The 139,714-nt window shown below is 37.0% G+C and overlaps 3 protein-coding genes and 1 pseudogene across 5 annotated transcripts; 1 reads left to right on the forward strand and 3 right to left on the reverse strand.

The window, feature by feature from the left end:
* Nucleotides 1–15,408: 15,408 nt before the first annotated feature.
* Nucleotides 15,409–45,844, reverse strand: LOC135594802 (alpha-N-acetylglucosaminidase-like; annotated as a pseudogene).
* A 26,495-nt stretch (nucleotides 45,845–72,339) lies between these two features.
* LOC103969022 (alpha carbonic anhydrase 7) lies at nucleotides 72,340–75,693 on the reverse strand. 2 transcript variants are annotated; one of them, XM_065108381.1, is made up of 8 exons: nucleotides 75,492–75,693; nucleotides 75,200–75,417; nucleotides 75,019–75,125; nucleotides 74,810–74,912; nucleotides 74,182–74,349; nucleotides 74,011–74,064; nucleotides 73,846–73,936; nucleotides 72,340–72,473 (listed from the first exon to the last, which is right to left on the reverse strand). In XM_065108381.1, exons 1-7 carry the CDS (start codon nucleotides 75,574–75,576, stop codon nucleotides 73,850–73,852), a joined length of 822 nt encoding a protein of 273 aa, XP_064964453.1. In that variant the 5' UTR covers nucleotides 75,577–75,693; the 3' UTR covers nucleotides 72,340–72,473; nucleotides 73,846–73,849. The 2 variants fall into 2 exon arrangements, with proteins under 2 accessions (XP_064964453.1, XP_009380700.2); XM_009382425.3 differs by lacking the exon at nucleotides 72,340–72,473 and having other exon boundaries at nucleotides 73,731–73,936.
* A 14,162-nt stretch (nucleotides 75,694–89,855) lies between these two features.
* LOC135594805 (chaperonin-like RBCX protein 1, chloroplastic) lies at nucleotides 89,856–94,162 on the forward strand. The gene is made up of 6 exons (XM_065085317.1): nucleotides 89,856–90,189; nucleotides 90,303–90,397; nucleotides 91,688–91,778; nucleotides 93,642–93,658; nucleotides 93,734–93,796; nucleotides 93,867–94,162. Exons 1-6 carry the CDS (start codon nucleotides 89,856–89,858, stop codon nucleotides 93,939–93,941), a joined length of 675 nt encoding a protein of 224 aa, XP_064941389.1. The 3' UTR covers nucleotides 93,942–94,162.
* A 19,196-nt stretch (nucleotides 94,163–113,358) lies between these two features.
* On the reverse strand, nucleotides 113,359–120,246 carry LOC135595828 (uncharacterized). Of its 2 annotated transcripts, none has more exons than XM_065087238.1 (5): nucleotides 119,115–120,246; nucleotides 118,333–119,000; nucleotides 118,126–118,215; nucleotides 114,591–115,340; nucleotides 113,359–113,746 (listed from the first exon to the last, which is right to left on the reverse strand). In XM_065087238.1, the coding sequence occupies exons 1-5, from the start codon at nucleotides 119,212–119,214 to the stop codon at nucleotides 113,624–113,626; spliced, it is 1,731 nt and encodes a 576-aa protein (XP_064943310.1). In that variant the 5' UTR covers nucleotides 119,215–120,246; the 3' UTR covers nucleotides 113,359–113,623. The 2 variants fall into 2 exon arrangements, with proteins under 2 accessions (XP_064943310.1, XP_064943314.1); XM_065087242.1 differs by lacking the exon at nucleotides 113,359–113,746 and adding an exon at nucleotides 114,080–114,476 and having other exon boundaries at nucleotides 119,115–120,244.
* Nucleotides 120,247–139,714: the final 19,468 nt, after the last annotated feature.

Below are 139,714 nucleotides of genomic sequence, written 5' to 3' on the forward strand. Positions count from 1 at the left end.
AAGGGCGGTAGCACTGCCTCACACCATGTCACTGGGTAATACCAATGCTTGACAGCCTCGAAGACTAAGTCTCGATGGTACCATCACCCAGACTAGTGGTTCCACCGCCTGACATAGTCTCGGAGATTGTGCCATATTGGTGCCACTTGTTGGATCACTATTTGGGCATATCATTGGGCCCAACACAATCTATACATGGGCCCAACTAGCTCCTAATTGGGCCGGCCCAATTCCAATCTTAATTATGCGTTAACTACGAATTCTAAGGCATACACTAAGTAAATTCATTCCAGTTAGTCTTGGTTTTTTCCGACGAGCCTCCGACGATCATTCGATGACCACTCGACAATGTTCCAATGGACTCCCAGCAAGCTCCTCGACTTCACGACGATCTTCTTAGCGAGTTCTGATGAGCTTCTCTAGCAAGCTCCTGGACTTCTTGATCAATTCCGACAGAACTTCCGACGAATGTCTGGACTTCCGACGAACTCTTGAACTCCCAACGAAGTCTCGTTCTTGACTCCGAGACTTTATTTTGCTTTATGCCTTGATCACTATCATAGTTAATCCTGCATAAATAAAACTTACTTCGATCTAGACAATTATTACAAAGCTTGAATCATGTTGTCCGGCATGTCATTGGTTCATCGGCGCTTTGTCCGAATCTTCGGTGCATCGTCCTCTCTTGCAGCCTATTGCCTAATCGGTCAATTGATCTCCGCAACTCCGATATCCTTGGTGCAATTTTCACTCTTCTTGGCCCGATGCTCGAACTAATGGCCTGAAGCCTTCTGCCGATATGTCGACCGATCCTCCGGCTCGACGTCCAATCTTCTGATATATTCTACTCCGACCCAATATGATTCTTCCTACTTTAATTGTCTCTTCTTGATCGAAGCTTCCTATGTCACTCAAATGCACATTAAATCATAAACACTATCAATTGGTTTCATCATCAAAATCCAAGATTCAACAAAGAGCGGGCTTAGTACAGCCCACCATATGAGCTGGAGTGTGATTAAATTGAAACATACTATCATGTCATCTATAGACACTTCAATATTCCTCCTAATCTAGTACTTAAACATCTTGTTCACATCCTTTGGTATGCCGCCCTTACATTTTTCAACCCAAATGGTATGACTCGATAATAATACGTGCATCGGTTATGATAAAGGAAGTTTGTTCTTGAACCTCTAGTGTCATTAGGTCATATCTCGAGAATCCATCTATAAAGGTAAGGAGCTCATGACCTAAGATAGCATCAACCAACCGATCAATATGGGAAAGAGAATAGTTATCCTTTGGGCATGCATTATTGAGGTCAGTATAACCAACACACATCCCCTATTGAGGATAGGGGTACTGTACATCATCTATAAACCTCGCTTCTAATAGCTTGTCTACCTCCTTATCAATTGATTATTGGTGATCAAGAGCAAACTTGTGGGGTTTTTGTTTCATTGGACGTGCCTGTGAGAAATGTTTAATTGGTGCTAGGCCATGTTTGGTTGATTCCTAGCATATCTTTTGACAATCATGTGAACACCTAGGCATTCTCCCTAAGGAAATTGATGAGTTGCACTCGTTTCTCCTCGAGAAGTATTACCCTTACCTTGACAACTTAACCAGGACGGGCTTTGTCCAGGGGTGCCTTGATCAATGATTCCACTAGCTTCGGGTGCAGGAGGGATTTAATAAAACTTCAAGGGTCTATAGGTAGGCCTCAGATCATGCCTTCTTTAGGAAGGAGACCACCATAAGGTAGTACTAGCATGACTCCCTCAAGTTGCTTCTTAGCTCTCTATTACCAATTCTCATTGGGAACTTCATCATTATATGGTAGGTCGACACCATTGCCCTTAGCCTATTCAATATGGGCTGACCTATGATTATGTTGTATACCAAGGGGATATCGGCCATAAAAAATTTGATCATCACCATTTTGGAGTATGGCTCATCTCTAAATATGACATGTAGGTTTATAGTGCTGAGAGGGAAGATCAAATCACCAGTGAACCCTATCATTGAAGAAGTCATAGGGGTGAGGTCATTAGTTGGGAGTTTGAGTTTTTAGAAGTATTAAGATACAGGACATTAGCAAAACTATATATATCAATCATGACACTTTTTACTTGAGCAATGGTGGACATTAGCAAAACCTTTGGCCTATGGGTGTTTGGTTCTCTCTTATTTATAGAGGCCCCTATCAACTTAACCCTGATGGATCCTACCCTATTGGGTATTGGATCTTCATCCAACTATCCAAGCCTCTTAGATAAGTGTATCTCTATCTAATAATCTCTCATTGGCTCTTGTTGGATCTCATATATAGAATCCAATAATTCAATGGCTTATTGGATATCCAATAAGATAAGGGGTCCGACGGATATCTCATATTTGAACTTCTACTCGTCGTAATTCCTACCATATGTGTGTGACCCTCTAGGCCTAATATCGAGCTGGCCATGAGTCATACATGTCAGAACTCCTTCTGGCTCAGTGAATTATTATCTCCATAATAATTCACTCGACTCATCGATTGCAGACGTACTAGGCCACTACGCCGCAGTCCCTAGACGATACAGGGAAATCCAATCCTTTGGACCTATCTGTCCTCAGTTATCATGTATATAAAGTCGATCATCTATCTAATACCCCAAAGACCATATATCAGGCATGGTACTATCAAGCCCATACAGTTTCTACTCGAGTCTCGCTCTAATCGGATTCTCACATATAACTCTTTCTCTCTAAATCCGAATGACCCTAGCCAGGGATTTGTTTGAGCAAGAACACATGGGATATTTCTCTCATAACACCGAGAGCGGATGATCTTTTATCGACACTCAATAGCCCTCGTAAGGTTGACTACCACTCCTGATGACCAATTAAGTCTGGTATCAAAGAGTAGAGTACTCATATAGGACATCTTTGGTGTCTCAAGTCTAAGGACCAAGTACACCACCAGGACAATGGAATCGTTGTTTAACAATAAGGCATCATGAACCATCCAGCATTCTATGAGTAAATCAATTAGTGAACTCATTCTCCAATGAGCACCTACACTATATCCCTAGTATCCCCACATTAGCAGCTATGAGATCAGTTGCCTCTATCATATGGACGAGTATACGGTAGACTACTTTGTCCGGTTATCTCGATGTTTCTTTCGAGTAACTAATGACCAAGATTATTTATGATCCGTGTTTAAAGGTGAATCTGTCTCATTATCGTGATCTTATCATGATCTGATTGTCATTACATAGATCCATGGACATCACAATATATATATGCATATATGAAACAAGCAATATAAAGTGTTAAAATGCCAGAATATAATAAGAAAAAAAAATGTATATCATGTCACATGTGCCATCACTCACGTGATTGACTTGTAGGGCACCTATAACTAGTAGTTGACTTGGGCCTCGGATGAGGTAACTCGGGTAGGTCACTTCTTCGCCACGATAACCTTGGGGTCGATGCGAATTGTAGCTTATCTTGTATCGACCTTTTGCATATCTCTTCGCATTTACTCGGGACCATTGCCCTAACAATAATGTATTGATTAGCCCACTAGAGTATCTCGAGTACCATCGTTAGTGGCCTCTCTACTAACGACTAAAAAAGATTAGAGGGCTTGAGTCCCATCATAAAGGTCTATGTTATAAGTGGCGGATAAACATCTTTGTACACTTCAGATCTCGTTGGTAAACTAAAAAATATCATTACCCACTTCAGAATCCCAATGACCCTTATCACCAACAATAAAACACTATTCAATAATATGAGGTTCAAGGAATTCTATCAATCTTATAAGATTTAACTAAGGTTTAGCTTGGTGGCTCATTCTTAAACTAACAATCTTATTGAAGTCACCAACCGAGTCATTTTTTAAGGGTTAAAGATGTGGGTAGACGGAGCTAAGGGTACTTGAGTGGACGAACTATTGAGTATCCTATGGGCCTCCCAGATGACACCTAAGATTAGATTGGGAGACTCACCATTCAACTTAACCTTTAGCACCGAGGCTATCCTACCACCCGAAATAGTCTTCTTGATACCTCGGGTTGAGAGCTTTGACAAGAAAACCTCCAAAGAAGGACTTCGAGTCGGACTTGACCTAATCAACGAAGTCAAAATATAAGCACATACACAAGCACTAAGATAAAAAAGGTGGTAGCTAAGTTATATAACTAAAGTGTTTGCTCTCGATGAGTTGTATTATGGGGCTTGGTGGTCTATAAAGCTGAAGTTAGTGACCCAACCAGGTCTCGAAGAAAGTTATCATCGAACTGGGAAGGGCTATATCGAATCATCGAAGTCATTCGAGATGGAACATATGCGTCAGACGTTTGAGAATGTGGCACATTACAAACCTAAAGAAGTTTTACCCCTAAGACCTATCTCGGGATCAGGATGGGGAAGACTATACCTCGAGTATCAAACGTTGATCTACAAAGCCCAAGACACCAATTGTTGAGTGTATCTTCTATTGAGAAACTATAGAGAGCATCACATGCACAACAAAAAAATAAAATAAATTTTTTTTTTCAAAAGAATCATATCTGATCTTTGTGCGACAATTGGGAATAAAAAACTAAAAAATAAAAAACTGATAGGATCGAGTCGGCACTAAGAGGGAGGAGGGGGTGGGGGTGAATTAGTGTATTGATAAAAATCACGTCAAGTCAAAAATCTCGTTCAATAAAATCGTTTCGGAAATATATTAAACTTGAAAACATACGGAAGCGTAGTGAAAGTAAGAATTTAGTTTGTAATTAAAATGAAAAGCTTAAAGTAAATGCAAACCAGATTTTTATAGTGGTTTGGTCGTTGTGACCTACATCCACTCTTGATTTCTCTTCCATCGAGGCCACTGACATCCACTAACGATCTTTCTTCAACGGGCGAAGATCAACTATCATTTTACACTCTTTCTCCTTTTCACGGGTTTAGGAGTCAACCCTTATAAGCATCTCTTTCTTAGACCTCATTTCTCCCTTTAGACGAACTTCTAAATACTAGGAAGAAGTGATCCTAAATCCTAACAAAGTTTCCTATTTTTTTTTCTCAAGTATTCTTTCCCCCTTTTTCAACTCAATTTTGTGCTCAACTCTTACTACTCAATGCAAGAATAGCTGGGGTATTTATAGACCCAAAATGATTTTAAAATTGGAGCTAAAAAAGTTCTCATCTTAGGTTTCCTAGGTCCTGGCGGTACCAAGCCCAAACAATGATCCAACAAGTGGAATCGTCAATGGCACAATCTCCGAGATTGTGTCAGGTAGTGGTATTGCCAGTTTGGGTGATGGTATCACCCAGACATAGTCTCCAAGACTATGTTAGGTGGTGGTACCGCCTAGTGTAAGAGAATATTTATCAAATCGTGAAAAGTTGAGATTTTATTTATGTGAATCAAGATTTTTTATTATTCTCCTATGATTCTACTTGTTATATATTAAAGAGAAGCTTTATTGAAGTTATGATCTAGATTTCTCGCAATTATAATTTAAATTTTCTATTGAATGAATCAAGATTGTTTTCTATTTAAAAGGAGATTTATTAAAATGATTCATGGACTTTTGGGTTCATGACTTGATTTCTCATTTATGTGATGGTTAAAATATTTGTACCTTTGAATTCTTCCCTTCTTTCATTTTTTCCTTTAATGACAAAATGGGGGAGAAAAATTGCTAGCTTGTACATTTCAAAGAGAAAAACTTGCTATGAAGCAAAATTGCTATCTTGCACATCTCAAGAGAGGCAATACTCATGATGTATGAATATCTCAAAAAGTTGCTAGCTTGCATGTTGTAAAATGATGTAAAATTTTACCAGCTTACGCTTTGTAAAGGAAGTAAAAATTTATACTTATGATTCTGCTGCTTTGATAATTTACCCTTCAATGGTTTGAGTTTATAATTGAAGTATTTTCTACGTTACTTATCTTAAAAATATATTAGTTCATAAACTCATCAATTGATTTCATCATCAAAATTTGTAATTCAATAAGGAAGACCGAACTACTATAAATCAATTTTCATTTCTTCTCTTGCTTGTGACTTTTGTTTGTGAATGCTTACTTATTATTATTCACTTTACTTACAATCCTTACTTGCAATCAATATTTGGTTAGTTATGTTTTTGATACAGATTTTACAATCAAGCCTTAAAATCGGTTAAAAATTTCTATAGCCCTAATTCACCACTCCCCCGCAAATGCCATTGAGATCCTAACACCTATTTCACTGTCAACTACTGGAAGGCCTAAAAATCTTCCTACCCCTCTATCGTAGCCTCAAGAGGAGGTCTTGATAATGAAGATCCCAGCAAAGTAGCACCCAAGCCAGCAATAACCGATTCTATCAAGAGATTACTTTATTTAGTAGTACTTCATCTTCATCTCCAACGTCCAAAGACACAAAAGCTGTTAGGATCGGAGCGGCACTAAGAGGGGGGGGGGGGGGGGGGTGAATTAGTGCAGCGGATTAAAACTTCGATTTTAACAAAATCTTTCGTACGATAAGAACGGAACTTGAAAAGTTTAACTTGAAGGCGTATTCTTAAAGTTGCGCAGCAAGGGTAATAAGGAACTAAAGCAGTAAGAAGATTTACAGTAATGTAAATGACAATAATAAAATGCAAACCAGAGATTACGCCGATTTTTAGAGTGGTTCGGTCAAATGACCTACTCCACTTGCGATGCCCCTCTTCGATGAGGCTCCCACCTTCCACTAGCAAATCTCTTGAAATGGAAGGGTAAACACCCCTCTTACAACCTTTTACAAGCAGTTCAACCTCTTACAAGTTTTCAATAGGGAAGAAGGAGGAGAACTCTCTAGCAAATTAAAAACAAGACTTGCTAAGACTTTCTAAGACTTTTCTCTCAATCAAAATGCTTCTCAAAAGTTCTTCTCTCAGCTGAGATTAGAGGGGTTTTTATAGGCCTCAAGAGGATTCAAATTTTGGGCTCCAAAATTTGAATTATCTTAGGGTTCCCGGTGCTAGAGGTGCCACCGCCCAGCCAGGCGGTGCCACCGCCCAGCGCTCGGGTGCTGGACGGTGCAACCGCCCAGCGCTCGGGTGCTGGACGGTGCAACCGCCCAGCCCAGGAGGTGTCACCGCCCAGCTCTCGGGTGCTGGGCGGTGCCACCGCCAGTCTAGGCGGTGCCACCGCCTAGGCCAAATCAGCTCACTGGTTGAGCTCCAAACTTGGCCCAAACCAGTCCGAACTCGGGCCCAATTAGCCCCTACTTGGGTTATAGGATTAACACCTAATCCTAACTCTAATTAACATGATAACTACGAATTTAAAGACATTTTATAAGCTATTACAAAGTCCGTAAGTCAAGACTTCTTCCGGCGAGCTTTCGGCGAACTTCCGACGGTCTTCCGATAAACTCTCGGAAACCATTCTGCGGACTCCCGACAAGCTCCTAGACTTCACGATTTGATCTTGGCGAGTTCCAACGAGCTTCTTCGGAAAGCTCCGATCATTCTCGATGAGCTCCGCGAACTTCCAACGAACCTTCCGGCGAGCTTCCGAAAAACCCTTCGGCAAGCTCCCTACTCATTCTTGGCTAGTTTCGGCAGCATTCCCGACGAACCTTCGGACTTCCGTCGAACTCTCGAACTCGCAATGAATCCTTCGTGCTTGACTCCGACACTTTGTTTTGCTTTATGTCTTCGTCATTATCGTAGTTAATCCTGCACACACAAGCAAAAACTCTACTCCGATCTAGACAATTATTATAAAGCGAATTGACATTCTGTTGCCCGGCACGTCATTGGTTGGCGCTTCGTCCGATTCTTCGGCGCATCATCCTCTCTTGCGGCTTGTTGCCCAATCGGCGGTTGACCTCCGCAATGCCGATATCCTTGGCACAGTTTCGCTTTCCTTGGCCCGATGCCCGACGTTCGAAGCGTTCAGCCATCCAATATCCTAACGTGATCTCTTCCAGCGCAACGTCAATTCCTCATGCGTCAACTGTCTAAACCTGATCGAGTAGACCTGCATCACTCAAAATACAGTTAAACATCTAAACACAATCAATTAGTTTCATCATCAAAATCTGAGATTCAACAATCTCCCCCTTTTTGATGATGACAACTAATTGATGACTAACGGAGTTAACCATAACTCCCGGAGTTTAAACAAACTCCCCCTATCAATATGCCATATTGATAGAACCTTAAATTCAAACAGAATTCAAGTCATTGCAATATTCATCATGAATACTTGCAACACATCATCATGAACATATGCATAAAACTTATGCATCATATGTCATGTCATCAACATACTTCTCCCCCTTTGTCATCAACAAAAAGGAGAAGTACCACAATCAAGTGTTTGTTATATGGGTTCAACTTATTGCATGAAAAACATAATATCAAGTTTTATCATCATGCAATCTAACGATTAAAGATGTGTAAGTTTAACATGCTTGGTCTTCTTGAGATAGCTATTGATTGCTTCTCTTTAGACTACTAGCTAGTAGTTTTCACGATATGCAAGTTGCAAGCTAGCAAATTTTTGCTTCCTTTGCAATGTTTGAGCTAGCAATTTTGCTTCTGTAGCAAGTTAGCATATTTTGCATTTTGAGATAGCAACTATTGGCTTCTCTTTAGACTATAAGATAGCAATTTTTACACTATGCAAGTTTTACTACATACATCTAGCAAAAAAAAATTACGAAAGCAAATACAAGATAGCTTTCTTGTGTAAGCTCATGATTCTTGCTTCTTATTGCAATGTGCAAGTTGCAAGTTTTGCTTCTTTTGCAATGTGTAAGTTTTCAAATTTTGCATCTTGAGCGAGCAATATTTCTCCCCCTTTGTCATTGTCAAAAAGAAAAGAAGAATACAGTTTTGTTGTTCTTTTTCCTTTTACAACGATTTCAAAATCATGACAAAGGATGAATAATCAAGTTATGAATGTCAAGACAATTTTTCATCATGAATATTTTATCATTGCATGCATCATTATCATAAGTTGAAGTATTACATGCATATTTTCGAAAACCTTATATTTCATTCATGCACGATATTGAATAAATCGATCGACATTATGAGGATATCATACATGATACTAAAATTTTTAACTATTTATCAATATTTTGATCATGGTACCAAACAATCATCATTTAGAGCATTCATGATACAAAACATTAAATCAACATTTATCATTTTAGCAACAACTCATAGCATTTTAAATCATGATTTACATCATATGCAATACATCATATGCAATACATAACATCAAAATTAGAAAGCACAAGTATTGCATGCATCATTGTAAATCATAAATGTTTCATGATGGTATAAATTTGGTCAAATTATATCCTACCATGCATGATCAAAACTTCTCCCCGTTTTATCATTGAAAACAAGAAAGAAGTAGGGAAGAGCATAACATTTGTGTAAAATATTTCAATCATTTCAAGGCATTTATATCATAGATATAAAGAAATCATATCATCAAAGATAAGACCATTTGAATACTAAAAGACATGATTCATTTTATCAAATCTCTTCCTTTTATAAATAACAAAAATTGTAGGTGTACAAAGAAGAGATTGTGATTAAAAAAGAATCTCAAGTAGTAAATCCAAGAAATCAAGATCATAATTTAAATACAACCTCATTCAAATTCAAATCATCAAATTCATCAAAATCTCAACATTACTTTCAGGAGATTCAAAATGGTATACATAGATTTATTATAATAATCATCAAGATCAATAAGATAGAGAAAATTAAATTTTCAAGGAAAAAATATTTTTCTCTTTTTAGTTGTTTCAATTCATATGATTTTATTTCATTTATGCCAAATAAAAACATGTATCATGTTTAAAACCGAAAGTGTAAGATTTATTACAACAAAGATCAATAAGGCACTTCCATTATAGTAAAAATCAATAATCCATAAATCGCAAGATTCATCATGCATAATTTTAAAATTTATTAAGCATGATCATTATGCATGACACTAAAACATGGTTTCAAAATGTTTAATATTTTCATTGCACAATTTAATCATTATGCATCATCATATTTTCAAATTCGAACATGCACAATTTCAAAACTATATCTTTTATTTTTCATGCATGATACAAATAACTCAATCATCAATATCTGCATATCATACATGATATTCAAGCATTCATTATAAATCATTTTGGCAACATGATCATAGCTATTCAAATGATAGTATCTAAATGTCAAAATTCATTACATCCTATCATGCATGATCATTAACTTCTTATTTGAATTTCATGCATTATTTTGTTTCATCACATAAGGAATATCAAGAAGAGTTATTGGGTGATGAGATAAATATTTCATGAGTACAAGGAATTGCATGAAAATCATATCATGAAAAGATAATAATAGAAGACACATTTTGTTTTGAAAAATCTCCTCTTAAATAATCAAGAAAAAATCTTAGGAGATCATGATATAGATAAAATTCATTCAATCTTAGAATAAGATATTAATTCAAGCATATAAAATTTTTCAATTCATCATGAATCATAAAAAGAATTGTGGTTCCGAAATATCACGATTCATTTAGAAAAATTTTCTCTTTAGTGCACGATAAGAAGAAATATAGCAATGATACCAATCATAATTCATTTGGATAATAGATGCTAAAAAGGAACATTGAGGATACAAGATCTTGATTTTTATCGAGTAAATCTCAAGTTATAAATCTCAAAAAATCAAGATAAAGCTCATTCAAATTAAAATCATCAAATCAAAATCATTTTCAAGATATTCATAAAAAGATGATAAAATAGATTCATCAAACCAAGAATTTTCAAGAAAAATACTTTTATCTATTTAGTTGTTTCATATAAGTATGTCTTTGTCCTTTTTGTCTCCGAAGGTGACGTACCCTTCTTCTTTGCTAGTGAGCATAGAGAAATGAGATGGATCTCCAATCATATGTCTTGAGCATCCACTATCGAGATACCATCTCTTGCTCCTAGCTTGTGGGTTTGTCTACAAAAGAGGATGATTTTTAGGTACCCATTTGATTTTGGGTGCCTCAAAAATTGACCCACTAACTTTGTTATTTATGATTGAATTCTTTATAGTTCCTTTAGGAACCCATATTAATTTTTGTGAACTAATTTTCCTAAATGGGCATTTGTAGGCAATATGTCCGGATTTGCAACAAAAGTTGCATTTCATATAAGAGGAAACATGTAATGTAGGTCCTTTTATGAAAGTGGTAGGATTTTGATGTAATCCTTTTACAAATCCAATTCCATTTCTATTTGCGATGTGACCCTTGTGTGCAAGGATCATATCTAATCCTTTGCTACAAACCTTAAACTTGTTTAAGGTTTCCTTAAGAAGCAAATTTTCATTTTTTATTGCTTCTAAGTGCTCACACTTAGAGCATGGAGGAGTTTGAAGACTATCAAACTTATCTTGTAGCAAAGCATGCTCTTTCTTTAAGATACTTAACTTCTTGCTAACAGTTCTACATTCATCAAATAATTCATGAAAAGCGATAGATAGTTATTCAAAAGATAAATCTTCATTAAATAAATCACATACCTCTTCTCCTAACGCCATTAGCGCGTAATGAGCAACTTGCTCGGTGTTGGACTCCTCTTCTTCGGATGCGCTTGAATCATCCCATGTTACCTTGAATGCCTTCTTCTTTGATGTTCTCTTTTTGGCTTGAGGACAATCGTTCTTATAGTGTCCCGGTTTTTTGCATTCATAGCAAATCACTTGGTCCTTCTTTTGTTCAAATTTATTTTTTGTATTATTTTTAAATCTGTTCTTTCTTAAATATTTTTTAAATTTTTGAGTCAAAAGTGCAATGTCATTGTCACTGTCCTCATCACTTGATGTTCCTTTCAAGTGGTCTTCTTGTGATTTGAGTGTCATATCCTTCCTGTTCTTTGGAAGGGGGTTCTCGAGCTCGTCATAAGCTTGACATGTCATTTCGTAGGTCATTAGAGACCCAATGAGTTCTTCAAGAGGGAATGCTTTAAGGTCTTTGGCCTCTTGAATGGCCGTAACTTTTGGATCCCAACTTTTAGGGAGGGATCTTAAGATTTTAGTTACTAGTTCAAAGTTAGTAAAATCTTTACCAAGAGCTTTGAGTCCATTGATGACATCCGTAAACCGGGTGTACATGTCTCCGATGGACTCACTTGGTTTCATTCGGAAAAGTTCGTAAGAGTGCACAAGGATGTTGATTTTGGACTCTTTCACTCGGCTAGTGCCTTCATGAGTGACCTCAAGAGTTCTCCAAATATCAAAAGCCGAATCACACATTGAAACACGATTAAATTCGTTTTTGTCTAGTGCACAAAACAAGGCATTCATAGCCTTTGCATTTAAAGCAAAAACCTTCTTCTCCGATTCATCCCATTCGCTCATCGGAAGAGAAGATTTTTGAAATCCATCCTCGACAATAGACCAAAGCTCAAAGTCCATAGAAATGAGGAAGATTCTCATGCGAGTCTTCCAATATGTGTAATCCGACCCATTAAACAAAGGTGGTCGTGCAATAGAATGACCCTCTTGCATGCAGGAGTAAGCCATCTCTCTTGGGTATTAAACCAAATATGAGAGATAACCTTGCTCTGATACCACTTGTTAGGATCGGAGCGGCACTAAGAGGGGGGGGGGGGGGGGTGAATTAGTGCAGCAGATTAAAACTTCGATTTTAACAAAATCTTTCGTACGATAAGAACGGAACTTGAAAAGTTTAACTTGAAGGCGTATTCTTAAAGTTGCGCAGCAAGGGTAATAAGGAACTAAAGCAGTAAGAAGATTTGCAGTAATGTAAATGACAATAATAAAATGCAAACCAGAGATTACGCCGATTTTTAGAGTGGTTCGGTCAAATGACCTACTCCACTTGCGATGCCCCTCTTCGATGAGGCTCCCACCTTCCACTAGCAAATCTCTTGAAATGGAAGGGTAAACACCCCTCTTACAACCTTTTACAAGCAGTTCAACCTCTTACAAGTTTTCAATAGGGAAGAAGGAGGAGAACTCTCTAGCAAATTGAAAACAAGACTTGCTAAGACTTTCTAAGACTTTTCTCTCAATCAAAATGCTTCTCAAAAGTTCTTCTCTCAGTTGAGATTAGAGGGTTATTTATAGGCCTCAAGAGGATTCAAATTTTGGGCTCCAAAATTTGAATTATCTTAGGGTTCCCGGTGCTAGAGGTGCCACCGCCCAGCCAGGCGGTGCCACCGCCCAGCGCTCGGGTGCTGGACGGTGCAACCGCCCAGCGCTCAGGTGCTGGACGGTGCAACCGCCCAGCCCAGGAGGTGTCACCGCCCAGCTCTCGGGTGCTGGGCGGTGCCACCGCCAGTCTAGGCGGTGCCACCGCCTAGGCCAAATCAGCTCACTGGTTGAGCTCCAAACTTGGCCCAAACCAGTCCGAACTCGGGCCCAATTAGCCCCTACTTGGGTTATAGGATTAACACCTAATCCTAACTCTAATTAACATGATAACTACGAATTTAAAGACATTTTATAAGCTATTACAAAGTCCGTAAGTCAAGACTTCTTCCGGCGAGCTTTCGGCGAACTTCCGACGGTCTTCCGATAAACTCTCGGAAACCATTCTGCGGACTCCCGACAAGCTCCTAGACTTCACGATTTGATCTTGGCGAGTTCCAACGAGCTTCTTCGGAAAGCTCCGATCATTCTCGGTGAGCTCCGCGAACTTCCAACGAACCTTCCGGCGAGCTTCCGAAAAACCCTTCGGCAAGCTCCCTACTCATTCTTGGCTAGTTTCGGCAGCATTCCCGACGAACCTTCGGACTTCCGTCGAACTCTCGAACTCGCAATGAATCCTTCGTGCTTGACTCCGACACTTTGTTTTGCTTTATGTCTTCGTCGTTATCGTAGTTAATCCTGCACACACAAGCAAAAACTCTACTCCGATCTAGACAATTATTATAAAGCGAATTGACATTCTGTTGCCCGGCACGTCATTGGTTGGCGCTTCGTCCGATTCTTCGGCGCATCATCCTCTCTTGCGGTTTGTTGCCCAATCGGCGGTTGACCTCCGCAACGCCGATATCCTTGGCACAGTTTCGCTTTCCTTGGCCCGATGCCCGACGTTCGAAGCGTTCAGCCATCCAATATCCTAACGTGATCTCTTCCAGCGCAACGTCAATTCCTCCTGCGTCAACTGTCTAAACCTGATCGAGTAGACCTGCATCACTCAAAATACAGTTAAACATCTAAACACAATCAATTAGTTTCATCATCAAAATCTGAGATTCAACAAAAGCAACTTTGATGTCCAAAGACGCAAAAGCAACCTTGATAGAGGACATCCCTTTTGTAGCCCCTGTTAGAGATGCTATTAGATTGGTGAGAGGAGGAAAGAAAAGAAGAACGGATAGCAAACATTCTGTTATGATCTATCTACATATGTCGAACGAGAACTTTCGAGTGATTATCGCTTGAAAACTCTTTGCTTTAGTTTTTTTTTTTTTTTTAGGTGTTTTTAAGTTCATAGCAAGAGTGGATTAATTTTTCATTCTAAGTTATTTTTATTGCAAAATAAGTTTAACTTCCGTGTCTAAAATTTTCATTCAAGAGATGGTACGAATCATCGAACCTAAACTCCATATGAATTAATGAAGATAACTTAAGCTTTTCCCTGTTACTGCAACCTGTTTGTGTTAATTAGGGCTACTTAGTCCATCTATGATCGTTAATTATGACAAGATAGTGAGAGGAAACTAAGAAGCTAACATGATTCAGGGTATGTTTCATGTAATATTATAGAAACCATCGTGACCTACTTTTCTAGTCTCTAGGGGTTTCTTATCACCACTCTTTCATCTAACAATATATTGAACATATTATATTTTAATTTCTTTTTGGCTCGAAAGATTAAGTTTTAGGTGCTACAAAACTACAATCACTAGCTAATTAAGTTCACCAGGATTTCTGCCAGGAACTAGACGATGCTTAGATAAATTTCAAGCTTGAGAAGGCACTACCTTGGAAGCCGATTTGAACTTAAAAGCTTCTAAGCACTTTTGAGTGAATCAAGCAAAGCAATTTTTACGTGTAAATCGTAATATTTATGCCCAGAAGTCACAAGCATGCTTTGAAAACTGAATTAAAAGTGCTGTAGGTTGATAGTGCCCATGACAATTCTGGTAAGTTTGGTCTATGTCGGTTCAGGTGTCAGGAAACTCAAAAGAAATTAAAATTATTGCAGTAGTCAACAATAGCATTTATCATAAAAAATGATGAACTTCTTGTTTGGTACTAAAAGTTCCCATTAATATATTTTGAAATGTCCATAGTCCATAAACAGTGAGAACACCAAACATATTAAGTGCTCATAAGTACTAAGTTGACTTTGGTGTTACAGAGTAATAAGAAACTCAAATTGTGGCAAATTGACATAAAATTGCCAAATAGATTAGGAATCCATTATGGAACAAACAACTCATAACATAATTGTTTTGATAAAAAAACCAAGGCAATAAGATTCTTTTGAACTTCGGGAACGAAATTATCATCAGGAGATTGTGTGTCAAAAATAAAAGATCACAAAATTAGCAGCTTCATCATAGTTTGAACCCATATAAAGTGATTGCAAGTTATCAGTACAAAGATACTTGTCATATAGCCATCGAGATATATTTAGAGCATCACCAGAAGCTTTCACTGGAAACAAATTTCTACTGCTTTGCCACTTGTTGGTAAGGCCTATCCAGTCCCTCCTCCAGTCTTCTAATGGGAAACGCTCCCCCTTCACCAAGCTGTCTATCATGTACTTGAAATATATAGATGCTCTTGGCCCATAGTAGTCTAGTAGAAGACCACTCCAGTACTTGTTTCCTGCACAAATGAGATTGTCGCAAGAGTATTACATTAAAACAGATTGATGACACCAAAATAAAGGGGATAAAGAAAATTGTTTCTGCATTTGTATGTACCATAATCACGAAGCAAACTAGCTTCAGTCTCAGTGTTATCAAACCACATGGTTACTTGAGTCCTTGCATTCCATTCAAACTGCACCATAGAAGCATGACAATGGCAGAATCCTACATAAATAGGCATACAAGTATTCAAATTTGAGGAGGGCAAACAGGTGACAACAAGAATCTTACCTGTTGCTCCTGTTCTGGGTATCTTGAAAGGCGCTTGGCACTTTCCAACCAGGGTCCAAGCAGAAATCCATCATGGCATGACAAAAGCATGTCCAAATCTTTCACAAGGTCAAGAAAGTGCTGGCTATATATGGTCACTTGTTTTAAATTACTGAGTTGGTACCCTTCTATAATCTTCAAGAATACTTTGTTTGCATACTTTGCTAATGCCTGACGGGTGAGATCCACGAGATCATATCTGGAATAATAGGAAACTAAAATTCATATAAGATCCATTATCAAAATATAGTTGTATGTTAAAAGCTCCTAATATTGACATGATTTACAAAAAATTATTATTGATGGGAATAAATATTTGAATTGTATAATATTGTTTGTAGCTGACTTTATGATAATATTGAACTGTATAATATTTTTATGAAGAAAGGGAGAAAAAATGGATAAGGATGCAGATAATTTACAATATTTATCATTTTATATAATTATCCGTTAAGTTTATCACATGAGAACAACAAGAATTGATAGAAAGAGTCATACCCATTGAAGCAGCAAAAGTTTACATGTATCATAACAAACACAAGCCAATTCTAGTCATGGAGCTGTAGTCTAGACTGCTTTACATGGGTTATAACTTGATAAGCTTTCATTGTCATAAAATAATGTACAACTAGATAAAGAACTTGCAATCATGAACATTGAGAGCAATATGAACAATGTAAATTTACATGAGAAAGGAAGTATCTTTAACCATAAAAGAAAATTGGTTATTGGACAATGATTTAGTAAGTGGTTGGGACGATCTAAGCCTCAATGTTGCATATCATGCCAGTTTCACACCCGCTAAGGACCAAAGACCAAATTCACATGCAAAACCTCATTCTCTAGCAACATGTACAAGATCTTGTTTTAGAAACAAAGACATCTTAGTCATTTAGTAATTGAAAAAATAGAACAAATAAGAGATAAAAAGACAAAAAGACAAAAAGAGGGGGAATAAGAAGGAAAGGAAAATATACTGACTTCATCCAAAAGTTTCACTGAGCAATTGACTCATCATAATTTTGCAGTTACAGAACCACAACCGTCTACCAATGTACATTGCTTAAACCTGTCAAATCAGAACTCTACTTGGATTTTGCCACTACCATCAGTCAAATTTCAGCTGCTTTTGAAACTAATATTAAGATGCAAATATGCTGATTTAGATGGAAGAGATGAATACCAACATGCAAGTCTAACATATAAGCAGATAACTATCAGAGTGTGTTTCAATTCCTTGCTCTAGTCATGGCAAGCTTTACGCAAAAACAAATGAATCGCAAATTACCTGAAAGTCTGGCTATCTGATACGTCATACCCATTTTCTAGGAAAAGAACTAATGCGCGTGTGACATCAGCAGTTGAATACCATAAATGTGGTTGATCATAAGAATTAGCTGTTTCCTTCAATGGCTCTCTTTCTGATAATTGTCGACTAAAATGCACAAGCTTTCTCTCTTCAAATATCTCTGGTATCAATATGACAGATGGATCAACATCTGGAAATGCAACAATTACATCTCGATTTTTGTCCTGTTGTTGAGCAGTTGAGACATATAGATACATCAAAAAGCATTAGAACTAATAACTGGTAAGTAAATGCATGAAAGCACCAAAAGTGATGCACTTAATTATTGATAATAATCTCAAAGAGGTAAAACTGTAATTTCATGTGGTAATTTAAACCAATTCAAGCAATGGTTTACCCATTAGAATCTGGAAGAAAGCTTAGCTTGAACCACTTCAATTTGGACTATGGTCTAGTTGCGCAATCCAATCACAAGCAAACTTTAAGTTTCTAATGCCCTTGATCATGAAATTCTCTCTCTTTGGTCTTTTAGCTCTCAGCACCTCTTTCTTTGCCTCTGCTTATCAAACTATTTTTATTTGGGACTTAATTCATAGTCTTGAAGCCATAAAAGCGGCAAAAGATTTCTAATGCTCTGCTGGGACATTAACCATCATGACCGATAGTAAAGATGAAGGCCGTAACAAAGAAGATAAGGAAGAAAAGTAAAATGATAATAAAGAGAATAAGAAAACAGATGAAAAGATGTAGAAGCAAATGACGTGTTTCACTTAGACTGATAACCATCTCCTCTTCTTCTTTCCTCCTACCTCCTTCCTCCTCCCTCCTCTTCCTCTACCACCCCTTCTTCTTCTCCTTTTTCTTCTTCTCCAGAACACCGATACACATAGTATACAAAAAATGGAATCATCTTTTGTAGTGAACACTCAGAATGGTTAGTTTTCTAAAGCCACAATGCACCACATTTCAAGCAAGAAGATTCGACTCTGAAAACCTTTAGATGAATATGAAGTTTATATGTGGATAATGAGGATCTACTGAGTCATAAATTAGCCTACAATAGAAAAAACAAAGATTAAAATCACATAGGCACCATCTGTCCAATTATATAGAGTATGATATAGTATCTGTCAGGCATCTTGTAGTGTTGGAACAGACCTTCCATATCTCCTTGTTGCATATAAGTCAACCCAGATCTGAAAAGAAAATGATAAAAGAAAAGCCAAAACATTTCTTGATGGGTCTGATCTAAATTTTGAAATAATCAGTCAGTAAATCAAGCTTTCATATGCTTATCACTTAACAATGTATATAATGAATTCTAAATCATTAAAATTCCATCAAATTTACTTCTCAACTAAAATTGTTCATTGACAAAGAACAAAAGAGAATGTTAGTTGTAGGAAATTTAGGCAACAATCAAACTAGATGATCTAATTATTTCTACCAAATAAATCTGCTAAAAGTGAAACATGGATCTTTTTTCACATTGTGATTCTTCCTCACTGAGCTTCTAGTTCCATTATTCTTTTTCCACAAGTAAAAATAGGCATGCTTTTAACTATTATCAGATTCTGAAATCCAATTACTAAGCTGTCCTGAATTGATGGAACAAACTATTTTGCTGAGTTTGCATGATGACTAAGAAACTATATCTTGCTACATAATTGGAAGAATGGCAATAAGCGGATTATATATCCTAGAACAGAAAGAAAATGCTACATTTTGTTCTACCAAAAAATGACCACCTAAGCTCCTCAATATTAAAAATGATGCATAAAAACCCAGAAATAGGTCAAGTACCTTGCCAGCTGGACATATTTAAATGTATCCGACCTAACAAAGGTTAAATGAAGGATCAAAAAGAATGTAGGCAAAGTGAAGAAGTGAAAACTAATAAACAGATACGCAAATCACATTTGTACAATCAAAACACATGCACAAAGAAAAGAAACATGCTCCATCTGAGATCACATTTGGCCAAAATTTTGTTCACAAGGCAAGGTTTAATCTACAGCATGCAATTTGACCTACAATAAACAAATCAAAATTAAATTCCTATTTGCCCAATACAACAAAAATGCATTTAACTTGATATTGTCCTTCACAAAGTTCCAAATTTTAATTAAATTTCTTTTCTAGTGCTACTATTCTAGTTTATAGATTACTAGACTTAATCTGCCATTGAAGCAGGAACTACTTAACTGCTGAACCGAAAAAAGAATCTTAAATTATATATGTACCTGTTTGGGAAAACTATTTGAACTTATTCTATGTAACTAACCTATAGGATATCTTCAATTTATACATTACACCATATAGGAGGCGAGAAAGGAAAATTATAGCTTAAAACATGTGGGTGGTATTCAATAAGGTAAAGAGACGGGTACACAAAAGTAAATATTACCTTGACATCTACTGGTTTATGATGAAATGCCATTTTAGACATCAGATCATAAACAACAGGATTTTGCTCAATGCCTTCCATAGACATTCCAACGCCAACCTTTAGACCAGCGAAACATTAGACAAACATAAAACATACCAATGATATTCCTCAAGGATATATATGGATTAAGAGATGATATTAATATATAGCTCCTTCTAAATTCCATAACTTATAACAGAAATCACAACAAATTTTGCTACAACTTTTACTTGTTGAAAGCGACAGGGAACATTTTTTTAGCTAAAAATAAAAAATTTAAATCTGCAAAAACAAACTTTATTTTATCCAAGTAGTCAAACTCATATCCTTTGATGCTCACAAAAAGGCTTCAGCACCGAAAAATATATTTTTTGACTAATAAAGATATGTTTGAGAAAAAGATTGACACTACCAGTTTATAAGAGTTCCTTTAATAGATAGCACAGATTTTGTTCGTGCTTCACCAATCATTTTCATAGTGAAAACATGAGATGTGATTCACTACAGATTTTAAAAAATTAAAATTGTGAACACTATCATAAAATGGTGTTTATATATTCAAACATTTCCCAGTAATTTTCTACGGATGCAAGAAATAATATAATAAACTATATAAATAAATTATGGCTACCACACCTAGATTAAGGAATAATTTTAACTCACTAGTGAACTAAAATAACAAATTCCAACAATCCTATATCACTGGTCAGAAGCACAACACTAACCACTGTAATGGCATGTTTTAAGCTGTTGAACCTTGATGACATTTGGCACAACCAGCAAATTCACAATGTGGAACTAGCCCAAATAATGGTTCAAACGGAAAAAAAAATGTAGGTAACGGTCGAAATCAACCGTTACCGTGCTATGTCGAGCGGTAACTATGTCGGGCGATAACGATCGAAATTTCAATTGTTACCGTTCGATATGCCCCTGTTTCATCTGATACGGGACAATATTGAGTGTTCCGCCCAATAGCGGGCGGTCCATGTATCGGTATGCTGTTAGACCGGTACGTATCGCCCGTACCAGACAGTATTATTTGAAATTAAAAACCCTGAGACTAGGTACCATCTATCACAAAATAAGCTGCACATAATAAATTATATTTGAAGTACCACAAAAGGGCAACTAACCATGGTTGAATTTTCACTTGTACGAGCTTCAATAGGTCCAAGTGCAATTGCATCGAGAATACCATACATCTCAATATTTCCAGCAAAATTGTGTAGCATGCACCTGCAGAAAATTAATATAAGTTGCTGCTGATCAAGATTATGGAAAAAAGGAATCTTTACATATTGCTACAAGAAAATTAACGAAAACCAACATTATGGAAAAAAGGAATCTTTACATAGTGACAGGAAATGATCGACAAATTCAATCCCAAAAAGTTTTTCAATATTACATTGTGTGATGCAGTTTTGCAGTTGATAGGACCATATGCTTCTTTTCTTGTTTGCCTTCAATTAAATCAATCCAGAGATACTTGATAAGCATTCTTCAATGCCGATCTCTCACTTCTCGAGAACATCTTATTTACAATCTCATCCTAGTTATAAACCTATAAATCAGTTCAAAAGATGGCCTACTAAAATTTATACAAATGATCATCATAAAACAAATTCTCAAATCATATGCCATTTTATTCGTTGTCATAGTATATTAAATAAGCACACATGATATTTCTAAATTGATCCCATGATTTTGCCAACCTCCATATACAAGAACATTTGCAACATAATTGCAAATCAAGGAAAACTTTATTATAAGGATTAACATAGGCATCAAACATATTTGGTATAAAATGGACATGAACACAAAATTTCAAGTAAATAAAAAGATAATGACAGAGATAAGTATTAATAAAATCTAAACTAGCAGGTCAACAAAAACACTACCTTCATCTGAGGTGGTTTCCAGAACGGGCCATATTAAAATAACCAACCCTGTAGAAGTTTAGAACCCAAAAAGATTATTTGATGTTACTGTGAAACCAAGAGCATCACGTTTAACCATGAAAGAAGCCTAAAATCTATTAATTCATGGAAAAAAAAATTTAAGGAACTGGCATATTGTACATGTTGGCTAATGCAAAGTAGTATGTATCACCCCAACAAGGTGCCCACACATGATAATGAGGGTATCATGCCTCATAAAATGTTGATATCTGTTTATTATAAAACCACAAGAAACTCAAATAATCACTAGGCATCATCTAACTGAAATAGGAAAAGCTTCCTACTCCAGGATTTAATGCTTAATATTCATTGGCAACAAATATGGTACAATAGAATGCATCTTAAGCAATAACCTTGAAATTCTTTCTAATGACAAAATATCTATTACATGATACATAAGTTCTTGGTGTTCAAATTGGATCAATAGAAACAGGGATAAAAATTAACAAAACTATCTATTTGTTCTGAAACCCTATCAAACCTTGACTTTATGCAAAATTTATGACCGCCACGTTTTTTTACGAAGCCCAGCATATACGACTTCCCGAAGGCAAATTTATTGGGAATTGTCAATATTTTAAATTTTTGAGAGGGAGCACGAAAAACCGATCGAACCTCGACTTTGCGTAAACTTTATAACTATCATATTTTTTTGAAAAACTAAGCTTAAACAACTTCCATTGAGCTAATATGTTGGGAATGGTCAACATTTTGAATTTTCGAGATGGTGCACAAAAAACCAATTGAACTTCAATTTTTCGCAAAATTTATGACTGTCACGTCTTTTTCCGAAACTATTCTTATATTGACTACCCTAGGGCAAATATGTTGGAAGTGATCAATTTTTTGAATTTTTGATATGGTGCGCAAAAAATCGATCGAACCTCGACATTGCGAAAACTTTTAACTATAACGTTTTTTTTCTAAAACTATGCTCGTACGACATCTCGTGGACAAATATGTTTGGAATTATCAATTTTTTGAATTTTCGAGACGGTGCGTACAAAACCAATCCAACTTCGACTTTATGCAAAATTTATGGCTATAAGTTTGTTTCTGAAACCAAGCTTATACAACTAACTTCCTTTGGGCTAATATGTTGGGAATGGTTATTATTTTGAATTTTCAAGATGGTGCGCAAAAACTGTTCGAACCTCGGCTTTGCGCAAACTTTATGATCGTTTCGTTTTTTCGAAAATTGGCTTATACAAATTCCATAGGTCTAATATGTTGGGCATGATCTATGTTTTGAATTTTTGAGATGGTGCTAAAAAAACCAACCAAACCTCGACTTTGCACAAATTTTATGATCGTCATGGTTTTTTGCGAAACTAGGCTCACGCAACTTCCATAATGCTAAGATGCAGGGAATGGTCAAAATTTTGAATGTTTGAGATGGTGCGCAGAAAACCGATTGAACCTAGACTTTGTGCAAATATTATCACTGACATAATTTTTTATGAAAAAATGCACAAACGACTTCGCCCGGGCAAATAAGTTGATAATGATCAATTTTTTGAATTTTCAAAAATGCACAAACAACAGATCAAACCCCGACGTTGCACAAACTTTATGACGGCCATGTTTTCGTGCGAAACTAAGCTTATAAAACTTTCCGAAAGTTAATATTTGGGAAATTGTCAAAATTGTAAATTTTTTATAGGGTCCACAAAAAACAATCGAATCTCGGCTTTGGGGAACCTTTATGATCGTCATTTTTTTTTGTGAACCTAAGCTTATACAACTTCCCTTGGGCAATAGTAAATATTTTAAATTTTCGAGATAGTGCACAGAAAACCAATCGAGCCTCGACTTTGCAGAAGCTTTATGACCATCATATGTTTTTCCTGAATCCATGCATATACAATTTCCCTAGGGCTAAAATCCCAGTGATTGATAGTTCTCTACCAGAGAAGAGGTAGGGAGGCGACCCTTGCGATAGGAGGCGAGAAGAGACTGAGGGTAAGGGCACCTCGTGGACAGCACACACTCCCGTGCCTTTAATGGCGAGTGCGAGGGTGTCTTAGGGCAAGGGCGACGGTTGCTTCTCCTTAGGGCTATCTATTTGGCTTGTACAAATTTTCTTCAGATAATATGTTGGGAATAGTCAACATTATGCTCAAATTTTCTTGGGCTAATATGTTAGGAATGGTCAATAAAATTTCGAGACGGTGCATAATAAATCAATTGAACCTCGACTTTGCGCAATCTTTATGACCGTCAAGTTTTTCTGTGAAACCATTCTCATAGGACTTCACTAGGGCAAATATTTTAGGAATGATCAATTTTTTGAATTTTTTAGATGGTCCAAAAAGAACCTATCAAACATTGACTTTGTGCAAAATTTATGACCGCCACGTTTTTTAACGAAGCCCAGCATATACGACTTCTCGAAGGCAAATTTATTGGGAATTGTCAATATTTTAAATTTTTGAGAGGGAACACAAAAAACCGATCGAACCTTAACTCTTTGCAAACTTGATGACCATCACTTCTTTTGGCAAAACCCAGCTTAAACAACTTCTCTAGATCTAATATGTTTGGAATGGTCAATATTTCGAATATTTGAGATGGTGCACAAAAAACTGATCGAACCTTGACTTTGCGTAAACTTTATAACCGTCATATTTTTTTGAAAAACTAAGCTTAAACAACTTCCATGGAGCTAGTATGTTGGGAATAGTCAATATTTTGAATTTTCGAGATGATGCGCAAAAAACCAATTGAACTTCGATTTTTCACAAAGTTTATGACTGTCACGTCTTTTTATGAAACTATGCTTATATTGACTACCCTGGAGCAAATATGTTGGGAGTGATGAATTTTTTGAATTTTTGAGATGGTGCGCGAAAAATCGATCATACCTCGACATTACAAAAACTTTTAACTATCAGGTTTTTTTTCAAAAACTATGCTCGTATAACATCTCATGGACAAATATGTTTGGAATGATCAATTTTTTGAATTTTTGAGATGGTGCGTACAAAACCAATCCAACTTCGACTTTATGCAAAATTTATGACTATAAGTTTGTTTCTGAAACCAAGCTTATATAACAAACTTCCTTTGGGCTAATATGTTGGGAATGGTTATTATTTTGAATTTTCAAGATGGTGCACAAAAATTGTTCGAACCTCGACTTTGCACAAACTTTATGACCGTTTCTTTTTTTGCGAAAACTGGCTTATACAACTTCCATAGGTCTAATATGTTGGGTATGATCAATGTTTTGAATTTTGGAGATAATGCTCCAAAAAACCGACCAAACCTCGACTTTACGCAAGTTTTATGATCGTCATGTTTTTTTGCGAAACCAGGCTCACACAACTTTTATAATGCTAAAATGTAGGGAATGGTCAAAATTTTGAATATTTGAGATGGTGCGTAGAAAACCGATTTAACATAGACTTTGTGCAAATATTATGACTGAAATAATATTTTGTGAAACCATGCACAAACGACTTCGCCCGAGCAAATAAGTTGATAATGATCAATTTTTTGAATTTTCAAGAATGCGCAAACAACTGATCAAACCCCGACGTTGCACAAACTTTATGACGGCCATGTTTTCGTGCGAAACTAAACTTATACAATTTTCCGAAAGCTAATATTTGGGAAATTATCAATGTTGTAAATTTTTGAGAGGGTGAACAAAAAACAATCGAATATCGGCTTTGGTTAATCTTAATGATTATCATTTTTTTTTTTAACCTAAGCTTATATAACTTCCATTGTGCAAAAGTGTTGGGAATGGTAAATATTTTAAATTTTTGAGATAGTGCATAAAAAACCAATCGAGCTTCGACTTTACAGAAGATTTATGACCATCATATTTTATTCCAGAATCCAAGCATATACAATTTCCCTAGGGCTAAAATCTCAATGATTGATAGTTCTCAACCAGAGAAGAGGTAGGGAGGCGACCCTTGCGATAGGAGGCGAGAAGAGACAGAGGGCAAGGGCACCTCGCGGGCAACACACACTTCCGTGCCTTTAATGGCGTGTGTGATGGTGATTTAGGGCAGGGGCGACATTTGCTTATCCCTAGGACTACCTACTCGGCTTGTACAAATTTTCGTGGGCTAATATATTGGGAATTGTCAACAATATGCCCAAATTTTCTTGGGCTAATATGTTAGGAATGGTAAATAAAATTTCGAGACAGTGCATACAAAACCGATTGAACCTCGACTTTGCGCAATCTTTATGACCGTCAAGTTTTTCTGTGAAACCATTCTCATAGGACTTCACTAGGGCAAATATTTTGGGAATGATAAATATTTTGAATTTTTGAGATGGTGCAAAAAGAACCAATCAAACCTTGACTTTGTGCAAAATTTATGACCACCACATTTTTTTACGAAGCCCAGCATATATGACTTCCCAAAGGCAAATTTATTGGTAATTATCAATATTTTAAATTTTTTATAGGGAGCACAAAAAACCGATCGAACCTTAACTCTTTGCAAGCTTGATGAACGTCACATCTTTTGGCAAAACCCAGCTTAAACAACTTCTCTAGAGCTAATATGTTTGGAATCGTCAATATTTCGAATATTTAAGACGGTGCACAAAAAACTAATCGAACCTCGACTTAGCGTAAACTTTATAACCGTCATATTTTTTTGAAAAACTAAGCTTAAACAACTTCCATGGAGCTAATATGTTGGGAATAGTCAATATTTTGAATTTTCGAAATGGTGCGCAAAAAACTAATTGAACTTCGATTTTTCGCAAAGTATATGACTGTCACGTCTTTTTCCGAAACTAAGCTTATATTGACTACCCTAGGGCAAATATGTTATGAGTGATCAATTTTTTGAATTTTTAAGATGGTGCACAAAAAATCGATCGAGCCTCGACATTGCAAAAACTTTTAACTATCACGTTTTTTTTCTAAAACCAGGCTCGTACGACATCTCAGGGACAAATATGTTTGGAATGATCAATTTTTTGAATTTTCGAGACGATGCGTAGAAAACCAATCCAACATCGACTTTATAAAAAATTTATGACTGTAAGTTTGTTTCTGAAACCAAGCTTATACAACAAACTTCCTTTGGGCAAATATGTTGGGAATGGTTATTATTTTAAATTTTCAAGATGGTGCGCAAAAACTGTTCGAACCTCGGCTTTGCGCAAACTTTATGATCGTTTCGTTTTTTCGAAAATTGGCTTATACAAATTCCATAGGTCTAATATGTTGGGCATGATCTATGTTTTGAATTTTTGAGATGGTGCTAAAAAAACCAACCAAACCTCGACTTTGCACAAATTTTATGATCGTCATGGTTTTTTGCGAAACTAGGCTCACGCAACTTCCATAATGCTAAGATGCAGGGAATGGTCAAAATTTTGAATGTTTAAGATGGTGTTCAGAAAACCAATTGAACCTAGACTTTATGCAAATATTATGACTGACATAATTTTTTGTGAAACCATGCATAAACGACTTCGCTAGGGCAAATAAGTTGATAATGATCAATTTTTTGAATTTTCAAGAATGCGCAAACAACTGATCAAACCCCGACGTTGCACAAACTTTATGACGGCCATGTTTTCGTGCGAAACTAAGCATATACAACTTTCCGAAAGCTAATATTTGGGAAATTATCAAAATTGTAAATTTTTGAGCGGGTCCACAAAAAAAATTCGAATCTCGACTTTGGGCAATCTTAATTATCGTCATTTTTTTTTGTGAACCTAAGCTTATACAACTTCCCTTGTGTAAAAGTGATGGGAATGGTAAATATTTTAAATTTTCGATATTGTGCACAAAAAATCAATCGAGCCTCGACTTTGCATAAGCTTTATGACCATCATATTTTTTTCCAGAATCCATGCATATACAAATTCCCTAGGGCTAAAATACAAATGATTGATAGTTTTGTACCAGAGAAGAGGTAGGGAGGCGACCCTTGCGATAGGAGGCGAGAAGAGACGGAGGGCAAGGGCACCTCGCGGGCAGCACACACTCCCGTGCCTTTAATGGCGAGTGCGATGGTGACTTCGGGCAGGGGCGATGATGGCTTCTCCCTAGGGCTACCTACTTGGCTTGTACAAATTTTCTTGAGATAATATGTTGGGAATAGTCAACATTATGCCCAAATATTCTTGGGCTAATATGTTAGGAATGGTCAACATTATGCCCAAATATTCTTGGGCTAATATTTTAGGAATGGTTAATAAATTTTGAGACGGTGCATAAAAAACCGATTGAAAATCGACTTTGCGCAATCATTATGACCGTCAAGTTTTTCTGTGAAACCATTCTTATAGGACTTCACTAGGGCAAATATTTTAGGAATGATCAATTTTTTGAATTTTTGAGATGGTCCAAAAAGAACCTATCAAACCTTGACTTTGTGCAAAATTTATGACCGCCAAGTTTTTTAACGAAGCCCAGAATATACGACTTCCCGAATGCAACTTTATTGGGAATTGTCAATATTTTAAATTTTTGAGAGGAGGAACAAAAAACCGATCGAACCTTAACTCTATGCAAACTTGATGACCGTCACTTTTTTGGCAAAACCCAACTTAAACAACTTCTCTAGAGCTACTTTGTTTGGAATGGTCAATATTTCGAATATTTGAGACGGTGCAAAAAAAACTGATCGTACCTCGACTTTGCGTAATCTTTATAACCGTCATATTTTTTTTGAAAAACTAAGCTTAAACAACTTCCATGGAGCTAATATATTGGGAATAGTCAATATTTTGAATTTTCGATATGGTGTGCAAAAAACCAATTGAACTTCGATTTTTCGTAAAGTTTATAACTGTCACGTCTTTTTCCGAAGCTATGCTTATATTGACTAACATAGGACAAATATGTTGGGAGTGATCAATTTTTTAAATTTTTGAGATGGTGCGCAAAAATCGATCAAACCTCGACATTGCAAAAACTTTTAACTATCACGTTTTTTTTCTAAAACTATGCTCGTACGACATCTCATGGACAAATATGTTTGGAATGATCAATTTTTTGAATTTTCGAGACGGTGCATAGAAAACCATTCCAACATCAACTTATGACTGTAAGTTTGTTTCTAAAACCAATCTTATACAACAAACTTCCTTTGGGCTAATATGTTGGGAATGGTTATTATTTTGAATTTTCAAGATGATGCTCAAAAATTGTTCGAACCTCAACTTTGCGCAAACTTTATGACCGTTTCTTTTTTTGTGAAAACTGGCTTATACAACTTCTATAGGTCTAATATGTTGGGCATGATCAATGTTTTGAATTTTTGAGATAGTGCTCAAAAAACCGACCAAACCTCGACTTTGCACAAATTTTATGATCGTCATGTTATTTTGCGAAACCAGGCTCACACAACTTCCATAATGCTAAGATGTAGGGAATGGTCAAAATTTTGAATGTTTAAGATGGTGCTCAAAAAACTAATTGAACCTTGACTTTATGCAAATATTATGACTGACATAATTTTATCTGAAACCATGCACAAACGACTTCGTCAGGGCAAATAAGTTGATAATGATCAATTTTTTGAATTTTCAAGAATACGCAAACAACTGATCAAACCCCAACGTTGCACAAACTTTATGACGGCCATGTTTTCGTATGAAACTAAGCTTATACAACTTTCCGAAAGTTAATATTTGGGAAATTATCAAAATTGTAAATTTTTAAGAGGGTCCACAAAAAACAATCGAATCTCAGCTTTGGGGAACCTTTATGATCGTTATTTCTTTTTGTGAACCTAAGCTTATACAACTTCCCTTGGGCAATAGTAAATATTTTAAATTTTCGAGATAGTGCACAAAAAACCAATCGAGCCGCGACTTTGCAGAAGCTTTATGACCATCATATGTTTTTCCTGAATCCATGCATATACAATTTCCCTACGGCTAAAAACCCAGAGATTGATAGTTCTCTACCAGAGAAGAGGTAGGGAGGCGACCCTTGCGATAGGAGGAGAGAAGAGACTGAGGGCAAGGGCACCTCGCGGGCAGCACACACTCCCGTGCCTTTAATGGCGAGTGCGAGGGTGACTTAGGGCAGGGGCGACGGTTGCTTCTCCCTAGGTCTACCTACTTGGCTTGTACAAATTTTCTTGAGATAATATGTTGGGAATGGTCAACATTATGCCCAAATTTTCTTGGGCTAATATGTTAGGAATGGTTAATAAAATTTTGAGACGGTGCATAATAAACCGATTGAACCTCGACTTTGCGCAATCTTTATAACCGTCAAGTTTTTCTATGAAATCATTCTCATAGGACTTCGCTAGGGCAAATATTTTGGAAATGATTAATTTTTTGAATTTTTTAGATGGTCCAAAAAAAACCTATCAAACCTTGACTTTGTGCAAAATTTATGATCGCCACGTTTTTTAATGAAGCCTAGCATATACGAATTCCCGAAGGTAAATTTATTGAGAATTGTCAATATTTTAAATTTTTTAGAGGGAGCACAAAAAACCGATTGAACCTTAACTCTTTGCAACCATGATGGGCGTCACGTCTTTTGGCAAAACCCAGCTTAAACAACTTCCCTAGAGCTAATATGTTTGGAATTGTCAATATTTCGAATATTTGAAACAGTGCAAAAAAACTGATCGAACCTCAACTTTACGTAAACTTTATAACCGTCATATTTTTATGAAAAACTAAGCTTAAACAACTTCCATGGAGCTAATATGTTGGGAATGGTTAATATTTTAAATTTTCGAAATAGTATGCAAAAAACCAATTGAACTTTGATTTTTCGTAAAGTTTATGACTGTCACGTCTTTATCCGAAACTATGCTTATATTAACTACCCTAGGGCAAATATGTTGGGAGTAATCAATTTTTAAAATTTTTGAGATGGTGCGCAAAAAATCGATCGAACCTCAACATTGCAAAAACTTTTAACTATCACGTTTTTTTTCTAAAACTATGCTCGTACGACATCACATGGACAAATATGTTTGGAATGATCAATTTTTTGAATTTTCGAGACGGTGCGTAGAAAACCAATCCAGCATTGACTTTATGCAAAATTTATGATTGTAAGTTTGTTTCTGAAACCAAGCTTATACAACAAACTTCTTTTGGGCTAATATGTTGGGAATGGTTATTATTTTGAATTTTCAAGATGATGTGCAAAAACTGTTCGAACCTTGACTTTGCGCAAACTTTATGACCGTTTTTTTTTTTGCGAAAACTGGCTTATACAACTTCCATAGGTCTAATATGTTAGGCATGATCAATGTTTTGAATTTTTGAGATAGTGCTAAAAAAATCGACCAAACCTCGACTTTACGTAAATTTTATGAGCGTCATGTTTTCTTGCGAAACCAGGCTCACACAACTTCTATAATACTAAGATGCAGGGAATGGTCAAAATTTTGAATGTTTAAGATGGTGCTTAGAAAACCAATTAAACCTTGACTTTGTGTAAATATTATGACTTACATAATTTTTTGTGAAACCATGCACAAACGACTTCGCTAGGGCAAATGAGTTGATAATGATCAATTTTTTGAATTTTCAAGAATGCGCAAACAACTGATCAAACCCCGACGTTGCACAAACTTTATGACGATCATGTTTTCGTGCGAAACTAAGCTTATACAACTTTCCGAAAGCTAATATTTAGGAAATTTTTAAAATTATAAATTTTTGAGAGGGTCCACAAAAAACAATCGAATCTCGGCTTTAGGGAACCTTTATGATCGTCATTTTTTTTTTTACCCTAAGCTTACACAACTTCCCTTGGGCAATAGTAAATATTTTAAATTTTCGAGATAGTGCCCAAAAAACCAATCGAGCCTCGACTTTACAGAAGCTTTATGACCATCAAATGTTTTTCCAGAATCCATACATATACAATTTCCCTACGCCTAAATTCCCAGAGATTGATAGTTCTCTACCAGAGAAGAGGTAAGGAGGCGACCCTTGCGATAGGAGGCGAGAAGAGACTGAGGGCAAGGGCACCTCGCGGGCATCACACACTCCCGTGCCTTTAATGGCGAGTGCGAGGGTGACTTAGGGCAGGGGCGACGGTTGCTTCTCCCTAGGGATACCTACTTGGCTTGTACAAATTTTCTTGAGATAATATGTTGGGAATGATCAACATTATGTCCAAATTTTCTTGGGCTAATATGTTAGGAATGGTCAATAAAATTTCGAGATGGTGCATAATAAACCAATTGAACCTCGACTTTACGCAATCTTTATGACCGTCAAGTTATTCTGTGAAACCATTCTCATAGGACTTCACTAGGGCAAATATTTTGGGAATGATCAATTTTTTGAATTTTTGAGATGGTCCAAAAAGAACCTATCAAACCTTGACTTTGTGCAAAATTTATGACCGCCACGGTTTTTAACGAAGCCCAACATATACGACTTCCTGAAGGTAAATTTTTTGGGAATTGTCAATATTTTAAATTTTTGAGAGAGTGCACAAAAAACCGATCGAACCTTAACTCTTTGTAAACTTGATGACCGTCACGTCTTTTGTCAAAACCTAGCTTAAACAACTTCTCTAGAGCTAATATGTTTGGAATGGTCAATATTTCGAATATTTGAGACGGTGCGCAAAAAACTGATCGAACCTCGATTTTGCGTAAATTTTATAACCGTCATATTTTTTTGAAAAACTAAGCTTAAACAACTTCCATGGAGCTAATATATTGGCAATAATCAATATTTTGAATTTTCGAGATGGTGAGTAAAAAACCAATTAAACTTCGATTTTTCGTAAAGTTTATGACTGTCACGTCTTTTTCCGAAACTATGCTTATATTGACTACCCTAGGACAAATATGTTGTAAGTGATCAATTTTTTGAATTTTTGAGATGGTATGTAAAAAATCGATCGAACCTCGACATTGCAAAAACTTTTAACTATCACTTTTTTTTTTCTAAAACTATGCTCGTACGACATCTCATGGACAAATATGTTTGGAATGATCAATTTTTTGAATTTTCGAGACGGTACGTAGAAAACCAATCCAACTTCGACTTTATGCAAAATTTATGGCTATAAGTTTGTTTCTGAAACCAAGCTTATACAACTAACTTCATTTGGGCTAATATGTTGGGAATGGTTATTATTTTGAATTTTCATGATGGTGCACAAAAACTGTTCGAAACTCAACTTTGCGCAAACTTTTTTATCGTTTCTTCTTTGCGAAAACTGGCTTATACAACTTCCACAGGTATAATATGTTGGGCATGATCAATGTTTTGAATTTTTGAGATAATGCTCAAAAAATCGACCAAACCTCGACTTTGCGTAAATATTATAATCGTTATGCGAAACCAGGTTCACACAACTTCCATAATGCTAAAATGCTGGGAATGATCAAAATTTTGAATGTTAGAGATGGTGCGCAGAAAACCGATTGAACCTAGACTTTGTGCAAATATTATGACTGACATAATTTTTTGTGAAACCATGCACAAACCACTTCACCCGGGCAAATAAGTTGATAATGATCAATTTTTTGAATTTTCAAGAATGCGCAAACAACTGATCAAACCCCGACGTTGCACAAACTTTATGACGACCATGTTTTCGTGCGAAACTAAGCTTATACAACTTTCTGAAAGCTAATATTTGGGAAATTATCAATATTGTAAATTTTTTAGAGGGTGAACAAAAAACAATCGAATCTCGGCTTTGGGGAATCTTAATGATTGTCATTTTTTTTTTTTTTGAACCTAAGCTTATATAACTTCCCTTGTGGAAAAGTGTTGGGAAAGGTAAATATTTTAAATTTTCGAGATAGTGCACAAAAAACCAATCGAGCCTCGACTTTGTAGAAGCTTTATGACCATCATATTTTTTTCCAGAATCCAAGCATATACAATTTCTCTAGGGCTAAAATCCCAATGATTGATAGTTCTATACCAGAGAAGAGGCAGGGAGGCGACCCTTGCGATAGGAGGCGAGAAGAGACTGAGGGCAAGGGCACCTCGCGGGCAACACACACTCCCGTGCCTTTAATGGCGAGTGCGAGGGTGACTTAGGGCAGGGGCGACGGTGGCTTCTCCCTAGGGCTACCTACTTGGCTTGTACAAATTTTCTTTAGCTAATATGTTGGGAATGGTCAACATTATGCCCAAATATTCTTGGGCTAATATGTTAGGAATGGTCAATAAAATTTCGAGACGGTGCATAAAAAACCAATTGAACCTCGACTTTGCGCAATCTTTATGACCATCAAGTTTTTCTGTGAAACCATTCTCATAGGACTTCACTAGGGCAAATATTTTGGGAATGATCAATTTTTTGAATTTTTGAGATGGTCCAAAAAGAACCTATCAAACCTTGACTTTGTGCAAAATTTATGACCACCAAGTTTTTTAACGAAGCCCAGCATATACGACTTCCCGAATTGCACTGTAGCGTTGCAACCTATTCGAACATGTATTTTTTTACAAGAAAAACACAAAACCAAGGCAAAACAGGCTGTCATGTCTTTGTACAAGCATGCAAAAGCGACGAACGATTCGTTGAACGAAGTTGTTGCGATTGCACGACGATCATTCGTGACACAACGGTTGAACTAACTATTGGAACTGATTTGACCCAAATGTTGATTGGTACCATTGAAATCCAACTGTTACCAACCTGCATTGATCAGTAATGGTGACCATATCAGGTGATACATGAGGCATACCATCCGGTACACCAACCTTATAGTGTACCATCCAAAAATGGTTGGTCAATGTATCAATCAACAGGCGAACCGATACATACCGCTCATCTTGTACCCTTTCAACTGGTATGTCAAACCATCTCACCAATGCTCATCTTGTACCATCCGAAAATGGTTGGTCCACGTACCAATCAGTAGTATGTACTGCTCATCTAGTACACTTTTAGGCAGTACATCAAACCATGCTCACCAATGCTTTACTATTAGGTAAAAGGATAAAGAAGGAATGGTAGAAAGAAAAAAGTTTTATAGCTTAAATCAAGATGGTATCCAAACATAAAGGCTTGTTTGGCCTTCATTTTCATATAAATGTGTAATAGTACTAGCCAAAATTCTTGAGGTTGCTTCAGCCCATCACTAGCACATAAGAGGATTTCTAAAAGCTGAATCAAATAGTGATCAAATGCAACTTTACCTGATATTTCAAATGACAAAGATTGTCCAAAGCATAAATTATTTTATTGAAAGTTATTGACACACTGACTTGTTTTCTTCATGAGCTCAGACCAAGAGGCTCTGTTGAGACATCCTAATGGTTTGTGCGTTATAGCACAATTGATAGATCTCTGATTTGACATCCTAATGGTCAGTGCGTTGTTGCACAATTGATGGATCTCTGGTTCGACTCTACATGTAAGCATCTTGAAAGTCATTTAATATAATGTAAATTTTAAATTTCTTCCTAATTTTCTTATAAAAATTAACAAAATTAAGATAAGACAAATCAATAAACTCTATATCATAAACAACTTACTTATTAAACAAATATTAGAATTTAGTCACTAACTATTCTGTTAAAATAGTCAGTAGTGGCAATATCATCATTGAACCATTGAATCATTAATATATTCGTATAATTTAAATATCCATTCACCAAGGCACATCTCAACACCATCAAGATAGTCATGATTTTATTATATCCATCATTACTAGTTATTTTCAATTTCCAATAACCAATCCTTAGTTAGTAAAAAACCAATTTAAGGATTGTTCCTATTGCATTTTGTGTTAGTCAAATAGAGAGTTTGAATTATGTCCTCGTCCCTCGTCTTATTGTTGTTCATTCCCGGGTGTCAACATTACACCATTGATGACTCCGGTAATCAACTTATGTTGCCAATCCCACTAGCATGTAAGAAGGCATAAGTAATATGAACAAGTGAAAACAATGTTATATTTGTTGTGACAATTCTCAAAATATACCTTCAAATCTATTCCCCTTATCCTTATGTAATTTTGCAATTGGTACATTCCGTAGCAAATTACTGTGCTAATTATGTTGTTTATAATACCATTTCAATCTGCAATAGACTTAGTAAAATTAACTGAGACAGGATACAATAGAATTTATGCCATACAATAGTACTTTGTTTAGTTCATATGATTGGTTTTGAACTCAAATTAAGTGTTATCCTCAAATATTTTGAGACAATAAATGAAAAAAATAATTTTTTTATTTGTTTACCTGTTTGTATAAAATTATATGGCTCAATGTCATTGGAATAAAGCACATTAACCTGTCCAATACAGGTTGGCTTTGTGAGTAAAGTTGCAGCAGGGCATGACATTAATCCCATTTATTCCATTGTTAAGAGTTATTGAACAGTCATGAGAAACAACCTCGTGTATATGAGAGAAGGGCATACACTCAGTTTCCAAACCTCAACTAATGCAGTCTGTCACATGCATCACGCGATATGTTATAAAACCTTAGCGATTTACAAGCATCAACCACAAAGTAATCTAAACATATAAACTTCACATTACAATGAAAAATAATCAAAGATGTGATGCAAACAATTTTTTCTAATAAATAGATATATAACTTTTTAGAGTCAAAATGTATCCGTTAATTGTGCAAGATTGTGATCTTAAGGACGTTACCAACCTAAAATATTATATTAAGAGAACTTACTAAGATTCAAAATGTATCTATTTATCATGCAAGATTGTGATCTTAAGGATGCCTACAAATATAGAGGATTGAGTTTAAATATTCTTCTAAAATTACCCGGAGTCATTCCAAACGAGTACATCCTAGGAAGAATTTTCTTCTGAAGAACAAGTCGATCATCAAGCCAACTTTGAGGCAGGGGTCCACCCCATCTAGTATCAAGCACAGAAAAAGAATACAAAATAAAGGAATTTAAATTAGTATGTGGTCAAGCTTATAAATTTTGCACAACATTTGATTACCAATCAAAACCATGTATATAATCCATTTCTACCATGTACTGAAACTAAAATTAAACAAAATAGTAAACTCACCCATGCAAGTTTCCCATACGTGACCATGAAAGAAATGCAGGCCCCCCGAAAAAATCATCCAGATCTCTACGGCTGATATTATACCTCTAAAAAAGAGTAGGAAGACTGTTTAAAAATTAATAATAATTCCAATAACCTGCTAGAGCAATGTGACAAATCTTGATAATCATTATGCAGACAAACAACAAAGAACTCATACAAAACTTAAGTAGGTAATATCATCTAATGGAATTCATGGTAACATAAATTGTAAATGTATCCTCTTCTGGTTAAATGATTAGAGATGATCACATGTCATCAATAACCAAGTAGCAAAATAACATAAAATAAAAAGCACATGAAGAGATTAAAGAATAAATGATATCATCCTATCCATGTCAAGCTGAATATCACAAGGAAAATTAATTGCAATGAAGTTTTTATTTTTGTTTTAAGTATTATACCATATGAAGCTTGACAAATTATAAGGGAGTTGCCTATATACCATGTAGTAAGATCACCAAGCATATAATTATTAAAACAACAAGAGGTTCACATTCAGGGATTTTCTGTTCACTATTTTGTCAAAACTGCTCCCTATGTAAACTTCTAGACTCCAATATATGGAGTTTCAGCTTCTTGCTCAGTGATCGCACAAGAAAAAAATTGCTAAATGACAATCAGTGTGATAATTACTTTTTAATGCTAACTAGCTTATTAGGTTTTAGGGAAAATCTCTTTCCTAGAAGTATTATAGGTAGAATGGGAAAACTAACTCCAGAGCAGGGTTCTCAATTTCGATATGTACTGCCCGGTACAGGCGGTATGTACCGGTCCGAGAGGATATCGGTACGCGGACCACCCTCTACCGGCAGTACCAATGTTTTGATCGGTACCGAGGCATACCGACCTGTCACGGACTTAGCTGGTTTTGCCTAAGTCGTGCGGCACCGTTGCGTGTCCGTCCGCAAAGGTCAGTCTCCCCGAAACCTCCCATGGTCCCTTAGGACCTACAAAAGAGAAAACAGGTTAGAGAAAGTGCCTCACTCGGGATCCACAAGCAAACATTTCGGAAAACGCTTCATAGCCAATGCAAATTACAAACAGACTTTACAAGCTCTAAGCGGTCCCACAATAAAGGATCCAAAATGGTCCACTACAGACCGAATATCTCTCACAAGTGTCCACATGACACAACCTTTATTTAAAAGCATAAAACGACTACCAAACCCAACTAAAATAGGGTTGTTAAGCCTTCGACTGTCCCTCTACATACTGTGCAACACATGAACAAACCAAAAGACACAGACATACATAAGCATTACGTTAAAAGCCCTGTTTACAGTTTTGTCCGTGACATTCTCCCCCACTTATTCCTTCAACGTCCTCGTCGAAGCCTTTGCCGACATTGCAACTCCATGCCTTTGCTGAGTCTTCAATCTTCTGCTCCAGCTGCAATGCGTCTCTTGGCTCACAGCTGCTCTCCGCTGCTGTTGTTGAGTAGTCGAACTTTTGATCTACCATGCTTCTTCAACTCGCCAATGACTTTGACTCTAGTGTGTGGTTGGCTGAGTTGTGTCGATCCCTGTTGGTCCCTGCGGATCCTTCATATGAAAGAAAAGACCATCCTTACTATGCTTCAGTCTCTCAAATGCCTCATGCTGGTTAAAATGGGTGGATGCTTGTTGGAGATTTAATGAGCATCGCCTCGTAAACTTTTGAAGCTTTCGGGTCCTTCCGCCACAAATTTTGTCTATCGACTCTTCTTTCACTTAGTTGTCACTTCCAAGTAGGTTCGCATCACTTCCGCTTTCGATTGGCATTCTCTTGGGAAATGAAGCAGATAATCTACTCTCAGTAGCACTGATCACCATTGGTGAGGATTTGACAAATATTGTTTTCCATTTTGTTTCTTCAAAGGGGCTTTGAACATATGCAAAGCTCCTCTGCTGGATAGCTAAGAGAATTAGGGTACTCGGTTTCGGCCATTCTCTTAAGAGTTAAGAAGGCAAAAGTTATTTGACTTCGCCCGCCTCCTCGAAGGTTGTACTCCATGCATCGAGTTGGTTACTCAATACAGTCCCCGCTGCGCCTCTCAAGGCCTAGCAACATACTGAACTGGCTGCACACTTCAGCCTCCTATAGACGTATCCTTCTCATGCTAAAGAGAAAGTTTCAATGCTCTATTGCATTGAGTTTCGGTCGCATTGGGATAGCCACGAACACTCCATCGTTCGCATACAAGCCTTTACATGAATACCGAATTCTTCGAGTTAGCAATTCCCCTCACCTCTGTGAGCTTTGCACAACTCTTTCGGTCACTGAACAACTCATTCTACCTTACATAGTCTCATCCTTTACCAAGTGCCTCGCTTGCCTTAAGCACCATCAAGTATGGTTGTCAACGTTAAGTCGTAGCTCAAACTCAACCATCCCAGCCTTTGTGCGCTACGCATTCTTCCCAACTTGCTTATCCTCGTGGTGCCTCTTGCACGAAGGGTTGGTCATTCCTCTGAATGCCAATCTCAGATACCCGCTCCTCTGAGCGACTCCTTTTCCGGACCTCTCCATGCTCGCTTTCCCCTAAACGGTCGCGCGTGCGGGCTGCCCTCAATGCAGCCCCGCTAAGTCCCCCACGTTTGCATGTCAAGTATTTCTATGAGTGCTTGTCCCGCTCTGATACCATTTGTCATTGACTTAGTTGGTTTTGCCTAAGTCGTGCGGCACCGTTGCGTGTCCATCCGCAAAGGTCAGCCTCTCCGAAACATCTCATGGTCCCTTAGGACCTACGAAAGAGAAAACGAGTTAGAGAAAGCACCTCACTCGGGATCCACAAGCAAACATTTCGAAAAACACTTCATAGCCAATACAAATTACAAACAGACTTTATAAGCTCTGAACAGTCGCACAACAAAGGATCCAAAATGGTCCACTACAAACCAAATATCTCTCACAAGTGTCCACATGACACATCCTTTATTTACAAGCCTAAAACGGCCACCAAACTCAACCAAAATGGGGTTGTTAAGCATTCGACTGTCCCTCTACATGTTGTGCAACGCATGAACAAACCAAAATACACAGACATACATAAGCATTACATTAAAAGCCATATTTACAGTTTTGTCCGTAACAGACCGGTATCGAGGCGTACTGACCAATACCGCCCTAGATTTCAACCATTGTTGAGGCATGGTAAGTGGAGGTATTTTTAAGTTTTTGGATGTACCATCTGTATACCCTGGCATACCGACGGTACATACCGATTCGTGCCGTACCGAGTGGAGCTCAATACGTCGGTACGGACCGGCATTTAAAACCTTGCTCCAGGGTATTGACATTAGATTGACAGCCAGTATCAAATACTGTCAAATCACCAAAGGAACTCCTCATTGTGAGTTGTACACCATAGTTGACCTATTGTTAGTAGAGTCTTAAATCGTCAATGGACTGATGAGAGAGCTAAAAATAATGGTATAGGGATGAGAAGCAAAATATTGTCTTGTACAAAAAAACAGCACGCAAAGTTACATCCGTAAGGAACTAACATCTCAAACTATATAAAAAGGATTGTCATCTAGTGCATACTGGATGCATATCATTCCCTAGCCAGACCTGTACCGGTCGGTACCAGTACACTGGTATGCACGAGTGAAGATGAAGGAGAAGGCGAAGGCACAGTAAAGGAAGGAAGAAAAGGAGGCAATGGAGGAAGAGGAGAATAGGTGTATGCGCTAGGTGGTGCAGAGCAACAATGTACAAGGTCATGACGTGCACGATTAGGGCAAGGGTGCAAACATATTTTTTACATTTTATATGGGCAGGTTGAACTGTCCAAAACGGGGGCAGTCCAGATACTGGTTCACACACCAGGACTGTTATGTACATACCAGTCCAGGCAAAACATCATTTGTTGCTCTATATTTGATAGAAAAAGTACATATATTGAGGTATTATACCTTGACAAACTAATAGCAAAGGACACTGATAAAAGAAAAAGAAAAGTATTGTACCTCAAAAACTTTCTGCCAAATGGCTTCTTGCCCATTGAAAGCAAGTGGTAAGTTGACCCCTTGGAGAACCATCCAATCAATTTCCTTCTCCCATCTTTCCCAACTCCACCATGCATATGAATCTTAACACAATAAAAAAACAAAGTTCACAACACAGAAGAAACAAATATAAACAGCATACAACTGGGGTGTCATCCCCTAGAATGCCACCCGAGGCAGTTCCAAGGGCTGGCATTTCACATCATAAACTATGCATCAATATCTTAGCCAATTTATCCAAACACCATAAAGGTTCTAGCAAAATCAAGGGTCGCAAGTACAAGCAACACAAACTCACACTAGAATGTTACCATCATGGACAAATATTAGCACAAGGGCATGCCAACATTATGTAAAACGAGTACAAGGGCAGCGCAAAGTAGTAAAAAGCTCACGCAATGTGTCAGTTAAAATGCACTCAATGCACCAAGGAAATGCTGGAGAAGTGAAAGCATTTACAAAATATAACCATAAACTAATTGAACTTGTTGTTATATGACAGAATTCAGTGTTTAAAGTAAATTGAACCATTTGCATTAAAAAAAGTTAACTGACAATTTAAATGGATTGACAACACTGATCTAACAACGTGTTGATGGCCGAACAGTTATGGATAGTTATCTGTTGATGACCGACAACTTGGTAGCTAGTTGCTGGAGGGGTCAATAACCAGGTAGTCAACAGTCAAGAGGTCACCAGGAATGGAACTAAATGGCAACAAACATATGTCATGGTAACTGACTATATATTTTAGATGAGTTTAAGCATACAACAGATGATGACTCTCCATGGTCCAAAGACACTGAAATGACTATAAATCAAATGGCTCAAACTTGCCATTCTTGGAAAATGTCACTTCCTGCTGCCCAACTAATAGTGGAGAGAAATCTATTCATGAAATTAATGATTTATTAAGCATATCCTCATTTCTTTTGCGAAACAATTTTTTACTAGATGCATAATGAAGAAACATTCTAGATAATGTAATCACTAAAAATAGCTAATTGACCTAGATGGACTTAAGGACTATGACATTCTAACAGATTGACTATCTCTTAGCACATGTTTCAGTACGTTTAACTTTTATGATTGTAAAATGTTAGAACTTGGAGGCAACCACCATGATTGTACATGTAACATCTGCACCTATGTAGCTGCTGAATCCACATACAGTACAAACATTTTCTGGCCCAACCAAATTTCAGTTAGAAACATATAGAAAGCACAAATATCCTGAGGCCAGATTATAACAAATTATGGAGTCTGATATGCTTTTAGATGGTGACAAGCAACCATGTATAAAGCAGAAAGTGGAGCAAATTAGCACTCAGTTCAGCAAATTTAATCCAAAAAAATCAAACAAAAAAATCTATTTCATTTTTAAATGTGAACCTCCATTATATGCTCTGAAGTGAATGATATAAAGATGGAACTTCATGGAGGTTATAATCACGTTAATTTTACCTCTTTGTTCCAGCTTTCGTATTTTATTTTAACTAATAGCTATGTTGTTCAAATAACAATCAGGCAGCTGTGCCATTGCTGCACTGTAGTTTGAGTTGGTGTCTAAGCAATGTTAAGAACCATTTTCTTAATTATTATCATAGTAAAAACAGTGAAACTATCCATTTATTTCTCTTCTTTTGAGGATAAATAATGTACCGAAGTACATAAGATGCTCAAATAATTTGTAGTAGTATTCACTAAAATTTACAAAACTAAAAGAAAAAATGTCCACATGCCCAAAGTTGGTTTCTTGGATTTTCAGACTAATTAAACTCGTTTCAACTTTATGTGTAGCTTTTAAGTAATATAAAAACTAGAAAGTGAATTTCAAATAATAGCTATCAAGATGAAAATAGATACTTCTGTCTCACATTAATGGACTTCTAGACCAAACTAAGGGGGCTATTGAGCGCCAAATCAACTTAAAAAACAAATAATAAAGTAACTTACAACTGGATGTAACAGCATTCTGGTAGTAACTCAACGGAACAGGTCTTTGTACCAAAATACCAGCCGAAGGAACATGCGGAAGCGAGCCCACTTTTGGTAGAGATGACAACTGTAGACCACCGGTCTTTTCCCAAGATGTGTATCAGACACCAGTGTTTTAAGCAGTGTCTGCCGTACCGAATCGTACCGCCCGGTACGGGCAGTACGTACCGGTCCGACAGGCCAGCGGTACGTGAACCGCCTGGTACCGGTCCGACTGTAGCAGCACAGTGCACCGTTGCAGTGCACCGTTGCAGTGCTACAGTGCTCGGTACACCGTACCGTACCGGTACCGAGCCCAGGTCGAAATACCGGTACGGTACGGTATTGCGAACCTTTGTTTTAAGTACCAATGGAGACCAGCAGAAAGTTCAACACCACTTGTCCCTTGGATTCTGTTAAAACATTGAGAGAGTATTTCAACTAGGAGGCACAATTACAGGATAAGCATCTGAAGTATTTTTTAAATACTTTCATATTTCACTAACAAAAAAAAAATGAAAAACCATATACAAAAACTTATAGTAGCATAATTCTGTACCAAAATTCCGATATCCATAAATCTTGATGGAAAGGAGTTCCATAAATTAGAAACAAATTTATTGGCCAAGACATCCAGATGTTGTCCCACACAATATCTTGATGGACACAGTCTAACAAACAGAACCATTAGAAGGAAGAAAGAAAGCCAACTAGATGGATTTTCAGCATCGACCAAGGAAAGCAGTAAGTAAAACCAATCAGATATAGAAGAATCAAGCTCCCTTTCATCTTTACCCAATGAATAAAAAATGTCAACAAAGTGCAAAAGAATACCTCTGCATACTGTATCCAACACAACAAATGACAGAACATACAGAAAACACAACCAAGCTACATTTAAGTAATTTGACTCCCAACTTATTCACCCTGGTTGATGACTTGGTGCCAAATTAGCATTCAACAAGAATAAGAAGGTCACCCTCCCACATCTTATGAGGAAAAACAAAATAATAATGTAGTAAAAATTAGCATCCATCAAAAATAAGGAGGTTGCCATCATACATCTTATGAGGAAGACCAAAACAATAATGTAGTAACCAATTAACAATATTACCAATCTAGCCTTGTTTTACTAATCTTATACTTTAGCAATTTCATTGAGGACCATATTCTTCATGGATTTTTCTATATTTTGTCAGTGAAGTTCAATCTGATAAAAGAACAAAGCAAATAAGCATTTTAATCTTCAATTTACAAAATCACCAACCTATACCATCAATGAACAAAAGAATGAATCAATATAAATATGAAAAACAATTAATGGTACTTACAGTATTTCCGGGAATCCTTTTGTACTTAATGATGGATGGTTGCTAATAATGAAGCATGCTACTCCACCACATGTTTCCTTAAAAATAAGTCCAGTGAAGTGTTATCCATTTAGCAGAGAATACAGTGATGAAAAAATTGAACATTTAAATGATCTGGATGTTGACAATTACTACAATCATATAGATACAAAAGATATCTTGATTAATATAAAACTTTCAAAGAGGATTGACACAATACTCCAATCAACAAATAGACGCAACTAAACGATCTAAAATTTCAAGTATTCATCTGCCACGTATCTCTATTGGATATCATATTCGCCTTCATCTAGCAAAAGTTTTTATACTTGTTTGAACCTATTACTGAATAGAATATATTAAACATGAATTAACTACTTGAACTTGTTACACATGTTAAGTTCCCTTACCCATGTCCCAATTATCTTTCTAAAGATAAATGAGTTTGCAGAACACTTAAAAGGCATAATCATTGAGTATTAGCAAGATTCAATTGTCCATGACACATCAGAAAATGTTAGATCTTTTAATATAGTCTAATCACGAAGGAGTTAGTAAAATACACTAATGAAGAGTGCAGATCCAATTTAATTATCAGCCAAAAGCCAGTCCTTTGTATCTTGCTGAAAAACCTCCTATAAATCAATTCCCTTATGGATATTGAACAATTGTCTTTTTTGCTTTTCCCCACAAAATATTTACTAACTTGTAGACTCCTTTAATTAAGTTAACAGTAGCACTTTAACATCAACAAGATTGTTTTTCGATATGACCATTTGCTACTAATTTTCCATTTCTTCCAATTGCATCAACGAGGTCATGGTAGCTACATCCACTTGAAATAACAAAGTTCCTCATCAATTACTAAAAGAATATTTGAGGACCTAAGCACCAAAATAACCCAACCATATACAACAGTTACTTAAATCTCTATCCTTCTAATTTTTGTCTTTATGACCTTGATGCTAGAGTCGATTTAACCTTCGAACTGAGTCCTGAATTTTTCACGTTATCTGCACACTATCTGTCCTAGATTTTGCATTCTCAGATGTTTCGATGAGACAATGGCTTGTTTTGTTCTTCATGCATCTATACCATTTGCTGCTTCATTGATCAGTCTATCTTGTCGCTAGTCCAAATTTTCAATTTAACACAATATAGTGTTGGTTGATTTTAGATGTATTACTTAGTTCATCATAAGAACGACTCTGCACTTACCAAAACTGGTTCCTGAGAGTTCTTGGAAACAATCCAGCAGCTTCAGTTATGTTCTTTGCAATTATTTTCTGTTAATTGCAATTAGTTCTTGGAAAATGTTAATGCATCCTAATGTTAATCACGAAAACTAAAATGATCAACAGTCATCAGGTTCTAAACTGATGCATAGAATTTTCCTTGTAGACACAAACAATTGTGCTACATGACCTACATCATTCTTGCTTCCACGTAATCTAACTATCAACTGAATCCACTGTAATATTCAGAAGTGTCACTGTTAGATACTATGTAGCCACTAGTTACTATTCTTACACAGGAGATCAACCGTTGATACAAATTCCTGCCTGTAATCCACCCTTAACAAGAAGTGGCAAATATAGGTGGGATGTGGAGGACTCGATATAGGTGGGATGACTCCAGCGGAGAAGAGCCGGCCGCCCATGTGAGGAGGAAAACGAGAAAGAGAAGAGAGAGGAAGAGAGCGAAGAGGGGACGGACTAGGGGTAGCGGGCGAGGAGAAGCCATGGGAATGGCCGGCCGGTCGGAGCATTTTTAAGTGGGTGAGTGGGGAAGGGGTGTGTCACCTGTGTCCGGTCCCATTCACCACGCACGAAAGAATGCGCTACCAGAAAGGTCCTCATAACTCTCTTTGTTGGACCCACACAAAACAACCAATCGGAAGGTGTCTTTCGGTATCCCGGCTCACACTGGATACGGATGTAGGATGACGCGGTGCTTCCATAAGCCAGGAGAAGAGAACGGCGCAGGCCAGCAAGGGTTTTCGGGATTTTTGTATCATCCTCTACATTTAAGTATAATTTAATATCCATAATTCTTATTTATTCTTGTTAACCTAAATATCAGAAAATGAGATTTGATATATCAAGACTTTATCCAATCTATATGATCTATCAAGATTTTATCCAATCTAATCAATACATTTCAAAAATTACACTAATATCCATCCTGTTAGCCCAAATTATTTCGTATATTCGATGAAACCCTAAAATTATAGAATTCACTCATCCACCTGTTCGGAGGGATGGTAAACATATATATTAAATTAAAATTTTATAAGAGCAAATATTTCATTATAAAACTTTGAATATGTATAATGGATTTGTCAGAATACTATTGATATCAAGTTTTTTACCCTTAATTGATGGTAGCAAGTTAATTTTTACAATAGAATAATTTGATATTCGAGTATAATTAAATTATTACATTATCATGATATTGACAACAAGGATTATAAAAGAGACAACATTGCACATATTAGGATAAAACTCTTGATGATAATGAATACCTATATGCATGGCATGTAAACACATTCAAAGGAGATGAGGTATTAAAATTCTGACATGCCTCGTGTGACTTAAGGAAGCTCAGGATGTTTGCGATGCTTAACAACAGTCATGACGAGTCCATTAAGTCCTCACGAAGATAATGTAAACAATTTCTTGTTGCAAATTTTTTTTTTTGAAAAAGTAAATATTTATTTATTAATTAAACTAATTACATCATAAACAAGGGAGAATAAAAATCTGACTTCTAAAAGAAAAAATTTCTGATGAACTCTCCGGAGGCCAATTAGCGGTTGGGAACAAGTGTTAAAGGGTTCTACTTATATAAGAAAATATATTGATAATGATTTCATGTACAATAGGTACCCTAGCGCATATAATTTATCATATAATTGTTAGGAAAGGGGTCGGCATTAAGAGGAGGGGTGAATTAGTGTAGCGGTAAAAATTACATCTTCAAAAACTTCATTGCGATAAAACCGATTTCATAAAGATGTTAACTTGAAATTATACGGAAACGTAGTGAAGGAGGAATTCAGTTTGCAGTAAGGTAAATAGCAAGAAGTAAACGCAAACCAGATTTTAGAGTGGTTCGGTCGTTGTGACCTACATCCACTTCGTCGATTCCTCTTCCGTCGAGGCCATCGGCATCTACTATCGATCTTCCTTTAATAGGCGAAGATCAACCTCCTTCTTACACCCCTCTTCTCCTTTTCACAGGTTTAGAAGATATCCTTTACAAGTACTTATTCCTCTCTCAAACTTTTCTAACACTCAGAACTTGAGGAGGATTCTCACAAGAGATTTCTATAATGTTTTTCCCTTTTTGAACTCTTTGTGCTTGTGTGGGTTAACCAGGGATAAGAGGGATATTTATAGGCTTCAAGTTGATTCAAACTTGAAGCCTAAAAACATCTCATCCCGGGTTTCCCGAGCATGGGCGGTACCACCGCCTGCGTTGGGCAATACCACCGCTAGTGTCAATCTGACACTGACACTACACTAGGCGGTACCACCACCTGGGATGCTGTGTTGGGCAGTACCACAACCCAGATAGGCGGTACCACCACTTGGCCACCTGTCAGGGGCGGTACAACCGCCCAGACTAGCGATACCACCGCCTGACACAATCTCGAAGACTGAGCCACGATGGTGTCACCTCTTGGGACATTGTTTGGGCCTCTCATTGGGCCCAACACAGTCCTTACATGGGCCTAGTTGACCCCTAATTGGGTTGGCCCAAATCCAAACCCAATTACGTGCTAACTACGATTCCTAAGACATTTGCTAAGCTAATCAAGTCCCTATATCTTGGTTTCTTCCGGTGAGCTTCCGACGATCTTCCGGTGAACTCTCGACGATCTCTCGGCATTGTTCTGACGGACTTCCGACAAGCTCCTGGACTTCATGATGATCTTCTTAGCGAGTTCCGACGAGTTTCTCTAGCAAGCTCCGAGAGTTCTCAGCGGAGCTGGTTCCACTAGAACTTTCGACGAACGTCCGGAATTCCGACAAACGTCCGGACTTCCGACGAACTCTCAAACTCCTAACGAAATCGCGTCCTTGACTCTGGGACTTCATTTTGCTTCATACCTTGCTATCGTAGTTAATCTTGCATATGTAAAAATATACTTCGATCTAGACAATTAATACTAAGCATTAATCATGTTGTTCGGCATGTCATTGGTCCCCTAACGCATCGTCCTCTCTTGCGGCCTCTTGCCCAATCGACCAGTTGACTCGCAACTCTAATATCCTTGGCGTAATATCTGCTCTTCTTGGCCCGATGCCCGAATCCATGGCCCGAAGCCTTCTATCGATATGTCGACCGATCCTCTGACTCGATGTCTAATCTTCTGACATGTTTTCCCCAGACACAACATGATTCTTCCTACTTTAATTGTCTCATCCTAATCGAAGCATCCTGCGTCACTCAAAACGTAGATTAAAACATAAACACTTATCAATTGGTTTCATCATCAAAATCTAAGATTCAATAATAATCTCTTTTAGTTGCTTTTAATTATGATATTTTTTTATTTTATATTATATAATAAATAGATTGTGATGTCTATGAATGAGAATTAGATTATGATGAGATACCAATTCACCTTTAAATATAAATTCTAAATATTTATGGTCATAGGTTACTTCAAAAGAACATCTAATGAGATAGATCGATATACTATATACTCATCCATATGATGGAAGCTATTGGTCTTATAGTTGTTTAACTACGGATATAGTGTAGGTGCTGAGTTCATTGAATAATTCGCTTACAGAATACTAGATGGTTAATGATACATTATTGTCAGACAATGATTATGTAGTCTCAATTATGTATATAATCCTTAGACTTGAGGTATCAATGATGCCTTGTTTAAGTACTTCATTCTTTGATACCAGACTTATAGGTTTAGAAGTTTCGGATATAGTACAAAAGATTATTGGGAATAGCAACCAACTTTAAAAGGCAATTAGGTATTAATAAAGGATCATCCACTCTCGGTATCATGAGAGGAATATCTCCTATATTTTCACTTAAGCAAATCCCTAGCTAGGGCCACTCGAATTGAGAGAGAATGAGTTCTCTAGGAGAATTCGATAAGAGACTTGGATAGATCCCGTATGGGCTTGACAACACCATGCCCAGTATACAATCTATAGGATATTAGATGGATGAGAGACTTTAAATACATGGTAACTAAGGATAGATAGGTCCAATGGATTAGATCCTCCTGTATTGCCTATAGATTATGGCATAGTGGCTTAGTACATCCATAGTCTATGAGTTAAGTGAATTATTATGGAGATAATAATTCACTAAGTCAGAAGAAGTTCTGAGTCAAAAGGGGTTCTGACGGGTGCAACTTATGGCCAACTCAGTATTAGGCCTGGAGGATCACACACATATGGTGGATGACTCGACGAATAGGGGATTAGATATGGGATATCCAATAAGCCTCTTTTACTCTTATTTTAATGGATTCATTATGTGAGACCTAATAGAGCATGGAGCTTAAAGGGGTTATTGGATGAGGATTCAATACCCATTAAGCTAGTAGTTATTGGATAGGGATCCAATACCCATTAAGAAGGATCCATTAGGGTTTTCATGAAGGAGCTCTCTATAAATAGAACTGGTGCTCAAAGGATCATAGGCTAGACCCCTAAAGTCGTCGGCCTCCTCGTCTCTTCCTCCCATCTCTCCCATGCTGTGAGCACCCTATTAGGATCAGATCAAAAGCGCACTAAGAGAAAGGGGGGGGGGGGGGGGAGTTGGGGGGAGGGTTGGGGGGGTGGGGGAGGGTAAATTAGTGCAGTGGTAAAATATCGTCTCGATTAAAACTTTCGTACGATAAAAAATTATTTCCGACGAAAGACCAATTCGAAAACTTAACTTGAAAATCGAACTCGGAAGATAACTTGAAATCTCGTTCTCGTTCGAATATAAAGTGAAAGTAGTAGGCAAGTAATGATTCAGTTTGCAGTATGTAAATAACAGGAAGTAAATGCAAACTAGAGAGCATGACAATTTTAAAGTGGTTCGACATCCACTAGGGGCCTTCCTTCAATAGGCGAAGGCCAACCACCCTTTTATAGCTTTTCTCCTTTTTACGGGCTTAGGAGACAACCCTTACAAGTTTCACTCCTCTCTTGAATGATCTCAATACTTAGAAGAAAGAAGGAGTAGAACTCTAGCTTTTACAACACTTTTAAGCCCTCAGATACTCAAGATTAAAGCAAGATTTCGGTGCCCTTTCATGCAGGAAAGGGTGGGGGTTTATATACGCCCCAATGAGTTTGAAAATGGAGCTTAAAAATATCCATTCTCAGATTTTCGGGGTCCTGGCAGTACCACCACCATTACTGGGTGGTACTATTGTCTATCATCTGTCATTGAGTGGTACCACCGCTCAGTCTGGGCGGTACTACCGCCTGACAGCGCTCGAAGACCGAGCTCAGGCTGTACCATCGCTGGCAGTAATAACTATCGGTGGTACCATCGCCTGATAGGGGTGATACTACCACCCAGAACCCTTAGGAGATCGAGTCTCCTAGGTGGTGCCACCGCCGACCAGGAATTCTGGGTCCGAATGGGCTATTCCATTCGGCCCAAATTGGGTCTGTTAAGGGCCCAGTTGGCCCCTAATTGAGTTAGTGGGATCACCTCCCAATCCTAACTTAATCTACATACTAACTACGATAATTAAGACATCATTACTGTAATTTGTGTTCTGGTGCGTCAATCGCTTCTTCCGGTGAGCTTCCGGCGAACATCCGACGACCCCTCTGCGATGCTCTAGCAGACTCCCGGTAGGCTCTTGGACTTTGCGACGATCTCCTCGGCAAGTTTTGACGAGCTTCTATGGCAAGCTCCTAGACTTCTCAGATGGTTCCCGTAGAACTTTCGACGAACGTCCAGACTTTCGTCGAACTCTCGAACTCCCAACATGATCTTGGTCTTGACTCCGACTCAACACCTACTGCATGTCTTACTGCCATCATAGTTAATCCTGCACACTTATCTCAACATATAGATTAGACAAACAAATGACAATTGATTTCATCATCAAAATCTAAGATTCAACAATCTCCCCCTTTTTGATTTAACTCCTACTATCTATATCTATATGTCATACTTGAGATAAGTCATTCTTGAATTCAAAGCCTTTGAATTCAAGAGACATATTGATAAGTTAATTTCATTTAAACTTATCAATACCCCCATCATGATTCCTATCATGATGTAGCAATTCTGAAAATGATGTCGAGGCATGACATCCATTTTCAAGTCTTATATTTCAAATGTGAAGGATAGCAATCATAGCAATTTATCATATGGTAAGATATCAATTTGTAAAATTACAAATTAAGCTCTAGATATCTTATCATTAATGCAAACATTTCAAGTGTTTAGCGATTCATTCTATCATCAATGTCGGTTTCGGAATTAGTGTAGTGGATAAAAATGTCGGTTTCGGAAAATCTTTTCGTACGTTGAAAACTAAACTCAGAAATGCTTAACTTTGAAGGTGAAGTAAGATCGTAAAGATAGCTTAAAGGCAGTAAATAATTATAGAGGTTTGCAGTAAAGAATAATGCTCAAAGTAAATGCAAATCGAGATTTTAGAGTGGTTCGGTCAATCATGACCTACATCCACTTTCGGCTTCCTCCTCCGACGAAGTCATCGGCGTCCACTAAAGGCCTTCCTTCAATAGGCGAAGGCCAACCACCCTTTTACAGCTTTTCTCTTTTTGATGGGCTTAGGAGACAACCCTTACAAATTTCACTCCTCTTTTGAATGATCTTAACACTTAGAAGAAAGAAGTAGGAGAACTCTGGCTTTTACAATATTTTTAAGCCCTCAAATACTCAAGATTAAAGAAAGATTTCGGTGCCCTTTCATGCAGAAAAGGATGGGGTTTATATAGGCCCCAATGAGTTTAAAAATGGAGCTTAAAAGTGTCCATTCTCGGATTTCTTGGGTCCTGGCGGTACCACCACCATAATTGGGGAATACTACTGCCTGTCATCTATCACTGAGCAGTACCACTGCTCAGTCTAGGTGGTACTACCGCCTGACAACGCTCAAAGACCGAGTTCAAGCGGTACCATCGTTTGACAGGGGCGGTACCACCGCTGGCAGTAATAACTGTCGGCGATACCACCGCCTGACAGGGGCGGTACTACCGCCCAGAACTCATGGGAGACCGAGTCTCCTTGGTGGTACCGTTGTCATTAGGAGAGAACCCATAGTGAGGAAGAGGTGCATTTCCATTGTCGTCCACTATATGGATCACCGTTAGAGACAAGTTCGATAGAACTTCTTTATTCGTTGGATCAGGATCTGTATTTTAGGGGATATACGAGCTCCCTTAGGTGAGAACATCTCACCCTCTTAGTGTGGTTTTGTAATTTCAAGTTTTATACTCACAGTCATCACTCGACGATCTAATGCTCCTTGTTGGGGAAATAGTTTTATTTTATTTTTTTTCACTACGCATGTGATACACCTTTGATGGTTTCCCAACAATGGTATCAAATAGTCTACATGATGATCATTTTTTAATTGTATGCTATGTATGATCGATTTTTGTTATGATCGTAATGGCACTAAGAAGAGGGGGGGGGGGGGGGGGGGGGGGGTGGTGGAGGGGTGAATTACTACTATAAAAAGTTTAAATTGATTTCAAAAAGTTTAATCGATAAATCCATATTGGAAATGTGATTAGCAAAAAGAGCAAGTAAGGGTTGCGAGTAAGTAAATCAGTATGCAGTAATGAATTAATACAAGAGAAGGAATGTAAACAGATTTATAGTGGTTCGGTCATCCCGACCTATGTCCACTCTCAATTCCTCTTTTCTTAAGGTCATCGGCTTTCACTATTGATCTTCTTCCAATGGGTGAAGATCAACTATCCTTATTATAACACTTCTCCTTTTAACAAGCTCAGGAGAGCACCTCCACACTCATTCTTTTATAAGAGACCTCACACCTCATACATTTGAGAATCACTTTTAAACTCAAGGAGGAGGAAGAGACTCAACCAATTCTCAAAGAGAGCGACAACCCTTACAAACTTCACAACTTATTTCTTGCACCAACCAAGCTTTGGTCGGGGGTATTTATAGCCCAAATGGCTTCAAGATGGAGCCAAAAAATTCAAATCATCAAAAATTTCGAGATTTAAATTATCTTGTAGCTGCAACTTTTAACACCATAATTTTGGACTTATTAGGAACAAGTCAGCACTAAGAGGGGAGGGGGGTGAATTAGTATAGTGGACAAAATTACGTCGATTCAAAATTTCATTCCGATTAAACCCGTTTTGGAAGATGTTAACTTGAAAACATATGGAAGAGTGTAGTGGATGTAAAGCAAGTAAGATAATTTACAGTTAAGATAAATAGCAAAACAGAAATGCAAACCGAATTATAGTGATTCGGTCGTTGTGACCTACATCCACTCCATCGATTTCCCTTCCATCGAGGCCACCAGCATCTACTAACGATCTTCCTTCAATGGGAAAAGATCAACCACCCTTATAACTTGATTCTCCTTTTGACAGGTTCAAGAGAGAACCTTTACAAGATTACACTATCGGCTTTTTATTTGATTATTTGAATTTGAATGAATAATTTAATTTAACTGTAAATTGCCTTCTTATTACTTTCACTACGATCCCCTATGCTTCCAAGTTAATATCTTTCCGATCAGCTTTCAACGTATGAAAGATTTTTAGAACCGACATAATTTTTATCCGCTGCACTAATTCATCCCCCCCCCCCTCTTAGTGCCGACTCGTTCCTAACAGTTAGTATCATAGCCATGTTATTTCTCATTTGGTTTAACACCCAAGAGAAATGACTCTTTTCGGCTTTTAAGAAGGTCACTCTCTCATTCGTCCTCCCATGTTCAATGGGACGGACTATACATATTAGAAAACTCGAATGAGAGATTTTTTTCTTTCTTTGGATTTGAATTTATGGAATATAGTTGAAAGCGGTTTTCAAAGGTCTTCTCTTCCGATGAACCATTGAAATGATTTAGAAAAGAAGACTTTTTTTTTAAATGCTAGAGCTATGAATGCTCTATTTTGTGCCTTAGATAAAAATGAATTCAATCGGGTTTCTACTTGCGAAACAACTTTTGATATTTAGCACACTCTTGAAATCACACACGAAGGCACAAGTAGGGTTAAAGATTCTAAAGTCAATATTTTGATGTATTATTTTAAATTATTTTGTATGAAACCAAGCTAAACCATTGGAGATATGTACACCCGTTTTATGGATGTCATCAATGGTTTAAAAGCACTTGGTAAATTTTTTTCAAATCTTGAACTTGTTAATAAAGTTTTACAATCTTTTTCTATAAATTGGGATTCGAAAGTAACTGTAATACAAGAGATAAAGGATTTAAATAAATGTTTACTTTAAGAACTTATCGGGTATTTGATGACCTATGAAATGACTTATGTGGCAATTGAACTTGAGAACAACCTTTCAAAGAACAGAAAGGATTTGACACTTAGAACAAATGAAGACCACTTGAGTGAAAGCTCAAGTAATGAGGACTTTGAACTCTTAACTATAAAGCTTAAAAATTCTTAAAATAAGAATAAAAAAAGAAAAATGAACCTAAAAAGAAGAAGCTACAAAAGAAGAAGAAAACACTCAAGGTGGCCTGGGACAAATCGAGTTCATCCGAAGATGAAGAAAAAAACCAACAAAGGCGAGGTGGCAAAATATGCCTTATCTGCTTTCGATGATGAGGTAATCAAAATCCCCTTAGTTTATTTTGAAATAACTTGATATTTTTTTATGAGTTATTTTTTAAATTAGTTAGTAAAAAATAAAAAAAAATTATAAAAATATATCATTTTTTTTGTTAATTTTGAAAATGATAATAAAAATTGTATGTTTTATGATAAAGGAACAAAATGTTAGATTTAATGCTTGTACACATAATAAGATTAATCTTATGTATGTTTTTAAGAAGTAATAATGTGTATCTTAATGATTTCCATATTGCTTTTCGATTTTGATTAAAAATATTTTATGTTTAATGAAATCAAACTTGATGATTTAATGATGCATAATGATTTAAAATCCTATGTTTTTGGAATTATGTATTATACTTTTGATCTTATATCTTTCATGACATGATTCCTTTGTATTTATGATTTGTATATCTCATGATATGATTGAATCATTGATGTAAAGAAGGCAAATGCATTACCACAACAGACAAAATAATTTTAATTAAAAATGTTTTATGAAATTCTGCTTGATGAAATAATGTAATGATGATTTGAAGTCATACTTAATAAGTTTATATTTCAAAATTATGCTCGATGAGTTATGGCTTATTAATATTTGTCGTAATGAAAATTGCTTTTTTAGTTTTAAACATTGATGCATGTTTTTATTTGGCATAAAATTTGGGCATGCATATATAAAATCAATCATGTGATATTGAAACATGTAAATCACATAAATTAAAACACGTGAAGAGAGGAAAGCTTTCTCCTTGAAAAATTTCTTTTTCTTTATCTTATCGATTTTTTAAAAAGAGATTAATGAATCTATTTATGTTATTTTATGAATCTTTTGAACTATTAAAGTGATTTTGATTACTTAGATTTGAATGAGTTATTAATCCAAATCACGATATTGAAATATCGATATTTGATATTTGAAATCTTTCTATGAATTGAGATCTTTTTCTCCTGGTTTCTTTTTATGTTTTACTAACGAGAATATCTTTTTCGGAATTCATGACTTAAAATTTCTTTTGAAGAGTAATCTCCTAAGATTTCTTTTGGTTATTTACTAGAAAAGGAGATTTGTTAAGATGAATCATTTAGAAATTGATCTTTCTTGATCTTTCATCTTTCATGTCATGATTTTCATATGATTACCTTTGTATTTATGTAATGCTTAGTGCATTGATGTAAGAAAGAAATGAATTGCACCATTAAAAAATTTTCCTCTTCTTCTTTCTTATTTACAATGACAAAGGGGAGAAAGGAAATTGAATGGGTTGAAAATAATGATGAATGTTTTGAAAATAAATGTTTGTATCATGTTTGATGATTTTACATTTTAAAATTATGCATGATGAGTTGAAGTGATGATGGTTTAAAAATATTTATTCAAATGCATAAATTGATAATCTTTTTATCAAATGAATCATGATTTTTCTTGTATGATATTATTTTTACTATGCATAATTTCTTGTATTCATGAAGTATATCTCATCACTAAATTTTTCTTGTTATCCTTGACATGATGTGAAAATTGATGTAAAGGGAAAAAAATTATAATATTGTATTCTTCTCTTCTTTTTGACAATGACAAAGGGAGAGCAAAACTTGCTAGCTTACTTATATCAAAAGAGAAAAAAGAAGTGTTATCTTGCAAATCTCAAGAGAAGCAATGTTTGCTAAGTTACACATTTCAAGAAAATGCAAAAATGATGCTATCTTGTACATTTTAAATTTGCTAGCTTTATGTTGTAAAACTTGTATATCTCTAAAAATTGATAGTTATATGTTGTATGCAATGATTATGCATGATTTTATGTTGTATGCAATGATATAATTAATTGGTTATATTCATGATGTATGCAATATTAAAGTACCTTGATTATATGATGTATTGCATTTGATGTGGATCATGATTGCTTTGAGTTGAATTCAAGGTTCTATCAATGGCATATTGATACGGGGAGTTTAGTTTAAACTCCGTCATCAATTGGTTGTCATCATAAAAAAGGGGAAGATTATTGAATCTCAGATTTTGATGATGAAATCAATTAATGTGTTTGATCTTATCTGTGTTTTAAGTGATGCAGGACTAGCTTCGATCAAAACAAGCAAAACGATTAAAGTATGAGGAATCAAATGTTGGGCCGGAGCAAATATGTTAGTAGATTGGACGTTGGGCTGGAGGATCGGTAGAAGGCTTTGTGTCATGAATTTGGGCATTAGAGCTAGAAGAGCGGACATTACGCCAAGGAGATCGGAGTTACGGAGTCAATATGCCGATTGGGCAAAAGGCTGCAAAAGAGGACGATGTACCGAAGTATCGAACGAAGCACCGGATGAATTAATAACATGACGGACTATTGAATCTTGTATTTTGATGATGAAATCAATTGTAAATTATTTGATCTAATATATATGTTGAGAAAAGTGTGCAGGATTAACTACGATAGCAGTAAGACATCAAACATGTGTTGCGCCAGAGACAAGATCGAGATCTCGTTGGAAGTTCAAGAGTTCGTTGGAAGTCTAGACGTTCGTTGGAAGTTTTACCGAAACCAACCGAGAAGTCCAGGAGCTTGCTAAAGAAGCTTATTAGAACTCGCTAAGAATATCGTCATAAAGACTGGGAGCTTGCCGGGAGTCCACTAGAACATTACCGAGAATTCGTCGAAAGATCGCTGGAAGCTCGCTGGAAGAGAAATTGATGTACCGGAACAAGAGTACTTTGATTATGTCTTAGTTATTATAGTTAGATAATAGATTGAGTTAGAATTGGGAGGTAATCCCACTAACTTAATTAGGGGCCAATTGGGCCGTTAACAGGGCTGAATTAGGTCGGATTGAACAGCCCATTCTGCCCTTGAAAACATGGCCGACGGTGGCACCGCCTGGTGACCCAATTCCCCAGGTGGTATAGGCGATGGTACCGCCTAGATTGGGAAGTGATATCGCTAGTAGTTAATGTTGCCAGCGGTGGTACCGCCCCTATCAGGCGATGGTACCGCCCCTATTAGGCAATGATACCACTCAGTGTTAGACTACATGCAGTAGTACCGCCCAATAATGGCGATGGTACTGCCAGTACCCCAAAATCCGTGGATGTGGCACTTTTTGGCTCCAATTTTTAAAGTCATTGGGGTCTATAAAAACTCTACCCTTTTCTACATGAAAGGGCATGAAAGTGTTTAACATATTCTTGAATCTCTAGGGTGTTATGTGTTGTAAAAGTGAGAAAGAGTCCTCCCCTCCCTCTCTTAGCTTTGTAAACATCCAAGAAAGAGGAGTGAGGCTTGTAAGGGTTATCTCCTAAACCTGACAAAAGGAGAAAGAGCTGTAAAAGGTGGTTGGTCTTCGCCTATTGAAGGAAGGCCTTTAGTGGACGTCGATGACATCGACGGAGGAGGAATCCGAAGTTGATGTAGGTCACATCAACGAACTACTCTAAATTATGGTTTACTTTTCTTTTTGTGCAATTTTCATCACTTCAAACCTCTTTAAGCTTCTCTTTACATTTTTACAAAAGCTCTCAAGTTCAACATCCTTCCGAAACGATTTGAATCGAAATGAATATTTTACAAAATCGACGATTTTTCACTACACTAATTTACCCCCACCCCCCCCCCCCCCCCCCCTCCTCTTAGTGCTGCTCTTGATCCTAACACGAACAATATGGGATTCGCTTGTAATCGTTTATGCTTAGATCAAATTAGTTTAGGTCTAATTGAATCGGTATTGGGGTAAAACAATGTCAACTCAATTAGGGATTAATTGGGCCTAAATTGGGAGTGATCTGGGCTCATTGTGAGGCCCATTCAATGACCCAAATGTTGGGCCAAGCGGTGGCACCGCCTGTGAGTTGGAAAACTTGAAAAACTTAGTCTCTGAGGCTATCAGGTTATGGTACTACCAGACTGGGTGGTGGTACCACCCAGTGACAGTGTGTTAGGCGATGGTACCGCTATACTGGGCTGTGGTACCACCTAGTGTCAAGCTGAAGGCGGTGGTACCGCCCATACCCAAAAGACCTGAAAGTTTAAATTTTTGGCTCCATCTTTGAAACCATTTAGGGCTTATAAATACCCCACTTGGCTAGCAAGAAAGGAGCAAGAATTCTAGAGAAACAAACTGAGTAAACTCTGCTAAAACATTGAGTTCCCTTCTCCTAGTGCTTAGAGTTAGTCCTAAGGGAGGTGTGTGAGGGAATACTTATAAAAGAGTGACTTATAAATGTTATCTCCTAAACCTATGAAAAGGAGAAAGTGTTATAAGAGGATAATTGGTCTTCACCCATTAAAGAAAGACCGATAGTAGATGCCGGTACCCTCGACGGAGGAGGAATCAGGAGTGGATGTAGGTCACGATGACCGAACCACTATAAAATATGGTTTACATTTCTTTTAAGGTCTTTACTTACATTGCAAACTACTTTACTTATTATACTTCTGTACGCTTTCAATTTCAAGCTATCTTTCCGAAATCAGCTTTAATCGAACGAAATATTTTCAAAACCGACGATTTTATCCGCTACACTAATTCACCCCCCTTCTTAGTGTCGACTTATTCCTAACAGTTATTCTGTAGACGATCATCATCAAAATTATAAACACTATCATATACTATTAGGAACGAGTTGGCACTAAGAGGGGGGTGAATTAGTGCAGCGGTAAAAATTATATCGGTTCTAAAAATCTTTCGTACGTTAAAAGCTAATCGGAAAGATATTAACTTGGAAGCGTAGGGGAGTGTAGTGAAAGCAATAAGAAGGCAGTTTGCAGTTAAAGTAAATTGCTCAAAAGAAATGCAAACCAGATTTTATAGTAGTTCGGTCGTCGTGACCTACATCCACTCCCGATTCCTCTTCCGTCGAGGCCACTGGCATCCACTAACGGTCTTCCTTCAATGGGCGAAGATCAACTACCCTTTTACACCCTTCTTCTCTTTTTCACAAGTTTTGGAGACAACCTTTTGCAACCCCCTTATTCCTCTCTCAAACTACACTAACACTTAGAGATTTGAGAGGAGTTTCTCACAAGATTATAACATCATTTTTTTTTCTATTTTGCTCTCAATTCTTGTATATGTTAACTAGGGATGAGAGGGGTATTTATAGGCCTCATGTGGATTCAAACTTGGAGCCTAAAAAGACCTCATCCCAAGTTTCTCGGGTCCTGGTGGTACCACTGCCTACAAGCTTCTTTAGCAAGCTCCTAGACTTCTCGGTCAATTTCGGCAAAACTTCTCACGAACGTCCGGACTTCCAACGAACATCCGGACTTCCGATAAACTCTCGAACTCCTAATGAAATCACGTTCTTGACTCTAAGACTTTATTTTGCTTTATGCTTTGCTATTGTAGTTAATCCTGCACACTTAAAATCCACTTCGATCTAGACAATTATTATTAAGCTAATTAAATATTGTCCGGCATGTCTTTGGTTCATCGATGCTTCGTCTGATTCTTTGGCGCATCATCCTCTCTTGCGGCCTATTGCCCAATCGGCCAGTTGACCTCCACAACTTCAATTTCCTTGGTGCAATATCCACTCTTCTTTGCTCGATACCCGAACTCATGGCCCGAAGCCTTCTGTCGATACGTCGACTGATCCTTCGGCTCGACGTCCAATCTTCTGACATGTTTTTCTCCGGCCCAACATGATTCTTCCTGCTTTAATTGTTTCTCCCTGATCAAAGCATCCTGTGTCACTCAAAACATAGATTAAATCATAAACACTATCAATTGGTTTTAACATCAAAATCCAAGATTCAACAATCTCCCCTTTTTTTTATGATGACGGAGTTAACCTTAACTCCCCCTATCAATGTGTCACATTGATAGAACCTTAAATTCTAGCTGAATTCAAGTCAAAGCAAATTTCATCATAAATATTTGCAACACTTCATCATAAAATCATGCATATCATAATTATACTTCTCCCCCTTTGTCATCAACAAAAAAAGGAGAAGTGCATTTAACAAGTTTCAAATCATTGCATTATAAATCTCAAGTTTTATCATCATGCAAGCTACTAATAATTTAAGTTTTTCAAGTTTGTAAATTTTGCTAGATGTGCAAGTTAACATATTTTGCTTCTTGAGATAGGCAAGATAGTACTTTTGCTTCTCTTGAGATTGCAGGCTAGCAATTCTTGGTGATGTTCAAGATAGCAAGTTCTACATTATGCAAGCTAGCAAATTTATATCATTTAAAAAAATATAAGCTAGCAATATTTGTGATGTTCAAGAAGGCAACTTTTGCTTATTGAAATATGCAAGTTAGTAATCTTTGCTTCTCTTTTGAGATGAGCAAGTTAGCATATTTTTGTATTTTCTTGAATTGTGTAAGCTAGCAAATATTTCTCTGAGATGTGCACACTAGCAATTCTTTCTCCTCCTTTGTCATTGGCAAAAAGAGAGGAATAATAAAACAATGGTATAATTTATTTCCCTTTATATCAATTTTTAAATTATGACAAAGATAATGTGTCATTCTTTATTACAATATGATATCATTTCATAAAACGATAATTGTTGACTTTCACATCATTTAAAAAAATCATAGTATTGCATGCATCATTCCAAATCATAAGTATTTCAAATTATGATGGTATAAAAATGTCAAATTATATTGAACATCCTACCATGCATGTGTTAGGATCAAGAGCCGCACTAAGAGGGAGGGGGGGTGGGGATTAGTGCAGCGAAATACTTTCCTGATTAAACTTAATTCTAGAAAATATTCATTTCGATTCAATCCATTTCGGAGAGAAATTGAACTTGAAAGCTTTCGTAAAAGTGCAAAGAGAAGATTAAGGAAGTTTACAGTAATGTAAATTGCACGAATGAAAAACAAACCAGAATTTAGAGTGGTTCGGTCGTTATGACCTACATCCACTTTCGGATTCCTCCTCTGTTGAGGTCACCAATCACCTCTTTATAGCGCTTTCTCTTTTTCACGGGTTTAGGAGAGAACCCTTACAAGTCTCACACCTTTCTTGAATGATCTCAACACTTAGAAAGGGAGGAGGAGAACTCTAGCACTTTTACAACTCTTTAACACTTCAAAGACTCAAGATTATGCCAAATACTTTTGTGCCCTTTCATGAAGAAATGGGTGGGGTTTTTATAGGCCCCAATGGTTTCAAAATTAGAGCCTAAAAGTGTCACATCCCTGGATTTTAGGGTACTGGCGGTACCACCACCATTACTGGGGGGTACCACCGCCTAACACATGACATTGGGTGGTACCACTGCCTGACAAAGCTCGGAGACTGAGCTCTAGTGGTACCACTGCTTGATAAGGGCGGTATCACCGTTGGCAGCATTAACTGCTAGCGGTACCACCGCCCAGACCACTTAGGAGACTGGGTCTTCCAAGCGTTGCCACCGTCGGCCATGATTTTAGGTGCTGAATGAGCTATTCAATCCAGCCCAATTCAGCCCTATTAAGGGTCCAATTGGCCCCTAATTAAGTTAGTGGGATTACCTCTCAATTCTAACTTAATCTACTATCTAACTACAATAACTAAGACATAATCAAAGCACTCTTGTTCCTGACGAGATTCAATAATCTCCCCCCTTTTTTATGATGACAATCAATTGATGATGGAGTTAACCTTAACTCCCCCTATCTATATGCCATACTTGAGAAAATATATTCTTGAATTCAAGGCCTTTGAATTCAAGCATCAAACCGATAAGTTAAGTTCATTTAAACATATCATTATACACATCATGATACTTATCATGATTTACCAATTCTAAATACAATACCACGTATTTGTCAAAATGATGTCAAGGCATGATATTCATTTTTAAATCCAATGATAATCATCATTGATACAAATTTCGAATATGAAATTTAGCAAGATAGCAAGTCATCATTCTATGACAAGATGGCAAGTTATTAAATTGTAAAATAGCAAGTTAAGCTCATAATATCTTGTAATGGAACATTTCAAGCATTTATGATAAGTATATAATCATATAAGCATTTTAAACATTTCAAGCTTATGCGATGTTTTACACTCTTTGTTTTGATATGTTTCAAATGATAAGCACATAAGCATTTACGATAAGATACATTGCATACATTGTCCTCAATTTACCACATTTTGATATTATTTCTCCCCCTTTGTCATAAAAAAAAGGAGAACAATTCAACAATGTAAGTGTGGTAAAAATTCATGCCACATTTCAATTTGTATTTGACGATACCAATCATATTTCAAGCATTCATGATATGGTATCATTCAAAAGTTCTCAACATTAAAAGTTATAAACGTTAAAGAGATAGCTAATACCAACTTCTCCCCCTTTGTCATCAAAACTTTGCATGAAGAAGGAAAGCAAGGAGGAAATCCATTAAAAACCAACTTTGTGAAATGATTTGAATCAAGTTAAAAACAATAAAAGAGTTTCATTAAATCATGCTTCAATTTTAATAAACAGAAGGGATTCATGAAAAGGATCAAGATATACATGTGAAATCAAATCCTCATTCTTGCAAGTGATTATCACGTACTAAAATTTATCTTTCAAGGATCAAGATATCCATTAGAATTTATAAAATTCATCTTTCATGAGAGGAGCATCATATCAAAAAGAAATTTATAAGTCATATTAGGTAATCAAATTATAGAAACCCCTCTCTTGATAATATTAAGTCGGTAAACATGAGATAATTAGATTAACCCACATGGACTTTTATTGTTATAGGTAGAGACCGATTCTTGGTGTAGGTTGAGTTAGTCGAGTCCCTCGAGTCCCTCGAGGCTCACGTATATCGCGATTCGCTATCTTGCCTACGATATAGAGATGTCACCGGTGACCTAAGGACATTGTATCCTTTGTCTAGTCCCTCAAGGGTATATCATCGAATCATACTCATCTTATAAGGTGTTGACTTAATCGAACATCATGATTGGTCGAGTCCCTCGAGACCATGGTGATTCGGAGGCCGAACAGGACGGGAATCACAAGAAGTTATGATCGACAAGAGTTGCCTACCTTTTGGGCTTAGTGTGATTGGTCGAGTCCCTCGAGGTTACACTAAGACGCTGATTGGATCCTGATCCCCACTAGAAGTTTGCCGGAGACTTCCGTTTCACGTGCTGAGGGTGTCGTGTGACTTGCCAGTAAAGTCGTTGGAGCATATTAAGATAGAAGTTCATATCTTGATTATTTATTTCTGTAAAATCTGCATGTTATTTATTTCTATTACATTTTTATTTTTAGAAAATATCGCTTTCAAATTCCTTACATGGCATACTTGATGTCAGCTGCCTCACTAGTCCAAATTATACGAATTGGCTCCACAACTTGAGAATTATTCTTATGGCGAAGAAAATCATGTACGTCCTTGATATAGTGATGCCTATGCCCGAGGAAGGGGCAAGCAAGGATGAGATCGCTCGCTATGTGAAGTACATTGATGACTCTACTCTTGCTTAGTGTTACATGTTGGGCTCTATGACTCCTGAGTTATAGAGACAACATGAAAAGATGGATGCCAGATTTATTCTCCTATATGTCCGCAAACTATTTAAGGAACAGGGAAGGACTCAGCGATATGAGATATCCAAGAGTCTCTTCCATGCTATGATGAATGAGGGGACACCGGTTCAGAACCATGTCCTAAATATGATTGAGTAGATAGAGAAACTCACAAGTCTAGGAATGGTCCTAGATGATAACTTATGTGTGGACATTGTGCTTCAGTCCCTACCAGATTCCTTTTCATAGTTCATAATAAATTTTAATATGAACAAGCTTGAGTTGACTCTTCTAGAGCTCCTCAATATGTTGAGGGAGGCAGAGAGCACTATCAAAAAGGAGAAGTCAGTTCTCTACACTGGTGAGACCATAAAGAAAAGGAAAGCAGAAAAGTCCATTAACAAGGGCAGGGCAGACCAGGTAAAATAAAGGTTGCTTAAAGGGACCGGCAAATGACAAAGGCTAGTGGTTCCACTATGGAAGAGATGTGCATTGGAAGAGGAACTACAAAGAGTACCTTGCAGGGAGGGTGAAACAAAAGCTTGGAGAAGCTTCAGGTACATTCATGATCAATCTCCAATTGTCAAATTTTTGTGATAGTGCAATGGTATTGGATACCGGTATTATTTATCACATCTGTAATTTGTTATAGATTCTGACAAAGTCGAGGAGATTTGCAAGAGGAATATTGCATAATAGTTTGTTTATGCTAAACACTACTCCACATATCATGAATATAAGTATGTCCAAGAGGAAATTAGATAAGGTGAACAGTGCATACCTGTGGCATTATAGGCTGGGTCACATCCATGAGGGAATAATTCAAAAGTTGCTAAAGGATAGATATCTAGATCCATTCGACTACGAGTCATATGTAATCTATTTAGTGGAAAACTGACCAACTCTCCATTTAGTAGAACTGGAAAAAGAGCCATTGAGCTACTAGAACTCATACATAGTGATATATGTGGACCCATGTCAACTCATGTCATTATACTTCATTATCTTTATTGATTATTTCTTAAGGTATGGACATGTGTACTTGATGAAGTATAAGTTCGAGGTCGTTGAGAAATTCAAAGAGTATAAGAATGAAGTGGAGAACCAGACTGGAAAGAGTATCAAGACTCTTCGATGAGATCGAGGAGGTGAGTAATTAAGTATAGAGTTTACCTAGTTACTTAAATACACCTCAGCTCAATGGTGTGTTTGAAAGGAGGAATCATATGCTGTTAGACATGGTACGGTCCATGATGAGTTTCGCTGACTTACCCATCTTATTCTGGGGATATACCCTAGAGATAGCAGCTTACCTTTTGAACAGAGTTCCAACTAAGTCGGTAGTGTCTACACCATATGAGATATAGAAAGGAAAGAAGCCTGATCTTAAGGTTGTTATGATTTGGGGCTGCCTTGCCCACGTTAAAAGACACAACTCCGATAAGTTGGAATCAAGGACGGAATGGTGCAAGTTCGTGGGATACCCCAAGGAAACTTATGGGTATTATTTCTATCATCTCGAGGACCAAAAGGTCTTTGTAGCCAAGAAAGCGATGTTCCTTGAGAAGGAACACATTCTTGGTGGAGACAGTGGGAGCATGATATAGTTGAGCAAGGTTGGAGAACCTAGCTCAAGCACCACTCTACAACCCGAGTCTGTTCAGGTACCTAATACACAAGTTCCAACTTTACGTATGTCTGGCAGAGTATCTCATCGTCCTGAGATATATGTGGGACATATTAGAGGAGAGGATGTTGAGGAAATTGATCATTAGACCTACGAGGAGGCTATTATGAGTATAGACTCCGGGAAGTGGCAAGAAGCCATGAATTCTGAGATGAATTCTATGTACACCAACAAAGTTTGGAACCTAGTTGATGCGCCCGAAGGTATTATACCCATTGGTTGCAAGTGGATCTTTAAAAAAAAGATTAGAGTATATGGAAAGGTAGAGACCTATAAAGCAAGGCTAGTGGCTAAGGGCTATTATCAAAGGCAATGTGTTGACTATGGCGAAACCTTCTCACCCGTAGCAATACTAAAATCTATCTAAATTCTATTGGCTATTGCAGCACACTATGATTATGAAATCTAGCAGATGGATGTAAAAATCGCATTCCTCAATGGGAACCTCGAGGAGGTGTTTATGATATAACCCGAGGGATTTGTGTCCAAGGACTACCCAGATAAAGTGTGCAGGTTTCTTAGATCCATTTATGAACTAAAGTAAGCTTCCCGAAGTTGAAACATAAGATTTGATGAGGCAATCATATCTTATAACTTCGTTAAGAACGAAGATGAGCCTTATATATACAAGAAGGTAAGTGGGAGCGCTATCACCTTTTTGATGTTATATGTGGATGACATCCTGATCATTGGGAATGATATAGGAATGCTATCCACAGTAAATGCTTAGTTATCTAGACACTTCTCCATGAAGAACTTAGGGAAAGCATCCTATATCTTGGAGATTCGGATCTATAGAGATAGATCCAAGAGGATGCTTGGCTTGTCCCAATTCAGGTACATAGAAACTATTGTCAAAAGGTTTGGCATAGAAAATTTCAAAAGAGGTCTCATACCGATGAGACATATGATATCATTTTCTAGGAATATATCCCAAAAAACTCTTAAAGAAAAGGCAAACATGGATAGGATACCCTATGCATCAGCAATAGGGCCTATCATATATGTCATGCTATGTACTAGGCCTGATATATCGCATGCTCTAAGTGTCACGAGTAGGTATCAGTCAGATCCAGGCTTAGAACACTGGAAAGTAGTAAAGTGTATCTTTAAGTACTTGAGAAGGACTAAGAATCTTTTACTAGTATATGGAGGTAGTAGCCTTAGGATTAAAGGCTACATGGACTCAAGTTTTCAGTATGGTGTCGATTATAGCAAGTCAAATTTAGGGTATGTATACACTTTGAATGAAGGAGCAGTGTGATGGAAAAGTTCTAAGCAAGATAATACTGCTGACTCGACTACAGAGGCGGAATACATTGCTGCAGCAGAGGCAGCAAAGGATGGAGTCTAGATGAAGAAGTTTATCATAGATCTAGGAGTCGTGCCAGGTAGCAAGGAGCTGATTTTCTTATATTGCGACAACAACGGGGAACCCAAGTCTCATCAGAAGTATTCTAAGGAGGTTCCTCTTAATAAGAGAAATCATGACCCGAGGAGATGTAGTAGTGGAAAGAGTTTCATCCGAAGATAACATTGTAGATCCACTCACAAAGCCATTATCTCAAATTATCTTTGAGCATCATAGGGGTCTGATAGGGATCAGACTCCTTGGTGATTGGCTTTAGGTCAAGCGAGAGATTGCTAGTCATAGGTGTCCAACAAGCCAATCATGTAAGTGATGGCATGTGTGACTTAACACGTAGTCGTTTTGTTTATTATATTTTGGCATTTATCACTTTATATTGACTATTGCATATATGCATGTATATATTATGATGTTCTTGGATCTGTGCAAGGGGAATCGAATCATGATGAGATCACGATAATGAGATCGATTCACCTTTAAACACAGATCCTAAATAATCTCGATCATAGATTACTCAAGAGGGACATCGAGATCATCGGACAGACTGGTGTGCTGTATATCTATCCATATGATGGATGCAGCTGGTCTTATAGCTGCTCGTGTGGGGACACTAGGGATACAGTACAAGTGCTCATTGGAGAATAAGTTCACTAATTGATCTGCTTACGAAATGTTGGATGGTTGATGATGCCTTATTGTCGGACAACGATTCCGTAATCCTAGTGGTGTATCTGGTCCTTAGACTTAAGACACCAAGGATGTCCTGTATGAGTACTCCACTCTTTGATACTGGACTTATACGTTTGGATATCTCAGTTCTAGTACAATCGATCATCGGGAGTGGCAGTCAACCTTACGAGGGCTATTGAGTGTCAATAGAGGATCATCCACTCTCGATGTCATGAGAGGAATATCCTATGTGTTCTTGCTCAGACAAATCCCTGGCCAGGGTCATTCGGATTGAGAGAGAAAGAGTTCTTCAAGAGAATCCGATTAGAGCGAGACTCGAGTAGAAATCGTATGGGTCAGACAGCACCATGTCCAGTATACGGTCTCTAGAATAATAGATGGATGAGGGACTATAGATACATGATAATTGAGGATAGACATGTCCAATGGATTGGATTCTCTTGTATCGTTTGGGGATTGCGGTGTAGTGGCCTAGTACGTTCGTAGTCGATGAGTCGAGTGAATTATTATGGAGATAATAATTCACTGAGCCAAAAGAACAGGTATGACTCACGACCGACTCGATATTGGGCCTAGAGGGTCACACACATATGGTAGGCGTTACAATGAGTAGAGGTTCAGATATGAGATATCCGTCGGAGCCCCTATATTATTGGATATCCAATAAGCCCCTGAATTATTGGATCCCATAGACGAGATCCAATAAAAGCCCATGAGAGATTATTGGATAAAGATCCACTAATCTAAGAGGCTTGGGTAGTTGGATGAAGATCCAATACCCAATAGAGGAGGATCCATTAGGGTTAAGTTGATAGAAGACCTCTATAAATAGGAGGGATGTAGTGGTTCATAGGCTAGAGTATTTGCTTGTCTCTCCTATTCTCCTCCCCCTCTCCACCTCCAAGTAGGCCTAGAGTTTTGAGGAGTATCGTCGCAGCCTTGCTTTGTGGATCACCGTTAGAGAGGAGGGCGCTTGACCTCCTTCACCCTCTCCTAGATATCTGCAAGGAATCGGGGATGTATGATCTCCCTAGGTAACACAATCTTTACTATATGCAGTGTTCTATTTCGCAGATTTTGTGCACCAATCTTCGCACGATGACGAATATCTCTTTGGAAATAGGGGATTTTGTTTTCTATTCTTCTGCTATGCATGTGATATCGCCCCCAAAGATTTCTCAATTATACCACTACCCAAACTAGTAGTATCACTGCCTAACACAGTCTAGGAGACTGTATCTGGGTAGTGCCACCACCTGATAGCCTAGAAAAGTGTGCTCTTGACTTTTTCAGCTCATAGATGGTTCCACCTAATCTTAGGTTACCGAATGAGCCTTCTACCCAGCCCAAAATAGTCCCAACTTAGACCCAATGAGCTCCTAATTGAGTTATCATGGTTATATAAAAAACTAACTTACGACCTAACTATGACCAATTAAGACACAACCGATTATAAAATTAGAATTCTATGTTGTCTGGCATGTCATTGATTCATCCGGTGTTTCATCTGATCTTTCAGCGCATCATTCTCTCCTTTGATATATTACCCAATCGTCATATTGACCTCTCGTAACTTTCGATCTCCTTGGTGTAATGTTCGATCCTTCGGTCCGATTGTCGAACTCATGGCACGAAGTCCTATCGGCACATCGATTGATCCTCCATCTCAACGTCCAATCTCCTGACATGTTCCACTCTGACCTAATGTATAATTCTTCCAGCTTTAATCAAATTTTCTTTTCTTGATCGAGGTTAATCCTACATCACTTAAATATATATTAGATCTTAACTTCATCAATTGATTTTATCATCAAAATCCGAGATTCAATAGTATCTCTATAATACAAGCATTAGATTCAAATTTAATATTATATCCTTTATCATATAATTGACTAATACTTAGTAAGTTATATTTTAAACCATTTACTAATATAACATCATCAATCAAGAGGTTTGATTTGTTACTTATATTTTTTTTACTAATAATTTTTCCTTTGTTGTTGTTTCCGAAGGTGACATATCCTCCGTCTTGGCTAATAAGCTTAGAGAAATGTGTTAGATCTTCAGTTATATGCCTTGAGCATCCACTATCAAGATATCATTTCTTGCTCCTAGCTTTTAATTATAGACATATATATAAGAAAAGGGGGTTTGCTTTAAATACTCATTTAACTTTGGGTTCCTCATAGTTAGATCTACGTATCTTGACTTTTGACATTAAGTAGTTTATGATTCCTTTAGGAACCCAAACTAATTTATGCAACTTATATTTTTTAATAAACATGTATAAACATAATGATCATATCTACCACAAAAATTACATTTAATTTAAGGAAAACATGTAATGTGAGTCCTTTAATAAATGTCGTTGGCTTTTGTTAAGTGTTACTACTCACGAAACTAATTCATTCCTTTCTATGTACTTGACATTTGTTAGCCAGAATCATATTTAATAATTTATTATCAATTTTAATTTTTTTTATTTTTTATAATAACATATTTTCCTTTTTGAATAGGTCTAACTCTTCATATTTAGTGCAAGGTGTTAACAAGCATTTGTTATACTCATTTTTTAATTTATCAAATTTATTAGAGAGAGATACATGATTATTTTTTAGCAATTTATATTTCTTACCAATTATTTTGTATTATCATATAAGTCATGAAATGCATCAAATAATTTATTATAAGATAAAGAAGTTTTTGTTGAGTCACATACCTCGTAGTTGAAAGCTATCAATCTATAGTTTGTTACTTTATCTTCATTAGTTTGCTTTTTGTCTTCTGATGCACTTGATTCATCCCAAGTTGCCTTGAGTGCTTTCTTTTTCTTTTGTGTTAGTAGTTTCTTTTTCTGTTGTATACACTCATTTTTAAAGTACCTTGACTTTTTACATTCATAATAAATTATTATATCTTTTTTAAATGTATTTATATTCTTATTTATAAAGTTTGTTTTGTTCCTTTTTATAAACTTTTTAAATTTTCTTACGAGGAGTGTCAAGTCATCATCATCACTTGAACTTTCGTTCAAGTGATATTCTTTAGTTCTAAGTACAATATCTTTCTTGTTTTTTGAAAAGTTATCCTCTCATATGTCTTATAAGTCATTTCATAGGTCATTAATGATCATATGAGTTCATCAAAAGGAAAGTTATTCAAGTCTTTTATTTTTTAATACCTTTGGATCCTAACTTTTTCGAAGGAATCTTAAAATTTTATTAACTAATTCAAGATTAATATAATATTTACTAAGAGCTTTCAAACAATTGACAATATATGTAAAACATGTATATATGTCATTAATGGTTTCACTTGGTTTAATTCTAAATAATTCATAACTATTTACCAAAGATTAATCTTATATTCTTTTACACTATTTGTGCCTTCATAAGTAACTTTAAGTGTATACCAAATATTATATACACTTTCATATATAGAAACATGATTAAACTCATTTTTATCTAAAGCACAAAATAAAACGTTTATAGCTTTAGTATTTAAAGAAAATATTTTCTTCTCAAGATCATTCCATTCATTTATTGGTCTAGAGGATTTTAAAAACCCACATTTAATGACATTCCACAGATCAAAATATATAGAAATCAAGAAAATCCGTATTCGTGTCTTCCAATAAGTATAGTAGGTCCCACTAAACATAAAAGGATGAGTGATAAAATGACCCTCTTGATTAAACATCTCTTGAATGTTAAACCAAGAGAGAGAACTGATATGAATTATTATGATCCTAAAAATAGTAAGAGGAGAGAGGGGGAGGAGGTGAATTAGTGCTTTCGAAATAACGTTCCGATTTAAAAACTTTGATCGATGAAACCCATATCAGAAATATATTTAACTTAGAATATGAATAAGAGTAGTGAGTAACTAAATTAGTTAGTAATATAAAAAAAAAAAAAGCATGAAGAGAAATACGAACTAGATTTACAGGGTGATCGAAGCGACTAATGAACATTGCAATACACTTGTGGTGGAAGGTGGCAGCAGAAAGCCTTGGATCATCGGCTGGAACTCATGGCTCGTCGCAACAGTTTCCTCTGTAAGATCACCGAATGAATGCTTCTTTGATACTAATTAAGATTGAGAACATGATGAATCAATTAATGCTTCCTTCTTCTTGTCATTGTCATCGTATGGGGATGGTGTTCTACTCTTTGCTACTCTTTGTTACTGCTTTCAACACCCTTTGCATGATCATCTCTGCTGTGTTGGGTTTAGAAAGCATCAAAATTCACCTGATAAGAAATCCATCAGAATTTTTTATCTTTAATCACTCTGCAAACACAAATTGTTCTTTAGGTCTTAGAATGAGAAATCCAGCCCTGCCATAGGGGATTTAGCTTTGATCACTCTGGGATACAAACAAACAAAAAATATATATATATTTTATGAGGTGCTGCAAATATTTCTCTCCAAATCCAACAACAGCTTTCCTAGCTGTCCTAAGATCCTCGAGTTTCAAATAATCCAAAAACACAAACCAATATGTGAGTGAAATCAAGCTAATCCTACCTTATACAAACAAGATGCACATAGGATGCAGAAAGGAATGTGTGGAAAGGATGCAAAAAAAGGATTTTAATTTTTTTCTTCTTTCTTGTCTCATTTAATTCCAAGAAACTTAGAAAACATTTAAACAAATTTTCATTAAGAAAATCAGAAGACTATGACAGTAGAACCTATAAGTCATTAATAGATTTAGAAAGAAAATAAAAACAAAATAAGAAATATTTTAAATGTATCGACACAAGGTAATGCTCTCATCCAACATTATTTTCGAAGACGATTCAAATCGTATAAGTGATAATATAAAAGAAATTAATTGAAGAGAGCAAGAGGTATCAACAACCAAAATAGATTTAATAGTAATTAATTTCCTATTTATAGACTTGTATATACAATCAACAAATTTTGAGAATAAAAGGAAACATAAGGTTTTTCCGAGTAACATCTTTATTGCCTAACGAAGTATGTTGCAACATCATGAAATTGGAATAACCATTTAAATATGCAAAACCAAAACCATGCATGCATATGGAGGTCATCATCATAAGAGTTGGGAATAACAAGATTTTCATCACACATCATTACAAATTGGTCTAATAACTTACCCACCTAAGTTTCCTTCTTAGAAAAGGTGGATGATAGCAATTAGAACATAAAAAGGCCAAGGATCAGACTATTAACAATATAGACTTACTATCTATCTCAAATGATTAACAATAGCAGAGATTTTTGGCACCAAAACCATCAAGCATGATGATTTTATCACCCCTGATCTAGTAGATTTTTAGTTTCAATAAAGCTGCTATTAATAATATTAATAAATATGCATCCCTTCTCCATCATGTTATCTGTAAATCAAGATGCTTGTGTAATCTCAAGAAAGAACCAAGCATCATCCAATGAAGATCAATCACTAAATTTTGTGACAATCCAAATCCCTTGGCATAAAAAGACCATATAAAAATTGCAGTCACATAGCAAATAGTGACAATTTTAAACCATCTTTTGGTTGATATTCCAATGTTGAAGTGCAAGATATTGTTTCATCTTCAAATTTCACAGAGGTTTTGTATGAAAATAAGTATTACGCGAAGAACATACATAGTCATCGATATCGATATGGTCGAGGCCGATATAAACCGACAATCCTCTTATTCATCTTTTGGGTGGGTCTTGCGTTCATCTCTGAGCCCTGCAAGTTAAGTTGCAAAAGTAAGAACTCTCCTATGCTGGAAAAACAGCTGTAAAAACATGTGTGTTACTTACATCATGGACAGCTTCTCTTAGAAGGGCCAGTTGCTCCCTTGACACTGTCCGCACCTAAACACCACAGAAACAACTCATTTCCATGTTCATACAAAACCTTTTTCGAGGATTTAGCAGATGAACTGCATACGGCAATTCATTTGATGTTTGGTTCATGTGCATCAAGCTGACCTTCTTTATGATGGTCCAAGCCACACCCTCAGTGCAAGGTGGAGTGGTCAAAGATCCAGTGTATCTGTAGTATTTCCTACTTCCCTTTCTAACGTGCCTTGGATCCACCATGCCCACCACCTCCTCGGCCTCATGCTTATCTGAAATCCTCTCAATGTATCTCTCCAGCTGTGCATACCAAAACTCCAAGATGAGAGATAACTAACAAGAAACAATGTCAAGTAGTTCAAGACATTTTATTCAAGTTGATGTTGCCAAGAACAACAGTTCTTCATGGCAAAACCAACTAACTGAGACTAAATTATTAGTGGTCACTTGATTTTTCTCTAGATTTTTCTGAATCAGATGCCAATTCTGCATTAAAATTTGATCAACCATGATATTAGCTTCCTTGTAAATCGCTTTATGGCACGCAAAGATTCATATAGCCAATTCCAATTAGTTGATTATTGTCGTTGCTCTTACAAACCTTTGCTAGTAGGCATCGACTTTGTCTTTTTTTTTTTTTTGATGATTTCCATTAGGAGTTTTGCTTCGGGATGATCTGTTCCCCTTGTGACCATGATGAACAGCATACATGGCCATTATGGTAGGCCAGGAAAACGATTTGTTTGCGCTAAGAACAGACCTCGGCAAGGAACGGATCATGGTGGCCAATCTTGTAGAGAATGCCGACGACTGCGATTTTATTATCGGCGCTTTCATGAACCATGTGCATCTCCATGGGGTACCTACAGCAGCAGCAGCAGAACATCACATGCAAGCGAGTTGGATGGGCCGAAAATTATTATTCCTACCAAGTAATTGTTTCTTCCAAGGATCGAGAAGATGAAACACCTGCGGCCATTGATGGTGTGCTCGGAGGGCGAGTGCCAGTGCATCTGTTTAAGACCGTACTCTGTTCCGTTGATCCATATCCCTCCTGCTTCATCCTCCCATTTGAGCTTCGCACGGCGAGGAACTGGTCATCTTAATAAAAAGCCTTTATGGGAAAAACTTTTAGCGCATAGTCGCTTACCATGATGTCGTGACCACGGTTCTTGAGGATGGCGTCGGCCGGGCGATAGGAGCGGCGAAGGCGGCCCAAGCAGGGAAATACCTGCACTCTCTCGTCGGAGAGATCAATGGGAGACTGCGTCCGACCCTTGCCACAGGCAGCCCATTCATGGTGGATCTCCCCCCAGTGCTCTGGTCCAATCTGGCTCCCCCTCTGGTAGCTGAACTCCTTCTCATCCTCTGCGAGCAACAGGCTTGTTAACAGCTAGTGATGTAGATTTTGTTGTTGCAGACAAGGCCAAGAAATCGCATACCAACTTCTTGAGAGGCTACCGGGAAGGACTGCAGGAGAGCCGCGACAAGGACGCCGAAGAAGAACACAGGTTTCGGGTGCCCCATGATGGGGTCAACGAGGGAGAGGAGAGACAGTAGAAAGGGAGATGAAGAGCAGGAGAGACGGTCGAGTTTGCAGGTACAAATAGCTATTACTACTACGGGGCTCTTTGCTGCTTTCCCTGCAAGTCCACGAAAGACTCCATTCCTCAGAATAATTCGAATATTGTGTCACGATGTTAAGGAGAGAGACTCATTGACTTTGACCACAACGGCTACGATGTCATGTATTAATTATTATTATTATTTTAGTGATAGGAAGACAGACGTAATGCAAAAAGAATGGATAGAGAGAGAGAGAGAGAGAGAGAGAGAGAGAGAGAGGCATCCAAGGTTGGCCGGCAGCTTGATCTTTCTGTCACCCTTTGCAAAAATATATATTAGGAGTATTATTTTCGGTATGCACTTATAGCTTTAAACTCAAAGTTTGGAAATATTGGTTATTTTCTTAAAATTTGGAAATATTAGTTATCAATATTTTAATTCATGAAATAATATTTTTTTTTGAATCTTATTAATTAGATACCGTTCTGAATAAATTAATATTGTATGATTGGAATTTGACATTTTTATTTTTATTTTATTTTTTAGGTTATAGTTGACTTTGAGTCAATTGTACCAATTCAAATCAATTCGTATCAATTCAGCTAATGTTCAGCTTAATTGAGGATCGATAAGGGTATGACTTCATATGCTGCTATCATTGTGGTTTGATTACTTTTTTGATGACTTTACATGATAGTAATGTCCCCAATACCTATACGTCATGAGATGGTATGTGTGGACATTGTCTTGGCTAGGATGACCAATAAGATGGAAGGATAATTTACTTTGAAAATCGAATAAACTATCATATATGGTAGTTAGATGACTATTCCATCTATTATTCCATCTATTATTGATCTTTTTGTTGAGATGATTGTTGAGGTTTATGATTGAATTATTTGATACTTATTATGACTTTTGATATTTATACATGATATATTATTAATTTTATTACATATTTTGAGAGAGAGGATGTTTAAGAGATCTTTACTCAGCATTGCTGATTTAAATTATTTATATTTTTTAAAACACTTTCCAAATTCTAATATTGATTCCCATGCAAAGAGGACCATAGTCTACCACTAAGTCGCGTTGCCTGAAGGCCTTTAGACTTTTAATATGAGCTACTAGGGTTTAATTTTATGAGAAAAGATATAATATTATATATGTTGGAAAAAAAAAAAAAGACACAAGATAGACATTTGTTTATTGTATGAGACCTTGGTTGAGTTATTAAGGCATTCGTTGACATTTATTTTTGGATAGTTTTACCATGTGACGATAGTATCATATTCATAGAGATGAATATTATTGATTGTTCGATTCATGACATATTCTTTATTTAATGATATTATTAATTGATAGAATATTAGTAGAGATGAATATTTAAAATCTTCCATCCAGATTTGCAATTTTCAAATAATATCATATTTTGATGATGAAACCAATTGATAAGTGTTTATGATTTGATCTGTGTTTTTAGTGACACAGGATGCTTCGATCAGAATGAGACAATTAAAGCATGAAGAATGGGCCGGAGGAACATTTCAGAAGATTGAACATCGGGTCGGAGGATCGGTCGAAATATCGACAGAAGGCTTTGGGCCATGGATTCAAACATCGGGCCATGAAGAGCGGATATTGTGACAAGGATATCTAAGTTGTGGAGTCAACTGGCCGATTGGGCAATAGGCAGCAAGAGAAGACGATGCGTCGAAGAATCGGACGAAGCGTTGAGGGACCAATGACGTGCCGGACAACATGATTAATGCTTAGTATTAATTGTCTAGATCGAAGTATGTTTTACATGTGTAGAATTAACTACGATAGTAAGACATGAAGCAAAAGGAAGTCCCGGAGTCAAGGACACGATTTCGTTGGGAGTTCGAGAGTTCATCGGAAGTCCGGACGTTCGTCGGAAGTTCTATCGGAACTAGCCAAGAAGTCACGGAGCTTACCAGATAAGCTCATTGGAACTCGCCAAGAAGATCGTCGTGAAGTCCAGGAGCTTGTCGGGAGTCCGTTGGAATATTGCCGATAGATCGTCGGAAGTTCACCGGAAGATCGTCGGAAGCTCGTCGGAAGAAACCAAGACTTACGAACTTGTTTAGCTTAGAATATGTCTTAGAAATCGTAGTTAGTATGTAATTGAGATTGGATTTGGGCCAACCCAATTAGGGGCCAGTTGGGCTCATGTAAGAACTGTGTTGGGCCCAATGAAAAGGCCCAAACAGTGCCCTAAGAGGTGATAACATCGTGACACAGTCTCCGAGACTATGTCAGGCGGTGGTACCGCCCAGTGTAGTGTCAGTGTCAGACTGACACTAGCGGTGGTACCGCTTGTGCCCGAAAAACCCGAGATAAGATGTTTTTAGGCTCCAAGTTTGAATCAACTTGAAACCTATAAATACCCCTCTCATCCCTGGTTAAAACACATAAGCATAGAGAACTTAAAAGTGAGAAAACGCTGCTGCAATCTCTTGAGAAATTTCCTCCTCCACTCTAAATTTAGAATTATGTAAGAGAGGAGTGAGTGTTTGTAAGGGTTGTCTCCTAAACCCGGTAAAAGGAGAAGAGGGGTATAAGAAGGAGGTTGATCTTCGCCTATTAAAGGAAGATCAATAGTGGATGCCGATGGCCTCGACGGAAGAGGAATCGACGGAATGGATGTAGGTCATGACGACCGAACCACTATAAAATTGGCGTGCTCTCTGGTTTGCATTTCTATTATTGTCATTTACTTTACTGCAAACCATTTCAGTTGCTCATTTCATTTTTGCAAACGTTTTAAAGCTAAACACTTTCAGAGATCGATTTTCAAACGTACAAAGATTTCACGAAATCAATGATTTTACCACTGCACTAATTCACCCCCCCTTTTACTGCCGATCCTGTTCCTAACAATTTCTACCGCTCTATCATGTATTTATTTATTAATTTAATTTTGTCTTGAGAAGATATTATTATATGATAACTTATGGCATATGCAAAATATTTCTAACTAATATAATTTATTCAAATAATATATAAACTAAATTACTCCTTCATCATTTGCTTCTACTGTGTAGAAACTCGACTCAAGTTCAAATAATTAAAATTTAGATCGATCATGATGGTGAAACATATGTCTAAACCAAAAACTCTAATACTAATATGATGTAGGATAAGTAGTGGACATTTTTTTGATAGTAGAGAAACTAGAAAGAGAGAAAAAAAGATAATAAAAATAAACTTGGATAATTATTAGATTTGCTTTGGCTCAAGGAGTGAATTTGGAGTGATGGGGATATAAAGCGGAATAACCTTTGTATATGAACAAATACTAGTAGACCATGATATGCAGCGGAATTAAATGAAATCACAATCAAATAGAACACCAAGATATACATGGAAAATCCCTCCAATGTGAAGGGTAAAAACCATAGGGCAAACTAGAGATAATCCACTATGAGAATAATGAATATACAAATCTCAATTTCTTACCCTAAACCCTAGCAACAATCACAAGAAAATAACTGGGATATAAGGATCACGCCACTGTCCACGATATCTAAAAACTCCCCAAGTAATCACAATAAGAGTCTACTGTAGATTTGATCTAACCTGAGATGAGAACACTACTAAATGATTGAGAACAGTCTCTCTGCATTGTCCTTGTTTTCTTTCCTTTCTTTCTCTTGTTTTTCTACCTTTTTCTTCTCCTCTTTGTTGCTGCAAAGCTCTCCACATTGCTGCCCTTTTCTGCCCAAAAAATGCAGCCACTTCCTTCTAAAAACGCAACCACCACACCCCCCTTATATTGATCTAGGTTAGGTCAAAGGGGTGTGGGTTGTGGGCTGATAAAGCCCACCATGGTCTGAACCCACTTTGGGCTGTCAGCCCAACAACCTCCCCCTTCAACCCATAAGGGAGGCTGTCCCATGACTCCTCAATGTGAAGTCATGCCGACCAACTGTCGACATATCTCCTGTCTTTCTTTTGGTAAAGTCTTTTTCAACATGTCTGCTCCGTTGTATCTGTGTGAATTTTCTAAAGCTGCAACTGCTTCTTTTCAAATACATTTCGAATCCAATGGTATCTGACATCTATATGCTTTGACTTGGAATGAAACATTGGGTTCTTACACAAATGGATGGCACTCTGGCTGTCATAATATGCCACATAATTTTTTTGTTTCAGCCCCAATTCTTGTAAGAATTCTTTCATCCATAACATTTCTTTGCATACCTCTGTAGCAGCAATATATTCTACTTCTATGGTAGAGAGAGCAATACACCTTTGCAACCTGGATTGCCATGACATAGCTTCCCCTGCAAAAGTAAGTACATAACCTGAAGTAGACTTCCTTGTATATATATCTCTTAACATATCTGCATTTGTGTAATATGTCAACACATGTGGTCCACCTCCAAAGCTTAAACAAACCTTAGAGCTCCCTCTGAGATATCTAAAAATCCACTTCATTGCTGCCCAGTGCTCTTTGCTTGGATTTGTAAGAAATCTGCTAGTAACACCAACTGCATATGCAATGTCTGGCCTCGTACATATCATTGCATACATTAAACTTCAAACTGCTGAAGCATAAGGAACCTTTTGCATTTTCTCCTTCTCCTCATCACTTGACGGACTCTGTTCTGAGCACAACTTGAAGTGACCTGCAAGAGGAGAACCAACTGGTTTTGTATTGCTCATACTGAATCTTTCCAATACCTTCTCGATGTATTTCTCCTGTGACAATCAAATCTTCTTATTTTTCCTGTCACGGAAAATCTGCATACCTAGTATTTGCTTTGCTAGCCCCATGTCCTTCATTGCAAAAGACTCACTCAGCTCCTTCTTCAATCTATTAATTTTAGACATATCTTTCCCAGGAATAAGCATGTCATCAACATAAAGTAAGAGAATAATAAAATCCTCACCAAACCATTTGATGTACACATAATGATCTGAAGCTGTTCTTTTGTATCCATTTTCTGTCATAAATGAATCAAACTTTCTATACCACTATCTTGGAGCTTGCTTTAGCCCATACAAGCTATTCTTCAATTTGCAGATAAAGTTCTCTTTACCTTTGACTTTGAAGCCTTTTGGTTGCTCCATATAAATTTCCTCCTCCAAATCCCCATGAAGGAAAGCTGTCTTCACATCTAACTGCTCAACCTCCAAATCCTGGCTAGCAGGAATACCAAGAGCAACACGAATAGAAGATATTTTAACAACAGGAGAAAAAATCTCTTCAAAGTCAATACCTTTCTTTTGACCAATGCCTTTCACAACCAATCTAGCTTTGTACTTTGGTTGAGAATAATATTCTTGAGTCTTCAACCTGAAAACCCGCTTGTTCTTCAAGGCCTTCATTTCATTTGGTAGTAGCACCAAATCATAAGTGTGGTTCTTCTGAAGAGCATTCATCTCTTCCTACATAGCAACTAACTACTTCTCTTTCTACTCACTTTTAACTGTTTCCTGGCAATTCTCTGGTTCACCTGCATCAGTAAGCATCACATACTCATATATAGAGTACCTTCTGGAAGGTTGACGTTGTCTATAAGATCTTCTCAACTGAGGTTCTGCGGGAAGTTGCTCTCCAACTTCTTCTTGCTCAACATGTCCTGCAGGTAGATCAACATTAGGCTCTACACTATCTTCCTGCATATCTTCCCCATCACCCTGATATACTGGAGGAGTAATTGGGTCACAATCTGCTAATCCTTCTGTAGAAGTATTGGCTGGTGCCTTCTTCTTCAAATCTTCAAAAGTTTGATCCTCAAAGAAGACTACGTCTCTACTTCTAAATACCTTCTGCCTTTCTGGATCCCAAAGCCTGTAACCAAAATAATCATGTGAGTAGCCAAGAAAATATTAGCAAATAGTCATATATTTTAAAAGCTCCGATGGGATCAGGAGCAAATATATATTCCTGATTACTTTCCAAGGAGTTCAAACAAACTATCTTCTAGGAGTTCAACTAATTACACAGATCCTTTAGTTTAGTTTAGTTTAGCTAGTGTGGAAAGTCCAAGAATTAAAATATTTTTAGAGAATGATAAAAAGGTCATCTTCTACCGAGTTTTGGTATATTTTTTAATTTACCATCCCTCTATTCTATCCGAACCCACGGGGTTTGATACGAAAGGATTTCTTCGAGAAATTATGATATATTATACTGATGGTAAATTATGATTTTTTTGATTGTATGAAAAAATCTCATTAGTTTGTTGAGAAATTTTTTTTTTTTAGTTTGTATAAATAAGAAGCACATATTATAAGCATAAAAATCTGTAATTATGCTATATCTGAAATGCGAAAATAACTTTTATGTTAGGATTGGAATCAAATGCATAGATCTAATTATTACGATGCATACCTTTCGATGCCATCTGTTCAGAGATCCCGTTTGATCTGCTAAGCACCGTCTTTGATCCAAACACCGTCTTTAATCCAAGATCGGCATCATCTTTAATCTAAGATCGCTGCGGAATATGCAAGGAGTAGATCCTTTCTCCTATCTTCCTATCCTTTCACAGGACCCACTAAGATTGATGGATTTTTGGGGGAGAGGGTTTTGGGGAGAGAGTTGAGGAGAAAAACTGAAATCCCTCAATGGAGAGGTGCATCTGTACGTGTATACGTGCTAACGTGCCAACGTTCTCTCAACCCCTAGAGGTCCTATCCTTTTATAGGCGAGAGTAGAGGGTCTACGATAAGATCTCAGGAGATTTCCTCCCATCAATGTTATATCCCGAGGAATTGTTCCATATGTGGACTTTTATTATATTGGCTAAAATATTTCAACGAAACTCAATTAGTTATATTATATATCTTATCCAATTATAAAAGGGCCACAAAAATCTAACATTCTCCCACTTGGCCCATTAATTGATAAGATATAAAATAGATATTCAAAATCAAAATAAACAAAACAAAATTTGTTTGAAAATAATTTTACCTAATTGGATTCCAAGGAATTTTGAAAAGCATTTTATACATAGCAATGTTTTAAAATAAGTCAATAAGTCCAATAAACATAATAATACTATATTAAGTCCAACTATCAATGTGAGTCATAGCGGTTGTATTTCATCAATGTCATACTCCCTTCTATGTACCACAACATTATTAGTTTTTCTTAATATAGTTCATAATGACCCTTGTAATTTATCTTGTCAAGACAATCCTATTATTAAATTTAACCATAATATGCATAAACATAAATGTAAACAGGATAGCAAAAACAGATAACTTTAATTAAGCAAGAAGAATGTCAATAATAGCATCCACATAAACATGCATCACCATATCCTTTATGACTTACTTGCTCACAAGCCCCATTCTAAGAACATGTTCTTTGAATATTTTACACTGTAAGGTTTTTGTCAATGGATCAACAATCATCATAGTTGTGCTCAAGTTCTCAATTGACACTTGTTATTTCTGGACTCTTTCTCTAACCACCAAGTACTTTATCTCAATATGCTTGGAACCACTAGAGTACTAATCATTCTTAGAGAAGAAAATTGTTGCAGTGTTATCACAAAATATCTTCAATGGCCTGGCAATCGAGTCGACCACACCAAGTCCCGAGATGAAATTTTGTAGCCATAAAGCTTGATTTGTGGCCTCAAAGCATGCCACAAATTCAGCTTCCATTGTTGATGATGCAAAAGCGATTGCTTTGCACTTTTCCAAGAAATTGCCCCACCAGCTAATATAAATACAAATCTTGAAGTGGACTTTCTACTATCGAGGTAATTTGTAAAATCAGCATCTGAATATCCTATCACTTCAAGCTGATCTGATCTCCTGTATGTGAGCATATAATCTTTCATCCCTTACAGATATCTCATTACTTTCTTTGCAGCTTTCCAATGTTCTATTCCTGGGTTGCTTTAGTATCTTTCCAACATTGTAACTACAAAACTGATATCTAGTCTTGTACAGGTTTGAACATATAATAGACTTCTAACTGCGCACCTATAAGGAATATTCTTCATTTGATTCTTTTCCAAGTCATTTCTTGGGCACTAGTTTTGACTGAATTTTTCACCTCTAGTAATAGGTACATTATTGGCTGAGCAAAGCTGCATATTAAATCTTTCCAAGATACGATCAATATATCCTTTTTGAGACAATCCTAACAATCCTTGAGATCTATCCCTGAATATCTCAATGTCAATAACATAGGCTACCTCATTCATATCAACCATCTTAAAGTTCTTGTTGAGAAATATCTTGGTTTCATGCAATAAACCAAGATCACTACTGGCAAGTAAAATATCATCCACATATAAGACCAATATAATAAACTTGCTCCCACTTATCTTCAGGTATACACTGATCAACTGTGTTTTCCTTAAATCCGAAGGAAGTAATGGTATTATGAAATTTTATATACCATTATTTGGAAGCTTGTTTAAAACCATAAATGGATTTCTTAAGTTTACAAGCCCAATTTTCTTTTCCCTTTTCAATGAATCCTTCAGTTGTTCCATATAGATTTCTTCATCCAGATCTACATTCAGAAATGTTGTTTTCACGTCCATCTTATGCAACTTAAGATCATAATGAGCTACTAATACCATGACGATTTTTAATGAGTCCTTTCTTGAAACTGGAGAAAAAGTCTCATTATAGTCGATGCCTTCCTTCTGAGAAAAACCTTTGGCCATAAGTCTGGCTTTATATCGTTCGATATTACCCGTTGAGTCACATTTTATCTTAAAGACCCATTTACAATCGACTCTTTTACAATCATTGGGCAATTCAACGAGATCCCAAACACCATTCTAGACCATTGATTTTAACTCTTCTTTCATTGCATCATACCATTTTTCAGAATCGTTACTTTCTATGGCTTGTGAAAATGAAAAGGGGTCTCTTTTTATTCCTATATCATAATTTGATTTTTGTAGATATACCACATAATCATTAGAAATGATATGTTTCCTTTTCCTTTGAGATCTTCTCAAATCTACCAATTGTGATTGTTCTACAAGATCATCAGCGGCGACATCAACAACATGTGAGAGTTTTTCGATGTTATTTTGTTGTTTACCCTCATCAATACTCTCGTTGATTTGAGGAACAACAATTTGTCGAATAGGGGATGATATGGGAGAATTAACCTGAATCTCCTCGATATGAAAATTAATCCTTCGAGATTTTTCACTCCCACTGATTTCGCCATTTTTCACTCCCATAGATTCTACTATTCTCATACTATGATTAGGGTAATAAAATATGTATCCCTTGGATTTTTCTGGATAACCAATAAAATATCTTGAAATAGTTCTTGGATCCAATTTCTTTTCATGTGGATTGAATACTCTTATCTCCGTAGAACACCCCCAAATATATAAATGTCTTAGATTGGACTTCTTATCCGTCAATAACTCAAATGGAGTCGATGAAATTGATTTACTAGGAACCTTGTTCAAGATGTAGCTGTCCTAAGAGCTTCACCCTACATCGACTCAAGTACAACAGAATAACTCATCATGCTCCTAACCATGTCCATCAGAGTACGATTTCGTCTTGCAGCAACACTATTCTATTGTGGCACACCCGGTAATACATATTGAGCATAAATATCCCGTTGTTCTAGGAATCTAGCAAAAGGACAAATATTCTGATAAGATCCATCATATCTGCCATAAAATTCACCACCTCTATCAGATCTGATAATTTTAACTTTCCTATCTAATTGTCTCTCAACCTCATTTATGTATACTTCAAGAGTATCAATGACTTGAGACTTTTCATGTATTAGATAAACATAACCATATCTGAACAGATCATCTATAAATATGATGAAATATTTTTCTCCACTAAAACAAGGAATATAAAATGGTTCGCAAATATCAGTATGAATAATCTCAAGGAGTTCTTTACTTCTTGTAGCATTTTTCTTTATATGTTTAGTTTGCTTTCCCTTAATGCAATCTATACAAACATCAAAACCAGTGAAGTCTAAATGTTCCAAAATATTATCCTTCACTAATCTTTCAATTTTTTCCTTGGAGATATGCCCCAATCGTCTATGCCACAATATAGAAGATCTTTCATTATTGAAATTACGTTTCAATCTAACACTTGATTGTAGGGTCATTAATGTATTTGAAAACTCAAGATCTAAATTAATTCTATACAAACCATCACACAGAATTCCATAATCAACTTTTATTGAATCATGAAATATGCTGAGTTTGTCACTACCAAAAGAAAGATAATATTCTAACTCATCAATTCTAGAAAGAGAAACTAAATTTCTAGAAATTGTATGGACATAACATGTGTCAACAAGATCCATCAAGTGACCCGTCTCTAAGCGTAGACGATAAGTTCCCATTGATATCACTTTTGCTTTAAGATGATTTCCCATAATGATAAATCTTTCATGTTCTTTTGGTTTCCGAATAGAAAGAAATCCCTGCATGTTATTTGTAACATGAGTTAAAGCACCAGAATCAATCCACCAAGTGTTAGAAGGAACTTCTGTAATATTTGATTCAAAACATACAAAGGTCGAGTTAATACCTTTCTTTTCGAACCAAGTCTTGCGTTTAATGCAGTCTTTCTTCACGTGTCCTTTCTTGCCACAAAAAAAATACTTTATAGTAAAGACTTTCTTTTCATTAGTTTGTTTAACATTTCCAGACCCGACAAGTTTCTTTGATTGATAATGCTTCAATTTTCTTTTCTTATTACTAGCTCCTTGAGTAGTAGCCATGACATTATATGAACTTTCCTTCCTTAATCTCAATTCTTTCTAAATACATATGCTAGTCAACTCATTCAAGTCCCACTTATCCTTATTTGTATTGTAGTGAATCTTGAATGAGCCAAACTAAGAAGGAAGAAATTTGAGAATAAATTACACGAGGAAAGACTCATCAACATTCATGCCTAATGTTTTAAGTTTTACAACTTTGTCCGCCATATTGAGGATGTGATTCTGAATTCCTCGAGTATCATCATACTGAGCCATAGTCAGTTCTTTCATTAACGTGCCAGCCAATGACTTATCAGCAGATTTAAATTTATCTTCAATAACCTTAAATATTCCTTTACGCTAGTTGCAATCGATAATGAAGTCTTTATGTTATTTGCAATTGTCATTCTTATGAACATTAAACTAAGCCTATCCGATCTTTCCCAAGCCTTCATTTCATTAACTTGTTCTACAGTACTTTCATCAGTCAAGTCTACAGACTTTTCAACAAGTAATGCTAAATCAAGATCTAATACACCCAGTGTGAATTGCACATGCTCTAACCATTCTGAATAATTTGATCCAAATAGTACAGGGACACTAGATGTATAAGAATGTATATGCGGAAGTACCATTGCAAAAAATATTGAACAACATTAATGCTTTGAGTTTGTCAAAAATTGATGAACTATTAATATCATCTATATTATACCTTTGGGTGAAATATTGAAAAATCTAGTATTCACTCAAAAATATTTATGGATAACTGATACCATCTTTGTGGAATAGTGTTGTTATCTTTGGGTATACAACCCTAAACTACAAAGATATCCAAAAACAACATCATCCTACCCCATCACATAGCAGCTACTAGTTAGATAAAACTTAGGGAGATGAATTATAAATAATATTCATAATTTTTTTTAATTTTTACTAAGTAGTTCAATAATAAAATAACCATAATAATTATTGAACATTAATGTTAAGCAGTTCAATAATAAAATAACAATAATAATTATTGAACATTAATACTAAGTAGTTCAATGATAAATAATAATAATTATTATTAAACATTAATGCTAAGCAGTTCAATAATAAAATAACAACTATAATAATTATTAAACATTAATCAGTAAGAAAACTCATATGATAATCATGATAACATATAAATCATGCCTTCATGTGAAAGGTAAACATTATTTCACAATTTCATATATATACATCTGAATAAATAAATAAAATTTTAAAAATAATAATTAGATTTTTTAATTTTATTTACCACATATATAATCAATAGTTCGTATAAATCAAGCATTCATGTGAAAGGTATACATTATTTCATAATTTATATATATATACATGTGAATAAGTAAATAAAATTTTAAAAATAATAATTAGATTTAATTTTATTTACCACATATATAATCAATAATTCATATGAGAAAACTATAAAGTAAACCATAATTTATAATTTTTTTAATCAAAATTAAATCCAATCAAATAATAAAAAAAATATAATCATGATTAAAATTAATCATAATTATAATAAATCATATTTATCGATTTTATAATTAAGAATATAAACTAAATTTCTCAATTTTGATAAAACCGTAAATATTTGAAAGGATATAAATCGAAAATATGTGATTTATGAATGGTAGAACTGTAATTTGGTAGAAATTAGACTCGAGGGTAAAACCATAAATATGTTGACAAAACACTGAAATTATTAATTTTGCAAAGGGCAAAACTATAATTTTATAAAACCTTAGCTGCGAGGGCAAAACCGTAATTATGCTAAAAAACCCTAATCTGCCTTCGTCGCTGTCGCCTGCACGTGCAGCGTTGCCGCTGCTGCCTACGGCGCGGCTGCCTGTGCGCGCGGTTGCCGCTTGTGCGTGGGGCTACCGCCTGTGCGTGGGGCTGCCGCCTGTCCGCGGTTGCCGGGCTACCGCCTGTGCGCGGTCGCCTGCGGCAGTTCTAGCCTGTGCGCGACCGCTGCCACCACGGCGCTGCTGCCGCGGGGCTGCCACTGCTCGCGTGCGACCGCCGCATGGGCGCGGCCTTCCCACGCGCACAGCCGCCGCTAGGGCTCTCTGCCTGCGTGCGACCGCCGCATGGACGGGTTCCACCCGCGTGCGGCCTGCCGTCGCATGTCGCACGGGCACTGTAATGCACGATGGCTGCATGCGTTGCGGTGCGCACGCTGCCTAGCGTAGGCACAGATTCACAGTGAGGTCAACGATGACTTATTACTGCTTAGCAATTCCTTTCATAGGACCACTAAAATTGATGGATTTTTGGAAAAAAAGATTTAGGGAAGAGAGTTGAGAAGAAAAACTGAAAAACTGTCCTTTTATAGGCCAGAGCAAAAGAAGATTTCCTCTATCTCTCGAGGAATCATTATGGACTTCTATTTTATTAGTTAAAATATTTCAACGGAATCAAATGGTTATATTATATATCTTATCTAATTATAAAAGGACCATAAAAATCTAACACATATCAAATAAAAATATAGAATCATTCTTTTGAGAGGATCGGTGAAGAAACAGTTACATCCTCTTTAACAAACTATCAAAAAAAATTTATTTTTTATTTAAAAAATATATTTGAGTTTTCTCATGTTAAATTCTTTCATATATTTATATATAAAGAAAAACAAGGGTAATCAGACGAGCTGACTGAATGACTAGACACGGGGTCCAATTGTAATTTTTTTGTTCGTTAATTAAAAAGCATGGCAGGTTGAGTTTTTTAGTAAGATGCCCTTTCCGCTTTGTGTTTTGTGTTTTGATGATGCGCAATCCAACGGTTGTTTCTGACAGTCAATAGTAATTTTATTTTCTGTTTTAATGAAAAAAAAGATAATAAATTAACAGATCTAATACATTTGATTTCAAAAAATCTGATATCAATTGGAAGCATAAAAATCTATAATTATGTTATATTTGAAATACAAAAATAACTTTTATGTTAGAATTAAAATCAAATACATAGATAGCACGTGTCAACGTTCTCTCAACCCTTAAAGATCCTGTCCTTTTATAGATGAGAACAGGTCTACGTTAGGATCTCAGGACATTTCTTCCCATTATCTCTCAAGGAATCGTTGATTTCTATTCTACTGACTAAAAAGCATGGCAGGTTGATTTTTGTAAGATGTCCTTTCCGCTTTGTGTTTTGATGATGAGCGATCCAACGGTTGTTTCTGACCGTTAGCAGTAATTTTATTTTCTGTTTTAATGAAAAAAAAAAGGATAATCGAAAAATTAATTTATTTCTCGGAGATATCAAACCTCCAAAACTGACACTAACCACCGCCAACAACAATAAGAAAGATTCCCTGGTTTCGGAATGACGACGACTGGCATCCACCACGATAACGGATTACACAGTTAATTGCAAGCAAACTATAATAAGATAATTTGCAGCGTCTAATTATTACCTAAATCAAATTAGCGCGTGCAATCCTCCCACACATTTAAATCCGTTAACATGACGTATTATTACCCGCTCCGTTAACATCATGACGTATGATTTGAATCCCATACCATCTCCATCGGGTTTTATACTCACTCGCTCACCTGGTCTTGAACCGTGCGGTCGTCCTGCTTCCGGCCATGCTCGCCATTACCCTTTTATCCTCGACCCCAAACCCCTCTCTCGAGATGCACACTACGGAGGAAAGATGAAGTGCTGTTGTTTAGGCATTTCCAACCTGCCACCCTCCTTCTCCTCCTCCTCCGTTTTGTCTGGCAAATGCCGCTTCCGGTTCCACTACTATTACTCTCCGCCAAACAAGAGACCGGTGAGGTTTCGTGGCTTCCATGCCCTCCGTTGCCACAAGATGTACGTCCCTGGTAATCTTCCGTCTCTCTGTCTTTCTTTTATGTTTCTTTCCTCCTCGTTTTCCTTTGATTTGCTTTCAGCGATTCTTCCGGCGTAATTTGATGGGTTGGACTACGGTCTGTAGGATTTGGGGGGGCTTCGCCGGAATCAAAGGCCGCAAGAAATCTCCAGGATTTCTTCACTTACGCCGCCGTTAAGATTGTTCTGGCTCAGCTCGAGGTTGTTTTCTCTCTATTTTTTCGCCTTTAATACTAAATACTGTATGTGAAAGACACCGTCCGCCTGCAGACAAATTTTATCTGTCCTATGAAATAAGAAAATCAATTACTTCATTTTCATCTACTCAATAAAATCAAAAGTAGTCACAGATGCTTGCTATCTGATGTACTTGGTCCTGTTCTTCTTTTTCTGTTAGTCTATTGTGATTTTTGTCGATGGCAGAAATCACAGGATTGCTCTGTCAAACAGTTACTCATCGATTGGTTGACTTGTGCTTGCTCAATTACATATCTTCTTACCAGTTGTACCAATCTAATCTGAAGTTGCAGCCTAGCCTTTTTGTGGACAATCAATTCGACGGAAATGTTTTGTTACCTCTAGGTTATACTTCTCATGTGTTCTGATCAGTTTTCTATTGCTTTTTTTCCCCTTTTTTACTAATTTTTTCTTGGTGTTTCTTTCTATTCTGAATTGGGGAGCAGAGATATGTATTTAATAGGTTAATTTATAACTTCTTGGTTTTGGAGCAAAGGTTTTATTTTTATGTCCTCAGAAATTATTGCCTAGACTTCAACCTTGGTGGATGTATCTATACGTCAATTTTAGGTCCTTCCATTCTGAGTTACCCTTTACTAGAACTTGAATTCCCCTACTGCTATCACAGTGTCACATCTTTCTTACAACATCAAGTTGGTATCGATGTGTTATAGGAGCAATCATTCTTATGATGGAGTAGGTGGTGCTGGAGGAATGATCATATATGAGAGCATGAGATTCACCTTTCTCTTGTCATAAATCTGGTACCAAGATTTATCAGCATGACACTGATAAGCTATGAAACCAAGTAACGTTAAATATTCATTCCAATTATCATATTTTGTACTTTTATTAGATTCCTAACTGTTATCCAAAGATAAATTTAGGCAAAGGACTCAAATCTGGATCCTTATGCGGCTCCTATAGAATATGACAAGTTTTTCTGTATCGAACAAAAATTGACTTCAACTTGAGAATATTAAGTCCTATCAAACATAGACTAGGTTGTCTGAATTGAATTGTATCCTTTTCCATTCAGCATCTCTAATTGTTTCTTATACTTATACATCATGATGTCAATATGATTACCTTTCTCCATCTTGTCTTAATAATAAACCGAGTGGTGTTCCCATATCTTCATTTTCCAACGAGGCTTGGCTAGAATCTGTCTCCAACTTGTAGTTTGTTTCTATCTCGAATAAGAACTTTGTAGTTGCTTTCACCTATCTTAATTATCTCTTTAATTGTGAACAGAGCTATAATCCTGAGGCATATCAGGAGTTGATGGAGTTTATCAACCACAACTCTTTGAATGATGGGGACATGTTCTGTAGAAGGCTGATGCGTGAGTCTCCAAGGCATAAGAGTTTAGGTGTGAATATTGTCATTTTCTTAGTGATTCTACTTGCAAAAGCTACTGTAAACTGACAAAAAATTAGTCACTAAGATAAAAATAGGGAAAGAAAAGTTTACGTTGCACCAAGCAATATAAGTTTCAATTATAAGTTGTATTTGTTCAAATCATGGTAATTTTAGAGGATAAAATTTATCAACACATGCAAGTTGCTGAATCAGTTTCAGAGGATTTCTTTTTATGGATAACTATGCTGATTAACAGAAAATACGTATGAAGTCTATGAAGATCCACACCTGTAGCGATTGGTGAAAAAAAAATTTGGTGCAGAATACTCATTCTCAGTGCACTATGTGATATATGGAAACAATTCATAATCTACTGTAATGTTACATGACAAGGAAAATGATTAAGTGGTAGGAATTAGTTGACTGAGTTAGGGAGCATCTGACGTATACTTGTTAAGCCGTGATTGTTCATCATGGTATTTGTGCACAGTCAACTCTACAGGAGTTATGTATTTGAATATTTGTATATTATTTTTCCACTGATACAAAAGCCTATAACCACTAGCATCTTTTAGATTTGCTTTTATCAAATGGAAGGTCTGAAAAGGCTTTGGAAGAATAAATTGGTTGTGATAGGAAACTATGAGCTTCAGGTGATATTGTAAAAGTTCCAAAATGTATATTCAGATGAAATTTCCAGTATGGAGTTTTCTTATCTATTTAAATTTATTGGTTAAAATTCTTACATGTATTTAGCTCCATTTATGTGACTAGTTCTGTGTGTATAATAGAAGAGATTATGTAACTAGATCTATGCATACGTAAGTCCAATAAGTACGAATTTAGTCCATATTCATGCATGTCTAGGTCGGATTTCTGTGGATTCTAATCTAGTCCTAATGGAGCTTTAAATTTGCATGGATGCTGGTCAGGTCCATATAGATTTAGGTCAGATTTGCATGAGTATTGGCCTGCTCAAAATGTGATCTGAATATCATGGATTTATTTATATGATATGCATGGATCTGAGCCACACTCACATATCTTGGCTTGGACCCGATTTAAACTCAAGATGTACATTGTAAAGATATTAGTTAATGTTGATTTATAGATCTACAAAGAAGATGAAATCTAAGAATGAAATCATGAGAAAGAACAAAGAAAAAGCTTGCTTCAATGAAACCTAAGTGAAAATTTTAATTTCTTTCGGATTCATCGTGCTTAGAATAAAAGATGAGGATGATTTCTTGAGGTTGAAGCTTGATATTCTAAAACCTAAATTTAGATATGAGAAAGATGAAGATGTGAGATTGAAATTGTCAGATAAAAGAGTTTAGAATGGAAGAAGTTCCCTGTGAAGAAAACTGGAGAAGTGAGATGCAGGGGAGAAAGAGAAGAAAAACAATAATAAAGATACTGGTACCTCCCCATATCAAATATAATTGCTTGGTCTGCATTCTGGTTGACTATTGGATTGGTAAAGTTCATCTTGATGATAGATTTGATCCATTTTAACAAGCCTTGATCAGAATATACTACTATAATGGTAGAGTTTATATTGGTATGTATTTCACATTAAACTTCTACTTTTTCTTTGCCTTTTAACCAGCAAGAAATTAGTGCACTCCAATTTATATAGTAACTGAAGAAAATAACATCTAATTCTGTACCTATTGATTTGAAAGTCCATAAAAGCAGAAAAATTACAGAATTAATGAGATTAGTGCACATCTGTCTTCAAAACTTAAAGTTTTTCATATCCATTTCCCTCTATTAAAGATCATCATCATGTAATGTCCTGTCAATAATGTGGTACTAATATGCTTTTTTTTCCCTTTGGTGACAGCTCTTCGTATTTTAGAGGTCAGTACTCAATATCTTGAGCTTGCATTCACTAAGTTGTTGCTGTGTTAGATTACAACAACGAATTTTGTGCAGGTTCGATCGGCATATTCAAAAAAAGATTTCGAGTGGGACAACTTAAAGAAGTTAGCTTTTAAGGTTAGTATGGAATTGCAAAGAGATTCTCTCAAGACTGAATTTTTGGTTATCTGTTGATTTACTGTTGCAGATGGTTGATGAGTCTAACACTAGGCTCATGAGGGAATATGTGACAGAAACAAGTCACCTAGAAAATGAGCAGTAAATTTTTGAGATGCAAGTTACTCCTTCCCAAAACATCTGGATTATATATATCAACATGGCATGGCATGCTACATGACATAAGCCTTATGAATTGTGGCATTTAAAAGTACTTGTACATTAGTTATACGTAGATATCATAAGAAAATGATTCAAAAAGATTGGATTATGTTAAATGCCAAACTAAAGTTCTATTAGAATGTAATGAAGCATGGTAATTTTTTATTTTTTGTTTTCCAGAGTGTAGGTGGTGAAGATAGGTTATGATCCCACTATCTGACAAAGTGTCCTTTCTAGATAGGCTAATTCTTGGTAGGCTTTTACTTTTATTCAAACAATATCATAGTTTTCGTTTATGCCCAAAGAAACTATTCATTTGGCTTTCCAATTTTGCCACTCAAAAATAAAAAAAAAGCTTCATTTCTTCTTTTTTAATGATTTCTTTTTCTTGGATTTTTAAATAGGTTTGGTTCAACAAATTTTAAAACAAATCATATAAATTTAAATCGATTCAAAATTTTTAGAAAAAATATTTTAAGTTTGAGAATTTCTCAAAAAGCATCCTAAGTTTGAAAATTTTTTGCTGAAAAGATTATTTTATCATGTGAAAAGAATTTTATATTTATGAATAAAGAAATTAGTATATTTAAATATATATATATAACTTTAAAGATAATAGGTAGATACAATATTCTAACTAAATTATTTACTAATTTAGTAAATAAATAATTTTGTTATTTTTCATGGATGTTATTATTATTTGCAGGGATATGTATGTATGTTATATTAATATTTACTAGGTTAAATATGTATTTTCATAATTTTTAAAGAGGATAGATATGTAAAATCACTAGTGGTTTGCCACACCAATGAACAATATTAGAAGCTTTCTATTTATAGCCCCTATTTTACTATTGATAATACTTTATTATTGATAATCTCTTAAAAATAATAATATATTATTTTACTATTTATAGTCCTTGCATTATTGAATTTATCCCTTATTTATAGTCTTTACCGTCATATCTTATATCATCTTTGATGCTACTCCCTATCGATGTCATAGCTGCCACTAACATCATCAGTCCCCACCCCTTCCACGCCACCCTCCGAGAAAGAAGAAGAAGAGGAGGAAGAAGGAGAGAGGATAAAGAAAAAAAAAAAAGTATTTATATCCCAATATTATTATGTCATTCATTAAGAAGATTACCTATCCTATTTTTTAAATTAGATTCTCAACGTTTAGATTACATCAAACTACAAATATTTATCAAGGAACTGGATAAATATAAATTAAAAACAATTCAAGTTGCTTGGACAAAATTCAATCTAAATGTATCAATTTGCATATAATTTTGAAGCATAATTCTATTTCCTTGCTTTTTTTTATTAAAGAATTTTAGGTACATGTTGGTTCTTAGCATAGATGTTATTGAATATTGTTACAAACCAAAGGTTTAATTTAAGTTGTTTAAGTAGTGAGCCGACACTTATATACGTAACCTGAGATTGTATCTCAACTTTATCTTCTATCACATATATATATATATATATATATATATATATATATATATATATATATATATATATATATTTCAACATCTTATTTCATGTGGTTAATTGTTTCTCTCGTATATTAATTTACTCAAATTTGTCGTCTACTTTTTTCACCACTTGTGGATAGTTACTCATGTTGGATTTGATGCCTATTTTAGTTAAACATGTATTTTAATTATTAAATATAATAAAAAAAATGTAATAAATATATTGAAGACTTTTCTATCGATTTAAACTTTTTGGAATTAAACTTTTCAAACACATTCACAAAACATGACATATTTTGACAGATAATATTCAAGAGTAATTAATACATAAACTAATTAATTTTAGGGGGGGGGGGGTGAATTAGTGCAGTAGTAAAAATCACGTCGATTCTAAAAATCTTTTCGTTTCATATGATAAAACTGATTTAAGAAACTTGCTCAACTTGAAAGTGTATTCGTAAACGTATTGAAAACAGTAAGCAAGTAAGGAGGTTTGTAGTAAGATAAATTACACAAAAGAAAAGGCAAATCGATTTATAGTGGTTCAGTCGTCGTGACATATATCCACTCCGTCGATTCCTCTTCCGTCGAAGCCACCGGCATCCACTATCGATCTTCCTTTAATAGGTGAAGATCAACCTCCTTCTTATACCCCTCTTCTCCTTTTATCGGGTTTAGGAGACAACTCTTACAAGCACACACATTCCTCTCTAAACAGAATTCTAAAGTTAGATCTAAAGGAGGGATTTCTCAAGTGATTTCTACAGCATTTTCTCACTTTAAAACTCTCTGTGCTTGTGTGTGTTAACTAGGGATGAGAGGGGTATTTATAGGCTTCAAGTTGATTCAAACTTGGAGCCTAAAAAGGTCTCATCCAAGTTTCCTAGGTACTGGCGGTACCATCGTCGTTCCTGGGCGGTACTACCGTCGCAAGATCTGGTACTGGGCGGTACCACCACCGAACAAGGGCGGTACCACCGCCCAGGTTTCCTAGGGTGCTGTTCCCCAGGTGGTGCCACCACCAACCCTGGCAGTGCCACCACCAGCCCTGGCGGTGCCATCGCTGACCAAGCTTTTAGCACCCTGGTTGAGCCTTGAATTCGACCCAAACTAGCCCAACTTCGGGCCCAGTTTGTCACGGACATACTTCTAAACATGATGTTTGATGTAATGCTTATGTATGTCCATATCTTTTGGTATGTTCATGCTTTGCACAGCATATAGAAGAAAGGTCGAAGGCTTAACAGTCCCATTTTAGTTGGGTTTGGTGGCCTTCTTCGGCTTGTAAATAAAGGTCGTGTCACATAGACACTTGTGAGAGATAGCTCGGTTTGTAGTGGACCATTTTGACCCTTTGTTGTGCAACTGTTTAGAGCTTGTAAAGTCTGTTTGTAATTTGCATTGTTTATGAAGTGTTTCCTGGAATGTTTGCTTGTGGATCTCGAGTGAGGTGTTTTCTCTAGCCCGTTTTCTCTTTTGTGAGTCCTAAGGGACCATGGGAGGCTTCGAGGAGGCTGACCTTTGTGGACGGACACACAAGGGTGCCGCACGACTTAGGCAAAACCAGCTAAGTCCGTGACAGATGGTATCAGAGCAGGACAAGCACTCATAGAAACACTTGACATGCAAACGTGGGGGACCTAACGGGGCTGTGTTGAGGGCAGTCAATACACGCGTGACCGTTTGGGGAAAACGAGCATGGAGATGTAGGGAAAAGGAGTCGCTCGGAGGAGCGGGCATCTGAGATTGACATTTAGAGGAATGGCCAACCCTTCGCGCAAAAGGCACCACGATAACAAGCAAGCTTGGAAGAATGCAGAGCGCACAAAGGTTGGGATGGCTGAGTTCGAGCTATAGCTCGACGTTGACAACAATACTTAATGGTGCTCAAGGCAAGCAAGGCGCTTGGTAAAGGATGAGACCATACAAGGTGGAATGAGTTGCTCAGCGACCAAAAGAGTTGTCCAAAGCTCACAGAGGTGAGGGAAATTGCTAACTCGAAGAATTCGGTACTCATACATGGGTTTGTATGCGGACGATGGAATGTTCGCGGCCATCCCAAGGCGACCGAAACTCGGCGCCATAGAGCATTGAAAATTTCTCTTCGGCATGTGAAGGATACGTCCGTAAGAGACTGAAGTGTGTAGTGTGTTTAGCATGATGCTAGGCCTTGAGGGGTGCAGTGGGGGCTGCATTGATGTGGAGTCACAATCTAGCAAGTGCGTTTGCAGGAGGCAGAACAATGCACAGTTTGTTCAGCAAATCGGAGTAGTCCAAGGGGATGGTGGTCTCCAAAATGAAGAGAGATATTGCTCAAACGAGATAGATATCCAGGAGGGATAAGTCTCGTCTCTCCAGAGGGAGAATCATGTGCAACTGACCACACATGTTGAAGAGGAGTACCTCAACAAACAACAACTCCATGAAGCTCAATGGACCGAGCAAGCGGCGAGGAGTCATCGCATGATCTCACTTGAGAGAATGCATTGGTAGATGCATTGCAAGATCAAGTGGGGGAGCGACCTAAGGCAACACAAATGAAGGCACACTTGGAGTCGATATGGAGATCGGACTCAAGGGAGGGTTGACCCGTGGAATGGTGGGCATGAGGGCCACCATCAACTCAATGCAAAACGAGGAGCGGAGCAACTTTGGTGTAACTTGGCGAAGTACCCAAGTTGTATAAAGGGAGCTAGCATAGAAGATGACACATGGAGCGGAGGCACAAAGCTTTCCTTGGACATAGGTCGAGGACATGAACTCTTGCAGAGGCAAGAGCAGGATCATGTTGTTCCATGGGTCCTTCATTCTGATGGAGCGGACGCAACTTGCATGGTGCCAAAGACGAAGGGAGCTTCTGGGCACATGCACCTTATCTCGGAGAAGCATTTGATGGAGGAACTAAGGCGACTCAACTTGTGGAGGCAAAGTTGGGTTCAGAAGGCCTTGGCACGGGGCAAGAGGACGCGAAGGTGGGTATTCTTGAAGAATATGCCACAGTGTTGCCAGTCAAGTTGCCAGGCAGGAAGCGATGCATAGCGGAGATTGTGCTAGTAGGGGCAAAGGCCTAGGATTCAGACAATAGTGCACTAATTGCAGCGAAGTCGGTGGACTTCAGGAGCTACTAGGCGACGGACTGTCCTAGAGCGATGCTTCATCTAGGTGTGACCCAAGAGTGGGCGGATGAAGGTCGATTGCCAAAGGAGCGAACAAAATCGAAGGTGGAGGAGACCCTGCAATGTATGGGCAGAGGCCACACATGGAGGGATCACAATTCGAGTTCATCCCACATGGATCAGAAGGCGACATGGTGCAGCGAATCGTTGTGGAATAGTTCGTGGCAATGCGATACACATGACCAAGTCCCGTGAGGGACTAGATCATACGGAGGTATGATCGGGAGATACTAGAAGCTCCACTTTGGTGAACAACATGACAGTAAGAAGGGCTATGGATTTAAGGAGTGAAGGCTATGGTACCGTAGAGGTGGGTCTTCCGTACGTGCATCGAATTTTGCATCAGATGAAAGCCTTGGTCATCAACATATAGGGGCTATGTTCCACCAAGGGAAAAGTTCGAATGCAAGTACCAGTGAGTCCCATGGGAGGGACTTGATCATGCAGAGGTATGATCGAAGCAGTTGGAGAGTTGGACTGCTCCAGAGCCCATATTCGCTTAAGGGAGCCCGGCAAGTCAGAGGACAAGATCGAGTAAGCGAACGTTGCTACTAAGGAAGCTAAGGAGAACAGAATCAGTACAAACCCTACAACGTGATGGCAGAGGCCATGCATGGGAGTTACAATCTGTCTTTCCATCGACCAAAGGGAGTTACTTGGAGAACACAAAGGTATTGAAGCAAGGGGTCGAAAGGGACGAGGAAGCGACGATGAGTCCAAAGGGACTTAACTACCCAAAATCAAGTATCAGTTAGAATGGAGGTGGACTCGGAGGAGTGCCATAGAGACATATCTACTGATCGTGAAGAAAAGGGATGCAGATGCGAGGCGACGGATAGTAGGGCCATGGGCATTATAGCGTCATGGTACCGCAGAGGCGGGACTTCCGTGAAAGTCATTGATCCCTTGCTCTCATGGAGGGAGAGCGCTTGGTCATGAAAGGAGCCGAGGAGGTGGAGCATGTAGAGGCAAACTCCAAGTACCGAGACAAGGCTGAAGGGTAGAGGCTAAGGAACTTCGTAAAACCGGTGTTAATGACCTTCTCATCAAGATAACCGAAAGTGAAGGACTTCGGGTCATGCAAGAGTGCACGACCAATGAACGAAGCAAGCAGTACGTGGTGCTGTACCTTTGCTACAAAGTGGAGTAGGCGGCCGGGTTGATGGAGAAGATGGTACAACCCCACAGGCGACCAAAACTACTAGAGACTTACTCCAAGTTGGGGTGAAAACTTTCTGCATTCCAGAAGTTCGATGACATTGAGAAGGTGAATCACAGTAACTAACTCAACGCAAAGAGTGCAAACACTTCAAGTGCTTCAGAAGTGTGAGCAAAGAGCAGGCGAAGGCCAGTAACCAGCTCGATGCATGGAGTACAACCTCGAGGAGGTGGGCGAAGTCACGTAACCTTTGCCTTATCAACTCTTAAGAGAATGGGTGAAACCGAGTGCCCCAATTTTCTTATCTATCCAGCAGAGGAGCTCTACACAGGTTCATAGACCCTTCGAAGATAATGGAAGACAATAGTTGTCAAATCCTCACTAACGGTGATCAGTGCTATTGAGAGTAGATTGTCCGCTTCATTTCCCAATGAAATGCCAATCGAAAGTGGAAGTGATGCGAACATACTTGGAAGTGACAACTAAGTGAAAGAAGAGTCAATGGACAAATTTTATGGAGGAAGGACCCAAAACTTCAGAAGTTTGCGAGGCGATGTTCGTTAAAGCTCCAACAAGCATCCACCTAGTTCAAGTGGCATGAGGCATTTGTGAGACTGGCGCATAGTAAGGATGGTCTTTTCCTTCATCTGGAGGATCTGCAAGAACCAACAAGGATCAACACAACTCAACCAACCCCACACTAGAGTTAGAGTCATTGGTGAGTTGAAGCAGCATGGCGGATCAAAGGTTCGACTACTCAAAAACAACAGCGGAGAGCAGTTGGGAGCCAAGAGGCACATTGCAGTTGGAGTAGAAGATTGAAGACTCAACAAAGGCGAGCAGTTGTAGTGTCGGCAAAGGCTTCGACGAGGATGTCGAAGGAATAAGTGGGGGAGAATGCCACAGACAAACTTCTAAACATGATGTTTGATGTAATGCTTATGTATGTCTATGTCTTTTGGTATGTTCATGCTTTACACAGCATGTAGAGGAAAGGTCGAAGGCTTAACAGCCCTATTTTAGTTGGGTTTGGTGGCCTTCTTCGACTTGTAAATAAAGGTCGTGTCATGCAGTATGTGCTCATTCATGTTAAGTCCGTGACAAGTTGGCCCCTAACAGAGTTGATGGGATTACCTCCCAATCACAACTCTAATTATGTGCTAACTACGATTCCTAAGACATAATATAAGCAAGACAAGTCTGGTTTCTTCTAGCAAGCTTTCGGCGATCTTCCGACGAACTTCCGACGATCTCTCGGTAATGTTCCGGCGGACTCCCAGCAAGCTCCTGGACTTCACGATGATCGTCTTGGCGAGTTCCGACGAGCTTCTTTAGCAAGCTTCAGGACTTCTTGGTCAATTCCGGCAAAACTTTCAATGAATATCCGGACTTCCGACGAACTCTCGAACTCCCAACGAAATCACGTTCTTGACTCGGAGACTTCATTTTGCTTTATGGCTTGCTATCGTAGTTAATCCTGCACACATAAAAATATACTTCGATCTAGATAATTATTACTAAGCATGAATCATGTCGTCCGACATGTCATTGGTCCATCGACGCTTTGTCCGATTCTTCGGCGCATCGTCCTCTCTTGTGGCCTATTACCCAATCGGCTAGTTGATCTCTGCAACTCCAATATCCTTGGCACAATATCCGCTCTTCTTGGCCCGATGCCCGAATCCATGGCCCGAAGCCTTTTGTCGATACGTCGACCGATCCTTCGACCTGACGTCCAATCTTCTGACATGTTTCTCCGGCCCAACATGATTCTTCCTGCTTTAGTTGTCTCTCCCCAATCGAAGCACACTGCATCACTCAAAATGCAGATTAAATCATAAACACTTATCAATTGGTTTCATCATCAAAATTCGAGATTCAACAATTGTCACATGTTAAATCTATAAAAACTTCTTTGATGGAGTGATACCTAATGATAGATGATGACCCATCCGAGTAAGCATTAAAACATGAAGGCTACTCTAAAAAGTAAAAATAATTGAAATCTACAATGTTGAGTGCAAACCTTCTAAACAATTTTTAGAACGTATAACAAATTCATTAACATATCATGAACATAATATTGGTAAGTCATAAAAAAATTATCAATATCATAAATCGTGTCAAAACATCTAGTCAGATACATTTCGATAATAAATTTTAATCTCAAGTATTAAGTAGAACATCCATTCATATACTCTCCCAACAATTAATGGAAAGATTTTACCTCCCAAGATAGATTTTATATTCTCGTAACAAAAGAACTTATATTGTAATCCCAACCGTTGCTAGAGTGATGTGCGCCTCACCAGCCAAAGTAAAGGTATATTCCTCGCAATAGTTGGTGAAGGAATGATGTAGCTATAATGTCTAATAGCTTCCTTATAAATCCATAAAAGAAATCACCTTGTAAATCCACTGCCCTTGTTGTTGTCCATGACAAGGTTCTCATATATCATATCAGACATATATGACATGGGATAGTGCTAGTACGTAAACTCATTAAATTCATCAATAACCAATCAAAATCATTGATAAGAGGAGTCATACTTCAATCAATCCTCAATTGGCCGATTAAGGACTCGATTCAACAACAACTAACAATTATATCCTCATAGAATTCGTATGAAATCACCTCTAATTTGTACCTGGTTGGATCCAATTTGTATTAAACAGCCTTGAACCCGATTAAAATCAATTCAGAATCACCGACTGATTCGGTCAGTCGGTATACTGCCCTTCCATAAGGCTGGCTGACTCACTGACTCGGCTGTAATGACTCGGCTCTTGCCGGACGGACTCAGCTAGCGCTGGCCCCGAACTGGAGCAACCACAAGGGGCCGAATTAAGACACGCATGCTGCTGGGCCGTAATTGGGCCTAAGGTACACGCGTCTCAGTCTGTTCTGCTCGGTCAAGCCGGCCAACTCATCAGGCTCAGGGGACGCCAGACCAAGCCGCGGGTTTGGGTCGGGTCTGCACCCGGGCTGGGCCAAGTGCAGTCTGCCGAATGGCTAGGCCTGACTGGATCCGACCCACTATCTGACTCGGGTCGGACCCAAACCAGTCTCCTCAATCGAATATAATAATATATTTGGTTTTAAAAGAATCAATTGAATCATCCATCATCAATCAATTCAGGCCACAAATTTTGAAACATTTTTTTTAATTTAAAATTCAATAAACCATAAATGCTTCAGATAAATAATAATAATAATAATAATAATAATATCAATTACGATATGATCAGAATTATAATATATAACTAATAGAAAATACAAATTAATAAATCATAAATTTAAATAATTAATATAAAATACAAATTTAAGTGACTGCAGTGCTCATCATCGAGGCGGTTCACTATTTTATTAGCTTCCACCAGATCAAATCACTATGAAGGATTAAGAAATCAATATGACACTGAGTGACATCATAACCATTTCTTGTAGTAGAACGATATTATGATGATAACTATGTCAATATTAATAATAAATCAATAGTGAATGTTCCTTGCTTGTGGAATAAAGAAATTGATAGAACACTTGTAGATTCTAAGTTTGGGGTTAATCTTTCTAGGGGATCGACCTCCTTAGAACTATGGAACTATATAGAGGTTTCTTCCTCCAAGTTGCTACTTAAAGATGGTTAAAAAAATTCTTTATTCCTTGAGAAAAGAGGATGAATATATAGGGCTTCTAAATCCCAACTCTTAATAAGACTTCTACTCAAGACTCATACTTCTAACCAACTCCTAATAGGACTCGAGACTCAAGACTCATACATGACTATTTAATCTTTTAAGTGATGACTTCATATTTCGATAAGAAAAATGTATTATCATTCTCATATAGTTAAATGTTAAAGATCGTTATGATGTTTTTTAATCTTCATCGTTGCAACACAATTAAAAATATTTGGAGAAAAAAATATTTGCAGCACCACAATTAAAAATAAATTTGGATGAAAATGTAGTCTCATTAAATGTGATTGGGAAATATGTTATTGTTAAATTTTGCAAGAAAATATGTTATTGTTTTTTTTTTTCTCTCTTCTTTTCTTTTCGATCAAAGAACCTTCATAAAATAAAATAATAGGAAGATGAACTAAAAAGAAGAAGAGACGTAAAATAACTACTGAACACTCTGGCAGACTATATTTACAATTAAACTATAATATTGAGGTAAAATTAAAATATAAACCGTAAACAAATGCAAAGTTAAATTAACGAAAGAAGAAAGAAATCGAAAACTTTTATGATAATTCTCTCGTTCAGCTTTGTATTCTCTTGGTAGGTAGATACTGAATTAGATAAAGATGTGAAGACTAATCACATTTGAGGTTATTGGATTACAAACCATGTAATTTAAATAACATACTCATCGGAATTAGACTGGACATCCAACCAGCTAAGTCTCAGGTTATTGGATTTATTATTTTCACCAACAGTTCTGTTACTTAGTAAAACTAGTAACGAATATAATTAATATTTTTTTCTTGGTTTCATCCTCATAATGAAATAACTTAAAATATTTTTCTAAAACATTAAACATCATTAATTATTAATAAACATTCCCTTCTTTTTTTCATTCATTAATTATTAATAAATATATATATACATATATATATATATACATACACATATATATATATATACAAACATATATATATATATATACATATATATATACATATATACATACATATATATATATGTATATATATGTATATGTATATATATATATATATATATATATATATGTATATGTATGTATATATATATATATATATATATATGTATATATATATACGTACATATATATATATACATATATATACATATATATATATGTATATATATCCCCCACGTAACATATAGTTTTTTTTTACATTTTAGTTCTCAAATTTATAATTGTTGATTTGTGTATTTCCCCACAAAATTTCATAGTTTGGGTAATTACCAAAAGGTACTCCCCACTTGTGTTTACTCTTACAATGTTTTCATTTGGCTTGTTTACAGTATTTTTTAGTGTCTATAGTATTTTATTGATGTATTAAAAATATCCTAAAGCATTATTGAAAAATGTTGTGACATTATTTGTCTCCTTGGTTTTAATTATATTAGGATTGTATCGGCACTAAGGGGGGGAGGTGGGGAGGGGATGAAAAATCACATCGGTTTAAAAACTCATTCAATGAAATCGTATAAGAAAGCATTTAAACTTAGAGAGCATGTTCGTAAGCATTGTGAGAGTAGTAAGAAAGTAAATCAACTAGCAATATAAATGAAAAGAATGAAGAAAATATAAATCGATTTTATAGTGGATCGGTTATCATGGCCTATGTCCATTCTCGATTCCTCTTCACTCGAAGCTACCGGCTTCCACTATTAATCTTCTTTCCAATGGATGAAGATCAATTACCCTTACAATTATTTTTCCTTTTCATAGGAGAGAACCTTTATACCCCTAAGCTCTAGGAGGAGAGACTCTAAATTTTAAAAAAGTTTACAACCTTAGAAGCACAAAGTTTTTGTTCTACTTTTTTGTTGTACATAAGTAGGAATTTGTGGGGCATTTATAGATCCCGAATGGCTTCAGAAATTAGAGCCAAAATTTAAATCACCGGGTTTTCGAGGTACTAGCGGTACCACCGTCAGTTCTGGGTGGTACCATCACTTGCCAGACTAACAATTAGTGGTACCATCGCCTGTTAGTATGACACTAGGCAGTACTACCACCCAGTTTGACATTGACACTAGGTAGTACCACCGTCCAATCTAGTAGTGCCACCGCTTGGACCTTTTATGTATGATCAAATGGGCCTTGTTTGAGTTGGGATTGTTGAAAAATGTTGTAACATCATTTGTCTCCTTGGTTTTACTTAGCCCAAAACAGCCACAACTTGAGCTCAATTGGTCCCTAATTGAGTTGACATTGTTTTACCTCAAAATTGACTCAAATAGACCTAAACTAACTTGATCTAGATACACAATTACAAGCACGAATCCTATATTATCCGATATGTCATTAGTTCATCCGATACTTCATCTGATCCTTTGGTGCATCGTCCTCTCCTTCGGTGTATTGCCCAATTGGCATGTTGACTCATGCAACTTCCGATCTTCTTGGGGCAATGTCCAATCCTTCAGCCCGATGCCCGAACTCATAGCACGAAGTGCTTCCGGCACGTCAACCATTCCTTCGATCTAACGTCCAATCTTTTGACATGTTCCACTCCGGCCCAACGTCTGATTCTTCCTACTTTAATCAAATTGTGTTTCCTTGATCGAGGTTAGTCTTACATCACTTAAACGCACATTAGACCTTAACTTCATCAATTGTTTTCATTATCAAATCCAAGATTCAATAATTTTTCTCTTTTTGATGATAACAATTAATTGATGACGGAGTTTAAACTAAACTCCCCCTATCAATATATCATATTGAAATAAGGTATCATTTTAGAAAATGATAACCGTTGACTTTCACATCCTTGCATGCATCATAAAATCATGAGTATTGTATGTATCATTCCAAATCATAAATATTTCAAATCATTATGGTATCAAAATATCAAAATATATTACATCCTACTATGCATGATCATAACTTCTCATTGTGTGCATCATCATAATATCATGAGTATTGCATACATCATTCCAAATCATAAATATTTGAAATCATTATGGTATCAAAATATCAAAGTATATTATATCCTACCATGTATGATTCAAATCTTAAATCATCATAATGTCTCCCCTTTTGTCATCAACAAAAAAGAGATAAGTGCAACTAGTAAATTTTTGAAAAAGAATGTAAAATAGTAAATTATCAAGTTTTACATCATTTTAGAACATGCAAGCTAGTAAGTTTTAGAGATATACAAGTTTAACAATTTTGCTTCTCTTGAGATGTGGAAGCTAGCAAATTTTACTTCTCTTTTGAGATGTGCAAGCTAACAATTCTTTGCTTCTCTTGAGATATGCAAGCTTAGCAATTTTTTTTTTCTTTGCGATATGCAAGCAAGCAAGTTTTTCTCCCTGAAATGTGCAAGCTAGCAAGTTTTCTTCTCTTTGAAATATGCAAGCTAGCAATACTTTCTCCCCCTTTGTTCTTGTCAAAAAGAAGGGAAGAATACAATGTTATAATTCTTTTCCCTTTATATCAATTTTTAAATCATAACAAATATAAATAACAAAGATAAATTTGCATATGTTAGGATCAAGTTGGCACTAAGAGGGGGGGGGGGTTTGAATTAGTGCTTATGAAAAATTATGTCAATTCAAAAATATCGTTCGATAAAGCTCGTATCGGAAAGATGAGTTTAACTTGAAAGCGCGTTCGTAAGTGAAAGTAGTAAGTAAGTAAATCAGTTTGTAATATGAGAATAAAAAGTAGAATAGAAATGCAAACCGAGTACACCGGATTTATAGTGGCTCGGTCGTCGTGACCTACGTCCACTCTCAATTCCTCTTCACTCGAGGCCACCGGCTTCCACTACCGATCTTTTTTCCAATGGGCAAAAACAACTATCCTTATACTCTTTCTCCTTTTCATAAGTTTAGGAGAGAACCTTTACACCCCTCTTTTACAAGTGTTCCCTTACACACCTCCCATAGGACTATCACTAAGCTCTTGGAGGAGGGTTACTCTATACTTAAAAGAGTTTACAACCTTGGAATCACAGAGTTTTTACTCTATTTTCGTATTTTCCAAGTAGGAATTTATGGGGTATTTATAGGCCCATAATTGAGTTGGCAATATTTCACCCCAATACCGACTCAATTAGACCTAAACTAACTTGATCTAGACAAATTATTACAAAACATGAATCATATGTTGTCCGGAATGTCATTGGTTCTTCCGACGCTTCGTTCGATCCTTTATAAGTAAAATGCCCACACCTACCATAAAACTTATATTTATTTTCAAGAAAAACATGTAATGTGGGTCCTTTAACAAATGTGATTGGCTTTTGTTGAGTGTTACTACTCATAAAACAGATTCCTTCTTTTCTACCAACATGACTCTTATTGGCAAGAATCATGTATAAAGATTTGCTACCAATTTCAAAATTTTCTAATATTTGTTTTAGTAACAAATTTTCCTTTTTGCATGAATCTAATTCTTCACATTAAGTACAAAAGGTTAATTTACAATTATCATGCTTATTTTTTAATTTTTTAAATTTACTAAAAAGAGAAGCATGATCAGTTTTTAATAATTATAATTTTTATCAACTAATTTAAATTCATCAAATAAATCAAAAAAAAGTATCAAGCAATTCATTGTAAGGTAAAAGAGTTTCGGTTAAGTCAATTACCTCGTCGTCGAGAGCCATCAAGGCGTAATTCGTCACTTTATCTCCGGATACAATTGATTCATCCCATGTCACCTTGAATACTTTCATTTTTTTTTGCAGCCACTTCTTTTTAAGTTTGTTTTTGTTCTTAAATCCTCATTTTAAGAACTTTTTAAGCTTTATTATTAATAGTTCAAAGTTATCATCACTTGAGCTTTCACTCGAGTGGTCTTCTTTTGTTCTAAATGTCAAATCCTTCATATTCTTTAGAATATTGTTCTCATATTTGTCATGTGCCATAAATATCATTTCATAGGTCATTAAAGACCCAACAAGTTCTTAAGTGAAAAGTTGTTCGGGTCCTTTGTTTCTTAATTGTCATTACTTTTATATCCCAATTTTTAGAAAAAGAACGTAAAATTTTATTAACAAGTTCAATATTCAAAAAACTTTTACCAAGTGTTTTCAAACCATTAACGATATCCGTAAAACAGATATACATGTCTCTAATGGTTTCGCTTAGTTTCATTTGAAACAATTTAAAGCTATGCATCAAAAGATTGATTTTAGATTCTTTAACTCTATTCGTTCCTTCATGAGTTACTTCTAGTGTGTGTCAAATCTCATGTGCAATTTCCTCATGTGCAATTTCGCATAAAAAAATATGATTAAACTCATTTTTGTATAAAGCGTAAAATAGAGCATTCAGAGCTCTAGCATTTAAAGAAAAAGTCTTCTTCTCCAAATTATTTCATTCGTTCATTGGTTTAGACTTTTGAAAACCCCTTTCAACAATATTCCATAAATCGAAGTCCATAGAAAGCAAGAAAATCTGCATTCGAGTTTTCCAGTACATGTCGTCCGACCCATTGAATATAAGAGGATGAATAATAGAGTGATACTTTGGTTTGTTGGTAAAAGCCATTCTCTTGGGTGTTAAACCAATCGAGAAAAACTTGGCTCTGATACCAACTATTAGGACCGTATCGACACTAAGAGGGGGGCGTGAATTAGTGCTTTCAAAAAATCACGTCAGTTTGAAAACTCATTTGATGAAATCATATTGGAAAGCGTTTAAACTTAGAGAGCACATTCGTAAACATGGTGAGAGTAGTAAGCAAGTAAATCAGTTAGTAATATAAATGAAAAGTATGAAGGAAATGCAAATCATTTTTATAGTGGTTCGATCATTATGACCTATGTTCACTCTCGATTCCTCTTCACACAAGGCCACTAGCTTCCACTACCGATTCTTTTTTCAACGGGCAAAGATCAACTACCCTTACAACTCTTTCTCATTTTCACAGGCCTAGGAGAGAACCTTTTGTTAGGATCGAGTTGGCACTAAAAGGAGGGGGGAGGTGAATTAGTGCAGCGTATAAAAACATCGGTTTAAAAACTCTTTGTATGTTAAAAAACCAATCTCGGAAGTTTGCTTGAAAGCATGTTTGTTCGTTAGGGTAGTGAAAGCCGAGTAAAGAGAAAGTGAAGCAATTGCAAAGTAAATGATAATAATAGAAATACACACCAGAATTTATAGTAGTTCGATCGTTGTGACCTACATCCACTTCTGATTCCTCCTCCATCGAGGTCATCGGCATCCACTAATGGTCTTCTTTCAATGGGTGAAGACCAACTACCTCTTTACAGCGTTTTCTCATTTTTATGGGTTTAGGAGATAACCCTTAGAAGCCTCACACCTCTCTTGAATGATTACAATAATAGAAAGGGAGGAGGACTCTTTGCACTTTTACAACACTTTTAACACTCCAAAAATTCAAGATATTGTTCACACTTTCATGCCCTTTAATGTAGAAAAGGGTGGGGTATTTATAGGTCCCGTCGGCCATGACTTCAAGTGCTGAATGGGTTGTTTCAACCGGCCCAATTCAGCCTTGTTAAGGGCCTAGTTGGCCTCTAACTGAGTTAGTGATATTACCTCTCAATCCTAACTCAATTTAAGTTCTAACTACAAGAATTTAATACATTAATTAAATGATATTGGTTTGGTATGTCAATTGTTCCTCCGGTGAGCTTCCGGCGATCTTTTGGCTAACTTCCGATGATCTTTCGGCAATATTCCAGTGGACTCTCGGCAAGCTCCTGGATTTTACGATGATCTTCTTGGCGAGTTCCGATAAGCTTCTTTGGCAATCTCCTGGACTTCTCGGTCAATTCCGATAGAACTTCTGATGAACGTCCGAACTTCTGACGAACTCTCGAACTCCCAACAAAATCTCGATCTTGACTCCGGCCCAATATCTACTTCATGTCTTACCACTATCATAGTTAATCCTGTATACTTATCTCAACATATAGATTAGATCAAACAATTTACCAATTGATTTCATCGTCAAAATTCGAGATTCAATAATCTCCCTTTTTTTATGATGATAATCAATTGATGACGGAGTTAACCTTAACTCCCCCTATCTATATGCCATAATTGAGAAAAGATATATTTGAATTCAAGCATCAAACTGATAAGTTATATTCATTTAAACTTATCAATATGCATATCATAATACTTATCATGATTTACCAATTCAAAATATGATATCACATATTTATGATGTCAAGTCAACGATGATAGACAATCATCATTTTCAAATATGATACAAATTTCGAATATGAAATTTAGCAAGATGACAATTCTTGATAAAAGATAATAATTCATCAATCCATGATAAGATATCAATTGAAAATAGCAAGTTGAGCTCATGATATCTTATAATAATGAAAGATATTTATCAAGCATTCATGAAACATTTCAAGTATATATATAATGCATATGAAATACATTTTAATATGTTTCAAGCATTTACTACAAGATATGTCTCAAACATTTAATTTGTCATATTTCTCTCCCTTTGTCATCAACAAAAAGTAGAACAATTCAACAATGCAAATGTGGTAAAAATTCAAGTTTCACACTAATTTATCCAAACCATAAAGGAAGATAAGCAAAAACTTTACTTGAAATGTTTTATACATTATAGATAACCAAGTTTTTCCCTGCTTCCTTTTTGGATAAGCTTTTTGGTTCTTCGTGCAAATTTATTTCTTCTTTTGTCATAAAAATAAGAAGAGGAAGAAGGGTAAGGAAGGAATCCATTAAGAATCAAATTTATGAAATCAAATCTCCATTCTTTGCATGTGATCATCTCATACTAAACATTCATAAAAATTCTTCTTTCATGAGAAAATGAAGAATTCATGGGAAGGGAGCATCATATGAAAAAAATTCACGAATAAAACTTCATAAATCAAATCCATTTCTCATTAAAAATTCATAAGAGTGAAATCCGTAAAAGATACATTTGTCAATTAATTCCAAGGGACAAAGTGTCTAAAAAAAAATCATTAAGTTTGTATGAAATAAATTTGATACCAAGTAGATTGATATTCCAAATTTCATGAAAGCCCTATTCATAAGATGAATTAAGAGGAAGATAGTCCACAAAAGAAATATAACAAACTCATGCATTCGGAAAATTTAACATCCCTAACTCCCTTCTAATAAAATCAAGTTGTTTAGTTCAAAATCCGAGATTCAACACCTTTACACCCCTCTTTTATAAGTATTCCCTCACACCTTTTTTAGGACTACCTCTAAGCTCTGGGAGGAGGAACTCTAAACTTTAAAAGAGTTTACAACCTTAGAAGCATAGAGTTTTTATTCTACTTTCTTGTTGTGCCTAAGCAAGAATTTGTGGGGATAGACACCAAATGACTTCAAAAATTAAAACCAAAATTCAAATCCCTAGGTTTTCGAGGTACTAGTGGTACCACCACCCTGGCCCTTTTAAGGGTGACCGAATGAGCCTTCCACTTGACCCAAAATAGCCTCAACTCAGGCTCAATTGGCCCATAATTGAGTTGACATTGTTTCACCCCAAAACTGACTCAATTAGACATAAACTAACTCGATCTAGATACATGATTATAAGCATGAATCCTATGTTGTTCGGCATATCATTGGTTTATTCGGCGCTTCATCTGATCTTTCGGCGCATCGTCCTTTCCTTTGGCGTATTGCTTAATTGGCATGTTGAATCCCACAACTTCCAATCTCCTTTATGCAATGTCCGATCCTTCGGCCCGATGCCCGAACTCATGGCACAAAGTCCTTCCGACACATCGACCATTCCTTCGGTCCGACGTTTAATCTTCTAACATGTTCCACTCTAGCCCAATATTTTATTCTTCCTGCTTTAATTGAATTACATTTCCTTGATCGAGGTTCATCCTGTTTCACTCATACGCATATTAGATCTTAACTTTATTAATTGATTTAATCATTAAAATCTACGATTCAACAAATTGTTCATAGACAATTATAATATTATATTTTTAGGCTTGTAGTTAATTTGGTCAAGCTTAAGAATCCATTTAGATCATTTACAGTATTTTAGAGTGAGTTGGCTTTATAGGTTTTTTTATTATAATCGCCAAAACATAGGCAAGAAAATTTTGAGGGGCTATTTGGGTATGTTTTAAATAAGGGGTACTATTTAAAAAATAATAAAATGGGAGATACAAATTGAAAAAACCCAAAATATGGGTTATTTTTAAGGAAAATCACCCTTATTGATTATTAGAGAAATTCTCAAAAAAAAAATCTTATCTTCACTTTTTCTCAATTAACATCCACAATTTTTTCTCGTGGAGCACCTTTATTTCATAAAATATGAAATTACCCATTATCTCCACCCTACTATCTTTTCCCATCACGTTTAACACTCTTTTTTTTTTTGTCTTCTCGCATTCCCTAAATCTCAACACGATCAAGGGCTTCATCGCCTCCACCCTTACCCTCATATATTGCACCCTTGTCCCTTCATCTTCAACTTCTTTTCACCGGCTATGGCAATGTCATAATGAGTGATAGTGAAGCACTTAAGATTGAGCCTCGAGAAGTATAATACAAGAGGGAGGAGGCATCAAAGAGAAGTGGAGGTCGAGGATAATGATAACTACTTCAAGGTTAGCTCGCATAGGCCTAAGCTATAATATGCTTTAACATGTTTAAATCGTTGTCGATCACCCTCTCGTGAGACCCCCTACCTCTTTCGTTGCGATGATAATGATAGATGAGGGGCGATGGTAACAGGACGAGAGTTGAGGTGACGAACGAGGAAAAAACCATAATGACGAATAGGACAAATGTTCTAGATGAATAAATAAAATGTTCTACATGAATAAATAAAAACGAAAATGTTAAAGAGGAAAACAACAAAAAGAAGATAATATTTTTTTTGAGAAATTTGCCCTTGAATATATAAAATTCGGTCTTTTTTATCATCCCCAGGCACAAGGTAACTATTACATCGGAGTTCAGGCTTCTTGTAGACATTGTGAAAACATGTCCGATGGAGACGATGGCCTTCCTTCCATCTAGAAAGTCTCCACGAAAAGGTAAATCGGGCTTGATGCCTCAATGCCCCCACTAGGATTCTTTTAACGATTCAATTTGTACAAACATTGTTCGACATGTCTGGATGACCTCATTTTACCACAACCTTATTATATACGTAAGCATTACAGAAGGCGGCATCAGAAGCAAGCTTACAACAAGACACGCTTGCCTGGCGGTTCAAAAATGTGAAAAATATGTGCTTCAATGTTACCTGACAAAAGAAACCCATAAAACGATAATATGTATCAAAATCTAGATAATTAAAACACTTGGGTATAACTAATCTTTTAAATACTTTGATAACTTGGTGGTCGACTTTACTAAGCATATACTTATTCTATGACAAATATATGTATTTGATTAAGATTTATGCGAGATCAGGGTAATTTGCTAAGGAGGTGGAACTTTTTTATATGCCAATTTCCACTCAGCATGCATCAGCCTTTGTACAAAATGTAAACAGAATTTCTTATAGGCATTTTCTATTCAGAAGATTGATAAAAGTCAGAAGAAACAAATGCCAGAGACCATTAGAACATATAAATTGTGAAAGGACATCTCAATTAATTAATTAATTACAAAGATCATTTTTCCAAATTTACCTTTTTTTCAGATGCCCAGTGATTTCATCACGCCAAAAGAGAAGAAACCTCTACAAAATGCCATAGCCCCATAAACCAAAGTGATTATATAAATCTTATTCTGCATTTTAGAATTCATTTGGCAGCTGAAGGATAAAAGTCCACTCTTCTTTTTCATCAACCTATATTTCCAACTCATATTTCAACCCTCTAAACAGCAAGCAATTATAAATCACTTTCAGAAAGCCAGCTGACTACCAGCATTTCTTCACGCGTCTACACCAGGCAAGTTGCCCCCGTGCATATCACTAGGCACGAGCTTCAATGGTCTCTGTTTCTCGTAGGTACGAGAATAGGATGCTATCGGAAATAAAACAATATAAGTAGGAAGAAAAACCACAAAACAATGCTATGGATGACCATGCCTAAACACAAACGAGAAGATCCTTAGCATACATAAGAAAGCTTCTTTACCTTCTTAAGGAAGGCTTCAATCTCCTCCTTGGTCAGAGCTTCCTCCCATGCATTTTTATCCCATCCAAGCGACTGTAAGAACGCTTCTTCTTCTGGATCGACAACAATGTCCGTACAACCATTAGTTTCTCCATTGTTAGTCGAAAATCTCTTGGACTCATCAGAGGCACAAAAATCTCCATTCGTACAATTTCTGATCTCCGTCGAGCAATCCAAGTCAGATACCAATGAGAGGTTGTTATTTTCCATGGTGGTGGGGGAAGTGATTTGCAGGTTGTCTTCTTCCGACTTATCCAATTTTGATGTCAGGTCAACAGAGGTTGGCTCTAGAATAGCCCTTGAACTACTAGATGATTTTTTCCTTAGTAAATTGAAGAAATCATTCCTATTCTGAACATGGGTAAGGAGTTTTCTTTCCCCAAAGGAGGTATGAGATAAGGCACCATTCTTATCAACTTTAAGATTCTGGTCAGTTGGACTCTTCAAAGGAAGGACCACGGCAGATGGAGCAACGCCAATGGGGTTCATAGGTTTGTCAACATTTGAGCTATCTTTAGCAGCAGGGGAGACGTTTTTCTTCTCTCGGTTAAGAACTTGAAAATTTCCTGTTTGAGATGTCTTTGCAATGTCAGATCTAGCCAATGTGCCAACAGTAAGGTTCACATGCAACCGCTGGCCAACCTTAGTGGGAGAACTATAATCTCCACCAATTGCAAGTTTTGACTTTGTCTTTTCTGATGAGTTGCAACTCTGAAAGAAATACATGATCATGAGCAAACAAACAAACCTTCAAAACACAAATAATCAACAAAAAGAAAAACTATTGCCTTTACAAACAGAAGAAAAAGTGTGTGCAGAGAAAGAACAAACTACAAGACAAAACACACTTAAATCATATTATAGTATGAACCATCCTAACAAGATTTTTCAACTATAGTATCCAATTTGCATTTTAAAAAAGTGCCAGAAATGAAGTCACATGGCTGATGTATTGTACCACATTGTAAATTTACAAACTGTGTCTAAATGAGAACTCTGTTCTTCTGGAATAAAATCTTTAGAAAAAATGACAAGATGGATATATGATATGAGATGGGTTGTATGGCATTACCTGCATTAAGCATTATCTTAAATTTAATAAAATAATGATTCCTCCTTCTCTTGTTATCGTGAGCCATCAAGGAAGAGCGAGGATAGAGAGGAGGGTGACTTTGTTAAAGAGATGTAGAGAACGACAAGGGGTTGTACCACTAGCCTTCAAGACTATTGAGAGCAAGAGAAAAAGAGAGAAAGAGAGAGAGGCAGCAAGGGTTCAACTAAAGAGAGAGAGAGCCCTAAAAAGAGAGGTACTGCCACATGAGTTGGAGGAGGAGATATCGTGATGGTGGGCATGAGAACTCGTAGCATCGAGAGGTGGAGACGGATAAAAAAGGAGAGGGAGCGGGGAGAGAAGAAGATAATTGCATCCATAAGAGGAGAGGGGAGGCAACATGGGCTTGCACACGAATGTCAACTTGTGCACATGCTCAGAAAGCAAGATCCGACCTATATCATAGTGGCGATATGGAACGTAGGATCATAATTGCCAGTTTGCATTAGTACAAACTGAATTTCCCAAAATTTCATAATTTAAACTTTCTACTTTGAAACTTCTAAACAAAGGCATTGACAATTGTGAACCTAGCCCAAATTAGGAAAAAAGTTAGAAAATTATGTATCGCTCAGATAGAATAACGAGAGACAGATTACCAAAAACATTCTAAAATTTGAAATTTTGAACAAGGGACAAATACATTGTAATGTACGACAAGAGGAGCAGAATATTTTTTTGTTGATAATAGAGGATCGTAAAAGAGAGGAAGAAAAGATAGTAACTGAAAGATAATAAAAAAACAAAGGGATAACTACCCGACTCACTTTGGCTCAAGGACAAGATAAAGGCCTCGCACCTCCGCACTCACTTTGGCTCAAGGACAAGATAAAGGCCTCGCACCTCCGCACATCTCGCACGTGGATGATGGAATCATGATATCGGAGGAAAAATGTGGCCTCGTACCACTCACACTCAAGGTGGGAAAAGAACTCATTTCATTGATCCATTTCTAATTCATCTATTATAATGTTCTAGCTCTTTTTATAGGCTTAAATACAAAGATAAAAAGAAAATTACAGAAATAAGAAAAATTATAATCACATCAAATCAAATATACGATCTATTCTATCCTTTAAAGAAGATAATACTCTTGACTTGATTTGAGAGATAACCTTCCTTTCTTGATGATATTATTGATAGATAGACTTCTATCTTTGTAGAGATGAATATTTAAGATCTTCGATCAAGATTTGCAATCTTCAATCAATAATAAATTTGATTTCTTCCACTTCTCCTATATTTGTTTCCTTTTTCTTTACCTTGAGTAGATGGCAACTTATGACAAATGCAAAAATATCTCAAAACTAATAAATTTATTTAATAACACAAACTAAATTGCTCCTACATCACATTGCTTATATTTTAGCATTTAGATCTGAAAGCTTAAGATAATAGCTATTTATTTTGTACTTATGCAGTAGGCAAGCAGCCTTTTTGTCTTAAGAAAAAAGCCTACTCCATTAAGATAAAAGATACCAATCAACCGGCAAACTCTTACAGGTCATCTTAGTGTCCTCCAAGCTTGCCAAATCCTACATTCCAAAGTTCAGAATCACCAGGCTCTACCTTGAATTCAAAAAAGGAGATAATCTAATGGGAACATGGGCAAAAATACAAGGACTACATAGACTTTCTAAAAATAGCCAAATGAACAAAATATAAACACATTGATTTCACATAACATTCAAAATTTGGAGAGTTCAAAATAATATCTTTTGTTATGATCTTTTGTACTCCTATAGCAGACAAGCAAAATTTGTCAGTCTTAAAGAAAAAACCTATTCCATTAAGATAAAAAATACCAACCAACTGGCAAACTCCTACATATAATGTTAATGTACTACTACGATTAACAAAACCTACAATCCAATGTTCAGAATCACTTGAATCTGTCTTTAGAAAAGTACAGTATATGCAACTAAACAATGCACGTTTGAAGTAGCATACCATAATGAAATGTTCACAAATTACAAATACGTTATTGCATAAAATTCATGTTACATCACAGCACATGTACAACTGATTTACCTACGGCAGAAGACATACAGCATCCTAATCCAATGCTTGTGTTTTCAGAATTTACCACAAGCTTCCTCATGCAGCATATATAATGGTTTGAATTACTTAGAAAGTTAATCCAAACTCTTGTCCCATTTTAAATAGCTACTAGAATGGATAAATAATATCTTATCATTGAATTCAAAGACATGCTAACTCATCTCACTACAGAAATTATAGGTCAACATGAAGCATAGGCTCAAAGGAGATTCATCTCAGTGGAGACTACAAAATAAAAAGAAATGAGGAAAAAAGCAACACAATAGATTCAATGTATCAAAGTAAGAAATCATGTCTTTCCAAGAAACTAGGAGGTTATCATACCAAGGCCTTAGGCATCAAAGGTGTCATGGGTATTAGCTGCTTGCACTTCTTTAACGTAAGCTCCTCGATCCTCTGAGTGTCAACAGATAACTGCAAAATAATTAAGAAACTAAATGTCATGTTAACACAATCTCCTAAAAGAGAAACAAGAAACCACTATCTCATTCTATATATTGCTTGAGGAGTGCTACCAACTTGGGATGGTACCTGAGCGAGTGCCTCTGCCATGTTTAATCCGGTCATAGTGCTTCCTGTTGCAGATGCCTGACTAATGGGAGCAACTTGTGCAACGGGAGAGAGTACATTACCATTAGTTTCAACTTTTACTGGTACTTCTGCCAGAGCAGATGTTCCAATTATAAAAGGAGAACTAAAGGGCAGACTCTGAACAGCAGTTCTAAGACCAGGGGTTGATACACCACTTGCATCTGAAAGGCCCTGCCTTCCCTCAGCTTGAAGGGATGGAAAGTCTTTCTCGAAGCAGGTTTTGCTAAAACTTCCTATTACACTTCCCCCAAACGGAGCATTGCCATTTGCATTACTTCCAAGTCTTTTAGACCACGAGTCAACTTGCCTTCCTGCTACCATGGACTGCAAGCGTCTTAAGGCATCCTTTTCACCCCTAATTCCAATAAGTGAATCAAGATGGTCGAATTCATTGTCAACCAAAACTGACCTGTTTTCCCTATCAAATAAATCAAAATCCTTCTCCAGGTTTCTATCACGAGATCTTCGAAAACTACTGTAAGCCTGGGATTTACCAGAGCTACCTTTATCATGAATCACAGAACCATTAGAGCTCAAACTCCTCCGCAAGTTCCTATCTTGGTCTCTGAGTAATCTATTTCTCGAGCCAAGTCCTACACCGTTTTCATCTATGGGAATCAAAACACTGAATTAGCAGAAAAGTATACGACGATAGAATAAAAAAAAAGAAATATGCATGAAAATAACAAATAGCATCATAATGATTGTAGAGTAACAGATACCAAATCGTATGGAAGAGCTGGTTCGCAGGGCAGTGTTGGATGTGTTCCCGTTTGCTAATTTATACCACTGTGGAACCAATGCTGGCTCACCTTGCTCCATCTCTGGCACCGACCATTATCTATATACAGTAAAAACCCTCTACTTGTGAATATGATCTATAACCTATGCATACAACGAGTGTTATTTCATGTACAAAATAAGTCCTTGGAAGAAGCCTATCGCACAACTTCGCCCGAAAGAAAGGTGAAGCTTGTTGTTATACCACTGCCGTGGAATCTAAATTAGCATCATATAAGAGCAAGCTTTATTCTGCCAAAACGTCTACTGTGCAGAGCCACCTCTAGTGAAAACGTGGAATCTGCTTAAACTTCAACGCGATTCTCTCTAGAAGAGGGCCAAGATTTCAACGTTTCAACATCCATGAGATGGCACTACGACTGGATACCAGGCAAAAAAGGCCCCCAGCAAACCACCAACTCCGCACCGACTCAAAGAGCAGAAGAAAAGAAGTACCCAGCAATCAAAAAGGAGAAATCATCCAAGAGAGGGTCAAAAACCCAGAAACGACGAGCGCTCCCAATCAGGAACGGCAAACCCTAGGCTCCCGAAGAAGGGGTCAAAGGGAAAAAAAAAAAAAGGAGGCTGAGGGCAAGAAAACCCTACAATCCAAGATTAGGGGAAAACTGCGATGAGTTCGAACCCTAAGAGACTCCGAATTGATATCAGTAACCCGATCAAAAAATGAAGAGGACAAGTACCGAGCACAAAGAATTCTTACGGCAGAGGAAGAATTTATATGATCATTAAGGTCAACTCGATGGGTTCGTCAGCACAGGCGATGGCGGCAAGGAGGGAGATCTTCGTGATTTAGGAAGGAGGAAGAGGAGGCGGAATAGCATGGAAGGCTGAGGAGAGGAAGGGATGGAAGAAGGGACAACTGCTCGGTTTCTGCTCTCTCTCTCTCTCTCTCTCTATTCTGCGACGGTTTGGCCCACTTGCTCACTCGTTCTCTCGCTCGCTTTGCTGCTGTTGCGATTGCCTTCGGCCAAGCAAAACCTACGATGATGATGACGACGACGGTGTGAGGGATGGAATCTGGAAACAACTGACCGACCATGTACGCTCGTTTCGGTGAGCCAAAACCTACGCCTTTTATCGGGACGGAATACGGCACAAAAAATATCACGGAATACGTGTGGCTTGGGAGAGTATACGGTTGATCGTGTACAGTACTTGCACTTGGGTCGACTAATCATGACCGTCGATTGTGTTGAACATTTGTGCTGCCTTTCTTCTACGTTTCTTCCAATCCGCTTCGAGAGTTCCCACGTGTACAGTACTATATATATATATATATATATTTTACGAATGGTGTTTTTATTATAATTTCCGAAATAAGATATATAATAAGATAAGTAAGTACACTCGAGATGAATCAATCTAATTTTATTATTATCAAATTTTTGTAGATGTGCCAAAGATATTATAAGCTTATTCAAAAAGGTTATAACTGACATGAAAGTTTTTAGTTGTTCTTATTCCTACACTCACAATGAGGATGCTGATTTGAATTTTTTTTTTTTATAGATCAGCTAATTTATATTAAGTTTTTAGTGTTTTGAATAGGCTCTTAGTGTTTGAGTGAAAATATCAAAAATATTATAAATCTATTCAAAGATTCTATAATTGATAATATATATCTTATACAGATGATTGAACTGATTCACCTTTCGAACGGCGTGTAACTCCGATAGTTTTATTAATGGGATATTTTCATATATTATAATAAAAAAAGAATGACTTTTGAAAAATATAAAAAAAAGATAACCTATTTGTAAAAGTCCAAAATGTGGAGTTTTTTTTCTAAGAATTCAAGTTTTTGTATAGATGAATTTTTAAATGTTTTTTTGGTTTTTTTCTAATGGTGCTTCTCCTTTTTATAATTTTAATTATCTCCTGTTGAACTTAATCTTTAACATATCTATTGGTGTGGCAATTGCAATCGTTCTTGTCCTTTCCTTTAGATCGACAATCCATAGAGTGATTTTATCAATAGAATTAATAAGATATATTTTGGACTCCAACTATGTCACCACTCGTGCCCCTGCCATATCAGCACGAGGGGAGACTTTCATGCGCCAAGATAGAAGTCCCATCCTGGAAAGCTCGAGACGGCACCGTCTGGCGCCATTCCGTGCATCTCGAGTGGCGACCGCACAAAGTCACGTACTAGAGGCACCCCTCGGCAAGTCTTATACTAGAAAGCTTGGGACAGCGCCGTCTAGCACCGTTCCATGCGTCCCAGGGGCGATCGTACAAAGGTACCAACTCACCACTCGGGGATCGGTTGCCGCGCTAAACCCGCGTACGACCGATCCCCGTCTAGCACTCGGGGATCGGTTGCCGCGCTAAAAGCCCTTGATCAATATCCGGCCAAATTGGAAGAAAGAAAGAAGAAGAGAGAATCAGGCAACTACTAACTTAAGCTACAAGGGGCCAAAGTCGGGAATCCCCCGACAAGGGCCTTTTGTGCAGAAGCTCAGGCACCCCCGAAAGACGGTGTCGGCCTTCCCCGACCAAGAGACTCCCTCTCGGAAGACGATCTCGACGTCCCGACCGCAAGAGGTCTTCCCACTAACGGAGTCAACGTCCCGACCAAGAGGGGTCTTCCCACCGACAGAGTCAGCATCTCGACCGAGCCACGTCTTCCTCCGACGGCGTCCGCATCCCAACCTCCTAATACAATCGGACTCAACACTTCCTCCAACCGATCTTGAACTCCCGACATTGACCAGTGGACCAAGTCCTGCTGACTCATCGACCACGACGTATCAGTTCATCAACAAGGGTGAACTAGCACACCAATATAGATCCAACTCAAACTTCGTCCCTAATCAATTCCTATCACCCCTTTTCTCTCTCATCGGTGTTCATCTTGGGTTGTTAACTCTATAGATTTGGACCTAATCAAAACTTTAAGGCACCCCTTTGCCCTATCCTCTCCCTATCTTGCCCTTTACTCCCATCAGATATCGGCAATAGTCGTGGACTAACTCATGTTGTCCCTTCCCTATCAACATAGGTTTTCCTCTCTCATTTCCTCCCATTAGCCCTATCATTGCCTTTTTCTCTCTTATCTAAAGATATTGTGGTTGTCAATTCTCATAGTGATTTGTAAGTATCAGTAAAGGCCACACTACAGAGTATCATTTTGCTGCTACGTAGTATCAGTAAATGCCACCACTACAGATATCATTTTTTTTGCTACATAGTATCAGTAAAGGCTATTGACGTGATAAATAGTCTACCGAACAAAACATCAAGTATTAACTCTGATATGGGGTTTATAATATGAGGGCAACCTGATAACATGTGGCATATCTATCTTATGAGGGCAGGCTTATCAGATATATTATGATAAGTTACATGTTAGGTCAAGCTTACATGATTAGGCCACATCAAATGGTATAAGGTAGAGGTGATTACTATAATTGGTGTTTAGGAGATAACAAAGTTTATATCATAATCGATTTGGACCATGGAACATTCCAACTCCATGATGCGATCCATTTAAGCCATAAAGTATCCCAACTCTATGACATAACCGATTCAAACGATAAATCATCCTACTCTAATACTTAACCAATTCAATCGATGAAACATCCTAAACATAACCAATCCAGTCACGAAACGTCATGTCTTTATAATGTGACCTAATCCAATCACCAAAAATCTAAACTCCAAGATATGCCTAAATTTAACTATGAAATTTTTTGAACCTATGATGGGGCCCAATCTAATCGAAAAAGCATCTCAACTTAATGATATGATCAAGTTTAGTCGTAACATAATCATTTGACATCATTAAATAACATCATAAAAATATTATGTCCCGATACGTTATGTGCTTCAAAACATAACGTGAGACACGAGAAAATAACATGCAAATATCTAAGTGCCACATCTACATCAGTTCGACACCTAAGTGGGATGGACTGTCAACACATGATGCCAATAGGAGTGCTGAATAGTTTGGATGTCTTTTTATGTTTAAATAACATTCAATGTTTTGTAATTAACTTAGCATGTGTATTGAAAGTAGCAATACATGAAAAATGAGGGCTTCCCCTCGGCCTTCGACGTTACCATCTAACCCTTCTTGAATTTTAAATTTTGATGATGAAATTAATTGATAGTATTTATGATTTGATTTGCATTTTGAGTGATGCAGGAAGCTTCAATCAAGGAGAGACAATTAAAGCAAGAAGAATCATGTTGGGCCAGAGTGTAACATGTCAGAAGATTGGACATCGAGCCAGAGGATCGGTCGATGTAATGACTGAAGGTCTCGGGCCATGGGATTAGACATCAGGCTAAGAAGAGCGGAAATTGTGCCAAGAAAATCAAAGTTGTGGAGGTCAACTGACCGATTAGATAATAGGTCGCAAGAGAGGACGATGCGTCGAAGAATCGAACGAGGCATCGATGAACCAATGACATGCCGGATAGTATTTGATTAGCTTGGTAATAATTATCTAGATAAAAGTAGGCTTTAAGTGTATATAATTAACTATGATAGCGATCAAGGTATAAAACAAAATGAAATCTCGAAGTCAAGAATGAGATTTCGTTGGGAGTTCGAGAGTTCATTGGAAGTCCGGACGTTCGTCGAAAGTTCTGTTGAAATTAACCGAGAAGTCCAGGAGCTTGTTAAAGAAGCTCATCAGAACTCGCCAAGAAGATCATCGTGAAGTCCAGGAGCTTACCGGGAGTCCGTTGGAACATTGTTGAGAGATCGTCGAAAGTTCGCCGAAAGAAACCTAGACTTACTGGACTTATTTAGCTTAGTGTATGCCTTAAAATTTATAGTTAGCATATAATTGGGTTGGAATTGGGTCAACTTAATTAGGGGCCAATTGGGCCCAAGTTTAGACTGTGTTGGGCCAAGTAAAATGCCCAAACAGTGACCCAACAGGTGGAACCATCGTGGCATAGTCTCGAAGACTATGTTAGGCGGTGGTACCGCCAGTCTGGGCTGTGGTACCGCCCATACACAATCTCCGAGAGACTGTCAGGTAGTGGTATTGTCAGACTGGGCGATGGTACCTCCTAGTATCAGTGCTGTAGGCAGTGGTACCTATTGTGAAATCTAGGGGGCGACATCACATGTGCAGCGGAAGAACAAGAAAAAATAAAATCTCCAATTTTTCAAAAAGAGGTTCATCGTCATGCGAAGATTGGTGCGCAAAAATCCGTAAAATAAACTACGTATAGAATAGATTGTGTTACATAGGGAGATCGTATATCCCTGTTTCCTTGCAGATCTCTAAGAGAGGGTAAAGGAGGCAAGCGTCCTCCTCTCTAGCGGTGATCCACACAATAGGGCTGCGACGATACTCCTCAAAACTCCAGGCCTGCTCTGAGATGGAGAGGGGGAGGAGAATAGGAGAGGCAAGCAAAGGCTCTAGTCTATGAACCATTGAATCCCTCCTATTTATAGAGGTTCTTTGTCAAATCCTAATGCATTATCCCCTATTGGGTATTGGATCTGCATCCAATTACCCAAGCCTCTTAAATTAGTAGATCTCTATCTAATAATCTCTGATAGGCTTTTATTGGATCTCATCCATATGATCCAATAATTCATGGGCTTATTGGATATCCAATAAGACAAAGGGCTCTAGCGGATATCTCTTAGTTATTTCATAATCAATTCCAAGAAGTTTTATTACCCATATTTGCTACTTAGGGGATGATATCTTTTGCTCTAAAAAGTACTTGAGGCTTTTATGGTCGGTTTTAATTTGAAATCGTCGACCAATCAAGTAGGGTCTCCACCTCGTTGTTGCGTGCACAATGGCGAGCATCTCCTTATCATATGTTGATATATTTTGATGGGAGGGAGACAATTCCTTGCTAGTGTATGCGAGTGGTCGACCATCTTGCATGAGAATGGCTCCAATTCTGACTCCAGATGCATCGGCCTCAATAATGAAGGGTCGATTGAAATCTGGTAGTACTAGCACCGGCGTCGTCGTCATGGCTGCCTTAAGTTTGTCGAAGACAGTGAAGGCTCTATCCGACCATTGGAAGACATCTTTTTTTAGTAAGGAAGTAAGTGGTGTACTGATCTCTCCATAGTTATTCATGAATTTGCAGTAGTAGCCTGTTAAACCCAGAAATCCATGTAGCAATTTTATGTTCCTCGGGGTCGACCAGTTCTGCATTGCTTCTATTTTGGAGGGGTCCACCATCACACCTTCCTCTAATATGATATGCCCAAGATATTCCATCTTTTGTTGTGGAAAGCAAAAATTCATAGTGGTCGTTGTGTGTTCAAAAGGTGATTTTCGGTATACCTTTTTCACATACTCGTATTTGATGATACCCGGATCGAAGGTCCAGCTTTCTGAAGATTTGTGCTCCATTTCATTTAGCAGTTCATCTACTATTGGAATAGGATATTTATCCTAGATGGTTATGCCATTGAGAGCTCGGTAATCAACGCATATTCGTCATGTTTCGTCCTTCTTGTGTATAAGTAGCACCGGTGAAGAGTAGAGACTGCAACTTGGCTGAATAACTCCTGTTTCGAGCATCTCTTTTACAATCCTTTCTATTTCATCCTTATGGAGATGTAGATACTCATATGGCCAAGTATTTACTGGAGGTTTGCTTGGAAGAATCATTATATAATGATCATACCGACGGGTAAGAGGTAGGTTGTGCGGTTCGTCAAATATATCTGAAAATTCAGCAAGCAAAGGAAGTAGGTTTGGATCTTCAAATTCTATTAGCTCTCCCTTAGTTTGCTGCTTAAGTTGTACTAAAAAGCCGATGCATGCTTTATGCAAAACCTTCTCCATTTGTTGTGTGCAAATCGTCGTTACGTCGCCCCCACGTTTCCCGTTCAGTATCACCTGTTTCTCCTTACTATAAAATTTCATAATTAGTTTCATAAAATTCCAATAAATATCACCTAATATTGTCAACCATTTAATTCTGAGCATGGCCTCATGATCATCAAGAAGGAGAAGAAAGAAATATGCAATTATCTCTTCGTAAGGCCTCATGATCAGCAATAGTTTCACTTGCGGGCACCTACGATCATACTTCAAAATTCGCCCAATGCTTACCATATGTGTATGACCCTCTAGGCCTAATATCAAGTTGGCCGTGAGTCATACTTGTCAGAACTCATGCTGGCTCAGTGAATTATTATCTCTATAATAATTCACTTGACTCATCGACTACGGACGTAGTAGGCCACTACGCCGCAGTCCCCAGACGATACAGGGGAATCCAATCCATTGGACTTGTCTATCCTCAATTACCATATACCTATAGTCCCTCATCCATCTAATATCTCAAAGATCATATATCAGGTATGGTGCTATCAGACCCATACGGTTTCTTCTTGAGTCTCGCTTTAATCGGATTCTCCCGGAGAACACTTTCTCTCTCAATCCGATTGAACCTAGCCAGGGATTTGTCTGAGCAAGAACACATGGGATATTCCTCTCATGATGTCAAGAGTGAATGATCATCTATCGATACTCAATAGCCCTCGTAAGGTCGATTACCACTCCCAATGAACAATTGTACTGGATATGGGACATCCAAACCTACAAGTCTAGTATCAAAGAATGAAGCACTCATACAGGACATCCTTAGTGTCTCAAGTCTAAAGACCATATACACCACTAGGACTACGAAATCGCTGTCTGACAATAAGGCATCATCAACCATCCAACATTCCGTAAGCGGATCAATCAGTAAACTCATTCTCCATTGAGCACCTGTACTATATCCCTAGTGTCCCCACACGAGCAGCTATGAGACCAGCTATATCCATCATATGGATGGGTATACAGCACACCAGTCTGTCCGGTTATCACGATGTCTCTCTCGAGTAACGTATTACGGGGATTATTTAGGATCTGTGTTTAAAGGTGAATCGATCTCATTATCGTGATCTCATCATGATTCGATTCTCATTGCATAGATCCAAGGACATCATAATATATACATGCATATATGCAATAGTCAATATAAAGTGATAAATACCAAAAGATAATAAGCAAAAAGATTCCATGTCAAGTCACACGTGTCATCACTTACGTGATTGGCTTGTTGGCCACCTATGATTAGTAATCTCCCACTTGACCTAAAGCCAATCACCTATGTGTCTGGTCCCGATCAAACCCTTGTGATGCTCAAAGACAATCTGAGATAACGACTTTGTCAGTGGATCTACAATATTATCTTCGGATGGAACTCTTTTCACTACTACATCTCCTTAGGTCATGATCTCTCCAATAAGTTAGAACCTCCTCAGAACACTTCTGATGAGACCCGAGTTCCCTTATTTGAGTAATCTCCCCTTAGTTGTCGTAATATAAGGAAATCGGCTCCTCGCTACCTGGCACAACTCCTAGATCTGTGATAAACTTCTTCACCCAGACTCCCTCCTTTGCTACATCTACTGCAGTAATGTACTCCGCCTTTGTGGTTGAGTCAGCAGTAGTATCTTGCTTGGAACTCTTCCAGCACACTGCTCGTCTATTCAAAGTGTACACATACCCTGAATTTGACTTGCTATCATCGACATTAGACTAAAAACTTGAGTCTATGTAGCCTTCAGCCATGAGGCTTACTACCTCCATATACTAGTAAAAGATCCTTAGTCCTTCTCAAGTACTTAAAGGATACACTTTACTACTTTCCAGTGCTCCAAGCTTAGATCTGCCTGATACTTGCTCGTGACACTCAGAGCATGCGCTATATCAAACCTAGTACATAGCATGATATGCATGATAGACCCTATCACTGAGGCATAAGGTATCATATCTATGTTCGCCCTTTCTTCTGAAGTCTTTGGGGACATACTCCTAGAAAGCGATATCCCATGTCTCATCGGTATAAGACCTCTCTTGGAATTTTCTATACCAAACCTTTTGACATTAGTTTCTATGTACCTGGACTTGGACAAGCTAAGCATCCTCTTGGATTTGTCTCTATAAATCCGAATCCCCAAGATATAGGATGCTTCCCCTAAGTCCTTCATGGAGAAGTGTCTAGATAACCGAGCTTTTACTATGGATAGCATTTCTACGTCATTCACAATGATTAGGATGTCATCCACATATAACACCAAAAAGGTGATAGCGCTCCCACTTACCTTCCTATACACACAAGGCTCATCTTCGTTCTTAACAAAGTCATAAGATTTGATTGCCTCATCAAATCTTATGTTCCAACTTCGGGAAGCTTGCTTTAGTCCATAAATGGATCTAAGCAACGTGCACACCTTATTTGGGCAGTTCTTAGACACAAATCCCTCAGGTTGTATCATATACACCTCCTTCTCGAGGTTCTCATTGAGAAATGTAGTTTTCACATCCATCTTCCAGATCTCATAATCATAGTGTGCTGCAATAGCCAATAGAATTTGGATGGATTTTAACATTATTACGGGTGAGAAGGTTTCGTCATAGTCAACACCTTGCCTTTGACGATACCCCTTAGCCACTAGCCTTGCTTTATAGTTCTCTACCTTTCCATCTACTCCGATCTTTTTCTTAAAGATCCACTTGTAACCAATGGGTACAATACCTTCGGGTGCATCAACTAGGTTCCAAACCTTGTTGGAGTACATAGAATCCATCTCAGAATTCATGGCTTCTTGCCACTTCCTTGAGTCTATACTCATAATAGCCTCATCGTAGGTTTGAGGGTCAATGTCCTCAACATCCTCTCCTCTAATATATCCCACATATCTCTCAGGAGGATAGAATACTCTGCCAGAACTACATAAAGTTGAAATTTGTGTGTTAGGTACCTGAACATACTCGAGCTGTAGAGTGGTGCTTGAGCTTGGTTCTCCAACCTCACTCAACTCTATTATGCTCCTACTATCTCCGCCAAGAATGTGTTCCTTCTTAAGGAATACTGCTCTCTTAGCTACAAAGACCTTTTGGTCCTCGAGATGATAGAAATAATACCCATAAGTTTCCTTGGGGTATCCCACGAACTTGCACCACTCTGTTCTCGATTCTAACTTATCGGGGTTGTGTCTTTTAACATGGGCAGGGCAGCCCCAAATCTTAACAACCTTAAGATTGGGCTTCTTTCCTTTCCATATCTCATATGGTGTAGACACTACCGACTTAGTTGGAACTCTGTTCAGAAGGTAAGCTGCGGTCTCTAGGGCATATCCTCAGAATGAGATGGGTAGGTTAGCGAAACTCATTATGGACTGTACCATGTCTAATAACGTACGATTTCTCTTTCTAGAGACACCATTGAGCTGAGGTGTATAAGGAGGTGTCCATTGGGACAATATCCCATGGTCCTTGAGGAACTGAGTAAACTCTGTACTTAAGTACTCACCTCCTCGATCTGATCGAAGAATCTTGATACTCTTTCCAGTCTGGTTCTCTACTTCATTCTTATACTCTCTGAATTTCTCAAAGGCCTCGGACTTGTACTTCATTAAGTACACATATTCATACCTTGAGAAATCATTAGTAAAGGTAATGAAGTAGGAGTAACCACCAATGGCATGAGTTGACATGGGTCAACATACATCACTATGTATAAGTTCCAACAACTCAATGACTCTCTCTCCAGTTTCACTAAATGAAGAGTTGGTCAGTTTTTCACAAAAGCAAGACTCGCAAGTTGCATATGACTCATAGTTGAATGGATCTAGATATCAATCATTTAGTAATTTTTGAATCCTTCCCTCATGGATGTGTCCTAGCCTACAATGCCACAAGTATGCACTATTCACCTCATCTCGTTTTCTCTTATACATACTTACATTCATGATATGTGGAGTAGTGTCTAGCATAAATAAACCTTTATGCAATATTCCTCTCGTCAATCTCCTCGACTTTGCCAGAATCTACAACAAATTATAGATATGATAAGTAATACTGGTATCCAATACTAATACACTATCATAAAAATCTGATAGCTGAAGATTGATCATGAATGTACCCGAAGCTTCTCCAAGTCTATTTTCATTGTATCTTCTGAACACCAGCCATGCTGTTTAGTTTCAGATAATGTTAGTGTTAATTAATCTATTAATAAAGATAGATCTATCAAATACTCAATTTTTTTTTATAATCGTAGTACCTTTTCGAAGGGTGTTAGTGATTAAAGTTTAATTAACATTCTACCATCCATGAGGAATATGCTTGGATTTTGGTCAATCACCGTCGAAGACACCAATCGGAGGCAGCAAAATCATGCAAGAGCAGCTAATTTTGCACCCAAACCTGCATTGCCTATTCTTGACGCTGAAAACATATTGATTGATGCAACACAGTCGTGCATGGAAATCTCGCTCGGGTCTGCTATCGCTTCGAACTTTTCTTCCGAACGAATTGAAGTGATCCATGTTGAGAGTTGTGTAGGGTGTGTTTTCATGTCCCTATTTAGTCCCATACTGCTACGGTACGAAACGACACTATACCTCAAGAAAGAGGAGGGTGAACTTACCCGTCGAGCGATGAGGAGTAGCATTCGTGCTTGGGGTACCTGCACGGATTACTGATCTAAATTTAGATGAATAGTGCCTGTCTGAGATCTCTAAGGTTTTTGATTTTCTGATGCATTTCACTTTTTTTCTTTAAATTTCTTTTTTCATTCGACTTTTTCATTTGTTTTCCGCATTCTGAGATTGTGTGACTAAAAAAATTCCGAGATTAATTTTGAGCTATTTTAAGTTGAAATCAAATTAATTTTGATATATATATATAAACCATTTTGATTTTTTTAAATCAAATTTAGTCCCATACTGCTATATTTATTGGATACTAAGACTCCTATGATTTGTGAAGATTTTAAAAGTCTATTTATAGAGATAATATCTCTAAATTTTTAATACAAAAATGATAACTATGAGCTTAAGTCATGAGTACGATAGTTCTTATCGTGAGCCTTTAATTGTCTAGATACATAAATAACTATCTTCTCATTTTATATTAGAATATAACCATTTTGCATAAATAACTATCATCACTATACAGTACAAATCATTTCTCCTCTCAAAGGAATTATTAGGATAGGATCACTAGTTAATTTCTCCTTTAATTCTTAAAAATTTTGTTGACACGTATCATCTTAAATAAACTCTATATTCTTCTATGTCAACTTGATCAAGGGAATTACTATTTTTGAAGAGTCTTCTATAAATCTTTTATAATATCTAGCCGAACCTAAGAAGTTTTTAGTCTTCGAAATATTAGAAGGTTGCTTCTAATTAAGCATAACTTCAATCTTTTGAAGGTCAACAGATATACTAGCACCCGAAATTATATGACGGAGAAACATAACCTCATTGAGCTAAAAATTACACTTGCTTAATTTGGCATATAGTTTTTCTTAGCTTAGGTTTTCCAAAATTATCTTAAGATGGTATTCATGTTCCGCCTTATTTTTGGAGTAGATTAAAATATCATCAATGAACATGATTATAAATTTATCAAGATAAGAGTGAAACACTCTATTCGTGAGATCCATAAAGACAACTAGTGCATTCGTGAGTCCGAAATGTATTACTAAGAATTTATAATGACCATATTTAAAGGTAATTTTCTATATATTTACTTCTCTTATCTTTAATTGATAACACTCGATCGATTCAGAGATGGGGATACTTATTCTTTATGGTCGATTAGTTGAAATATCTATAATTAATGCATAGCTACATGGATCAATATTTCTTCTTCACAAACAAAACAAGAGCATCCCTTGGTGATACATTGGGTCAAATAAAGCCCCTATCCAAAAGCTCATAGATTTATTTCTTTAACTCTAACTCAATTTGTGACATTATATACGAAGATTTAGAAACAAGTGCAGAGCTAGGTAGAAGATCAATTATAAATTCAATCTACTTGTCAAGTAGTAGTCCAAGAAGATCATTAGGAAAAATATTTAGAAAATCCCATATAACAGGAAGGTCCTTTAATACTAGCATCTTAGATTCTTCATCATAAATGAATGCTAAGTATATTTGATATCTTTTTTATAATAGTTGGGTAGCACTTAATGCTAAAATAATATGAGGGAGTTTTTCTTGAATCCCAATAAACTAAAAGGGTGGTTGATCTAAGTAACAATCTTATGGAAATAATCAATATTTGCATGGTATGCTAAATACCAGTCTATACTCAAATTAGTATCGAAAAGTCAAAACTTTAGTAGAATAAGATCTACTAGCAAATCGTGACTTTCAATAGTGATAATATAGTTTCTAAATATCTAATTAACTATCAAAGAGTTTCCTATTGGTATTGCTACTATTAATGCATTACTCATTATCTCAGGATTCTTATAGCAAAATAAGGTGATATAAATAAATACGTAGAACCAAAATCTATAAACACAAAAGTACACATATTATAAAATATGATTATATCTTAAACGATAGATCCCGATGCTTCAACATCTTGATGAGTGAGTGCATAAACCCTTGTTTGACCTCCCCCTCTAGGCCCTGGTTATTATTGTCCAAATGTTTGGTGTAGAGCTCGATGTTGATATTGTTTTATGGATAGTCCTTCAACATATGTCCCAATTGTTGATAAAAAAAAGTATACATGTTATCCCATGAGGCATGAGGTGGAATCATGATAAGTCTTCCCATAGAAATAACATCTTCTGACAACTTGATCTGCCTGTTGATGTTCGAACTATTTGCCCTTACATTTCTTTAAGGGTCTAGAATGTGATCTTCTCATACATAGATGGTGCAACCCTTAAAGGTCACGTTCGATTATTTGTCTATTGTAATTCATTATCCATTTTTCTACCACCAGAAAACTGAATCAGGAAATAACTGCTCATAGAATGCATTCTTAATTTGCTCTCAAGTCACCACATTGCCTCGTACCTCCAACATCATCTTTTTTTAGGTTCATCAAGTGTTTGCCTTCCCTTCCAAAACGAAAGAAGCAAAAAATACCTTCTACTTTTTCCTACATTCGATAGCTTCAAATGTTTTCTTTACTTGATAGATCCAACATTCAATAAAGATTGGATCTTGTTTGCCCTCAAAACCAGGTGGTCTCAATCTCTTAAAGTGATCCAAAGTATTATTTTCACCCCACAAAGCTCTCTATCTTTCTCTTCCTAATGCTCAAAGTAGCCTCTAAAAGTATTGAGGATTTTATGTACATTATTTGGAGTATTGACATGTGTTGGAGTATGAGGTGTATTGTGCAATGTTAAGAAAGCTAGCATAGAATTAGTGACTAGTGTATGTGAAGACTGAGTTTGTGTTAGGAACGAGTCGGCACTAAGAGGGGAGGGTGAATTAGTACAGTGGTAAAATTTATGGATTCAAATGTTTCGTTTCAATTAAAACTAATTTCGACGAAAATCGTTTCATAAAGATCTTAACTTGAAACACGTTCGTAAATTTATTGAAAGCAGTAAGCAAGTAAAGTGGTTTGTAGTTAAAGTAAATTGCTTAAGATAAAACGTAAACCATATTTTATAGTGGTTAGGTCGTCGTGACTTACATCCACTCCGTCGATTCCTCTTCCGTCGAGGCCACCAGCATCCACTATCGGTCTTCCTTCAATAGGCGAAGACCAACCACCTTTTACAACTCTTTCTCCTTTTACCGGGTTTAGGAGATAACCCTTACACCCCCACTTACTCCTCTCCCAAACTATTCTAACACTTAGAAGAAGGAGAGAAGTTCACATAAGATTGCAGCAGCGTTTTCTTTCTTTTTCACTCTCAATACTTGTGTATATTAACTAGGGATGAGAGGGGTATTTATAGGCCTCAAGTTGATTCAAACTTAGAGCATAAAAACATCTCATCCCGGGCCTCCCGAGTATGGGCGGTACCACCGCCGAGTCTGGTGGTACCATCACCTACAGCTTCTCGGAGACTGTGTCTGGGCGGTACCATCGCCTGACACAATCTCGGAGATTGTGCCACGATGGTACCACCTCATGGGTCATTGTTTGGGCCTTTTATTGGGCCCAATATAGTCCTTACATGGTCCCAACTAGCCCTTAATTAGGTTGGCTCAATTCCAATCTCAATTATGTGCTAACTACAAATTATAAGGCATACACTAAGCTAAATAAGTCCGATGAGTCAAGGTTTCTTCCGGCGAGCTTCCGACGATCTCTCGACAATGTTCCAGTGGACTCCCAGCAAGCTCTTGGACTTCACGATGATCTTCTTAGTGAGTTCTGACGAGCTTCTTCGGCAAGCTCCTAGACTTCTCGATCAATTCCGACAGTTCTAACGAGTTCTCGATTAAACATATTTTTAATCTATCATATAGCATTCCGTAAGTAGGAGTCATCGCATGATCTCCATATCGACTCCAAGTGTGTCTTTATTTGTGTTACTTTGGGTCATTTCCTTACTTGATCTCGCAATGCAGCCACCAATGCATTCTCTCAAGTGAGATCATGCGATGACTCCTCGCCGCTCACTTAGTCCATTAAACTTCATGGAGTTGTTATTTTTGAGGTACTCCTCCTTAACATGTGCGGTCTGTTGCACATGATTCTCCCTCTGGAGAACCAAGATCTATCCCTCCTGGATAACTATCCCGTTGGAGCAACATCTCTTTACACTTCTTTCTCTCTGAAAGTTTCGGAGACCACCATCCCCTTGGACTACTCTGATTTACTGAACAAACTGTGTATTATTCTGCCTCCTGCAAATGCACTTGCTAGATTATGACTCCACGTCAATACAGCCCCCGCTGCACCACTCAAGGCCTAGCAACATGCTGAACTCGCTGCACACTTCAGCCTCCTACGGACATATCCTTCACATGCCGAAGAGAAAGTTTCAATGCTCTATGGCACCGAGTTTTGGTCGCCTTGGGATGGCCGCGAACATTCCATCGTCCGCATATAAGCTCTTGCATGAATACCGAATTCTTCGAGTTAGTAATTCCTCTCACCTCTGTGAGCTTTGCACAACTCTTTCGGTCGTTGAGCAACTCATTCCACCTTGCATGGTCTCATCCTTTACCAAGTGCCTCGCTTGCCTTGAGCACCATCAAGTGTTGTTGTCAATGTCAAGCCATAGCTCGAACTCAACCATTCCAACTTTTGTATTCTTCGCATTCTTCCAATCTTGCTTATTCTCATGGTGCCTCTTACGCGAAGGGTTGGCCATTCCTCTGAAATCTCAGTTGCTTGCTCCTCCGAGCAACTCCTTTTCCCTACATCTCCATGCCCGTTTTCTCCCAAACAGTCGCGCATGCTGACTGCCCTCAACACAGCCCCGCAAGATCCCCCGCATTTGCATGCCAAGTGTTTCTATAAGTGCTTGTCTGGCTTTAATACCATATGTCATGGACTTAGCTGGTTTTGCCTAAGTCGTGTAGCACCCTTGTGTGTCCGTCCGCAAAGGTCAACCTCCTCAAAACCTCCCATGGTTCCTTAGGACCTATAAAAGAGAAAACGGGTTAGAGAAAGCACCTTACTCAGGATCTATAAGCAAACATTTCCGAAAACACCTTATAGACAATGCAAACTACAAATAGACTTTACAAGCTCTAAACGGTTGCACAACAAAGGGTCAAAATGGTCCACTACAGACTAAATATCTCTCATAAGTGTCCACATAATACAACATTTATTTACAAACCTAAGAAGGCCACCAAACTCAACTAAAATGGGGTTGTTAAGCTTTCGATCGTTCCTCTACATGCTATGCAAAACATGAACAAATAGAAAGATACGGACATATATAAGTATTACATCAAATATCCTGTTTAGAACTTTGTCCGTGACAACTAGGCGGTACCACTGCTTGACAAGGGTGGTACCACCGCTGGTAGCTTTCACTACCGGTGGTACCACCACCCAGATAACTAGGGACATTGTCTCCCAAGTGGTGTCACTGCTAGCCCTAGCGGTGCCACCACCGGTTGGGCTTTCAAGTGCTGAATGGGCTATTCAATCCGGCCCAATTCAGCCCTATTAAGGGCCCAGTTAGCTCCTAATTAAGTTAGTGAGATTACCTCCCAAGCCTAACTCCAATTATGTGCTAACTATAAAATTTAAGATATTTACTAAGCTAAACAAGTCCGTAAGTCTAGGTTTCTTCCAACAAGCTTCCGGTGATCTTCCAACGAACTTCTGATGATCTTTCGGCAAGCTCCTGGACTTCACGACGATCTTCTTGGTGAGTTCTGATGAGATTCTTTGGCAAGCTCCAGGACTTCTCAGTCAATTCCGATAGAACTTCTGATGAATGTCCGGACTTCCGACGAACTCTTGAACTCCCAATGAAATCACGTTCTTGACTCCGGGACTTCATTTTGCTTTATGCATTGCTATCATAGTTAATCCTACACATATAAAAACCAACTTCAATCTAGACAATTATTACAAAGCTTGAATCATGTTGTCCAGCATGTCATTGGTTCGTCGACGCTTCGTCCGATTCTTCGGCGCATCGTCCTCTCTTGCAACCTATTGCCCAATTGGTCAGTTAACCTCTGCAACTTTGATATCCTTGACACAATATCCGCTCTTCTTAGTCCGATGTCCGAATTCACAGCCCGAAGCCTTCTGCCGATACGTCGACCGATCCTTTGGCTCGACGTCCAATCTTCTGACATGTTTGCTCTGACCCAACATGATTCTTCCTGCTTCAATTGTCTCTCCTTGATCGAAGCTTCCTGCGGCGCTCAAAATGCATATCAAATCATAAACACTATTAATTGGTTTCATCATTAAAATCCAATATTCAACAAAGTAAACTCTACCTTACTTCGATCAAGACACAAATAATTATAATCATGAATCCTATGTTGTTCAACATGTTATTGGTTCATCCGACACTTCATCCGAACCTTCGACGCATCGTCCTCTCATTCGGTATATTGTACGATCCATCGACATGTTGACCTTCTACAATATCCGATCTTCTTGGCGTAATGCTCGATCCTTCTGGCCTGATGCCCCTAACTCATGGCACGAAGTCCATCTTCTAGCATGTCGATCAATCCTCCAGCCCAACTTCTAATCTTTGACATAATGCTATGTAGCCCAACATTTAATTCTCTTATTTTAATTGATTTATCTTTTCATGGTCGAAGTTAGTCTTACGTCACTTAAACACTCATTAGATTATAACTTTATCAATTGATTTCATCATCAAAATCCAAGATTCAACAATCTCCCCATTTTTTATAATGACAATCAATTGATGATGAAGTTTTAACTAAACTCCCATTGTCTATATGTCATACCGAAATAAACTTAAATTTAGAAAAAAATAACCTTCTAATACTAGGATGAAACTATTTTAGTGAAAGTGACTTTCACACTTCATATACATAGTTAACATATCATATCAAATCATGAGTTAAGATATCATTAGATGCATAATTTCAAGGTATATCATGTATGATTCCAAAACATTAAAATTTTAAATCCACATAACTTCTTCACTTTTGTTGTAACAAAAAGAAAAAAAGTGTAAGTCTTTAGTTCTTTTTTGAAATATGTAAGCTGATAAATATTTGCTACTCTTTCAGATATACAAATTAGCAAGTTTTGCTTCTCTCTAAAATGTGCAAGCTAGCAATTTTTGCTTCTCTTTTGAGATGTGTAAGCTAGTAATTTTTTTTTCTCTTTCTCTCCTTTGTCATTATCAAGAGAAGGAAAAGATATAATGATGTAAAATTTATATCAATATTTAAATCATAACATAAAAGATATTAATATAAAAAATAAATTTAAATAATGAGAGATCAATTTGATGATGAGGTATACATGTCATAAACACAAAGGAGTCTTTTTGAAATAAATAAATCTCAAATTATGAATATCAAAATAGCATGATTCATTTTGATAAATTTTTTTTAGTAAAAAAATATTATGAGATTAAATAGTAAACGATCTTGAATTCTGATAAATTAAGAAAAATTATAATTCATTTGAATAATTTTTCTCTATTGTAAATAGAAAAAAAAACATAGGATTGATGTATCTTCAATCTTTTTTTTAATGAAAAACGAATTTAAACATCATCAAAATCATAAAAAAAACATTGCTACTTCCTCTCCCCGTTACAAGCTGAAACAGATCTCTCTAGGAAGCTCTTTCGTAATAATTTTGTAAGCTACTGCTTGGTCCCTTAGATCCATCTTCTCCGATATTTTGAAGTCGGCTGATGCGGTCAACACAGTAGAATTTTAGTTTTTGCCGAGAGAATTAAACTAACTGCACCGCACATATTCTTGCCAAACACATAAAATATTACTCCTATAATATAGTTAGATATATTCTAATTTCAGTATTACAGACGTATTGTTAAGTCTCCTCCTATCGCCCAAGTCTTACAGCCGACTCCCATGTTCTTCCTACACCGATCTTGAAATGAAGGCACAACCTAGTTGACTCTATAATACTTGGTAAGACAACTGAATCGAAGATTAACAATAACCACTTGGATCCCTTTACTGAAAATTCATATCATGTTACCAATTTATGTATATGACTCGAAGGCATGAGTCTTAGTTATGTACCTTAACTTCATAATATCGACAAGTGTAGAGTTAAGGAAAGAGAGAGAGAGAGAGAGTTCCATCACCATCATTATATCACATACAGATCTCACTATGACGACACATTTGAAACAAACTTATTTAAAAATTAAGAAAAGAAGTCAAAGTGATAATTCATGCGAAAAGCCAATAAGACTCAAATCTCGATCTGTAAATTGCACATATATTCATAGACTCAAATCTATGAAGTGTTTTCTATAATGTTTGCTTGTGAATCACGAGTGAGGCGTTTTCTCTAGCTCGTTTTCTCTTTTGTGGGTCCTAAGGGACCATGGGAGGCTTCGAGGAGGCTGACCTTTGTGGACGGACACGTAAGGGTGACGTACGACTTAGGCAAAATCAGTTAAGTCCGTGATAGATGGTTTTATAGAAAAAAAAGTGATAGTTCCATCACCATCATTATATCACATACAGACCTTACTATGGCGTCACATTTGAAACTAGGTTTCACTGAAATTATGAGACAAACTTATTTAAAAATTAAGAAAAGAAGTCAAAGTGATAATTCATGCAAAAAGCCAATAAGACTCAAATCTCGATCGGTAAATTACACATATATTCATAGGCTCAAATCTATGAAGTGTTTTCTAGAATGTTTGCTTGTGGATTTCGAGTGAGACGTTTTCTCTAGCCTGTTTTTTCTTTTGTGGGTCCTAAGGGATCATGGGAGACTTCGAGGAGGCTGACCTTTGTGGACGGATACATAAGGGTGCCGCACGATTTAGGAAAAATCTGTTAAGTCCGTGATAGATGGTTTTATAGAAAAAAAAGTGATAGTTCCATCACCATCATTATATCACATACAGACCTTACTATGACATCACATTTGAAACTAGGTTTCACTGAAATTATGAGACAAACTTATTTAAAAATTAAGAAAAGAAGTCAAAGTGATAATTCATGCGAAAAGCCAATAAGACTCAAATCTCGATCGGTAAATTGCACATATATTCACAGAGATATAATTCATGTGACATCATCTATCTATTGAAATAAATTGAAATAATTCATTTGATA

This window comes from Musa acuminata, chromosome BXJ1-2 (genome assembly GCF_036884655.1).
Source record: "Musa acuminata AAA Group cultivar baxijiao chromosome BXJ1-2, Cavendish_Baxijiao_AAA, whole genome shotgun sequence".
Taxonomy (NCBI): Eukaryota; Viridiplantae; Streptophyta; class Magnoliopsida; order Zingiberales; family Musaceae; genus Musa; species Musa acuminata.

Coding starts and splice junctions, on each gene's coding strand:
- LOC135595828 (XM_065087238.1), bottom strand. CDS start 119,214: ATGGAGCAAGGTGAGCCAGCATTGGTTCCACAGTGGTATAAATTAGCA. Junction 119,001..119,114: donor CAGCTCTTCCATACGATTTG/GTATCTGTTACT, acceptor TGATTCCCATAG/ATGAAAACGGTGTAGGACTT. Junction 118,216..118,332: donor TGGCAGAGGCACTCGCTCAG/GTACCATCCCAA, acceptor ATTATTTTGCAG/TTATCTGTTGACACTCAGAG.
- LOC103969022 (XM_065108381.1), bottom strand. CDS start 75,576: ATGGGGCACCCGAAACCTGTGTTCTTCTTCGGCGTCCTTGTCGCGGCT. Junction 74,350..74,809: donor ATGATCCGTTCCTTGCCGAG/GTCTGTTCTTAG, acceptor TGGTATGCACAG/CTGGAGAGATACATTGAGAG. Junction 74,065..74,181: donor CTTGGACCATCATAAAGAAG/GTCAGCTTGATG, acceptor TGTGGTGTTTAG/GTGCGGACAGTGTCAAGGGA.
- LOC135594805 (XM_065085317.1), top strand. CDS start 89,856: ATGACGTATGATTTGAATCCCATACCATCTCCATCGGGTTTTATACTC. Junction 90,190..90,302: donor CCACAAGATGTACGTCCCTG/GTAATCTTCCGT, acceptor TACGGTCTGTAG/GATTTGGGGGGGCTTCGCCG. Junction 93,797..93,866: donor TAAAGAAGTTAGCTTTTAAG/GTTAGTATGGAA, acceptor TTACTGTTGCAG/ATGGTTGATGAGTCTAACAC.